This window comes from Pristiophorus japonicus, chromosome 26, assembly GCF_044704955.1.
Source record: "Pristiophorus japonicus isolate sPriJap1 chromosome 26, sPriJap1.hap1, whole genome shotgun sequence".
NCBI classification, from domain to species: Eukaryota; Metazoa; Chordata; class Chondrichthyes; family Pristiophoridae; genus Pristiophorus; species Pristiophorus japonicus.
Genome location: NC_092002.1, coordinates 22,639,680 through 22,783,858, shown reverse-complemented (window position 1 = coordinate 22,783,858; position 144,179 = coordinate 22,639,680). Strand labels below are relative to the sequence as shown.

The 144,179-nt window shown below is 47.1% G+C and overlaps 1 protein-coding gene and 1 pseudogene across 1 annotated transcript; one reads left to right on the top strand and one right to left on the bottom strand.

The window, feature by feature from the left end:
- Nucleotides 1-4,628: 4,628 nt before the first annotated feature.
- LOC139239252 (5S ribosomal RNA) lies at nt 4,629-4,747 on the bottom strand (annotated as a pseudogene).
- A 57,336-nt stretch (nt 4,748-62,083) lies between these two features.
- On the top strand, nt 62,084-136,421 carry LOC139239243 (regulator of microtubule dynamics protein 3-like). The gene is made up of 14 exons (XM_070867938.1): nt 62,084-62,576; nt 64,262-64,384; nt 65,932-66,054; nt 70,368-70,629; nt 90,359-90,461; nt 93,492-93,552; nt 94,638-94,713; nt 102,557-102,600; nt 103,736-103,826; nt 106,185-106,234; nt 111,800-111,887; nt 113,534-113,583; nt 115,184-115,262; nt 136,315-136,421. The coding sequence occupies exons 1-14, from the start codon at nt 62,143-62,145 to the stop codon at nt 136,348-136,350; spliced, it is 1,620 nt and encodes a 539-aa protein (XP_070724039.1). The 5' UTR covers nt 62,084-62,142; the 3' UTR covers nt 136,351-136,421.
- Nucleotides 136,422-144,179: the final 7,758 nt, after the last annotated feature.

Sequence of the window (144,179 nt, the reverse complement as noted above, 5' to 3'; positions counted from 1 at the left end):
GCAAAGAACCCATGAAGCAAATACATTACGGGCGGGGGAGTGGGACTAGCTGAATTTCTCTTGCAGAGCCGGCACGGGTTTGATGGGCCGAATGGCCTCTCTCAGTGCTGTAACCATTCTGTAATGTTAAATTTCTTTGTTATTTCAGCTTTCGTGCACCATCTGGATTAGTAATTCCTCCAAACCGGTTCCTCTCAAGTCAGCAGCTTGAACAAAAATTCTCCCAAACAAAAGCAAGCAAAGGAGACAAGAGTTTACTCACTGTAACCAGGGCCGGTGATTTATTGCAGTGCGTGACTTGTAATTGCTCAGCAACTGCCACTGTTACCTCCTCCGGCATTCTTAATGCAAAACGGGACAGTGCTTGGCTGAAAATTGTGTTCGGCAGGGTAAGTGCAGAGATTCCAGGGCTCGGTGGGGAATGCTGAGCCAATTAGTACAATCCACTAATTGTAACAACCATTTGACTCTTAAAGTTAAATTACTTTATTCAGAACAGCTTAACAGCTGCATTAAAACAGTACGAGTTAGGAATTTAGCAGGAATGCATTAACCAGCGTGTAGGTATGGAGAAGAAGATAGGCTCCTTAAAGTGGCACATTCTGAGCAAATAGATTTTAAAGCTCATGCCAAAAACAATCATTTTTTAGAGCCATCTGTTGATCACCCACACCAGTGTCGGCCGTAGCTCAGTGGGCAGCACACGTGTCTTTGAGTCAGAAGGTTGTGGATTCAAATCCCACTCCAGCAACATGAGCACAAAAATGTCAGCTGACACTCCCAGTGCAGTGCTGAGGGAGCGCTGCACTGTCGGAGGTGCTGTCTTTCGGATGAGACATTAACCCAAGGCCCTGTCTGCTCTCTCAGGTGGATGTAAAAGATCCCATGGCGCTATTTCGAAGAAGAGCAGGGGAGTTATCCCCGGTGTCCTGGCCAATATTTATCCCGCAGCCAACAGCTAAAAACAGATTATCTGGGTCATTATCACATTGCTGTTTGTGGGAGCTTGCTGTGCGCAAATTGGCTGCCGTGTTTCCCACAACAGTGACCACATTCCAAAAAGTATTTCATTGGCTGTAAAGCGTTTCGGGACGTCCAGTACTATGTACTATGTGGGAAATCAGGGACGCCTCCAGTGTCCCTGACGACTACGTGTGTGGGAAGTGTATCCGCCTCCAGCTCCTAACGGTCCGCGTTGCGGAATTGGAGCTGAGGGTGGATTTACTCTGGAGCATCCATGATGCTGAGAATGACGTAAGTAGCACGTGTAGCGAGTTGGTCTTACCGCAGGTGAAGGGTCCATGCCAGATAGGGAATGGAAGACCAGCAGGAAGAGCAGTGTAAGGAAGGTAGTGCAGGGGTCCCCTGCGGTCTTCCCCCTACAAAACAGATACACCGCTTTGAGTACTGTTGAGGGGGATGACTCATCAGGGGAGGGCAGCAGCAGCCAAGTTCATGGCACCGTGGCTGGCTCTGCTGCACAGGAGGGCAGGAAAAAGAGTAGGAGAGCGATAGTGATAGGGGATTCAATTGTAAGGAGAATAGATAGGCGTTTCTGCGGCCGCAACCGAGACTCCAGGATGGTATGTTGCCTCCCTGGTGTAAGGGTCAAGGATGTCTCGGAGCGGGTGCAGGACATTCTGAAAAGGGAGGGTGAACAGCCAGTTGTCATGGTGTACATTGGTACCAACGATATAGGTAAAAAAAAGGGATGAGGTCCTACGAAAAGAATTTAAGGAGCTAGGAGTTAAATTAAAACATAGGACATCAAAAATAGTAATCTCGGGATTGCTACCAGTGCCACATGTTAGTCAGAGTAGGAATCGCAGGATAGCTCAGATGAATATGTGGCTTGAGCAGTGGTGCAGCAGGGAGGGATTCAAATTCCTGGAGCATTGGAACCGGTTCTGGGGAGGTGGGACCAGTACAAACTGGTCTGCACCTGGGCAGGACCGGAACCAATGTCCTAGGGGGAGTGTTTGCTCGTGCTGTTGGGGAGGAGTTAAACTAATATGGCAGGGGATGGGAACCAATGCATGCAGGGAGACAGAGGGAAACAAAATGGAGACAAAAGCCAAAGACAGATAGGAGATGAGTAAAAGTGGAGGGCAGAGAAACCCAAGGCAAAAAACAAAAAGGGCCACTGTACAGCAAAATTCTAAAGGGTCAAAGTGTAATAAAAAGGCAAGCATGAAAGCTCGGTGCCTCAATGCAAGGAGTATTCGGAACCCAGGAGAGGGCTCTGAGCGAGTTAGAGTGGGTGAGAGCTCAGATGAACAGGACCCCAAGGAAGAATGCAAAAGGCAGGGGGCAACAGAGCAGAGTAGCACTGGGGTAAGTGTAAACCACAAGGTGATAGGAAGGGACAATATGTCTGAATATAAAGTATTAAAACACTCTACCTAAACACACACAGCATTCGAAATAAAGTAAATGAGTTGACGGCACAAATCATTACAAATGGGTATGATTTGGTCACTATTACAGAAACGTGGTTGCAGGGTGGCCAAGACTGGGAATTAAACATACAGGGGTATCTGACAATTCGGAAAGATAGACAAGAAGGGAAAGGAGGTGGGGTAGCTCTGTTAATAAAGGATGATATCAGGGCAGTTGTGAGAGACGATATTGGCTCTAATGAACAAAATGTTGCATCATTGTGGTGGAGATTAGAGATAGTAAGGGGAAAAAGTCACTGGTGGGCGTAGTTTATAGGCCCTCAAATAATAACTTCACGGTGGGGCGGACAATAATCAAGGGAATAATGGAGGCATGTGAAAAAGGAACGGCAGTAATCATGGGGGATTTTAACCTACATATCGATTGGTCAAACCAAATCGCACTTGAGGAGGAATTCATAGAATGCATACGGGATTGTTTCTTAGAACAGTATGTTACAGAACCTACAAGGGAGCAAGCTATCTTAGATCTGGTCCTGTGTAATGAGACAGGAATAATAAACGATCTCCTAGTTAAAGATCCTCTCGGAATGAGTGATCACAGTATGGTTGAATTTGTAATACAGATTGAGGGTGAGGAAGTAGTGTCTCAAACGAGCGTACTATGCTTAAACAAAGGGGACTACAGTGGGATGAGGGCAGAGTTGGCTAAAGTAGACTGGAAACACAGACTAAACAGTGGCACAATTGAGGAACAATGGAGGACTTTTAAGTAGCTCTTTCATAGTGCTCAACAAAAATATATTCCAGTGAAAAAGAAGGGCGGTAAGAGAAGGGATAACCAGCCGTGGATAACCAAGGAAATAAAGGAGAGTATCAAATTAAAAACCAATGCGTATAAGGTGGCCAAGGTTAGTGGGAAACTAGCAGATTGGAAAAATTTTAAACGACAACAAAGAATGACTAAGAAAGCAATAAAGAAAGGAAAGATAGATTACGAAAGTAAACTTGCGCAAAACATAAAAACAGATAGTAAAAGCTTTTACCGATATATAAAACGGAAAAGAGTGACTAAAGTAAATGTTGGTCCCTTTGAAGATGAGAAGGGGGATTTAATAATGGGAAATGTGGAAATGGCTGAGACCTTAAACAATTATTTTGCTTCGGTCTTCACAGTGGAAGACACAAAAACCATGCCAAAAATTGCTGGTCACGGGAATGTGGGAAGGGAGGACCTTGAGATAATCACTAGCACTAGGGGGGTAGTGCTGGACAGGCTAATGGGACTCAAGGTAGACAAGTCCCTGGTCCTGATGAAATGCATCCTAGGGTATTAAAAGAGATGGCGGAAGTTATAGCAGATGCATTCGTTATAATCTACCAAAATTCTCTGGACTCTGGGGAGGTCCCAGCGGATTGGAAAGCAGCTAATGTAATGCCTCTGTTTAAAAAAGGGGGCAGACAAAAGGCAGGTAACTATAGGCCAGTTAGTTTAACATCTGTAGTGGGGAAAATGCTTGAAGCTATCATTAAGGAAAAAATAGCGGGATATCTAGATAGGAATAGTGCAATCAAGCAGACGCAACATGGATTCATGAAGGGGAAATCATGTTTAACTAATTTACTGGAATTCTTTGGGGATATAATGAGCATGGTGGATAGAGGTGTACCGAAGGATGTGGTGTATTTAGATTTCCAAAAGGCATTCGATAAGGTGCCACACAAAAGGTTACTGCAGAAGATAAAGGTACACGGAGTCAGAGGAAATGTATTAGCATGGATAGAGAATTGGCTAGATAACAGAAAGCAGAGAGTCGGGATAAATGGGTCCTTTTCGGGTTGGAAATCGGTGGTTAGTGGTGTGCCACAAGGATCGGTGCTGGGACCACAACTGTTTACAATATACATAGATGACCTGGAAGAGGGGACAGAGTGTAGTGTAACAAAATTTGCAGATGACACAAAGATTAGTGGGAAAGCGGGTTGTGTAGAGGACACAGAGAGGCTGCAAAGAGATTTAGATAGGTTAAGCGAATGGGCTACGGTTTGGCAGATGGAATACAATGTCGGAAAATGTGAGGTCATCCACCTTGGAAAAAAAAACAGTAAACGGGAATATTATTTGAATGGGGAGAAATTACAACATGCTGCGGTGCAGAGGGACCTGGGGGTGTTTGTGCATGAAACTCTTTTAGCGTCTACCTGCAAAACATAAAACATTTATCTGTGTTCTTACTGCACCTGGTATTCCCAGGCAGTATCCCATCCAAGTACTAACCAGGCCTGACTCTGCTTAGCTTCTGAGATCAGACAAGATCAGGCATTTTCAGACTAGGGTGGCCATAGGCTTCAGGGGAGAGCGCGAACGCAGTCCCCCACTACCAAAAGGTTAGTTTGCAGGTGCAACAGGTAATCAGGAAGGTGAATGGAATGTTGGCCTTCATTGCGAGAGGGATGGAGTACAAAAGCAGGGAGGTCCTGCTGCAACTGTACAGGGTATTGGTGAGGCCACACCAGGAGTACTGCGTGCAGTTTTGGTCACCTTTCTTAAGGAAGGATATACTAGCTTTGGAGGGGGTACAGAGACGATTCGCTAGGCTGATTCCGGAGATGAGGGGGTTACCTTATGATGATAGATTGAGTAGACTGGGTCTTTACTCGTTGGAGTTCAGAAGGATGAGGGGTGATCTTATAGAAACATTTAAAATAATGAAACGGATAGACAAGATAGAGGCAGAGAGGTTGTTTCCACAGGTCGGGGAGACTAGAACTAGGGGGCACAGCCTCAAAATACGGGGGAGCCAATTTAAAACCGAGTTAAGAAAGAATTTCTTCTCCCAGAGGCTTGTGAATCTGTGGAATTCTCTGCCCAAGGAAGCAGTTGAGGCTAGCTCATTGAATGTATTCAAATCACAGATAGATAGATTTTTAACGAATAAGGGAATTAAGGGTTACGGGGAGCATGCGGGGAAGTGAAGCTGAGTCCACGGCCAGATCAGCCATGATCTTGTTGAATGGCGGAGCAGGCTCGAGGGGCTAGATGGCCTACTCCTGTTCCTAATTCTTATGTTCTTATGTTCAGTGGTCATGAAAGGCGCTATATTATTGCAAGTTTTTTCTTTCTTTTGATTCTTCTGTGGCAATGTGGAAATGGGTGCAGCTTAGATTGTTTTGGTTGCAGTCTGGATAATGCCTATTGCCACTATACACCCAGTTATTAATCCCAATCATGCTAAGTGCGATTAAACTATAACCTGTTTGAACTGTAAGCGGATTAACAAATGTCTATCTATAGCCCAGTATTAGTATCTGCTTTTCCCAGTCAAACATTTTATTGTAAAATCTGTTCACCACAACAACAACCATATCCAGGTTATCCCGGCAGGTGGTTTTATAATGTTCTGGTCGTTTGCTTATACAGGTTTCAGTCACAATGATTATCAGACTTGCCCCAGCGGTGACAGAACGTGATCCCCTGTGTTGATATAAGAAACATAAGAATAGGAGCAGGAGTCGGCCATTTTGCCTGCTCCGCCATTCAATAAGATCATGGCTGATCTGATCATGGACTCAGCTCCACTTCCCTGCCCGCACCCCATAACCCTTGACTCCCTTATCGCTCAAAAATCTGTCTATCTCCGCCTTAAATATATTCAATGACCCAGCCTCCACAGCTCTCTGGGGCAGGGAATTCCAAAAATTCACAACCCTCTGAGAAAAGAAATTCCTCCTCGTTTCTGTTTTAAATGGGCAGTCCCTTATTCTGAAACTATGCCTTTAGTTCTAGATTCCCCACGAGGGAAAACATCCTCTCTGCATCTACCCTGTCAAGCCCCCTCAGAATCTAATACATTTCAATAAGATCACCTCTCATTCTTCTAAACTCCAATGAGTATAAGCTCAAACTGCTCAACCTTTCTTCATAAGACAACCCCCTCATCTCTGGAATCAACCTCGTGAACCTTCTCTACACTGCCTCCAATGCATGTATATCCTTCCTTAAATAAGGAGACCAGAACTGTAAGCAAATATGTTGTGACACGGAGTGGACCCTCGGTGTCATGTAGTATGAGCACTGAGAGACATTCCCTTAATAATCAGTGTCTGATAATGTATTACATCGAATGTACAGCACAGAAACAGGCCATTCAGCTCAATGGGAAAGTGCCAGTGTTTATGCTCCACACGACTATCCGCCCACCCTACTTCACCTCACCCTGTCAGCATAACCTTCTACTCCTTTCTCCCTCACAAGTGGGATTGATAATTGATGAGGACTCCAGACATGTTTAGGCATCTGAAGCACATCTTCAACAGTCTGATGGCTTGCCCTATGACACACCTGAAGGTCACGTGGCTCCTGTGGTAGCACTCCCGTGTCTCATTGGTGGGCTTCCTCACAGGTGTCCTGAGCCAGGTCTGAAGTCTCCTCCAAGCCAATCCTTAAGTCGGCTTCCTGGAGCATAAAGATGTGGAATGTTGGGCTGCCACAGTATGAAGGCATCATGGCAGCTCCCAGGGAATCTGGGGCTGACCTGCCCGGCCCTCGTCTTGAGGCTGCACACTGTAAAGTCCTTACACAATACCACAAATCCACACGAGGCACATTCTATGGACAAGGTCACTCTGTGACCTGCACCTTTATTCACAGGACCAAGAAGTGATGACCCTGCGTGGGACCTCCCTTTATATATCTGGATGACCAGGTGAGGAGTGTCTCGCACAAATTCACCCCCTGTGGTCAAGGTATGCATTTCTCAAATATATACTGTATTGTAGTGTTGTTACATGAAGGTTACATACATGTAACCTTCAACATCTCATTGGGATCAAGGTTAAGTTTCTCGGGTGGTCTGTGCTCTCTCGTGGAGCGCCGCAGTTGGGGCTCTGGTTGTTGAGCCTTGGTATGTGTGTCTGTCACCTGTGGTGATTCCGGCTCGTCCGGGCTGACCGCAGGGACTGTGCCTGCTGCTGATTGTTCTTGTTGCTCGTTCACTGGCGGTGGTGTGAATACCATCTCATGATCTTCCTCAGGTTCCTCAGAGTCCATGCTGAACCTTTTTTTTACTTGGTCCAGATGCTCACGGCATATCTGCCCATTGTTAAGTTTAACCACAATGACCCTATTCCCCTCTTTGTCTATTACAGTATCTTCAAGCCATTTGGCCCCAAAGCGTGATTGAGAACAAATACGGGGTCACCAATTTCTATACATCTTCTCCTTGAATTACGGTCATGGTACTCATTTTGGGACTGGCGCTTGTCTTCAACAATGTCGGACAAGACAGGATAAATGAGGGACAGCTGAGTTTTGAGCGTACGTTTCATAAGGAGCTCCGCGGGCGGGACCCACATGAGCGAGTGCGGTCGGGACCTATAGGCCAGGAGGAGGCGCGATAGGCGGCATTGAAGGGAGGGACCTTGAATCCTGAGCATGCCTTGTTTTATGATTTGGACCGCACATTCCGCCTGGCCATTGGAGGCCGGCTTGAACGGTGCTGTCCTGACATGGTTGATGCCATTACCCGACATGAACTCCCGGAATTCGTAGCTCGTGAAACATGGACCATTATCGCTAACAAGGATGTCCAGCAAACTGTGGGTCGCAAAGACCGCACGTAGACTCTCCACAGTGATGGATGTCGTGCACAAATTCAAACTGATGCACTCGATCCATTTTGAGTACGCATCAACCACAATGAGAAACATTTTCCCCATGAACGGGCCCGCGTAGTCTACGTGAATGCGTGACCATGGCCTGATGGGCCAGGGCCACGGGCTGAGCGGGGCCTCTCTGGGGGCATTTCACAGCTGAGCACACGTCGTGCACCTGCGAACACAGTGTTCCAGGTCTGAATCAATTCCCGGCCACCAAACGTGTGACCGGGCAATGGCCTTCATCAGCATGATGCCTGGATGCTCGCTGTGGAGTTCCCTGATGAAAGCTTCCCTGCCCCTCTGGGGCATAACTACCCGGCTGCCCCATAGTAGGCAGTCGGCTTGGATGGAGAGCTCATCCATCCGCCTGTAAAACGGTCTGACCTCCTCAGGGCATGCTCCGTGAGCAGGCACCCAATCCCCAGTCAGGACACATTTCTTAGAAAAAAAATAGGAGGGGATCTCTGTTGGTCCAGATTTTGATCTGGCGGGCTGTGATGGGGGAGCCTGCGCTGTCAAAGGCATCAACGGCCATGACCATCTCAGCGCTTTGCTCCGCTGCCCCCTCAGTGGTGGCCAGTGGAAGCCTGCTGAGCGTGTCAGCGCAGTTTTCAGTGCCAGGCCGGTGCTGGATGGAGCAGTCATACGCAGCCAGCGTGAGAGCCCATCGCTGTATGCGAGCTGACACATTGGCATTGATGGCCTTGCTGTCTGACAACAGGGATGTTAATGGCTTGTGGTCCGTTTCTAATTTGAACCTCCTGCCAAAAAGGTACTGGTGCATCTTTTTCACCCCATAGACACATGCGAGTGCTTCCTTCTCAACCATCCCATATCCCTGTTCTGCTTGAGAGAGCGACCTGGAGGCATAAGCCACAGGTTGGAGTTGCCCCTCAGCATTGTACTGCTGCAATACGCACCCAACCCCATAGGACGATGCATCACGTCAGAACCAATTTCTTATAAGGGTAGTACAGGGTCAACAACTTATTTGAACAGAGTAGGTTACGGGCCCGATTGAAAGCTCGTTCTTGACAGTCCCCCCAAAACCAATCGCAACCCTTACGCAGGAGCACATGTAGCGGCTCCAACAATGTACTTAAGTTCGGCAGAAAGTTCCCGAAATAGTTCAAGAGTTCCAGAAATGAACGCAACTCCAATGTGTTGCCAGGCCTGGGCGCTTGTCGAATCGCCTCTGTTTTGGATCCGGTCGGCCAAATCCCGTCTGCAGCAACCCTCCTGCCCAGAAACTCGACTTCGGGAGCCAAAAACACACACTTAGGCTTCTTGAGTCGCAGGCCTATCCAGTCCAGGCGTACCCGGCGTAGCACCTCTTCCAGGTTGTGGAGGTGTTCCTCGGTGTCCCAACCCATGATGAGGATATCGTCCTGGAATACAATCATTCCAGGAATGGATTTGAGCAGGCTTTCCATGTTTCTTTGAAAGATCGCGGCCACTGATCGAATGCCAAACGGGCACCTGTTGTAAACAAACAGTCCCTTGTGCGCAGTGATGGTGGTCAGTAGTTTGGATTCGTCGGCCAGTTCTTGGGTCATGTAGGCTGAAGTGAGGTCCAACTTGGTGAACAGCTTGCCGCCTACCAGCGTGGCAAAAAGATCCTCCGCTCTCGGAAGCGGGTATTGGTCTTGTAGTGACACCCGATTGCTGGTGGCCTTGTAGTCGCCACAGATCCTTACCGAGCCATCCGCTTTTAGGACAGGAACAATGGGGCTCGCCCAGTCGCTGAATTCAATGGGCGAGATGATGCCCTCTCTCAGCAAACGGTCCAATTCGCTTTCAATTTTCTCCCGCATCACATATGGCACAGCTCTGGCTTTGTGGTGCAGTGGTCTGGCGTCCGGGGTGATGCGTATCACAACTTTGGTACCTTTGAACGTCCCGACGCCAGGTTGGAATAGTGACTCAAATTGCTGTAGGACCTGTGAGCATGAACTTCGCTCCACAGATGACACTGCGTGCACATCCCCCCATTTCCAGTTCATTTCAGCTAGCCAGCTCCTCCCCAACAGTGCAGGACCATTGCCCGGGACAATCCAGAGCGGCAGCCGGTTCACTGATCCATTGTGACAGCCAACATTGCACTGCCTAGCACTGGAATGAATTCTTTGGTGTACGTCCGTAATTGAGTCACAATGTGTTCTAGTTTGGGTCTGCTGGCTTTGAGTGGCCATAGCTTTTCGAATTGTTGGACGCTCATGAGTGACGGGCTGGCCCACGTGTCTAGCTCCATGCGTACCGGGATGTCGTTTAATAGGACCTTCATCATCATAGGTGGCGTTTTGGTATATGAGCTGTGAATGTTTGCCACATGAACCCACTGAACTTCAGCGTCCATTGATTTGCCCCAAGAGTCAGCCTGCCTCGCAGGCCCCTCTTCTGGTCCATCCGCCTCGTAAATTAACCTGGTCGCAGGCTTCCTGCACATTCTGGCTAAATGGCCAGTGAGGTTACAATTTCTGCAGGCGAACTGTTGAAACCTGCAAGTCCTGGCAGCATGTCTGCCCCCAGCATGAACTGAGATTCCCAGTGTTGTGAACAAAAGAGCTGTTACCAGGCAATCCTCGCTGATTGTCCCTTTGACTGCTCTTGAGCACCCTGTTAGTGGGTGTCAATGGCCCCATCCCAGAACGCATTGTCCTGGGGGGGGGGGGAGGTAAATGTCCGTTCAGCCTGTCATTGTCTGTGTTGAAAACCTGTTCTGGGGTCTATTGCTGCCTGGGGTGTGTCGAACTGCCCTTGCCTGCCTGCTGGGCTCTGAGTCGTGTTTATGATACTGACCCCCTGATCCAGATGGAGTCAGAGTTGCGTGCGTATATTATCTTGGTTTCCTCCTCCACCACCATAAAAGTCTGAGCCAGCAACGCCGCCGCTTCCAAGGTCAAGTCCTTGGTCTTGATTAACTTTCTGAAAATCCCAGCATGACCGATGCCCTCAAAAAAAAATCCCTTAGCATCTCCCCCCTGCAGGCGTCTGTGAACTTACAGAGGCTGGCCAAGCACCGCAACGAAGTCCGGTATGCTCTGTCCGTCCTTACATTGGTGGGTATAAAATCTGTGTCGGGCTATGTGTATGCTGCTCGCCGGTTTGAGGTGCTCACTGATTAGCTTGCTGAGCTCTTCAAAGGTTTTGTCCGCCGGCTTCTCGGGTGCGAGCAGGTCATTCATGAGCGCATAAGTCTTAGATCCACAGCTGGTCAGTAGATGAGCCCTTCGCTTGTCGGCCGCTGCATCTCCCAGCCAGTCCTTCGTGACAAAACTCTGCTGAAGCCTCTCAATGAAATTGTCCCAGTCCTCACCAACACAGTACCGTTCCTCTGTGCTACTGGTGGCCATTCTCGTGGGTCATTGCTTCCCATTTCTCGTCGCCACTGTAAAGTTCTTACACAATACCACAAATCCACACGAGGCACATTCTATGGACAAGGTCACTCTGTGACCTGCACCTTTATTCACAGAACCAAGAAGTGATGACCCTGCGTGGGACCTCCCTTTATATACCTGGATGACCAGGTGAGGAGTGTCTCCCACAAGTTCACGGTGTGCATTTCTCAAGTATATACAGTATTGCAGTGTTGTTACATGAAGGTTACATACATGACACACATCAGATCTGCATTGATGCAATGATATTCCTTACGATCACTATGTTGGATGGTGACGGTCTTTCTCTTCTGATGTGCTGTCAAACACATCCAACGCCCCTCCCATCCTGACCTTGTCAGTCTGAAAGCCTCCAAAATTGGAAAAAGTGCTGTAGCTACACAAGAACTCTCTGCCAAATGTTTGCTGGAGGGAACTGTGACACCTGAACACCTCCCATTGCAATGCTCCATCTTGGCTCCGTTTCCCTGGTCAGATTCCCGAACCGTGGGAAACCCGTTAAGTTAAGTGATTATTAAAATCAATTTACAAAGACCTCATTAACATCTCATAAGGATGTTAATTGCAACAATAAATACCTGCCTGCCTGCGATAATTAAATTCCCGGCTTCACCGGGTATGTTTCTTGGAAGTATTGGAGCCGGATCAAGAATTGATTCATTTTAAGGCCCCCTTGTGCCCCGCCCCTCCCCCCGCCACAAACCACCCATCCCCAAACCCACCCATTCCTAAAGGTTAAATTTCACCCCATTATTTTAAAGCTGGCACCTCGGACAATGCGGCACTTCCTCTGCATTGCACTGCACTGTTTGTCATGTATGTATGCTTGGGGTTACTAGCCACCAGGTGGCGTCACTGTCGGAGGTCATTGGGCTGTATGCGGCCCAGGTATAAAAGGCAAGCTATCATGTAATGTAATCACTTTGGGCCCGAATAAAGCAGAGCCAGGTTTGTACCTGTGTTAGTTTACAGTATTCAGTCTATAGAGTTATCACATACATAACACTGTTAGCTTAGATTATGATCACAAATGAATGGCCTTGTGGTCCAAAGTGCTGGCAACTGAGCCAAGCTAAATATTTGCTCTTGCTGTAAAGTATGTTATACCTTGCAGCACGATTGGTTGGCTCGCTCAGTTGGGTTATGAACATGCTTCGCAAGCTAAGTTCCCACAGAAATTCTGCCCTTTTCACACTGGTTTTTACAACTTGTAAACCAGGGATGCAAAGCTAGATCAGCATAAAATCACAAGTTCCTGGGTGGCTGGTTAAAAATGCTTCTCCTTTATATCAATGCATAAGTGATGCTCGAGATTTTCTCCACACTACAAGCTTGGTGGCACGTGCGTGTTTTTAGCGGACACATTTCACTGTGTAGTGGGTGAGCCGACTGTAACTGTTGGGGTGTCAGTCAGGTCAGGTCAGGTAAGTTAGGGTTACCAACCCTCCAGGAGATGCCAGGAATTGATGATTAATCTCCTGGACATTGCAGCCAGCTACACCCAGGAGAAAAAATGGGTTTAATTGACTGTGATGCCGCTTATGATGGTATAGCTGTTGATGCTATTGCCTAGGGTCAAAATGAAGAATGATACATAAGATGACTGGCATCGCTGCAACTGTATGTCAGTATGACTCAGCACCTTCAGGAGAGAAGGGATTAAAGTTAGAAGGAAAATAAATCAAGGGAGTTTAGTAAACTGAAATATAAAGTTTAAAAGAACTGTAAAAAGATAATCCACATGTACCATGAGTAATAATTGCAAAAAGATATAAATGTTAGAAGTATATAAATAATCCCTCCACCACCGGCATACCGTGGCTGCAGTGTGTACATCTACAAGATGCACTACAGCAACTCGCCAAGGCTTCTTCGACAGCACCTCCCAAACCAGCGACCTCCACCACCTAGAAAGACAAGCGCAGCAGGCGCATGGGAACACCACCAGCTCCAAGCTCCCCTCCAAGTCACACACCATCCTTACTTGGAAATATATCGCCGTTAAGCCGAGGCCCCATCTGCTCTCTCAGGTGGACATAAAAGATCCCATGGCACTATTTCGAAGAAGAGCAAGGAAGTTATCCCCCGTGTCCTGGGGCCAATATTTATCCCTCAATCAACATTACAAAAACAGATTATCTGGTCATTATTACATTGCAGTTTGTGGGAGTTTGCTGTGCGCAAATTGGCTGACATGTTTCCTACATTACAACAGTGTCTACAGTCAATGAAAGTATTTCATTGGTTGTAAAGCACTTTGGGACTTCTGGTGGTCGTGAAAGGCGCTATAGAAATGCACGTGTTTCTTTCTTTCTTTGACTTGGAAATATATCGCCATTCCTTCATTGACACTGGGTCAAAATCCTCCCTCCTAACAGCACTGTGGGAGTACCTTCATCATCATCATAGGCAGTCCCTCAGAATCGAGGAAGACTTGCTTCCACTCTAAAAATGAGTCTTTAGGTGACAACAGTCCAATACGAGAACCACAGTCCCTGTCATAGGTGGGACAGATATTCGTTGTGGGAAGGGACTAGTTTGCCGCATGCTCCTTCCGCTACCTGCACTTGATTTCTGCATGCTCTCGGCGATGATACTCGAGGTGCTCTGCGCCTTCCCAGATGCACTTCCTCCACTTAGGGCGGTCTTTGGCCAGGGACTCCCAGGTGTCGGTGGGGATGTCGTACTTTATCAGGGAGGCTTTGAGGGTGTCCCTGTAACCTTTCCTCTGCCCACCTTTGGATTGTTTGCCGTGAAGGAGTTCTGAGTAGAGCGTTTGCTTTAGGAGTCTCGTGTCTGGCATGCGAACAATGTGGCCTGCCCAGCGGAGCTGATCAAGTGTGGTCAGTGCTTCAATGCTGGGGATGTTGGCCTGGTCGAGGACGCTAACGTTGGTGTGTCTGTCCTCCCAGGGGATTTTCAGGATCTTGTGGAGACATCATTGGTGTTATTTCTCCAGCGACTTGTGGAGTACCAACACTGGAGGGACTGGTCCTCTGGTTATTATCTACACTGGAGGGATATTTCCTCTGGGTATTATCTCCACTGAAGGTGGAGTACCTTCACCACAAGGACTGCAGCAGTTCAAGAAGGCGGGTCATCAACACCTTCTCAAGGTGCAATTAGGGATGGGCAATAAATGCCAGCCTTGCCAGCAACGCCCACATCCCGTGAATGAATAAAAAATAATAAACCTCACTGGTAATCCTACAGCAAATGTAATTGCATTCTATTCAATATAAGGCACCAGTGGTGACCTAGACTTGTATATCAAGACTTTGGAAAGGGGTTTTGCAAGCTGTTCCCCAGAGAAACCAACCCCAGACAGTCTGCAGAGCAGTGTGAGAACAGTCATTTTACACTGCAGCTTTTAACTTTACCTGGCAGTAAGTTCCAGACATGTTTTTTATATATTATGTATTAGCATAAGCTTCCCGATCTCAACTATCTGCTGTTAAAGCAACAATGATTAAAAATACAGGTTATTATCTACACTGGAGGGACATTTCCTCTGGGTATTATCTACACTGGAGGGACTGGTCCACTGGTTATTATATGCTAGCACGAAGACGTCCACTAATCACAATTTCTAGGAAAATCATAAACATCTTTTTAGGGTGTGTTTGTGATTTAATTGAAGATAATGAACAGAGGAAATCTTTCTGCCATGCTTATGTTGTCACCAATATGTAGAAATGAGAGGAAATCACCCCAGATATCCACCATCTGTGACCTACCAGAGCTTGGTCTCCAGTCGTCTTGGTTAATCCTTGTCACTGGACCAAGACCTCGCTCTGTCAAGCCCGTGTGGTGGCTGGTGTACAACGGCCACCACATGTTAAAAAAATCCACGCACAGGCATCTTCCACCCTTCAGGATGTAGTTCGGGACCTGGAATATTAGGTCCTACATTGAAACACCTGTGAACTCATCCCTTTTTGATGTGGTAGCGGGTCATCCTCGATAGGATACTACTACCTTTGAAATATAGGTCTAGGAATCCCGGTTGGCTGTTTCCCACAGGTGATCGGCTGAAAAAGTTAAAAAAGATGCACACTTACCTGTTCCTGCTACGCCAACGAGAGATCCCGGTCCTGAGGCCTTCACTCACTGTGCGTTGGAGCACGTGCATGTCGGGACGGACGTAAGTTGGAGCTGCAGTCACATGGCTCTGGGCAGCCAATCAAAGTACAGTATTTTCTCATTCATAATAATAGTTGGAGTTCCCATTATTATGATTGAGCCCCCAAACACCCCCAAAAAATAGAAAAAAAATACACCACATATTTAACATTAACTTAAATTATTTATGTCTTATTAAAAAATATATATCTATAAAAAAAAATGTAATTATGGTTTAAAATAAACTTACCTTAGTGGGCAGGGTTTTAACAATAAAATGTGTTTTTTAACTTTTATTTTACAATGTTTTTGTGTGTTTTAAAACTCTTACGCCTGTAAATGTAGGCTATGCGCCTGTTTTTATCAGGCGCAAGAGTTTTCAGGACATCCACTGGGCAAGATATGGGTAAATACCGCAATCATGCCTGTCCTGGCTGTGGGGATACAAAGGATCTGTCAAACTGGAGCTTCACAGATCGGAAAAGCCGGTTTTCAGCGCATGCGCATTGTGCGTTGAAAACAGGGCTTTTGCGATGCCTTCCCAGGTCCGTACACATCCTGTATGGACCCGGGGAGGCCGGGAGTTCCAGGCCATAAACTTCATCCCTGTGCTCGCTGACCTACATTGGCTCCCAGTTAAGCAATGTCTCGATTTCAAAATTCCCATCCTTATTTTCAAATCCCTCCATGGCCTCGCCCCTCCCTATCTCTGTAATCTCCTCCAGCCCCACAACCCCCCGAGATGTCTGCAATTCTCAAATTCTGACCTCTTTAGCATCCCTGTTTATAATCGCTCAACAATCGGTGGCTGTGCCTTCAGCTGCCTAGACCCTAATCACTGAAATTCCCTCCGTAAACCTCTCCGCCTCACTACCTCTCTTTCCTCCTTTAAAGCGCTCCTTAAAACCTACCTCTAACCAAGCTTTTGGTCACCTGCCCTAATTTCTTCGTATGTAGCTCAGTGTCAAATTTTTGTCTTTTAATATTCCTGTGAAGCGCCTTGGGACTTTTTACTATGTTAAAGGCACTAAATAAATACAAGTTGTTGCTGTCCTTATGAATGTATTTTCTCTTTATGCCTCTGTGAAATCCCTTGGGAGATTTTTCTATGTTAAAGGTGTAATAAATAAAAGTTATTCATTATTTTGTAGCACACAATGGAAATCTCCCCCAAAAGTCATGAGATTGTAAAACCATGCGTTATTTAAAATTTGGAACACGTTACAAAATCTAACATGTATAAGAACCGATTACCACTAAAAGTGCCTCATGCCACACTGAGGACTCCCTTTGAAAGACACGGGGTGAATATCAGGGTTACACTTGGACAGATGTAGTCAAAGTGACAGCGGATCTGAACATCTTTGTCTAACCAGCGGGAATATCCTCTGATCAGCAATTCCATCTTCAGGCGCAGAGATGCCGGCGTCCTAGCGACAAAAAATTGAGCCGGCCTCCTGCGCTGTCGTTCCGTTCGCACCCGGAGAATAGCATGGAATGCTTCCCCCAGCGCACCACTCTCCTCGTGGGACGATACAACTGAATATCACACTGTTAAGCGATAGATATCGCCCAAGCTCCGTCACCGCCTCAATGCAAGCCATATCGGTTTCTACCCCTTAGATTTTTGGCACTAAGACAATGAAGGGATATGTAGATCGGTCGATAGTGGAGTTGAGGTCAAAGATCAACCCTCATCTTATTGAATGGCGGAGCAGGCTCGAGGGGCTGTATGGCCGTCTCCTGCTCCTAATTTTTATGTTCTTAAATCGGGGCTTTCACAGTGCAATCGCGAGCCTGATTAAAAGCTCACAGCTGCTGCGCGCGTTTCCCAGGGGTCGGGAAACCAGGCAGTGAAAGGGAGGTGGGGATTGCCGGATCCACAAGCCTGTTTCAGCTCTAATGGGTCAGGAGAAGCAAGAGTGCTCCCCACCACCCGACTCCCAGGCCCCTTAAAGATGCCTTCAGCCACCCGCAGCTCCGATCTCCAGACCTCCCCCCGCCCCAGCCCTACCGATTCGTGACCTCCTTCCCCCCTCCCGATTGTCGGGGACTGGCCCTTGGCTGCGGTCTATTGCCACCTGGTGGTCCTACCCGACACTGGCCAGACTGTCCATTTGGCCGGCTGCCTGGCAGGAGACAGAGCTATAAGATTTTAATGAAATGCTGCCGTTAAGATCAGCAGGCTGTTCATGTCGCTGGCCTTGCCGGATTCTTGGTCCATTTTCGGCCTCCCCTCCCCATAAATATCGGGGCCCCTATTCACGCCTCTGATCGGGGTTTTTCCCCGATTATTTACATAAGAACATAAGAATTAGGAGCAGCAATAGACCATTCGGTCTCTCGAGCCTGCTCCGCCATTCAATGAGATCATGGCTGATCTTCCAGCTCAATTTCACCTTCCCGCCCGATCCCCCTATCCCTTGATTCCCTTAATATCCAAAAATCTATTCATCTCTGTCTTGAATATACTCAATGACAGGGGTAGAGAATTCCAAAGATTCACCAACCTTTGAGTGAAGACGTTTCTCCTCATCTCAGTCTCAAATGGCTGACCCCTTATGCTGAGACTGTGATCCCTGGTTCTAGACTCCTCAGCCAGAGGAAACATTTATCGCAGTTACAGAGGCTAAGCAAGAGAATCCCAAAGGAAATTCTTGGTGAACAACTTCATCATATTGGGGTGGAGTGTAGAATGTTTCAGTGTAAGGGATGTTGCAATTGTGTGGGGGGGGGTGCTCTTTACCTTTCCGCCATTGTTCATGGGTTTATATGTAACCTTCAGGGCTGCTGACCGAGGGCCGTGCGGCTCTTTGTCGGCCGGCGCGGACACGATGGGCCGAAATGGTCTCCTTCTGCGCTGTAAATTTCTATGTTTCTATTCCATTATGCTTCACATAGGTGTAAAACACTGAATGGTTATAAAAGAGTTAGGGAAGAAGATTGAAAGCACAGTGGATGAGGTAGGTTTTGCAGAGGCTTTTGAAGGTGTGATAGTCAGGTGGAGGGGTTTAAGGAGAGAGTTGCAGAGTGGAGAGCCAAGATAACTGAAGGCTCAATCACTGAAGGTGGAGCAGAGGGAGGAGAGCTGCAGAGGAGGGCACACTCAGTAGAGGACAGGTGTTTTGACATAGGACTGGGGTAATTTGCAGAGCTCCCCATGGAGTGATTTGTAACAGTAGCACCCTCAGTGTTGGTCCGGCTGAAATAAGCTCATTTCAGTACCTGGAACCTTTGGGTCTGTAATGTATGCACCTGCCAGTATGCTTACAGGTTTGTAGAGCTGTTAGAGGGGAGCGGATAAGTCCGAAGGCCTCCTCATAGGACTGCTCCTGGGCCTGGCCAAGGTGGCCATTAACCGGTCCAGGCAGCGGGCGGTCGAGGGGGTCGTTCAGCCCGACTGCCTGCCTCTCTTCCGCAGTTACATCTGAGCCAAGGCGTCCCTGGAGATGGAGCACGCGGTGTCCACTGGTACACTCGCGGCCTTCCACGAGAGGTGGGCGCCGGAGGGACTGGAGCGCATCATCATCCCCGGCAACCAAATTTTAATTTGATTTTATATGTTTTAAAGTTTAACTTGTTTTATTGCCGGGTTTTAGTGTCCCCTCCCCTTTTATAGGGGGCACTTGTATAATTTGTGGTTTTAGTGCCAAAAAAAACCTTGAAAAAACCACAAAAAAAACCAAATAAAAGGGCACTTGTAAACTGTTTGGAGTGTCCCCCCCTTTAATCAGGGGGCACTTGATTTAATGTTTATTTATTGTTCTCAATCAAAAAGAGTTGTAGAGCTGTTAAGAAGACCTCCTTGTGGGCCTGCTCTTGGGCATGGCCAAGGTGGCCATTAACCGGTCCAGGCAGCAGGCGATCGAGGGGGTCGTTCAGCCCGACTGTGTGCCTCTCTTCCGCGGTTATATCCGAGCCAGGTTGTCCCTGGAGATGGAACACGCGGTGTCCACCGGTACGCCTTCCGCAAGAGGTGGGCGCCAGAGGGACTGGAGTGCATCATCATCCCTGGCAACCAAATTTTAATTTGATTTAAGTTGACTGTCCAAAGTTTAATTAATTTAATTGTGTCGGTTTTAGTGCCCCCCGACCTTTAATCAGGGGGCAATTATGTTAATAGTTGTAGAGCTGTTAAGACAATGAGGCAGGTGGTTGTGAGCCTGGTGGATGAACTTGTAATGTGTCGTGTGATTGTTAAACTTTTCAAAATTTTATTTGACCGTTTAATGTTCAAAAAGTTATATTTGTTAAATTGTCGGTTCTCATGCTCCTTTAATGTGGGGGCACTCGGCTTTCTAGTTTTATTTAAAATAGTTGTAGAGCGTTAAGTTGTGAGTAGCTTAACCAGTCACGTGATGTTCACAAGACTCAATAAAACCCCAGCCAGTTAGGTTCAGGGGATCTACGATGAGGCAGGTGGTTGTGAGCCTGATGGATGGACCGGTAATGTGTAGTGTGATCGTTAAAAATTTTGCTAATAAACCAACTAGTTCTTAATAGCAATGTGTTGCTACGAATTCTTAAGCAAAGAATACAGGAAGCAGATACATTGCAGTGTGGGAGATGTAAACAACACCCCATGGATTCTTCGCCTGGGAAGTGTATATGGGTGCGGCAACTGGGCTGTTTGGGAACTAACTTTGGATTTGAAAACATTAATCAGAATAAATCACATGGGTCGTGGTTTGTCTAAACAACAGCAGCTAGAGTTTCAAAATGAGTTTACTGTGTGAAGGACTTTGAGATATTTCTTGATAAGGCGATGTATAAATGAAACTAATATATATTTTTTTGGATTCCTTTAATCATTTGAATTTTCACCATTCACAATACACTGCTGGCTTTGATCCCTTGAATGATGATGAACTACTTTGGTGCTTGAGTTTTCTCTCTCATCGCCAGCAGAGGAAGGATGTTCTATTTTCATAAATCAGATTATTTTCTAGGGGTTCACCACAGCAGAGAAGTAAATCACAGTGGCGTTTCTAGTTCTTCTTCCTTATCAGTGTTGTGAGAATATCCTGTACATGATCTCATCGTTACCTCATTCCGCTGATAATAGGCAGCTAAAGTTCAGAGTTCCTCAACCTCACCAAGGCCAGGCATCTTTAACCCCTTCAATGCACAGGGCCTGCTGCGATGTATTTAAACCAATGCCTCTGTTTCTCCCCTTAGTGTTATTACTTGACTCAGGTGATCTGTTACATCAGTTTACTCACGAATCTTTGTGGGTTTTTTAAATATATCTGTAATTTCCCCTTCCCCTGTTTCTGATTGTATTAATTTTCCTGACCACTGTTTATTTTTTCAGTTTTGGAGGAGGATCCACACCTGGGGTGTTAATTTGCCCGAAAGTACTTCATTGGTTAAAGTGCTTTGGGACTTTCGGTGGTCGTGAAAGGCACTATAGAAATTCAGATCTTTCTTTCTTTCACCTTCTCAGCATGACTTGCAGCAGATGAGGAAAGTGGATTCCCAGAGTGTGAGCAGTGGAAGGCAGGCTGGCCAAGCTTGGTCTTTACATCCCAGGAGAGATCAATAGGGAGCAGGAACCGTGGTTATTTTTCCTTTCTTTGACACTGAGGCCAATTGCAGAGGACCCATTTTCGATATTGGAAGCCCCAGCGTGTCACTCGCTGCAGGCTGAACTCAAGTAGTACCACGCGACGAACCAGCAGGATGGGCCCAGTACTTACCTGAACATGGAGACGGGAGGAGCAGGAGTCCTGACCCTGCAATGTATGCACCTGTGACTATGCTCACAGGTTTTTACAGCTGTTGAAGGGGCTGCTCCTCAAATTCTGGTTGCACTTCAGTCCCACGCTCCTGATCTTTGGGCACCCTGTGCGGAGGGGAGCGGGTAGGTCAGAGGGCCTCCTCATTGGATTGCTCCTGGGCCTGGCCAAGGTGGTCATTAACTGGTCCAGGCAGCGGGCGGTTGAGGGAGTCGTTCAGCCCGACTGCCTGCCTCTCTTCCGCGGTTACATCCAAGCCAAGGTGTCCCTGGAGATGAAGCACGCGGTGTCCACCGGTACGCTCGCGACCTTCCGCAAGAGGTGGGCACCGGAGGGACTGGAGTGTATCATCACCCCTGGCAACCAAATGTTATTTTGATCCGTTTAATGTCCAAAGTTTAATTTGTTTATTTGTCATTTATTAGTGCCCCTTTAATAAGGGGGCATTCGATCTACAGATCAACCAAAATAGTTGTAGAGCTGTGGAAGGGGCTGCTCCTCAAATTCTGGTTGCACTTCAGTCCCACGCTCCTGATCTTTGGGACCCCTATGCAGGCGGGGTGGGGGGGGGTCGAGCAGGTTGGAAGGCCTCCTCGTAGGACTGCTCCTGGGCCTGGCCAAGGTGGCCATTAACCGGTCCAGGCAGTGGGCGGTCGAGGGGGTCATTCAGCCCACTGCCTGCCTCTCTTCCGCGGTTACATTCGAGCCAGGGTGTCCCTGGAGATAGAGCACGCGGTGTCCACCGGTACGCTCGCGGCCTTCCGCGAGAGGTGGGCACCGGAGGGACTGGAGTGCATCATCACCCCTGGCAACCAAATTTTTATTTGATTTAAGTTTCGTTAAAGTTTAAATTGGTAACTTGTGGGTTATAGTGCCCTTGCCAAAAGGGGGCATTTGATTTTACGCTCTCTCCAAAATAGTGTAGAGCTGTTGAATTGTGAGTGGCTTAGCCAGTCACGTGATGTTCACAAGACTCAATAAAACCCCAGCCAGATGGGTTTGGGGGATCCACGATGAGGCAGGTGGTTGTGAGCCTGGTAGACACCCCAAATTGTTAGAGAAATACCTCCAACGATGTCTCCGCAAGATCCTGCAAATCCCCTGGGAGGACAGACACACCAACGTCAGTGTTCTCGATCAGGCCAACATCCCCAGCATCGAAGCACTGACCACACTCGACCAGCTCCATTGGGCAGGCCACATTGTTCGCATGCCCGACACAAGACTCCCAAAGCAAGTGCTCTACTCGGAACTCCTACATGGCAAGCGAGCCCCAGGTGGGCAGAGGAAACGTTACAGGGACACCCTCAAAGCCTCCCTGATAAAGTGCAACATCCCCACTGGCACCTGGGAGTCCCTGGCCATAGACCGCCCTAAGTGGAGGAAGAGCATCCGGGAGAGCGCTGAGCACCTCGAGTCTCGTCGCCAAGAGCATGCAGAAAGCAAGAGCAGGCAGCGGAAGGAGCGTGTGGCAAACCAGACTCCCCACCCACCCTTTCCTTCAACCACTGTCTGTCCCACCTGTGACAGAGACTATAATTCCCGTACTGGACTGTTCACTAACCTGAGAACTCACTTTTGGAGCGAGGGACTGCCTGTGATGATTGGATGAACTGGTAATGTGTAGTGTGATTGTTAAATCTTTTGCCAATAAACCAACTAGTTCTTAATAGCAATGTGTTGCTGTAAATTCTTAAGCAAAGAACCCATGAAGCAAATACATTACAGATCCCGAATCCTTCCAGCAAAACCCCCGCCACCCCCCCACCAGGCCACTGTTACCTTTCCCTTCACAGCCACTGATGACGCCCCCTCCACCGGCCCGAGATCCGATCGCCCCTTCCCCTGGTCCCCCAACCCGATCGTCCCCTCCTTCCTGAGGATCACAGCCGGGCAAGCTTCAGCCACGATATACCAAGTAGCTCCACAAGGCCCGAAACCCAACATCAGGGGCATCTCCAGCCTTACCATTCAGGGGCGGGGATCGCACCCTGAGCCCGACGTTCTCGGCCAGATAGTTAGTGAACATGTTTTAGGTTTAAATTTAGCAATTGGAACAGAGGAAAGGTTCGGGTAAAGGATAGGGCAACCATTGGTCAGGGAATTAAGCCTATTTTTAAGCCCAAAGGGATTGTCAGCTATGGCTCAATGGCAGCATACACATCTTTGAGTCAGAAGGTTGTGGGTTCAAGTCCCACTCCAGGGACTTGAGCACATAAACCTAGGCTGACACTCCCAGTGCAATGCTGATTAAGCGCTGCACAGTCGCAGGTGTTGTCTTTCGGGTGAGACGTTAAACAGTCTGCTGTCTCAGGTGGATGCAAAAGATCCCATGGCACTATTTTGAGGAAAAGCAGGGGAGTTCTCCCCGGTGTTCCATCCAGTATTTATCCCTTAATCAACATAACAAGAAAACAGATCTAGTAATTATCATATTGCTGTTTGTGGGAGTTTGCTGTGCGCAAATTAGCTGCTGCGTTTCCTACATTACAACAGTGACTACACTCCAAAAGTACTTCATTGGCTGTAAAGCGCTTTGAGACATCCGGTGGTCATGAAAGGCGCTATATAAATCCAAGTCTTTCTTACTTTTATTTCAGAAGGGTGGGAACAAGCCGCCACCGCCCGCGCCCCCCCCTTTCCCCCCGCCCCAGGATCCGTGTAGTCCCATAGCTTGAGCACGTAATTGAGCCTGACACTCACAGTGCAACACTGAGGGAGTGCTGGGAAGAAATGGTTCACAAGCAAGCAGATGACTCAATGTAGTCCTCGAGCCCATTTATCGCCTTGGGCTGACAGGTCGCATTAAACTTAATTATATTTCTGGGTGGTACATTCCCAAGATGAAAAGGTCTGCCAGGTCCAGGTAATCATTAATATGTACTTGTCTTGGCCTAGTTTACACCTGCCTCGGCAAGTTGGCTGGAGGTTACGCCCTTGGGGGAAAATCTTAACCTAACACACCAGGTGGGAAACCCACAGGATGGGATAGAATGATGGATTTACACCCCACCCAATATTACTCTTTGCTGACTTCAATGTGTGGCTCAGTGGGTAGCACCCTCGCTTCTGAGTCAGAAGGTTGTGGGTTCAAGTCCTACTCCAGAGACTTGAGCACATAAATCTAGTCTGACACTCCCAGTGGAGTGCTGCACTGCGTGCTATCTTTTGGATGAGATGTTAAACTGCTTTCTCAGGTGGATGTAAATGATCCCATGGCACTATTTTGAAGAAGAGCAGGGGAGTTCTCTCCGGTGTCCTGGTCAATATTTATCCCTCAAATCAACATCACGAACAACAGATTATCTGGTCATTATCACATTGCTGTTTGTGGTAGCTTGCTGTGTGCAAAATGACTGCAGCATTTCCTAAATTACAACAGTGACTACACTCCAAAACATACTTCATGGGTCGTCCGATGGTTGTGAAAGACTGTTATTTAAATGCATATATTAAAATCGGGCGGGGTATAAAACCAATGTTCCACCCAATCCTGCCAGTTTCCCAATGGGTGGGTTATGTTAAAATCTCCCCCATTATTTCGGGCAGTGTCTTGTGGACGATAGCACTGTAACATATCGTAGCTATTTCGTCATACCAGTGCCTTGATGTTGTATAAAGCTTCAGTTCCCCTGTGGGAATCGATTTGATTACTTTTCACTTGTTTAAAAAAAAGACTTGCATTCACACAATATATCATGTATCTCGGTCACATCCCAAAGCATTTCACATACAATGAAAGTCCCTTCACAGCTAGAGGGAAGATCCCACAGCAACGAGATAAATGACCAGTTCATTTATTTTTGGTTATGATCGTGGCCTGGAAATGAGTGGGTAGAAATAGGACACACATACCGCTTTTTGCCGGTCATTACCACAGGGTAAACCAGTGTCGGAACAGTGGGAGGCATTCAAGGAGGAGATTCCAAGGGCTCAGGCCAAACATGTGCCCTTAAAGAAAAAAGGTGGGAATAATAATTCTAGAGCCTCCTGGATGTCTAGGGATTTATAGGGGAGGATAAAGAAAAAAAGGGATGATTATGTCACATGCCGACGGCTAAATACTACAGAATCTTTAGAGGAATATAGAAAGTTAAGAGGCAAAATTAAAAAGGATATTAGGAATGCTAAGAGAGAGCACAAAAAATTATTTGCTAGTAAAATTAAGGAAAACCTTAAGATGTTCTATAAATATATTAAGAGTAAGAGGGTAACTAAAGAAAGGGTAGGGCCTATTAGAGACCATGAGGGTAATCTTTGTGTGGAGGGGGAGGATGTTGGTAAGGTTCTTAACAAATACTTTACATCTGTTTTCACAAAGGAAAGGGTCAATGCAGATACTGCTATCGAGGAGGAGTGTGATATTCTGGATGAAATAAATATAGTGAGAGAGGAAGTATTAAGGGGTTTAGCAACTTTGAAAGTAGATAAGTCCCCAGGCCTGGATGAAATGCATCCCAGGCTGTTGAGCAAAGTAAAAGAGGAAATAGCAGAGGCCTTGACCATCATTTTCCAGTCCTCTTTGGATTTTGGCATGATGCTGGAGGATTGGAGGACTGCTAATGTAGTACTCTTGTTTAAGAAGGGAGAAAGAGATAGGCCGAGTAATTACAGGCCGATCAGCCTAACCTCAGTGGTGGGAAAATGATTGGAAAAAATCCTGAAACAGGATAAATCTACGTTTAGAAAGGCAAGGATTAATTAGGGACAGTCAACACGGATTTGTTAAGGGAAGATCGTGTTTGACTAACCTGATTGAATTTTTTGATGAGGGCAGTGCGTACAATGTAGTGTATATGGACTTTAGCAAAGCTTTTGATGAGGTCCCACATGGTAGACTGGTCACGAAGGTTAAAGCTCATGGGATCCAGGGCAAAATGGCAAGTTGAATCCAAAATTGGCTTGGCGGTAGGAAACAAAGAGTAATGGTAGATAGATGTTTTTGTGCCTAGAAGGATGTTTCCAGTGGGGTTCCGCAGGGCTCAGTACTGGGTCCCTTGCTTTTTGTGGTATATATCAACGATTTAGATTTGAATTTGGGAGTATGATTAAGAAGTTTGCAGATGACACTAAAATTGGCTGTGTGGTTGATAATGAAGAGGAAAGTCATGGGCTGCAGGAGGATATCAATCTACTGGTCAGGTGGGCACAGCAGTGGCAAATGGAATTTAATTCAGAGAAGTGTGAGGTAATGCACTTTGGGAGGGCTAATAAGGAAAGGGGAACCAGTGGATCTGGTGTATTTGGACTTCCAGAAGGCATTTGACAAGGTGCCACATAAAAGGTTACAGCACAAGATAAAAGTTCACGGGGTTGGGGGTAAGATATTAAAATGGATAGAGGATTGGCTAACTAACAGAAAATAGAGAGTCGGGATAAATGGTTCATTCTCGGGTTGGCAATCAGTAACTAGTGGGCTGCCGCAGGGATCAGTGCTGGGACCCCAACTATTTACAATCTATATTAACGACTTGGAAGAAGGGATAGCCAAGTTTGCTGACAACACAAAGAGGAAAAGCAATGTGTGAGGAGGACAAAAAAATCAGTTTAACGTCTCATCCTAAAGACGGCACCTCCGACAGTGCAACGCTCCCTCAGTACTGTACTGGCGTGTCAGCATAGATATATGTGCTCAACACCCTGGAGTGGGACTTGAACCCACAACCTTCTGACTCAGAGGAGAGTGTGCTGCCCACTGAGCCACGGCTGAAATTTAACAGCCGCATTACATGCGGAAGAGCCCAAGTTCTCGTCAGTTTCCCTGATTTGAGAGATTTGACTGATTTCCAGCTCTGTGGGGGGGGGTGGGTAGTGGCACAGCGCAGCCAGTGTCGGAGCAGTCAATGACAGGCTGCAACTTCAGGATTTCCGCCTTCAGCTACACATGCGCTACATCCTGAATTTGCGGTCAGTTTCAAAGGTGAAACGAGGGCAGACTTTGCCAGTTCGCCCTCAGCCAGACAGCAAATTCCAGGCCATTATGCAGCCACGTTGTGCAATGGGGCTTGAACAAACAACTCTCTAACTCATCATCATTGTCATAGGCATTGTCATTGTCGAAATCGAGGAAGACTTGCTTCCGCTCTCAAAGTGAGTTCTCAGGTGGCTGTACAGTCCAATATGGGAATTACAGTCCCTGTCACAGGTAGGACAGACTGATTAAAGGAAAGGGTAGGTGGGGAGTCTGGTTTGCCACACGCTCCTTCCGCTGCCAGCACTTGGTTTCTGCATGCTCTCGGCGACGAGACTCGAGGTGCTCAGCGCCCTCTCGGATGCTCTTCCTCCACTTAGGGCGGTCTTTGGCCAGGGACTCCCAGATGTCAGTGGGGATGTTGCTTTTTATCAAGGAGGCTTTGAGGGTGTCCTTGAAATGTTTCCTCTGGCCACCTGGGGATCGCTTGCCGTGTAGGAGTTCCGAGTAAAGCACTTGCTTAGGGAGTCTCGTGTCGGGAATGCGGACGATGTGGCCTGCCCAGCGGAGGTGGTCAGTGCTTCGATGCTGGGGATGTTGGCCTGAGCGAGGACACTGACGTTGGTGCGTCTATCCTCCAGTGGATTTGCAGGATCTTGCGGAGGCAGCACTGATGGTACTTCTCCAGCGCTTTGAGGTGCCGACTGTATATGGTCAACAGGCACAAGTCACCAAATGTACCAAGCTGACAGCTAAATGCTCTAATCGGTTGAAATCAGATTAATTCCTACATTACACAACACAGCTGCATGGATGTAAAACCAAAATCGTTTTGCATCGACACAAATCCTGTTGTGCAGCTGTTGGATAAATTTTCAATTTCATCATGGGTTGAAATCCCGCTGTGCAATATTCATAATGGATGCATTAACATACATATGGAATTTCTCAGACTGGGTATTTAAGAATGGCATTAATCCATGGGAATTAAACTTTTGTTATTATAGTGGATGAAGAATTTAATTTTAACTCTCAACGTGTTTGCTATTGATAGCACACAATATGATTTCAAATCATTGGAATTAGCAGAATATTATTCAATAATGAGGTTGAAAAGTTTGTACTACCTTCAGGTATGCACAGGACTCCCAACATTCTGACCAGATGGTGATGCGGAACCAGCAGTATAGCTCAGGCCTGCCAGCTGCATCAGCCCTGTGCTCCCAGTTCGACAACTAAATGTTCCCTTCAATTTTTGGGGTCCACGCAGCCCATTCAAAATTCCACGCACGCTCGGTTTATTCCATATAAAGCCGGCTCACCGGCTGTGTGAGACCTGCAGCAGGCTTCGCAGCTACACGGCGTGCAGCCTAATGGGAACATTGCTGACAATGCCTCCATTTTAAAATCCTCATCCTTGTTTCCCTCCAAGGCCTCGCCCCATCCTACCTCTGTAATCCTCCTCCAGCCCTACAAGCCTTCAGGATCTCTGCGCTCCTCCAATTCTGGCCTCTTGTGCATCCCCGATTTTAATCACTTCACCATCGGCGGCCCTGCCTTCAGCTGCCTAGGCCCTAAGCTCTGGAATTCACTCCCTGAACCTCTCCGCCTCTCTAACTCTCTCTCGTCCTTTAAGATGCTCCTTAAAACCTACCTCTTTGACCAATCTGTCCTGATATCTCCTTCTGTGATTCGGTCTCAAATTTTTATTGATATCGCTATTGTTAAGTGCATTGGGACGTTTTGCTAAGTTAAAGGCACTGAATAAATGCAGGTTGTTATTGTTACTGTTGTTGTTGGAGCAGGTACCAGTCTCAAACCAGTACCTCAGTCTAGATGGGGCCTTCACATCTGATTAAACAACACATCCTCTACCACCTGGAAGGACAAGGACAGCAGGCACATGGGGACACCACTACCTCCACGTTCCCCTCCAAGTCACACACCATCCTGACTTGGAAGTATATCGCCATTCCTTCATTGTCGCTGAATCAAAATCCTGGAACTGCCTCCCTAACGCTTTGGATATTGTTGGAGGAGATGGCTCATCAGAGGAAGGCAGCAGCAGTCAAGTTCATGGCACCATGGGTGGCTCTGCTGCACAGGAGGGCAGGAAAAAGAGTGGAAGAGCGAAAGTGGTTGGGGATTCTATTGTAAGTGGGATAGGCATTTCTGTGGCCGCAATCGAGACTCCAGGATGGTATGTTGCCTCCCTGGTGCAAGGATCAAGGATGTCTCGGAGTGGCTGCAGGGCATTCTGGAGGGGGAGGGTGAACAATCAGTTGTTGTGGTGCATTTTGGTACCAACGATATAGGTAAAAAGCGCGATGAGGTCCTACAAGCTGAATTTAGGGAGCTAGGAGTTAAATTAAAAAGTAGGACCTCAAAGGTAGTAATCTCAGGATTGCTACCAGTGCCATGTGCTAGCCAGAGCAGGAATTGCAGGATAGCTCAGATGAATACGTGGCTTGAGCATTGGTGCAAGAGGGAAGGATTCAAATTCCTGGGACATTGGAACCGGTTCTGGGGGAGGTGGGACCAGTACAAACCAGATGGTCTGCACCTGGGCAGGACCAGAACCAATGTCCTAGGGGGAGTGTTTGCTAGTGCTGTTGGGGAGGGGTTAAACTAATATGGCAGGGGGATGGGAACCTATGCAGGGAGACAAAGGGAAATAAAATGGGGTCAGAAGCAAAAGATAGAAAGGAGAATAATAAAAGTGTAGGGCAGAGAAATCCAAGGCAAAAATCAAAAAGGGCCACATTACAGCCAAATTCTAAAGGGACAAAGAGTGTTAAAAAGACAAGTCTGAAGGCTCTGTGCCTCATGCGAGGAGTATTTGTAATAAGGTGGATGAATTAACTGCGCAGGCAGCTATTATCGATTATTATATAATTGGGATTACGGAGACATGGCTCCAGGGTGACCAAGGCTGGAAACTCAACATCCAGGGGTAGTCAACATTCAGGAAGGATAGACAGAAAGGAAAAGGAGGTGGGGTAGCGTTGCTGGTTAAAGAGGAAATTAATGCAATAGTAGGAAAGGACATTAGCTTGGATGATGTGGAATCTGTATGGGTCGAGCTGCGGAATAGCAAAGGGCAGAAAACACTAGTGGGAGATGTGTACAGACCACCAAACAGTAGTAGAGAGGTTGGGGATGGCATCAAACAAGAAATTAGAGATGCGTGCAATAAAGGTACAGCAGTTATCATGGGCAACTTTAATTTACATATAGATTGGGTTAACCAAGTTGGTAGCAATGCGGTGGAGGAGGATTTCCTGCAGTGTATTATGGATGGCTTTCTAGATCAATATGTCGAGGAACCAACTAGAGAGATGGTCATCCTAGACTGGGTGCTGTGTAATGAGAGAGGACTAATTAGCAATCTTGTTGTGCGAGACCCCTGGGGAAGAGTGACCATAACATGATATTAAGATGGAGAATGACAGTGTTAATTCAGAGACTAGGGTCCTGAACTTAAGGAAAGGTAACTTCGATGGTATGAGACGTGAATTGGCTAGGGTAGACTGGCAAATGATAATTAAAAGATTGACAGTGGATAGGCAATGGCTGACATTTATAGATTACATGCATGAACTTCAACAATTGTACATCCCTGTCTGGAGTAAAAATAAAAAGGGGAAGGTGGCTCAACCGTGGCTAAGAAGGGAAATTAGGGATAGTGTTAAATCCAAGGAAGAGGCAGATAAATTGGCGAGAAAAAGCAGCAAACCTGAGGACTGGGAGAAATTTAGAATTCAGCAGAGGAGGACAAAGGGTCTAATTAGGAGGGGTGAAATAAAGTACGAGAGGAAGCTTGCAGGGAACATAAAAACTGTCTGCAAAAGCTTCTATAGATATGTAAAGACCAACGTAGGTCCTTTGCAGACAGAATCAGGTGAATTTATAATGGGGAACAAAGAAATGGCAGACCAGTTGAACAAATACTTTGGATCTGTCTTCACTAAGGAAGACACAAATAACCTTCTGGAAATACTAGGGGTTCAAGGGTCTAGCGAAAAGGAGGAACTGAAGGAAATCCTTATTAGTCAGGAAATTGTGTTAGGGAACTTGATGGGATTGAAGGCTGATAAATCCCCAGGGCCTGATAGGCTGCATCCCAGAGTACTTAAGGAAATGGCCCTAGAAATAATGGATGCATTGGTGATCATTTTCCAACATTCTATTGACTCTGGATCAGTTCCTATGGACTGGAGGATAGCTAATGTAACTCCACTTTTTAATAAAGGAGGGAGAGAGAAAATGGGGAATTATAGACCGATTAGCCTGACATCGGTCGTGGGGAAAATGTTGGAATCAATTATTAAAGATAAAATAGCAACCCATTGGTCCAAGTCAACATGGATTTATGAAAGGGAAATCATGCTTGACAAATCTTCTAGAATTTTTTGAGGATGTAACTAGTAGAGTGGACAAGGGAGAACCAGTAGATGTGATGTATTTGGACTTTCAAAAGGCTTTTGACAAGGTTCCACACAAGAGATTAGTGTGCAAAATTAAAGCACATGGTATTGAAGGTAATGTATTGACGTGGATAGAGAACTGGTTGGCAGACAGGAGGTAGAGAGTCGGAATAAACGGGTCCTTTTCAGAATGGCAGGCAGTGACCAGTGGGGTGCCGCGGGCTCAGTGCTAGGACCCAAGCTATTTACAATATACATCAATGATTTAGATGAAAGAATTGAATGTAATATCTCCAAGTTTGCAGATGAGACTAAGCTAGCTGGCGGTGTGAGCTGTGAGGAGGATGCTAAGAGACTGCAGGGTGACCTGGACAGGTTAGGTGAGTGGGCAAATGTTTGGCAGATGCAGTATAATGTGGATAAATGTGAGGTTATCCATGTTGGTGGCAAAAACAGGAAGAGAGAATATTATCTGAATGGTGACAGATTAGGAAAAGGGAAGGTGCAACGAGACCTGAGTGTCATGGTACATCAGTCATTGAAGTTTGGCATTCAGGTACAGCAAGCGGTGAAGAAGGCAAATGGCATGTTGGCCTTTATAGCTCGAGGATTTGAGTACAGGAGCAGGGATGTCTTACTGCAGTTGTACCTCACCTGGAATATTGTGTTCAATTTTGGTCTCCTAATCTGAGGAAGGACGTTCTTGCTATTGAGAGAGTACAGCGAAGGTTCACCAGTTTGATTCCCGGGATGGCAGGACTGACATATGAGGAGAGACTGGATCAACTGGGCTTGTATCCACTGGAGTTTCGAAGAATGAGAGGGGATCTCATAGAAACATATAAAATTCTGACGGGATTGGACAGGTTGGAGGCAGGAAGAATGATCCCGATGGTGAGGAGTTCCAGAACCAGGGGTCACAGTCTTAGGATAAGGGGTAGGCCATTTAGGACCGAGATGAGGAGAAACTTCTTCACTCACCAAGAGTGGTTAATCTGTGGAATTCTCTACCGCAGAAAGTTGTTGAGATCAGTTCGTTAGATATATTCAAAAGGGAGTGAGATATGACCCTTACGGCCAAAGGGATCAAGGGGTATGGAGAGAAAGCAGGAAAGGGGTACTGAGGTTGAATGACCAGCCATGATCTTATTGAATGACAGTGCAGGATCGAAGGACCGAATGGCCTGCTCCTGCACCTAATTTCTATGTTTCTAACAGCACTGTGGGAGTACCTTCATCATTATCATCATCACAGGCCGTCCCTGGAATGAGGATGACTTGCTTCCATATGTGTTCACAGATGTTTTAATGAAGGACCCGATGTTCCAGTTCTGAACTCCAATTGAGGGGGTGAAAGATGCCTGTGCGTGGATTTTTTTAACGTGGGGTGACCATTGCACATCAGCCACCACACGGGCTTGACAGAGCTAGGCTTTTATCAGTGGCAAGAGTTAACCAGGACAACTGGAGACTTGCCCTGCTGCACGGACCTATTGCACACACACATCACAGTGTGGGCTGGGCCCGTGCTGTCCCTGGGCCCTCGGCTCTCCTGGGCCCCGTACCCTCATTCGCCGCACCTCCGCCACGATCTCTCGCCGCTCCTCCACCACAAACATTCGCCGAACCTCCGCCACGATCTCTCGCCGCTCCTCCGCCACAAACATTCGCCGCACCTCCGCCAGGATCTCTCGCCGCTCCTCCACCACAAACATTCGCCGTGCCTCCGCCACGATCCCTCACCGCTCCTCCGCCACAAAAACACTCGCCTCACCTCCGCCACAATCTCCCGCTGCACCTCCGCACCAAACATTCACCAAACCTCCGTCATGATCACCCACCAAATCTCAGCCACGAGCCCTCATCACTCCTCCGCCACGACCTTTCATGTTCCTCTGCTGTACCAGGGCCCCGCCAATGCTCCAAACGGCGACCTGGATTCTGATGACGTCACCCAGTCGCTCACCTCGAAGCCGTTGCACATTTGTGTCAGCTCGTGCTGGAAGCTGCAGTGGCGCGCTCCAGCTCTTTTTATAGCCCCGATCTGCGGAGATGTTCTCGCCCACGATGTGGGAGTACCTTCACCACACGGACTGCAGCGGTTCACGAAGGCGGCTCACCACCATCCTCTCAAGCGCAATTAGGAACGAGCAATAAATGTTGGCCTTGCTAGCGACGCCTATATCAAATTTTTTAAAAAGCAGCGTAATAGCATTGAACTAGATATGAAACTCTTCGTCAAAACCAGCAGAGACAAAACTGTGTCAGAATAGTCTCAGGCCCTTAAAACGCAGTCAGCAAATTCCGATTAACCCATGAAAACAACAAAGTACACTACCTTGTACCTTATGGTGAATCTGTTTCCTATTTCTGGCATCAAAAAAACTTGTAACTTTTTTTCAGCCAGATTAGCACATGTATATTACACCCATTCTCATGCCTTAACTTAAAAGCTCACATATCATCATCATAGCAGTCCCTCGGAATCGAGGAAGACTTGCTTCCACTCCTGAAGTGAATTCTTAGGTGGCTGTACAGTCCAATACGAGAGCCACAGACTCTGTCACAGGTGGGACAGATAGTCGTTGAGGGAAGGGTTGTGTGGGACTGGTTTGCCGCACGCTCTTTCCGCTGTCTGCGCTTGAGGTTAAAGATGAACACTTTTGTTGCAATCTTCAGAACTCATTGTCCAACTCTTAAATGGTTTGAAGCAGTTGTATCTACGCAAAGTATTGAAATAATATAGAAATTCACTTCAAAATATCTGGGTCAAAATAAGGCTGTATTTCAGAACCAGAAACTGATTGCAATGATTCTCAATGTTATAGGGATGCAATAATCTAATATCTGACATAATTCTGGTGGTGACCGTCGTATTCCGTCACCTTCACGCCAATGTTCCTCTTAAGCCGCACGGCTGCATGACGATCTGCAGGAGCCGTGCAAGGCGCCTGCCAGCTCTTAAATGGTGAAGATAATTTGAATGGGCCGCGCAGCCCGTTAAAGGGGCCACGCACCCAATAAAAATTAGCGGGAACATTTCTTCACACTCTTTCCTTCACTTTTCCTTCAATATATTTTCAGCATTTACTACATTACAACAGTGACTACACTTCTAAAGTACTTCATTGGCTGTAATGCGTTTTGGGACGTCCTGAGGTCATGAAAGGTGCTGTATAAATGTAAAGGGTCGAAATTCATTTTTTAATGCCACCCGTTGCTGCCAGAGAGGGGCGGCTAACGGGCGGCTAAGTCCGCACCGTCAGCGGCGACCGGGTTCCTGGGGTGTCGGGAAATTTAATTGGGCGGTGGGGGCGGCGGCCAGACATACCGCTGCACGCTCAGCTGCCATCCACGTGGTGACATCATCGAGCGTGCAACACCCCCTTGGCGCAAGGCTGCGAGATTTGGTGAGTACGGTGGCCTTACCGGCAGGCGTCTGTACAGCCTGGGAAAGGTGGTAGGACATTAGGGATCCCGGGGCGGGAACGTCCAGGGATCAAGGTCAGTGGGTATGGTTATTTGTTTTAGCATTTAGGTATTAATGGGACCAGTGGGGAAGTGTGGGTATGGGTGAGGGAGAGGGTCGGAAACGTTGTTTTCCAGTTTTTTCATCTCACATGCCCTGGCAGTTGACCGTGGGGAAATTCGGCCGGCCTCCTGAAATACCGCTCCGTTGCCATCGAGGATGAGTGTGTAACGCCACTTTTAGCACTGCTCTCTCATCTTTGGGCGCAAAACTGAATTTTGCAGTTTGAGGCGGCACCTACTGCCTGGCGTGAAAATCAGCACTCAGCCGGTATCACCGCCTCAAAACGGCCGGACCGAATTTCTACCCCACAGTCTTCCTTTATTGTAAAAATGATTGGATGAACTAATCAGATCTGGATCTCCATAAGATGATATTTCAACCTGTCTGTAATTCACCCTCAGTAATCTGGTGGTACAGAATGAACTGTGGGCCATCCCAACTTCAAATTAACCGAACATCTATCCACAGTGAACAAGGGAGGGTATTGATCTGGCACTCGTAGAGCTCCACCTTCAGGCCTTTCCACTTTGTGCAGCCTGTGGAAGAAAAGAGAAAACTTTTACAAAGCGTTTCGATGCGGGGTCGTCACCTGTAAGGTCACCCCTCTGGTCTCCCCACAGCTGCTGCCTGACAAGCCAAGTGCTGTCAGCATAATTCTGCTTTTATTTGAGAAAATTATTTTGTTAAATCCAGTGCAGGACGCCACCAAGGCGCAACAACAATTTTGATTTTTATAGCACCTTTACCGAAGTCACACATTCAAAGGTGATTCACAAGAGCGATATCAATAACATGGACCATGTCCAGTAGACACCTCAAATCGCTGGAGAAATACCACCAACGATGTCTCCGCAAGATCCCACAAATCCCCTGGGAGGACAGCCGCACCAAAGTTAGCGTCCTCGACCAGGCCAACATCCCCAGCATTGAAGTACTGACCACACTTGATCAGCTCTGCTGGGCAGGCCACATAGTTCGCATGCCTGACATGAGACTCCCAAAGCAAGCGCTCTACTCAGAACTCCTTCACGGCAAACGAGCCAAAGATGGGCAGCGGCAACGTTACAAGGATACCCTCAAAGCCTCCCTGATAAAGTGCAACATTCCCACTGATACCTGGGAGACCCTGGCCAAAGACCACCCTAAGTGGAGGAAGTGCATCCGGGAGGGCGCTGAGCACCTCAAGTCGCATCGCCGAGAGTATGCAGAAGTCAAGCGCAGGCAGCGGAAAGAGCGTGCGGCAAACCAGACTCCCCACCCATCCCTTCCCTCAACGACTATCTGCCCCACCTATGACAAAGACTGTGGTTCTCATATTGGACTGTACAGCCACCTAAGAACTCATGTTAAGAGTGGAAGCAAGTCTTGCTCGATTCCGAGGGTCTGCCTATGATGATGATGATCAATAACTATTTTTGACACCGAGTCATTTAAAAGAAAGACTTGCATTTCTATAGTGTCTTTCACGACCCAAATCGCTTTATAGCCAATTAAATACTTTTCGAGTGTAGTCACTGTGTAATGTGGGAAACGCGGTAGCCAATTTGTGTACAAGCAAGTTCCCACAAACAGCAATGTGATAATGACCAGATAATCTGTTTTTGTTATGCTGATTGAGAGACAAATATTGGACAGGACACCAGGGATAACTCCACTGCTCTTCTTCGAAATAGTGCCGTGGGATCTTTTAGGTCCACCTGAGAGAGCAGACGGGGCCTCGGTTTAATGTCTCATCCAAAAGACGGCACCTCCGACAGTGCAGCATTCCCTCAGCACTGCACTGGAGTGTGAGATACAGTCAGAAATGAGAATGGTTCACAGGTGCAAAGTTTGGATTGAACTTAGAAAGGATAAGATCAGCGAAATGGTTGGGACATGAAGGTTCTTCTGGATGGCTGAGACTGACAGCTATTTCCGGGTGGAATTGCAGCCATGAGTCGTCCAGGCTCCTCGCGGCAAAGCAGAGGGAAGAGGCGAAAAAGCGGCTGGGAGCGAGGTGCGGACAAAGCACTGAGACCCAGGCAAGCTCATGCATATAAAGCTCCTTTAAAAACATTTTCAAACTGGAATTCCCATCAGTTTCATAAACTGAAATTCCTATGGACTGGAGGGTAGCTAATGTAACACCACTTTTTAAAAAAGGAGGGAGAGAGAAAACGGGTAAGTATAGGCTGGTTAGCCTGACATCAGTAATGGGGAAAATGTTGGAAACAATCATTAAGGATGAAATAGCAGTGTATTTGGAAAGCAGTGACAGGATCAGACTAAGTCAGCATGGATTTATGAAAGGGAAATCATGCTTGACGAATCTTCTGGAATTTTTTGAGGATGTAACGAGCAGAGTGGACAAGGGAGAACCAGTGGATGTGGTGTATTTGGATTTTCAAAAGGCTTTTGACAAGGTCCCGCACAAGAGATTGATGTGCAAAATCAAAGCACATGGTATTGGGGGTAATATACTGACGTGGATAGAGAACTGGTTGGCAGACAGGAAGCAGAGAGTCGGGATAAACGGGTCCTTTTCAGAATGGCAGGCAGTGACTAGTGGAGTGCCGCAGGGCTCAGTGCTGGGACCCCAGCTCTTTACAATGTACATTAACGATTTAGATGAAGGAATAGAGTGTAATATCTCCAAGTTTGCGGATGACACTAAACTGGGTGGCAGTGTGAGCTGTGAGGAGGACGCTAAGAGGCTGCAGAGTGACTTGGACAGGTTAGGTGAATGGGCAAATACATGGCAGATGCAGTATAATGTGGATAAATGTGAGGTTATCTATTTTGGCGGCAAAAACACGAAGGCAGAATATTATCTGAATGGTGGCAGATTAGGAAAAGGGAAGGTGCAACGAGAGCTGGGTGTCATGGTTCATCAGTCACTGAAAGTGGGCACGCAGGTACAGCAGGCGGTAAAGAAAGCAAATGGTATGTTGGCCTTCATAGCTAGGGGATTTCAATATAGAAGCAGGGAGGTCTTACTGCAGCTGTACAGGGCCCTAGTGAGGCCTCACCTGGAATATTGTGTTCAGTTTTGGTTTCCTAGTCTGAGGAAGGACGTTTTTGCTATTGAGGGAGTGCAGCGAAAGTTCACCAGACTGATTCCCGGGATGGCTGGGCTGTCATATGAGGAGAGACTGGATCAACTGGGCCTTTATTCACTGGAGTTTAGAAGGATGAAAGGGGATCTAATAGAAACATATAAGATTCTGACGGGACTGGACAGGATAGATGCGGGAAGAATGTTTCCCATGTTGGGGAAGTCCAGAACCATGGGACATAGTCTTAGGATAAGGGGTAGGCCATTTAGGACTGAGATGAGGAGAAACTTCTTCACTCAGAGAGTTGTTAACCTGTGGAATTCCCTGCCGCAGAGAGTTGTTGATGCCAGTTCACTGGATATATTCAAGAGGGAGTTAGATATGGCCCTTATGGTTAAGGGGATCAAGGGGTATGAAGAGAAAGCAGGAAAGGGTTACTGAAGGAATGATCAGCCATAATCTTATTGAATGGCGGTGCAGGCTCGAAGGGCCGAATGGCCTACTCCTGCACCTATTTTCTGTGTTTCTATGAAATCAACCAGCGGGTATTTCTGTGTGGGGTTCGTGTGCGGATACAGTCCAATCATAGATACATACAAATTTACAGCACGGAAGTAGGCCATTTCTGCCCATCATATCCGTGCCAGCCAACCAAGAGCTACCCAGCCTAATCCCACTTTCCAGCTCTTGGTCCGTAGCCCTATCAGTTACGGCACTTCAAGTGCACATCCAAGTACTTTTTAAATGTGGTGAGGGTTTCTGCCTCTACTACCCTTTCAGGCAGTGAGTTCCAGATCCCCACCACCCTCTGGGTGAAAAATTCTTCCCTCAAATCCCCTCTAAATCTCCCACCAATGACTTTAAATCTATGCCCCCTGGTTGTTGACCCCTCTGCTAAGGGAAATAGGTCCGTCCTATCCACTCTATCTCGGACCCTCATAATTTTATACACCTCAGTTAAATCTCCGCTCAGCTTCCTCGGTTCCAAAAAAAACAACCCCAGCCTATCCAATCTTTCCTCATAGCTAAAATTCTCCAGTCCAGGCAACATCCTTGTAAATCTCCTCTGTACCCTCTCCAGTGCAATCATATCTTTCCTGTAATGTGGTGACCAGAATTGCGCGCAATACAGCAGCTGTGGCCTAACTAGTGTTTTATACAGTTCAAGCATAACTTCTCTGCTTTTGTATTCTATGCCTCAGTTAATAAAGGCAAGTATCCCGTAAGACTTCTTCACCACAAACTCAGTAAGATCTCTGTTTGCAAACGCAAATACTGCAGATGCTGGAAATAAAAACAGAAATGCTGGAAATACTCAGGTCAGACAGCGTCTGTGGGGAGAGAAACAGAGTTAACGTTTCAGATTGATGACCTTTTTTCAGAACTGGAAAAAGTTAGACATGGAGCAGGTTTCAAGCAAGTGCAGGGCAGGGGAAGGGGGGACTGGGGGGAAAGAACAAAAGAGAAGGTCTGTGTTAGGGTAGAAGGCAGGAGAGATTGAATGACAAAAGGGATGACGGTGCGAGGCAGAAGAGGGTGGTAATGGAGGTGGGAGTGGCAAGATGTCTGGTTGGCTGAGTTTGAATGAAATTAACAGTTTACTGCAATTTCACACCTGCTGGCAGTAGTTATTTTGCTGTTGTGGGCCGAGATGGACGGCCAAAGAGCCTGATTTGCCACCCGCCCCTCTCCCGGGCAGGAATGACATTGCAGGCCAGGTCCTGAGGATTGTCATAGTAATTCTGCATATGAATCATGGCCAGACTTGATGGTATGAAGACAAACGAATGCAGCCAGCCTTGTCTGGTAACTCACACCCATACAGTAACTGCGCATTTTTCATGTCTTTTAATTAAAAAGTAAAAATGCAAATTCTTTGTAGGCGTTTTAAGAAGAGGGATATTAGGACTGGGGAATTGAACCATTGAGCACTCCATAGTCAGATATAGTATATAGATTTAGTACACCATTAAGCCTGCTTGTCTTCCCCTCTCTAGATCTTTTCGTGACATCGACCATCTCACTTTCCCTGCTACCATCACTACCTCCCTCTGAACTTGCAGCACTTTTCTCTCAGATCCAACCCCAACATTGTCATTAAACCTGCTGGCAATGGTGGCGAACCGACCTCTACCTTCTTCTTCTTAGGCAGCCCCCCGGAGTCGAGGATGACTTGTTTCCACACTAAAATGGGTTCTAAGGTGATTGATGAGGCCAATGCAGGATCTACAGTCTCTGTCACAGGTGGGGCAGACGGTGGTTGGAGGGATGGGTGGGTGGGGTGCTTGGTTTGTTGTGCACTCCTTCCGCTGTTTACGCTTGGCTTCCGCGTGCTCCCAGCGAAGAGACTCAAAGTGTTCGGCGCCTTCTCAAATGCTTCTCCTCCGCTTTGAGTGGCCTTGGGCCATGAATTCCCAGGTGTCGGTGGGGATGTTACATTTGTTCAAGGAAGCTTTGAGGCGTCCTTGAAACATTTTCTCTGCCCTCCTGATGCTCGCTTGCCGTGACGGAGCTCAGAGTGGCGTGCTTGTAAGGCTGAACGCCGACTCTCCGACGCCTCCTTCTACCTCCCACTGGACCATGGCCCCAGGACCAAACATCAAGCCATCGTTTCCACGTCCTCTAGGGATCTTCCCTCCTCAGCTGCCAACCCATTAGTCCCCCAACCCCACACAGCCCACGTCTACCTCCTTCCCAAGATCCTCAAACAAGTTCATAGTTGTGGGCTACAAACATATTTAGTGAGAATATTAAAGCTAAATTGCCACCCTCTGTCCCATCACAAACATAATAAATATATATGCTTAATTGTGTAGCTAATTTTTATAAGGAAACAATACTTGTGTTGCGTTACAGGGGGTCCATGGAATTTTTACAATACGGGAGGGAGCAAAACAGTTGAAAACCCCTGCTGCAGGGAAGCTATTTGCATTGGTAGCTCCCGAGGTTCCATCTAGTGGTGTAAGTGTGTAACTGCAGGCATGACTGGATGCCAAAATAAGGAGTGCACAACTTGCAAAGCAAATTTAATGATCCAAAAATTGCTTTCAATGGTATGATGTGCGCACGCACAAGGCGATGCATCGCAAAAGCCGGTTCTCCTTGTATAGTGCGCATGCGCTGAGAACCGGCTTTTGCGGATCAATATTTCTTTAGACAGATTCGACACATCCCCAGGAGAAGGATGTCCACGGAGCAGAGAATGGGCTATTTGCTCAACTCTTGCCCAGCAAATGTCCTTTAAACTTTTACGCCTGGTGAAAGAAGGCGTGTAGGCTACTTTTACCAGCGTAACACTTTTAAAACATAGAAAAATTTAGTTCATTTTTATATTAAAAACCCTGTCCATTAAGGTAAGTTTATTTTTAACCCTATTAAAACACATTTTTTTTAAATTACATTTCATTTTAAATATGAGAATATGAGTTTTTTAAATTTATTGCGCTGTGTTTCGTTGATATAGGAGGGTATTCTTATTGATAGTAATGGGAGCTTGTACAAACGGGGTTCCCATTATTGTCAATGAGAATACTGCATAGTGATTGGTGGTCCAGGCCCACATGATCCCAGCAGATGCGTCCGAACGTGGAAGACATCTCCCCGTGCACTGCGCAGCGAATGTAGGCCACAGACCGGAATCCCACCTTGCTCTGGGACCAACAGGTATTTCTGTAGATTTTTTTCGGGTCAGTGCCGTTCATACGAAGGAAGCCCAATATCATAGATACAAGTGTTCTGAACGAAATATGTCACAGGCAGTCACAAAATATGACTGACTTTTCATTGTGGCTGACCAAAATTCATGAACCAACCTGTGGAAACCTGCCTTGAGAACATAAGAATTAGGAGCAGGAGTAGGCGGTATGGCCTCTCGAGTCCGCTGCACCATTCAATAAGATCATGGCTAACCTTCGACCTTAGCTCCACTTTTCCGGCTGTTCCTGTTATCCCTTGATTCCCTTAGGGTCCAAACATCTGTCGATCTCAGCCTTGAATATACTCATCGATTCAGCATCCACAGCCTTTTGGGGCAGAGAATGCCATAGATTCACAGCCCTCTGAGTAAAGAAATTCCTTCTCATCTCAGTCTTAAATGGCCGACCCCTTATCCTGAGACTATGACCCTTTGTTCCAGATTCTCCAGCCCTGGGGAAACATCCACTCAGCACCTACCCTGTCAATTTCCCTCAGAATCTCATGTTTCAATAAGTGCTCCCAGTGGCCCAAAGAAAATTTCTTAATGGTTACTCAAGTCATAATTTTCCTCCACCCAAATAATTTATACTTAAACCCTTCTTCACGCAGGGACATAGGAAGCCTGTTCACCATTCAACTGGCTCATGACTGATCTGTATCCTAGCTCCATCTACCTGCCTTGGTTCAATGTCCCTTAATACCCTTGGCCTAACAGTAATTTATCAGTCTCAATTTTGAAATTTCCAATTGACCCCCAGCCTCAACAGCTTTTTGGGGAAGAGAATTCCAGATTTCCACTCCCCTTTGTGGAAAGGAGTTTTTACTGACATCACGTGAACGGCTTCTTGTTCTGGACTCCCCACCAGTTTCCCTTGATATACCCTGCCAAATCCTTTAATCATCTTAAACACCTCAAATAGATCACCCCTTAATCTTTTATACTCGCGGGAATACAAACCTAATCTAGGCAACCTGTCCTTATCATTTAACCCTTTCAGCCTCCGCTATAAATCTGACAAAATTAATGAGCCATTCCCTGCCTATGGTGCAGACACGTCACTTACAAATCGGTGTATGGGGGAATAAACGGGCATATAAATGCCAGTTTTTTTCTTATAGTGGTCTTGCCTGGGCTTTGTAGTCTCGCCAGCACCAGTCTTGAAGTGATTGAATAGAGATTCAGAGATACGGCCAGAACTGGAGAAGTTTAAGCTATGACGGAAGATTGGATGGGCTGGGGTTGTTTGCTTTGGAAAAGAGGAGGCTGAGAGAGATTTAATTAAGGTGTATAAAATTAGATAGGAAGGACTTATTTTCCTTAACAGAGAGGTCAATAACCAGGGGGCATAGATTTAAATTAAGTGGTAAAAGGATTAGAGGGGAGTTGAGGAGAATTTTTTTCACCCAGAGGGTGGTGGGAGTCCGGAACTCACTGAAAGGGTGGTAGAGGCAGAAACCCTCATCGTGTTTAAAAAGTACTTGGATGTGCGGTTGAAGTGCCTTAACCTGCAGCGCTACGGACCAAGAGCAGGAAAGTGGGGTTAGGCTGGCATGGACACGATGGGCTGAATGGCCTCCTTCTGTGCCGTAAATTTCTATGATTCTATGATTGAATCCACCCCCTTTCAGAAAGTGTCACACACTTACCTGTGAAAGGGTTAGAGTGTCAGGTGAGGTTCCCATTAGATTAATCCTATTTGTTAACATGCGTTGTCCCTGTTAAATATCTGCTGAGCTTCTGCGTTGTCCTCTTGTGGCACACACTGACCTTCTGATGTAATTCGCGCTAAACTGCATAATTTCAACACCAGGACGACACTGTGTGGCACCTGGATGATGAAAATCATGTGCAGATGCTGTGCCTCTCCTTCAATAGGCACATGTTCGGTATCAACTTTACCCACTGGAGGTATAGAATAGACAAAACTGATCCTCAATTTTTGGCTGCACTTCAGTCCCACGCTCCTGATCTTTGGGCACCCTGTGCGGAGGGGAGCGAGCAGGTCGCAGGGCCTCCTCGTGGGACTGCTCCTGGGCCTGGCCAAGGTGGTCATTAACCGGTCCAGGCAGTGGGCGGTCGAGGGGGTCTTTCGGCCCAACTGCCTGCCTCTCTTCCACGGCTACATTCGTGTCAGGGTGTCCCTGGAGAGGGAGCAAGCAGTGTCAACCGGTACGCTCGCGGCCTTCCGCAACCAGCAGGCACCGGAGGGACTGGAGTGCTTTATTACCCCTGAAAACAGAATTTTCATGTAATTTGTTAAGAACATAAGAAATAGGAGCAGGAGTCGGCCATACAGCCCCTCGAGCCTGCTCCGCCATTTAATAAGATCATGGCTGATCTGATCATGGACTCAGTTCCACTTCCCCGTCCGCTCCCCATTGCCCCTTATTCCCTTATCATTTAAGAATGTCTATTTCTGTCAAATTTATTCAATGTCCCAGCTTCCACAGCTCTCTGAGGCAGCGAATTCCACAGATCCACAACCCTCCGAGAAGGTCCTTTAAAAGTTTTTTGTTTCATTTACAGTTTATGGGTTGTGCCCCTCTTAAAGTAGTAATTTGTATAAACAACAAGAAGTAAAATAGGCAAAAAGAATGCTGGAAATCAGCTAGAGTTCTGACAACAACAACAACTTAACAACTTGGATTTATATAGCGCCTTTAACGTAGTGAAATGTCCCAAGGCGCTTCACAGGAGTGTTATACAATCAAAATTTGACATCGAGCCGCATATTTAGCGCAGGAAAGAGGTAGGTTTTAAGGAGCGTCGTGAAGGAGGAAAGAGAGGTAGAGAGGCGGAGAGGTTTAGGGGGGAGTTCCAGAGCTTGGGGCCCAGGCAACAGAAGGCACGGCCACCGATGGTTGAGCGATTATAATCAGGAATGCTCAGGAGGACAGAATTAGATGAGTGCAGATATCTTGGGGGGGTTGTGGAGGAGATTAGAGATAGGGAGGGGCGAAGCCATGGAGAGATTTGAAAATAAGGATGAGAATTTTGAAATCGAGTCGTTGCTTAACCAGAAGCCAGTCAGCGAGCACAGGGGGTGATGGGTGAGCGGGACTTGGTGCGAGTTAGGACACGGGCAGCCGAGTTTTGGATCACCTCTAGTTTATGTAGGGTAGAATGTGGGAGGAAGCATTCACACCCAAAATAAACCTTAACCTGTTTTTTTTCTTTCATAGTGTGACCGACCTGCTGTACGTTTACACGATTTCCGTTTTCTGTGGCTCGCTGGTAGCACTCTCACCTCTGATTCGATGGTCGTGGGTTCAGGTCCTACACCAGAGATTTGAGCACATAAGCCAGGCTGACACTCTAGTGAGGGAGTGCTGCACTGCCGGAGGTTCCGTCTTTAGGATGAGATCCCATCTGCTCTCTCAGGTGGATGTAAAAGATTCCATGACACTATTTCGAAGAAGTGCAGGGGAGTTCACCCCGGTGTCCTGTCCATTATTTCCCTCAACCAACATCACTAAACAAAAAATAATTTAGTCATTATCACATTGCTGTGCATAAAATGGTGCCTGCATTTCCTACATTACAATAGTGACCACACTCCAAAAGTACTTAATTGGCTGTAAAGCACTTTGAGACGTCCGATGGTCGTGAAAGGCGCCATATGTAAGTCTTCCTTTTCTTCTTTCAATCCACAATGTCAGCAAGAACCTGCAGTGACCTATTACAGCAAAACAAAGGGCACAAGTTGGCCCAGGAGTTGCTCCGTTTTATTTTGGAGCAACTAGATTTTTTTTTAAGAGTATCTTAAAAATCGCAATTCTGCCCATTTAATTTGCTCCAGTGTAAGTGAGTTAGTTAGCTTTTTTTTTAAAGTTTTTTTTTTCAAAAGAGGGCGTTACCAGCTACTTATGCCTGTTTTGGCCATTTAAGCAAGTTTAGACAGCTAATAGTTACTCCAAACTAACTTAGGCCAGCGTGTGTGGCCACTTGTGGCCGCACAGAAAAACCTTGCGGTGAGCTAAGAAATCAACGCAGGTAAGTACATTTAAAGCACCAAGCACTGAACAAAGCACAAAAATAAGCATTCAATAACAAATAAAAAATACAAGGACCTGCACCTAGCACCAAGACTTACAAAGCACTAAACAACTAGATTAAAAATGGCTTGGTAAACTAGCAAATACATTATAGCAAGTCCTGTAAATAAGAGTTTCAGCCGAACTATTTTATAGAATTCCTTTTGAAAGCAGATGAAGAGTAAACTTGAATATAAATCAAACAAGAATTTAGGATCACATAATCAATCAATAAATAAATAAATAAACAAATTTAAAAGTAGAAGTCCTACCTTCAGCAAAGCTTTACTGCAGTAAAACACTAGCTGGCCGCCGATGAGGGAACCCTTTCGGCCAGGGCTAGGGGCGGTAAGACGCACACCGGGAGGCTAGGCTCAACGCGGCATCGGTAAAGGCGGGGGGGGGGGGGGGCGCTGAACACGGCATTGATAAAGGGGGGGAGGCTGAATGCGGCATTGGTAAAGGGGGGGGGAGGCGAAACGCGGCAGGGAAAGCCGATGAGGGAGACCATTCGGCCAGGGCTAGGGGCGGCGTGCTTCGGGCCCCTCTCACACAGAGATTCTGGAGGCGAGGAGCTACTGCACATGCGCGCACACTCTAGTGTGCATGTGCAGAGGTCCCGGGACCTGGCTCCGCCCCTCCACTGCTTGTGCTGCATCATGCCAAGGCCTGCGATGTTCGAAGGAACCGGGAGAATACCTAGATACGTTTTTGGTACCATTTTTAGTCTAGAAAGTCGGGAGGTGTGCCGTTTTAATCGGGGGGAGGGGGGGGGATCTTGGGCCCAAAAGACTTGCATTTATATAGCTCCTTTCACTACCTGAAGACATCCTAAACGGCTTTACAGCTAATGAAGTACTTTTGAAGCGTAATCGCTGCTCTAATGCGAAATGCGACAGCCAAATTGTGCACAGCAAGGTCCCACAAACAGCAATGTAATAGTGATCAAATAATCTGTTTTAGTGATGTTGGTTAGGAACATAGGAACAGGAGGAGGCCATTCATCCCCTCCAGCCTGTTCCACCATTCAATCTGATTGTGACTGATCCGTATCTTAACTCCATCTACCTGCCCTGCTTCCGTAACCGTTAATACCCTTGGCTAGCAAAAATGTATCGAGCTGAGATCTGAAATTTGGATTGATGGATAAACATTAGCCAGGACACCAGGGAGACCTCAACTGCTCTTCTTCGAAATAGCAACTTTTACATCCACCTGAGAGGGTCAGTTTAAGGTCTCATCCAAAAGATGGCCACGGCCACACTCCCTCAGTATTGCACTGAAGCAGCTTAGTTTCAGCCATGGCTGAGTGGACCACACCCTTGCCTCTGAATCAGAAGGGTGTGGGTTCAAGTCCCACTCCAGAGACTTGAGCACATAAATCTAGGCTGACACTCCAGTGCAGTACTGAGGGAGTGCCGCACTGCTGGATGAGATGTTAAACCGATGTCCTATCTGTTCTCTCAGGTGGGCATAAAAGATCCCATGGCATTATTCCAAAGAAGAGCAGGGGAGTTCTCCCCGGTGACCTGGCCAATATTTATTCCTCAATCAACATCACTAAAACAGATTATCTGGTCACATTATCACATTGCTGTTTGTAGGAGCTTGCTGTATGCAAATTGGCTGCAGCGCTGCCTACATTACAACAGTGACTACACTTAAAAAAAAAGTACATAATTGGCCGTTTTGGGACATCCGTTGCTCATGAAAGGTGCTGTAGAAATCCAAGTCTTTCTCGTCCTCCCCCCTCACTGGCGCCGGCCTTAGCTTCACTGATAGATCTTTACAACTCTGCATTGCCCTCATTACAGTTAGCTGCAAATGTTGTGAAATGTGAACCATCCCATGTGCTCTATGCCTGCAAACATTGCATGAATTATCCGGCCCCTCCTAAAAAAACAACTCAATCAGTAAATAAGTAAAGATAACACCTTATCGTCAAATATCTTCAGTAAACTGGTTCACTAGTGTCCTTTAGCGAAGGAAATCTGCCGTCATTACCCGCTGCCCGCTGAAATGGCCGAGCAAGCCACTCAGTTGTAACAAACCACTACGAAAAACATAATAAAAATAAAACCGGACGGACCTCCTGGCACTGGCTTCAGACAGGATAACGGCACACCCAGAGCGGTCGACCCTGCAAAGTCCTCCTCGCCAACATCTGGGGACTTGTGCCAAAATGAGGAGAGCAACAGCCTGACATAGTCATACTCACATAATCATACCTTTCAGCCAATGTTCCAGACTCATCCATCACCATCCCTGGGTGTGTCTTGTCCCACAGGCAGGATAGGCTCACTAGATATGGCGGCAGGTGAGTGATATACAGTCGGGAGAGAGTGGTCCTGGGATTCCTCAACATTGACTTCAGACTGCATGAAGTTTTATGACTTCAGGTCAAGCACTGCTGATTACCAGTGATTACCAGAGGTATCAGTACTCCTCCATTGGAAGAAGCACTGAGGGTAGCAAAGGCACAGAATGTACTCTGGATGGGTGACTTCAATGTCCATCACCAAGAATGGCTCGCTAGCACCACTATTGATCGAGCTGGCCGAGTCCTGAAGGACATAGCTGGCAGACTGGGCCTGTAGCAGGTAGCGTCCTCACCAATCTACCTGTCAGAGATGCATCTGTCCATGACAACATTGGTAGCAGTGATCACCGCACAGTCACTGTGGAGACAAAGTCTTGTCATCACACTGAGGACACCCTCCATCGTGTTGTGTGGCACTATCACCGTGCTAAATGGGATAGATTCAGAACAGATCTAGCAGCTCAACTGGGCATCCATGAAGCGCTGCGCACCATCAGCAGTAGAATTATATTCCACCACAATCTGTAACCTCCTGGCCCGGCATATCCTTCACTCTACCATTACCATCAAGCCAAGGGACCAACCCTGGTTCAATGAGGAATGAAGAAGAGACTGTCAGGAGCAGCCAGATTACCCAAAAATGAGATGCCAACCCGGGGAAGCTGCAACATAGGACTACATGCATGCTAAACATTGGAAGCATCATGCTATAGACAGAGCTAAGCGATCCCACAATCGATCAGATCAAAGCTCTGCAGTCCTGCCACATCCAGTTCTGAACGGTGGTGGACAATTAAACAAATAACAGGAGAAGGAGGCTCCATGAATATCCCCCATCCTCAATGATGACAGATCCCAGCAGGCGAGTGCAAAAGACAAGGCTGATGCGTTTGCAACCATCTTCAGCCAGAAGTGCCGAGTGGATGATCTATATCGGCGTTCTCCTGAGGTCCTCACCATCACAGAAGCTAGTCTTCAGCCAATTCGATTCACTCCACGTGACATTAAGAAACAGCTGAACGCACTGGAAAGGCTATGGGCCCCGAAAACATCCTGGCTGTTGTGCTGAAGACATATGCTCCAGAACTAGCCTCGCCTCTAGCTAAGCTGTTCCAGTACGACTACAACACTGGCATCTACCTGACAACATGGAAAACTGCCCAGGTATGTCCTGTCCACAAAAGATAGGACAAATACGATCTGGCCAATTACTGCCCAATCAGTTTACTCTCAATCATCAGCAAAGTGATGGACGGTGTCGTCGACAGTGCTATCAAGCGGCACTTACTCACCAATAACCTGCTCACTGATGCTCAGTTTGGGCTCCGAGAGGACCACTCAGCTCCAAGACCTGATTACAGCCTTGGTGCAAACATGGACAAAAGAGCTGAATTCCAGAGGTGAGGAGAGAATGACTACCCTCGACATCAAGGCAGCATTTGACCGAGTGTGGCATCAAGGAGCCCTAGTAAAACTGAAGTCAATGGGAACCAGGGGGTAATTCTCCATTGGCTGGAGTCATACCTACAACAAAGGAAGATGGTTGTGGTTGTTGGAGGTCAATCATCTCAGCCCCAGGACATCGCTGCAGGAGTTCCTCAGCGCAGTGTCCTAGGCCCAAACATCTTCAGCTGCTTCATCAATGACCTTCCCTTAATCATAAGGTCACAAGTGGGGATGTTCACTGATGATTGCACAATGTTCAGTTTCATTCACAACTCCTCAGATAATAAAGCAGTCCGTGCCCGCATGCAGCAAGACCTGGATGACATTCAGGCTTGGGCTAATAAGTGGCAAGTAACATTTGCACCACACACGTTCCAGACTATAGGCTCAATTTTCCCCGGTCATTTGCGCCGCTTTTTTGGCGTGCGCCGTTTTTTCTGGTAGATTTATTTTTTTCAAACTTTCCCCCTGTGATCTGCACTGGCGTCACTGACTTAGTTACGATTTTTCTAGACCAGTTTTTTTTATGTTTCCTCATGTCTGCGCCGTTTTTTTCAGTTGTTTGCAGTTTGGCCACCATTTTTTTCTCTTAGGTTGGTGGAACCAGTCACTCCCGACAAACCTCTGGTGAGTTAAGAAAACCAGCGCACATTACCAAATCTGCGCTGAAAGGTGCTATTGTTTTTAAATCGAAGATTTTGGAGGGTGTCAAAATCAATAATACAGTTCGACTATTTTTTAACCTGCCAATGTCGAAGTGTAAATTTGTTGGATTTCATAAGTTTTCTCATTTTTTTATTCACTCACATGCCATCACCGAACGTCTTGAAGAAGGCCTGGAGGGTTGTAGCTTTGGCCGGCAGCATCAGTTTCGCGCCCGGACACAGCGGCTCGGGGGTTTGGCTACAAAACAAGCCGTGGCGGGGGAGGGGGAGGAGAGAGAGAGAGAGAGGTGTCAATTGGAAGGCTTGGAGCTCGGGGAGGGCGAGGGAGAGAGAGAAGTCACAAGACTCAAAGGGTGGAGGAGCGAGGGGGTGGGGGGGAGAGAGGAGACCCTGAGGGCTCAGCGACAACTATGGCAGGTGGACATGTTTACTGTTTGGAGCTGTTCCGTAATGTTGTGTTGTTAATGGAATATGGTTCAGTTTTAATGTAAAATATATTTTATTCAAAAGTTTACAATAACTTAATTTTAATAAAATTATTCTTGTATCAAACTTCACTTTAAGATCACTCTTTAAGATCACTTAAAAACTTTAAGATCATTTATAAACTTGTAAATTTACAAAACTTACAAAAAACAGTTACAACAGTAACAATAATAACAACAGCAGCAGCAAAGAAAGGCTGCACCCACCCATCTCTCCTTCACCTTATTCTAAGACCGCTCGCTGCGCTCGGTCTTGGACAACCCACCACCTCTGCCCGCAGGCGATGGCGAAGTGTTTCTGGGCTTGGTACCAAGCTTATTCTTTCCAACATCTCGGGTACTGAGCACCTCTTGAGGGTGGGGGGGGGGGGGCGACAACATCAGGCGGCAAGTTGGAAGGCCCAGGCAGCAAGTGGAGGGCCCGGTTTGGGCTCTTCAGAGGCTGGTGTGGCGATTGGAGTGGGTGTGGCAGTTGATTCTGTCAATGGGCGTGGGGTCTGGGCGTGTTCCCTTATTGCAGCAGCCAACTCCAACATGCCGTCCATCATGTACCCTGACAGTGTCTCAACGACCTGCAACATTCCCTCCCTCACGGTCAGTGACGTGGTTTGCACTACCTCTGACATTCCCTCCCTCATGGCCACTATTCCCTCACTGATGGTCCCGGATATCGTTCCCATTTCTCGTGAGAATGTTGTTACTTCTCCTGACAGTCCTGCTGCCTCATCACTCGCCCCACTGATGGTGTCCAGGAGTGATCGCATAAGATCAATGCTCTCCGCACTCAATGACATCATCTGAACCACATCTGTTAGATCCTGCATCTCAGCAGAGTATGGTCGAGCTCTCCTTCCCCTCCTCCCCGTGGGTGTGGCTCACACCACACCACTGGAACCTGCAGCCTGGGAAGGTGGGGCCCTGGGTGTGCCTCGCTGCACCCCACCACTGGGACCCGCAACCTCAGAAGGTGTGAAACCATGGAATGTCCCATCAACACTCAAACCACTAGTCATGGAAGGGGCTGTCACCTCCATGAGCGGCACCTCTTCCAAAGTTAGTAAAACAGTGGGGGCTTCAGCCAGCTCCATCCCTTCCCCCTCACCCCCATGGATGGATTGGAAGATGTTCTCCTCTTCAGGCTTGTCCGCGTCTGAATCTTCTTCTGCACCATCAGGGTTGGCCTCAAGTTCTGGAAAATATAACAGAACAGTCAAATGGTTAGCAGCAGAGGAGGGGGCAGGATGGGTGGCATGAGTCGGCTCACACATCGCAGGCCAGGCAACAGGTTGATTTGAAGGGCCACGATGAATTTGAAGGACTTACCCTCTCCCTCGAGTGTGGGCCCAGCTTGTGCTGTACTGATTGCTTTTTTCCAGGCAGGACCCGTCAAAGCAGCGACCCTCTCTTCCAAGGGTGTCAGTGGGTGCAGATTTGCTGGGCCTCCTCCTGTTCGAGTTCTTTCCCTTTTGTTGTGTGCCACTTTCCTCTGCAAAGATGAAAATGCAACTTTTTAGAGAGAGCGTCTTTCTGCTGGGTGGGACATATACAGCTGGTCACATTTACAATTGCAATTCCATTGAAAAATGAAATTATTACTTACACTAACTACTTGACCAAGGTCCTGCCATTTCTTTTTACACTGGCTTCCAGATCTCGTGGTGTTCACCATTGTGCAGTAATCTTCTGCAACTTGGTTCCAACATTTCTTTATTTCTTCTAGTGGAACTTTTATGTGACCTCTGCTGGTGTCCAGCTCTTGCCATCTGGTTTCAATCACAGTAACTAGTGCCTCCACTTTTTCCTGTAAGAAATTATTGGTCCTTGCACTGCATTGCATCTTGCATTGCAGCAGCTACGATTTTTCCAATGTTCTCACGCAGCACTTGTAACACACCCAACTGGTTCTTTAAAAATGGCCGACTGCCAAATCCGAGCTGTACTGAGCAAGCGCATCCATTGGAACGACGTCAAAAACATAACTTTTTTTCCTGCGCATGCGCAGAAGGTGCGGCATTGTTTTTTGGCGCAGACAGCAGGCTCCGCCCCCGAGGCGACTGGACACGCTGCGCGGCGCCAAATTCAAATTATACATCGGGAAAAGTTTGGCAAAATATTTCTGCCGCATTTCTGGCCTAGAAAAACGGGCGTAACTCTGGCAATATGCCAGAAAACGGGCTTGGGGAAAATTGAACCCAATAACTATCTCCAACAAACGAGAGTCTAACCACCACCACCATGACATTCAATGGCATTATCGTCTCCGAATCCCACTATTAACATCCTGGGGGTCACCACTGACCCGAAACGTAACTGGACAACCCACGTAAATACTACGGCTACAAAACCAGGTCACAGGCTGGGTATTCTGTGGTGACTGTCTCACCCTCCTGACTCCCCAAAGTCTTTCCACCATCTACAAGGCTCAAGTCAGGAAGTGTGATGGAATACTCTCCACTTGTCTGGATGATTGCAGCTCCAACAACACTCAAGAAGCTCGACAGCATCCACGAAAAAGAAGCCCGCTTGATGGGCACCCCATTCACCACCTTAAACATTCACTCCCTCCACTACCAGGGCAATAATGCCAGATATCATGAATGAATAAAAAAAATGACCCTCCATTCTAAAAAATTAATTGAATAAGTGTCAGCCGTGGCTCAGTGGGCAGCACTCTTGCCTCTGAGTCAGAAGGTTGTGGGTTCAAGTCCTACTCCAGAGACTCAAGCACAAAAATCTAGGCTGACACTCCCAGTGCAGTGCTGAGGGAGTGCTGCACTATCGGAGGTGCCGTCTTTCGGATGAGATGTTAACTGAGGCCGCGTCTGCTCCCTCAAGTGGATGTAAAAGATCCGCGGCACTATTTTGAAGAAGAGCAGGGGAGTTATCCCCGCTGTCTTGGGGCCAATGATTATTCCTCAATCAACATAATAAAAACAGATTATCTGGTCATTATCACGGTGCTGTTTGTGGGAGTTTGCTGTGCGCAAATTGGCTGCTGCGTTTCCCACGTTACACTTCAAAAAAGTATATACTCGCGTATCCTACGATCTCACGTATCATGCGACCCCTAAATTTTCGTCCCCAAAACATGATTTTATCATATATCTCATGTATCATGCGAGTCACTTTTTTGAGATACCAGATGCCACTAGGCTAGGCTTTCAAACAAGTTTAACAAGTACCCAACACGTAACAAGTACCCTAACACATAACAACGATCGTATACAGACCTTAACAACCGAATCATGAAACATCGAGTGGATTCTGTTGTGAAAGCTGTTTGCGAATCGAACACCGATATAGCAATCATTCCAGCTGGCTTGACTAGCGTCGTTCAGCCACTTGACGTATCCATTAATAAGCCATTTAAAGACAATATAAGAAAGAAATGGAAGGACTGGATGATGGAAGGAGAGAAATCATTTACGAAGGGAGGGAATATGAAGGCTCCGGATTTGCCTCTACTGTGTTTGCAGGTAAAAGAAGCATGGGCTGAGATAAATGGAGATTTGATTGTTAAAGCCTCTAATAATGCAGCAAACTTCAGAGGGAGTTGTGGGTGGCGATCTCTAGACCACAGCAAAGATACAGTACAAGTGACAATGGAGGCTGCAATCCAGCCCAGGAGATACCTGCCGAGATTCAGCGTGGATACGGTCTGCTTAACAGCCTAACAGCCTAATCTTGGCCACCACTTCACACCCGCAAATGTTGTATCTCGCGTATCATGCTACCCCCCAAATTTAGGTTACAATTTAGGTCTTCAAAAGTCGCATGATACGCGAGTATATACGGTAATTGGCTGTAAAGCACTTTGGGACGTCCTGGGGTCATGAAAGGCTCTATAGAAATGTAAGTTTCTCCTTCTTTAAGTGAGGACAACAGCTGATGGTCAAATATCAGCAGGCTCGTCGTGTTGTGTCGCTACACCTTCCTTCGCCCGTTCCCTGCAGACTGTGGCTCGAAAGTCGAAGTCGCTCAGATCTTTAGGTCTGCATGGCTCTGGTAGTGGCGGGCATTCCCGGAGAGGAACCGTCGCAGTAGTTGGCGTCAGTTTGGCTGTCTCCCCGCTTGTGCCGGAGGGCTCTGCAGCAGCCGACACCAGTCCCAAGGAGGTTGTGGCACAGCCAAGTCTGACTGGCTGCTGTCCATAGAATCAGAGAGCTGGCACAGACCCGTCGAGTCCGTGTCGGCTCTCTGCAAGAGCACTTCAGGTTATCCCACTCATCTGCCCTTTCCACATATCCCTGCAATTATTTTTCCTTCAGGAACTTATTCAATGCCACGTGTCCGCCCATTCCACCAGCCTGTCTATGTCCTCTTGAAGTCTATCACTATCCTCATCACTGTTCACGATACATCCATGTTTTGTGTCATCTGCAAATTTTGAAATTGTGTCCTGTACACCCAAGTTGAAGTTATTTATATCAATAATTGCAGTCATTAATATATATCAAGAAAAGCAGTGGGCCTAGTACTGATACCCGGGGAACACCACTGTGTACCTTACTCGAGTCTGAAAAACAACCGTTCACCACCACTCTCTGTTTCCTGTCACTTAACCAATTTCGTATCCATGCTGCCACTGTCCCTTTTATTGCACATGTTTATTTACAACAGAAAAATGCTCTGATTGGATCCCCTTGATCACATGACCTGATTATTGATTGATCCACTTGGAGGATAAGACACCAGAGTGTCTATATGCACTGTGTTTTAACTGCACCTACATCCTCTGGACTCCACCCCTGATGCCTCTCACACATGCGCAGACTCCTCGGACCCGAAACCGGAAGTGGGGCCCCGACCAATCCGCATGGCATCTGCTGCTGAAACGTTGCTTCCATCCTTTGCATTATTGCAGCCTTCTGTGGGAGAGAAAACATTGGAAGTAGTGGGAGAGGGGGAGAGAGAGGGGGGAAAGAGACAGCAGGCGGGGGGTGAGAGAGAGAGGCGGGGGGGTGAGAGCGAGGGGAGGGGGTGAGAGAGAGGGGCGGGGGGTGAGAGAGAGGGGCAGGGGGTGAGAGAGAGGGGCAGGGGGTGAGAGAGAGGGGCAGGGGGTGAGAGAGAGGGGCGAGGGGGTGAGAGAGAGGGGCAAGGGGGTGAGAGAGAGGGGCAGGGGGTGAGAGAGAGGGGCGAGGGGGTGAGAGAGAGGGGCGAGGGGGTGAGAGAGAGGGGCAGGGGGTGAGGGAGAGGGGTGGGAAGATGAGAGAGAGGGGCGGGGGGCTGAGAGAGAGAGGCGGCAGGCAGGGGGTGAGAGAGGGGTGGGGGGTGAGAGAGAGAAGTGGCGGGCAGGGCGTGAGAGAGGGGCAGGGGGTGGGGGGAAGGAGAGAGAGATGGGGGATGGGGAGGAGAGAGATGGGGAGGGAGAGCGAAAGATAGGGAGGGAACAGAGATGGGGGGAGAGAGAGAGAGAGAGAGAGAGAGAGATGGGGAGAAGAGAGAAATGGGGGATGGGGGGAGAGAGATGGGGATAGAGAGAGAGATGGGGAGAGAGAGAGATGGGGTGAGAGAGATGCGGGTGGTAAAGAGAGAGATGGGGGAGAGAGAGACGGGGGAGAGAGAGATGGGGGTGGGAAAGAGAGAGATGGGGAGGAGAGAGACGGGGGAGTGAGAGAGACGGGGGGGGGGGGTAGAGAGAGAGAGATATGGATGGGACAGAGAGACCGGAGGGAGAGAGAGAGAGAGACGGGGGAGGAGAGGGAGAAATGGGAAAGCGGGAGGGAAGAGAGGGAACCTATCACAACGCCCTTTACAGCGACAGTGGATGAAATCCGGAAGTCACGACACTGTCACTATTCACCACACCCAATAAACCTGTTAACAATCCGTGACCCACACACAATGCCCATCTAATGCGGGGGTAGTGAGGAGGGGCAGAAAAGATCAGGAATTTAGGCTGTGGGGCATGAACTTGGGCTGGAGGGGGTTTGCACTTGGGCTGCGGGTGGGGTGGGAGGTCAGGGATTTTGCTGGGAGCTCTATCCTCTCTGTGACTGCTTGAAGGGAAGGTGTGAAGTTAGAATGGCTTGAATTACACTTTAAAAAGTCACTCAGAACTTGGGCTGGGCGGTTCCAATTACACATTCTAGAGGAACTTCTGGGTGTGGCTTATCCGCCAAGGGGACCAATCAACAATCAGGGGTCATGTGATAATGGAGTGCCAATCAGCCAGAAACAGTGCAAATAACTGGATCCATAAGACACATGCAGCAGTTTCTCTGGAATGTGTAATTAGAATCACCCTGCATACGTAATCAATGACTTTGCAAAGTATAATTTGAGCCATTCTGACTGTCGACTCTAGACAGGAGAGAGCTCACTCTCACAGGTTATGACCTCCCCCCAGCCCCCCCGCTCTCCAAAGTTCCTGCCCCATCGCCCAGCCCAAGTTCCTGACACCCACCAGCCCAAGTTCAAGCCCCATTCCAGCCCAGGTTCCTGACCGCATCCCCCCCCCACCGCCCCCCCCAGCCCAGGTTGCTGCCCCCCAGCCTAAGTTCCAGCCCCCCCCAGAGAAGTTCCTGCATCCCCCAGCCAAGTTCCTGACCTTACCACCACCACCCCCCTCCCCCGTCACACCATAGATGGGGCGCTGTGTGGGTCACGGATTGTTAACAGGTTTATTGGGTATAAAGTGAATTGTGACAGTGTCGTGACTTCCGGATTTCATCTACTCCAATTATGTCACTTGTCACACACGCACCGAGATTTCCATGAAATTGGATGTGGGTGTAAAGGGGATGGGGTTGGAAGAATGTGATCTGTCTTCCCTGAGTTTCCTTCATCTTCTCCTCCAATCCCCTCTCCCTGTCCCCTTTCTCTCTCTGCCCCAGTCTCACTCTCTCCCCACTCTCTCTTTCTCTGGCCCACTATCTCTCCCCACCACCCCCCCCCCCCTCAGTCTTTCTCCCCCCAGTCTCTCTCTCTCTTCCCCAGTCTCTCTCTCTCTCCCCCAGACTCTCTCTCACCCCCAGTCTCTCTCTCTCTCCCCCAGTCTCTCGCTCTCTCTCCCCCAGTCTCTCGCTCTCACCCCAGTCTCTCACTCTCCCTCCACTCTCCCTCTGCCCCACTATCTCTCCTCCCCACCCCCAGTCTCTCTCTCTCTCTCCCCAGTCTCTCTCTCTCTCTCCCCAGTCTCTCTCTCTCTCTCCCCAGTCGCTCTCTCTCTCCGATTTTTTTTCTCTCCTACAGAAGGCCAAGAAAATGTTCAGGCAAAAGTCTAAATGAGCAAAGCAATGTGGTCGGCAATGGTACAGCAGCCCTGGGCTCCTCAGCAAAGCAACGTGGGCGGCAGCAGTTCCGGGCTCCTCATGATACAGGGCTCACCTGGTTTCGGGTTAGAGGAGTCTGCACATGCACGTGACGGTGTCCAGGGCGCGCATGCGCGGAAGGACGCACAAATAACTATTGCAAATAATCACTCCACCTTTTATGCCATGGGCTTCAACTTTGCTGGTAAGCCCATTAAGTGGCACTTTGTCAAACATCTTTTGGAAGTCCTTCGTCTTCTTCTTTGGCAGTCCCTCAGACTTGCTTCTGCACTAAAAATTAGTTCTCAGGTGACTGATGAGTTCGATGCGTGAACTTTCACAGGTTAGGCAGACGGGGGTTGGAAAGAACGTTAGTTGAAGGGCCGGTTGGTTGGATTGCTTGGGTTGCCACGCGCTCCTTCTGCTATTTGCGCTTGGTCTCCACTTGTTCCCACCGAAGAGACTCGGGGTGTTCGGTGCCTTCCCAGATTATTCTCTTCCACCTAGAGCGATCTTGCATCAGGGATTCCCAGGTGTCAGTGGGGATATTGCATTTCTTCAAGGAGGCCTTGAGGGTGTCCTTGAAGCGTTTCCTCTGCCCACCTGGGACTCGTTTGCCGTGTCGGAGCTCCGAGTAGAGCGCTTGTTTTGGGAGTCTAGTATCGGGCATACGGACAATGTGGCCTGTCCATCGGAGCTGGTCAAGCGTGGTCAATGCTTCGATGCTGAGGATGCTGGCCTGAACGAGAACACTGACGTTGGTGCGGCTATCCTGCCAATGGATTTGCAGGATCTTGCGGAGGCAGCGTTGGTGGTACTTGATGTGCCTGCTGTATGTAGTCCATGTCTCTGAAGCATACAGGAGGGCAGGTATCACTACTGCTCTGTAGACCATAAGCTTTGTACCAGTTTTAGGTTCTGGTCTTCAAACACTCTCTTCCTCGGCGACCAAATGCTGTGCTGGCACACTGAAGGCGGTGTTGGACCTCGTCATCGACGTCCGCCCTTGTTGACTGTAGGCTCCCGAGGTATGGAAAATGGTCCACGTTGTCCAAGGCCTCATCATGGATTTTGCTAATCGGGGGTCAGTGCTATGTGGTGGGGGCAGGTTGATAGAAGACCTTTGTTTTAGGAATGTTTAGTGTAAGGCCATGCTCGAACGCTATTTTGAACGTGTTGACGATTGTTTGGAGTTTGTCCTCCGAGTGAGCACAGACGCAAGTGACATCTGCATACTATAATTCGATGACAGAAGATGGGACGACCTTGGATCTGGTCTGAAGGCGACGGAGGTTGAACAGTTTCCCATTTGTTCTATAGATTAACTCCACTCCAGCGGGAAGCTTACTGCCGATGAGATGCAGCATTGCAGCAGGGAAGATCGAGAAGAGCCTTGGTGCAATGACACAGCCATGCTTCACTCCAGTTCGTACATGAATTGGGTCTGTGGTGGATCCATTGGTCAGGATCACGGCTTGCATGTCATCATGAAGCAAGCAGAGGATGATGACAAACTTTTGAGGAGGACGTTCCATAATCCCTCACGCTTGAAAGTATCAAAGGCCTTTATCAGGTCAAAGAAGGCCATGTACAGAGGTTGGTTTTGTTTCCTGCATTTCTCTTGAATTTGTCGTGCGGTGAAGATCATGTTCATTGTGCCCCTTAGTGGGCAGAAACCGCATTACAACTCTGGGAGGAGCTCTTCAGCCACAGGGAGAAGGCGGTTGAGGAGGATTCTTGCGATAACTTTTCCTATGGTAGACAGTAAGGAAATTCCTCTGTAGTTACCGCAATCGGACTTATCCCCTTTCTCGAAGATCATTACTATTACGGCGTCTCTGAGATCCCCTGGCATGCTCTTCTCCTTCCAAATAAAAGAAATTAGTTAATGTATTCGTGCCAATAGTGCTTCTCTGCCATGTTCTAGTGCTTCAGCGGGGATTCCATCTGCTCCTAAGGCCTTGTTGTTCTTCTATTGGCCTTTTCGACCTCATGTCGGGCTGGGGTCCATGTACACTACGTCAACCGCATTGCCCTCATCAACCCTCTCTGTTACCTTGATCTGTCTCCATGCTGGCTTTCCATAATACAGTTAATTAGTTGATATTGCCTCTCCTCCTTCTTCCTCCCGAAATGCCTCACTTCGCACTTTCCTGTTGTCAGAGATTGCTGGGGGTTCAAAAAGAGTGGCTGGGATTTGGGGGTTTACATTACAACCGTGACTGCACTCCAAACACAGTACTTCGTTGGCTGTAAAGCACTGTGAGACATCCTTGGTGGTCGTGAAAGGCACTATATAAATGCTAGGGAATTGAAATTCAGTATCGCTGACTTTGAGGTGGTGACACCAGCTGAGTGCAGATTTTAATGCCAGGGTTTGCAGCCTGGAACTGCGAAATTCAGTTTTGCTTCCTGAAAAGTGAATTGCAGTGTTAATCATAGAAGTTTACAGCACGGAAGGAGGCCATTCGGCCCATCGTGTCCACGCCTGCCGACAAGAGGCTTTCCAGCCTAATCCCACTTTCCAGCTCTAGGTCCGTAGCTCTGTAGGTTATGGCACTTCAAGTGCACATCCAGGTACTTTTTAAATGTGATGAGGGTTTCTACCTCAACCATCCTTTCAGGCAGCCTCTGGGTGAAAAGAATTCCCCTCTAAACCTTCTACCAATTACTTTAAATGTATGCCCCCTGGTTGTTGACCACTCTGCTAAAGGAAATAGGTCCTTCCTATCTACTATATCCAGGCCCCTCATAATTTTATACACCTCAATAAGGTCTCCCCTCAGCCTCCTCCATTCCAAGGAAAACAAACCCAGCCTATCCAATGTGTCCTCATAGCTTTGATTCTCCACTCCCAGCAACATCCTCGTAAATCTCCTCTGTGCCCTCTCCAGTGCAATCACGTCCTTCCTGTAATGCGGTGACCAGAGCTGCACGCAGTACTCCAGCTGGGGCCGAACCAGTGTTTTATACAGTTCAAACATAACCCCACTGCTCTTGTATTCTCATCATCATCATCATAGGCAGTCCCTCAAAACGAGGATGACTTGCTTCCATGCCGAAAACAGATGAGTTCACAGGTGTTTCAATGAAGGACCTAATATTCCAGGTCCCGAACTACATCTTGAAGGGTGGAAGATGCCTGTGCGTGGATTTTTTTAACGTGGGGTGACTGTTGCACACCAGCCACCACACGGGCTTGACAGAGCTAGGTCTTGGTCCAGTGGCAAGGTTTATCCAAGACGACTGGAGACTGGCTCTGCTGCACGGACCTAGTGCGCACACATATCGCAGTGTGGGCTGGCCCCGTGCTGCCCCTGGGCCCCGAACACGCGCCTCTCCCGGGCCCAATCACATCCCTCTACGGACTCTCCTTCGCCCTGACCTCGCCATTGCTGCTGCACCCGCCCACACCGCAGTCAGCCATCGGAGGGAGCAGCGCGTGCTGCTGCAGGAGGGCGACGGCTGACACAGCAGCACGCGCTGCTCCCTGCAGTGGCAGACCGCCGCACGCTGCTCCTGCCGATAGCCCCGAGCCCGCTGATGGTCTTGCCGGCCGGTACCGCGCCGATTTCTGGGCCGGTACGCCGCATGCTACTCCCTCCCGTATTCCTTCTTAGCCACCTTCTCCCACCTGGCCTGCTACCTTCAGGGGATCTGTGGGCCTGCGCGCCAAGGTCTCTTTGGTCCTCGTTAAATCATGGCGTTGCGCGTTTGCGCCCTCGAGGGACAAAAAAAACCAATCGAATTTCGCACCTGGTGTTAACACCGCCTCACGCCGCCGCCCAGTCAGCGCCTACCTGCGGGGGGCGTTATCAACCGGATTACGGGTCCGCCCACCCCGGCTTGAGGGAGAGAGGGAGGGGGCGCGGTTGGCGTTGCCATGGTGAAGGAGCGGGAAAGGGTGAAAATGGCGGCGGCGGGACGGCAAGTCCCGCGAGACTTGAGGCGGCTGTCCGCCCGGCGCTCGCGCGTCCCTAGCAACCGGCAAGATGGCGGCGGCGGCGGCGTGAGCGGCCATGTCGAGCGCGGAGAAGCTGAGGGCGGCCGGGGTGCTGGCGGGGGCCGGGATGGCGTCGGGCCTGCTGGCCGTGTATTACGTGTGGAGGCGGCGGAAGGTGTGGGGCTGGCGGCTGGCGGAGGCGTTGGGCCCGCCCGAGCCCCCGCCGGCCCTCGCCGCCGCCGCCAGCCCCACCGACGAGCAGCTGGAGATCCGCTGGCACCTCGACTCCATCCAGAGCTGCCTGGACGGCCTGAAGGCCGAGGTGTCGGCGCTCAAGGACTGCATCCAGGGCATCGTGCAGCGCCAGGCCGGCCTGCGCCAGCGCAAGAGCGGCCGGCGCAGGAAGCGGCGCTACGAGGCCAAGCGCGACAGCGACGACTCGGCCGAGTCCGTCTCCATCTACTTCACCGCCACCGCCGGCAAGGCCTCGGATAGCGAGAGTGAGGCGGGGTGAGTGAGTGAGGCCGGGGGGGGGGGGTGTGGCGAGGGCACTGCCCCGGGCTCCTGCTGCTGCTTAATACTCACTGTGTGCACGGGCCTTTCATTTACATTGAGGTTCCCGTGTTGGCCATACTCGTGTGTGTGTGTCTACACGTGTTCCTGTATAATATCAGTATCAATGACACAAATAGAAAGAGGGATAATCTCCTGCAGGCAGAGTTTAGGGAACTAGGAAAGAGATTAATAAGCAGGACCTCAAAAGTAGTCGCATCTGGATTACTCCCGGAGCCCGTCAGGCAGTGCATTCGCTGAGTAGAAACATTTCTTCTGAATTCCTCACTGCATTGTTTGTGCCAATTATCTTAAATTTGTGTCTTCTGGTTACCGACCCGCCTACCAGTGATGTTGATTGAGGCGGAGGTGCGGCGAATGTTTGTGGCGGAGGAGCGGCGAGAGAGCATGGCAGAGGTGCGGTGAATGAGGGTTCGGGACCCAGAAGAGCCGAGGGCCCAGGGACAGCACGGGCCCAGCCCACACGGCGATATGTGTGCGCACTGGGTCCGTGCAGCAGAGCTAGTCTCCAGTCGTCCTGGTTAACCCTCGCCACTGGACCAAGACCTAGCTCTGTCAAGCCCGTGTGGTGGCTGGTGTGCAACGGCCACCACACGTTAAAAACAATCCACGCACAGTCATCTTCCACCCCCTCAATTTTTTGTTCACGACTGGAACATCGGGTCCTTCATTGAAACATCTGTGAACTCGTGGAAGCAAGTCATCCTCGTTCGAGGGACCGCCATGATGATATATCTGTCTGTGTGCACCTGTGCGTGTGTACCTGTATATATGTGCGCGTGTGCACCTGTACCTCTGTGCATGCACCCTCAAAGCCTCCCTGATAAAGTGCAACATCCCCAGCGACACCTGGGAGTCCCTGGCCAAAGACTGCCCTAAGTGGAGGAAGTGCATCCGGGAGGGCACTGAACACCTCGAGTCTCATCGCCGAGAGCATGCAGAAACCAAGCGCAGGCAGCGGAAGTAGCGTGCGGCAAACCAGTCCCACCCACCCTTTCCCTCAACCACTGTCTGTCCCACCTGTGACAGGGACTGTGGTTCTCGTATTGGACTGTACAGTTACCTAAGGATTCACTTTTAGAGTGGTAGCAAGTCTTCCTCGATTTCGAGGGACTGCCTATGATGTGTATGTGTATCTGTGTGCGTGTGTACCTGTGTGCATGTACCTCTGTGCATGTACCGTTGTACCTGTGTGCCCGTGTGTACGTGTGCCTGTATGTATACCTGTGCGTATGTTTATATACATCCATTTGTGTATGATAGTATAAGCACTAAAGTCGCTCGCTATACTTTAAGAAGGTGCCTCACTGAATAGTTCTGTTTAAGTATACTTGTGGTGTAAGAAATGTCCAGTTAAAGTAAACTGAAAGTCTTTCAAGGCAACACATATTATTTCAGAACCACCCAGGATTGGGACAGCTCTAATCTCAAGCTTTCAGCTGGATAGCGAGTGTTCAGGTTAATAATCATAATTCTTTATCTTTTATGTTTTGAAGAGGATACAAATGGTAAGGCATCCACTTTAAATTGATACTCCAGGAGGATGAAATATGTGTGTGAGCCTTGCAGATCCTGTGGTGAGGATTGAAAGTAAGAATTTACGTTTCTTTTATATTCCACAGACAAATAGGAAGCCCTGCAGATTTAGACAGTTCCTTGCTTGTTTTTTCAACTGCATCATTGACAGATGACAGGGCTGGCCTGGATGCTGAGTCTCCATTTCTTCAATTTCAGCAGGCACCTGGGTAATAAACTGAACTTAATCTTATTGTAACACTATTCTGCCCTCCCTCAGGCCACTTTTGTCACGTGAAACGTGTTTGAAGTGTTACACAGTAGCTAAAGAGTCACCAACTCAAACCTCACTAAGTAGGGAATAATAAGTCGATGGATTTAAAAGCTTGCTGTTAGTGGGAGCTAAATACATTCATAAAACTGCCTGTGCTTGCATTCCGTCACTTATCTTGTCTATAAAGCAGTGCTTGTCAAAACTTTTTCCATCTTCAGTGCATGAGTGTCTAGACACAATCCAGAGTAGTTTGATTAAATGGAGTGCTTATCGCTATTCTGTTCTGATATATCTAAATACACTTCCAAATTTCCCTGCTCCTCTCCTTGGGGAACTAATTTGTAATGAGGCACAGGATCCACCACCCAACAGTGCCTCGACTAAATGGTCATTCTTCATTGTGAATCAGATTGTGATTGTCCGCATGCTATTCAACTGCAGAGCCACATAGCTGATGCTGCTCCTGATCTCATCTTCCTCACTGCCCTGTGCTGTTCCTGCTGCTTAATATTCACTGTGTGCATGGGCCTTTCATTTACATTGACATTCCTCTATTGGCCACACGTGTGTGTGTGAGAGTGTATGTGTGTGTGTGTGTGTGTATGTGTGTATCTCTGCGTGTGTGTGTGTGTGTACCTGTATATATGTGCGCGTGTACCTGTGTGAGTGCACCCTCAAAGCCTCCTTGATAATGTGCAACATCCCCACCGACACCTGGGAGTCTCTGGCCAAACACCGCCCTAAGTGGAGGAAGTGCATCCGGGAGGGCACTGAGTACCTCAAGTCTCATCACTGAGAGCATGCAGAAATCAAGCGTAGGTAGTGGAAAGACCGTGCGGCAAACCAGTCCCACCCACCCTTTCCCACAACGACTATCTGTCCCACCTGTGACGGGGACTGTGGTTCTTGTATTGGACTGTTCAGCCAACTAAACTCATTTTTAGAATGGAAGCAAGTCTTCCTCGATTTCGAGGGTCTGCCTATGATGTACCTGTGCATGTGTACCTGTATCTGTGTGCATGTACATCTGTGTGCATGTACCTGTGTGTGTGCACTCATGTACCTGTGCGTGTGCTTGTGTGTGTACCTGTGTGCCCATGTGTACGTAGGCACACGTTTATATACATCCATGTGTGCATGATAGTATAAGCACTAAAGTCGCTCGCTATAATTTAAGAAGGTGCCTCACGGAATAGTTCTGTTAAAGTATACTTGTGGTGTAAGAAATATCCAGCTAAAGTAAACTGAAAGTCTTTCAAGACAGCACATGTTATTTCAGAACCATCCAGGATTGGGACAGCTCTAATCTCAAGCTTTCAGCTGGATAGCGAGTGTTCAGGTTAATATTCATAATTCTTTATTTTTTATGTTTTGAAGAGGATACAAATGGTAAGGCATCCACTTTAAATTGATACTCCAGGAGGATGAAATATGTGTGTGAGCCTTGCAGATCCTGTGGTGAGGATTGAAAGTAAGAATTTACGTTTCTTTTATATTCCACAGACAAATAGGAAGCCCTGCAGATTTAGACAGCTCCTTGCTTGCTTTTTCAACTGCATCATTGACAGATAACAGGGCTGGCCTGGATGCTGAGTCTCCATTTCTTCAATTTCAGCAGGCACCTGGGTAATAAACTGAACTTAATCTTATTGTAACACTATTCTGCCCTCCCTCAGGCCACTTTTGACACGTGAAATGTTTTTGAAGTGTTACACAGTAGCTAAAGAGTCACCAACTCAAACCTCACTAAGCAGGGAATAATAAGTCGATGGATTTAAAAGCTTGCTGTTAATGGGAGCTAAATACATTCATTAAACTGCCTGTGCTTGCATGCCATCATTTATCTTGTCTATAAAGCCTTGCTTGTCAAAATCTTTTGCCATTTTCAGTGCATTATTGTCTGGACACAATCCAGAGCAGTATGATTAAATGGCATGCTTATCACAATTCTGTTCTGATATATCTAAATGCACTTCCAAATTTCCCTGCTCCTCTCCTTGGGGAACTGACTTGTCATGACGCACAGGCTCCACCACTCAACAGTGCCTCGACTAAATGGTCATTCTTCATTGTGAACCAGATCATGATTGTCTGCATGCTATTCAACTGCAGAGCCATCGCAGCTGATGCTGCTCCTGTTCTCATCTTCCTCACGCACTTTTCAACAGCACTCACTGGACAACAGTTTCCTCTCTGTAATCTAGCGTCATTGAGACCGCGTGTAGCACCCCTAGCATTGTCCCAGCTGAGAGCAACTGATCCAGCACAGACTGCTAACTGAAACAAGAGCTTTGTGGTCTTTATTGCTCAGTGCCATACCAGACCGTATTCTTGGAAATTGAGCTGTGTGGGAAAACTAACTGGAATGTTAATGGTGAGCTGCAAATGCTGTCCCATTCATGTTGGACATGTGTGTACAACTTGTAAATCTGTCAAAATTATTCGTACATGGAAGGACATGAAGATCATACAGAAGACATTTTCTAAAATGGTTCCAAGGATGAGGGATTACAGTTACGTGAATAGACTGGAGAAGCTGGGGTTGCTCGCCTTCAAGCACGGAAGGCTTAGTGGAGATTTGATAGAGGTGTTTAAAATCATAAAGGATTTGGATAGATGAAATAAAAAGAAACTGTTTCCAATGGCTGAACGGTCGATAATGAGAGATTTAAGGTGATTGGCAAAAGAACCAGAGGCAACCGGAGAAAAAATGTTTTTATGCAATGAGTGGTTAAGATTAGGAATGCATTGATAGGGTGGTGGATACAGATTCAATAGTAGCCTTCAAAATGGAATTGGATAAATACTTGGAGGAAAAATTTCACGGAAATGTGGAAAGAGCACGGGAGTGGTACTAATTGGATTGCTCTTCGAAATAGTGTAACAGTGTGGATCTTGTAGGCTGCCTGTGAATTCCCTCTGAGGGCAGTGCTCAATGATGTGCTCCAGGGTCTGATTAGGACATCCACAGTCGCATGATGGGGATGCTTTAATCTTCCACCTATGGAGAAGGTGGCAGTATCTACCATGTCCGATTCTGAGAGAGTAGATAATTTATATCTTATAGCACAGAAGCAGGCCAATCTGGCGCATCGTCTGTGCTGGCCCATTGAAAGAGTGGTCCAATTTAGTCTCAAACCCCAGTTCTTTTCCCAAAACCTTGCAAATTAGTTGTATTCAAGTAATTGTCTTTTGACATTTCCTATGGAACCTGCTTCCATCATCCTGTCCGGTAGCACGTTCCTGATCTTAACAACCCTCTGTGGAAAAAATTCTTCTAATTTCCATTCCACTTCTTTTACCAATGATTTTAAATTAATGACCTCTGGTTACCAGAGGGAAAAGATTCATAGAAACATAGAAAATAGGTGCAGGAGTAGGCCATTTGGCCCTTTGAGCCTGCACCACCATTCAATATGATCATGGCTGATCATGCAACTTTAGTACCCCATTCCTGCTTTCTTTCCATACCCCTTGATCCCTTTGGCTTTAAGGGCTACATCTAACTCCCTTTTGAATATATCTAACGAACTGGCCTCAACAATTTTCTGTGGTAGAGAATTCCACAGGTTCACAATTCTCTTAGTGAAGAAGTTTCTCCTCATCTCGGTCCTAAATGGCTTACCCCTTATCCTTAAACTGTGACCCCTGGTTCTGAACTTCCCCAACATCGGGAACATTCTTCCTGCATTTAACCTGTCCAATCCCATCTGAATTGTATATGTTTCTATGAGCTTCCCTCTCATTCTTCTAAATTGCAGTGAAAATAAGCCTAGTCAATCCAGTCTTTCTTCATATGTCAGTCCTGCCATCCCGGGAATCAGTCTGGTGAACCTTCGCTGCACTCCCTCAATTGCAAGAATGTCCTTCCTCAGATTAGGAGACCAAACCTGCACACAATATTCAAGATGAGGCCTCACCAAAGCCCTGTACAACTGCAGTAAGACCTCCCTGCTCCTATACTCAAATCCCCTAGCATGCCATTTGTCTTCTTCACCGCCTGCTGTACCTGCATACCAACTTTCAATGACTGATACACCATGACACCCAGGTCTTATTGCACCTCCCCTTTTCCTAGTCCTGTCACCATTCAGATAATAATCTACCTGCCTGTTTTTGCCACCAGAGTGGATAACCTCACATTTATCTACATTATACTGCATCTGCTATGCATTTGCCCACTCACCTAACCTGTCCAAGTCACCCTGCAGCCTCTTAGCATCCTCCTCACAGCTCACACTGCCACCCAGCTTAGTGTCATCTGCAAATTTGGAGATATTACATTCAATTCCTTTGTCGAAATCATTAATGTATATTGTAAATAGCTGGGGTCCCAGTACTGAGCCCTGTGGCACCCCACTAGTCACTACCTGCCATTCTGAAAAGGACCTGTTTGTTCCTACTCTTTGCTTCCTGTCTGCCAACCAGTTCTCTATCCACGTCAATACATTACCCCCAATACCATGTGCTTTAATTTTGCACACTAATCTCATGTGTGGGACCTTGTCACAAGCCCTTTGAAAGTCCAAATACACCACATCCACTGGTTCTCCCTTATCCACTCTACTAGTTACATCCTCAAAAAATTCTAGAAGATTTGTCAAGCATGATTTCCCTTTCATAAATCCATGCTGACTTGGACTGATCCTGTCACTGCTTTCCAAATGCACTGCTATTTCACCTTTAATAATTGATTTCAACATTTTCCCCACTACCGATGTCACGCTAACCGGTCTATAATTCCCTGTTTTTTCTCTCCCTCCTTTTTAAAAAGTGGGGTGACATTAGCTACCCTCCAATCCATAGGAACTGACCCAGAGTCTATAGAATCTCCCGACTTGCTCCTTCAAAACCCCACATAATTTTAGATACCTCTATTAGGTCTCTCCTTAACCTTCTCTGCTCCATGGAGAACAATCCCAGATTCACCAATTTCTCTGCAATAACTGAATCCCTCATCCTTGATATCATCCTGGTAAACCTCTGCACCCTATCCAAGGCCTTGATATCCTTCTAAAGTGCAGTGCCCAGAATTGTACACTGAGCTCTAGCCGAGGTCTATCCAGTGATTTGTAAAGGTTTAGCATGACTTCTGTGTTTTATATTCAATGCCCCCATTTACAAAACCAAGTATCCCATACTTTCTAACCCACCTTATCAACTTGCCCTGCCACCTTCAAAAATTTGCAAATATGCAACCTCCCCCCAACACCCCCCCCCCCCCAAAAAAAAAGTACCATTTTAGATTATACTGCCTCTTGTTCCTCCCAAAGTGCATCACTTCACACTTATCCACTTTATATTGCATCTGCCATGTGTCTGCCCATTTCACCAGTAGGCCTATGTCCCCCTGAAATTTGCAACTATCTGCAAACTTCAAAATTGTACCCAAGTTCAGGTCATTTATATATAACAAGAAAAGCAATGGTCCTAATACTGATTGATCCCTGGAAGACCCCAGGTCTTCCCTTGGTCTCCAGTCAGAAAAAACTTTTTTGAGCTCTGCTCATGTTTACAGACAGATCCCAAAGTTCTAATCTTGTCTGACCATCTTAGTCAAGTTTGAAGTCCTGTATATCAATCTCTAGTATCCATCGAAATATTATTTTACAACTTTGAGTAGATCACATACTTCATAGAAACATAGAAAATAGGTGCAGAAGTAGGCCATTCAGCCCTTCATGTCCTCAAACCTTAAGTCTTGTCCACATTTTTGATTGCATTTTTGTATCAACATTTCGCATTCATTTTTGCTATGTCAACTGTCACAATGTAGTGTGAAGTTCAGCTGCGAGGGGGCTCTGTGGAACAAATATCTAAAGTCTCCCAACTCCATTGCCAGCTGGTGTAGATGTATATATTTTTAACAAAATGATATTCACCAACTGACCTTGGGAAACAAAACTGAAAGTGACAAGATATTGTACACTTACTTCCAGTTATACCACAGCACCTACTGACACAGAGGGGGAGAAGGAGGAAGAGGAAGAAGAAGAAGAAGAAGAAGACAGCAATTCGGTGCAGGTTCTGAATTTCTCCCCAACCCTGGAACCGGAGGCTGAGCCTGTACAATGCTCGCTATTGCCAGAAAAAGAATCGAATGAAATGGCTTCACTGCTGCTCGAAGTAGACCGACTACACAATGGGAGCAAAGAGGAACAAGAACAAGGATTCAAAGTCCTTTTAGACAATAAAAATAAGGTAAAAACAGTACAAACCGTTGTTACACAATCATTACCCAGCTTGCAATAATGCAGCAAGCTTACAAGAAACATTCTCTTTAGAATTCATAATGTTGGCTTCAATGCTCAATGCCCATAGAAATAGTATTTAATAAATATCCATTAATAGAAAATTACTGCGCTGATTAACTTACTAAATAACTACTAAAGAAACTTGATTTTTTTTTAAATAATTTTATTTCTATTTTCCAACGTTAAGCTTTTGTTTCGTTCTGCCCGACACTTTCTCCCCCGACATTCTCACCACCTCATCTGGCCGACACGAGATTCTAATCCATACCATGTAGTTGGCTCTTAATGTCTTCTAAAGTGATCCAACACGCCACTCGGTTGTAAATCAAGGCACAGGAAATAAATGCAGCCCTGTCAACGTCAGCCACATCCTTTGTTGTAAGGGGGTTGGTGTACAAGAGTAAGGAAGTCTTGGTATAATTGTACAAGGCTTTGGTGAGACCACACCTGGAGTACTGCGCACAGTTTTGGTCTCCTTATCTGAGGAAGGAATTACCTGCCTTCGAGGTAGTGCAACAAAGGTTCACTAGATTGATTTGTGGGAAGAGAGGGTCGTGCTAGGATGAGATTGAGTAGATTGGTCCTATACGCTCTGGAGTTTAGAAAAATGAGAGGTGTTAAGATTCTGACGGGGATTGAAGAGTAGATGCTGAGAGGTTGTTTCCCCTGGCTGGAGTGTCTAGAACTGGGGGCACAGTCTCTGGATAAGGGGACGGCCTTTTAAGACTGAGATGAGGAGGAATTTCTTCACTCAGAGAGGGTTGTGAATCTTTGGAATTTGCTACCCCAAGAGCTGTGGCTGCTAATATTCAAGGCTGAGATTTTTGGACTCTAGGAAATTGAGGAATTATCGGGTGGGAAAACGGAGCAGAGGTCAAGGATCAGCCATGATCTTATTGAATGGTGAAGCAGGCTCGAGGAGCTGTATGGCCTACTACTGTTCCTAATTCTTGTGTTCTCCTGGGAACAGAGCAAATTGATAACAGCTGCAAATCAACATCCTAAAAATCAGTGAAAAGAATCTCTTCAAAATTGATTCTTTACATTGCTTAAAACAAAAATCTCTTAACCACATCAGCAAGTTCATCTTGGGACAGAGTGCAGCATAACTCTCATTGAACCTTGCAGTTTTGTTAATTAAGACCATTTCAGCTAAGCCACCTTTAAATGTAAAATGGAATTAAATGTCACTGAAATTTAAACACATTATAATATAGAGTGTAGGCTATGATTCCAAATATATTTTGTTGTAAGAATATGTAGATTACATAAATTTCAAAATATACTGGTAGTAAAGAGCATAGTGGATGTTCAAGAGTGCTTTAGAAACCCACAACAATACAAGTTCCCCATTAATGTCTTCCAGACACAATGCTTTTTCTCTCTCCAGGAGCTGGTCTTGGTCAGTCCAGCAAGGTGAGTTTGTAATAAAGACAGAAAATACTGGAAATACTCAACAGGTCAGGCAGCATCTGTGGAGAGAGAAACAGAGTTAACGTTTCAGGTCGATGACCTTTCATCAGAGCTGGAAAATGTGAGAGATGTAACAGGTTAGAATCAAGTACAGAGGCAGGGAAAGGGGAAATGGGAGGAAAGAACAAATGGGAAGGTGATGGGGTGGAAGGCAAGAGTTATTAAATGACAAAAGGAGACGGCAATGGGACAAGTAAAGAAACAAAAGATGGTTCCAGAAGAGGTGTAAATGGGAATGGCAGAATCATCATCAGCTGCTGTCTGGAAAAATGTCATCATTTGTGTCATCGTCCGAGCAGGGATCGCAAGGATATGCGCATCACCTGCGCCATGACAGGAGCTGATGACTGCTGGACGGACCATCGCCTAATCCGATCTATCATTGACATCAACATAGCTCAAAAGCGGAGGGGGCAGCAGAAGCAGTGTCGCAAAAAAGTCAATGCCGGAGCACTTAAGGACCCAGCTAAGTGAGCCCAATACAGTCAACGCCTCGCAGCTAACCTGGCGTGCCTTGATGACCCCAAGACGCAGAATGCCCATCAGCGCTTGGTCTGCCCTCCAGGCCTCCATAACCAGTGCCTGCGAAGAGACGCTCGGTCACTCAACCAGGAAACACCAGGACTGGTTTGATGAGAATGATCAGGCGATCCAAGAGCTAATAGATCGCAAGCGCAGGGTATTTCTGAGCCTTGAAACAACAACCCAACTCGGGAGCAGCAAAACAGCATTACAGATGGCTCAAGGCTGAGGTCCAACAAAAAACCCGGGACCTAAAGAACAGAGGGTGGATGGAGAAAGCACAGGAGATACAGCAGCTGTCCGTCAGCCATGATGTGCAAGGATTCTTCATCGCAGTCAAGGCCACCTACAGTCCAAACACCCAAGGCCCCACCCCACTGCTGGCCAAGAACGGGGAAACACTCATCAAGGACACCGAGGCAGTCAGGGCCCGTTGGAAGGGGCACTTCGAAGATCTCCTCAATCGAAACTCTGCCTTTGACCCAAGTGTTCTCGACTCTATCCCACATCACGCTACCCGCCACCACCTCCGTAAAACCCCAGCACTGCATGAGGTTGAAAAAGCCATAGGACGTTTTAAAAACAAGGCGGCTATGGGAGCGGATGGAATCCCTGCTGAGGCACTGAAGTATGGCGGAGAAGCACTGTTGGTCCGAATACATGGCCTCATCTCTCATCTGGAGGGAGGAGAGAATGCCGAGAGATCTGAGATGCAGTGATCGTGACTATCTTTAAAAAAGGGGACAAGTCCGACTGCAGCAACTACAGAGGAATCTCCCTGTTATCAGCCACTCGGAAAGTTGTCGCCAGAGTTCTCCTGGAGTCGCAGTGTGGATTTCGTCCCCCTATGGGGCACAACGGACATGATTTTTGCAACGCGATAACTGCAGGAAAAATACAGGGAACAGCAACAGCCCTTGTGCATAGTCGTCTTCGACCTTACAAAAGCCTTTGACACTGTCAATCGCGAGGATCTATGGAGCATCCTCCTCTGTTTCGGATGACCCCAAAAGTTTGTCACCATCCTCCGCCTGCTCCACGACGACATGCAGGCTGTGATCCTTACCAACGGATCCATCACAGACCCAATTTACGTCCGGACCGGGGTCAAACAGGGCTGCGTCATCGCCCCAACCCTCTTCTCAATCTTCCTTTCTGCCATGCTCCACCTCGCAGTCAACAAGCTCCCCGCTGGAGTGGAACCAAACTACAGAACCAGTGGAAATCTGTTCAACCTTTGCCGTCTCCAGGCCAGGTCCAAGACCACTCCAACCTCTGTCGTTGAGCTACAGTACGCGGACACTACCTGCGCACATATAGAGGCTGAACTCCAAGACATAGTCAACGTATTTACTGAGGCGTACGAAAGCATAGGCCTTACGCTAAACATCCGTAAGACAAAGGTCCTCGACAGCCTGTCCTCACTGCACAGCACTGCCCCTCCAGTCATCAAGATCCACGGCGCGGCCCTGGACAATGTGGACCACTTCCCATACCTTGGGAGCCCCTTATCAACAAGAGCAGACATTGACGATGAGATTCAGCACCGCCTCCAGTGCGCCAGTGCAGCCTTCGGCCGCCTGAGGAAAAGAGTGTTTGAAGACCAGACCCTCAAAACTGCCACCAAGCTCGTGGTCTACAGGGCTGTAGTAATATCCACCCTCCTGTATGGCTCAGAGACATGGACCACGTACAGTAGACACCACAAGTCACTGGAGAAATACCGCCAACCTTGTTTCCGCAAGATCTTACACCCTCAAAGCCTCCCTGAAAAAGTGCAACATCCCCACTGACACCTGGGAGTCCCCGGCCAAAGACCGCCCTAAGTGGAGGAAGTGCACCCGGGAGGGCGCTGAGCACCTCGAGTCTCATTGCCGAGAGCATGCAGAAATCAAGCTCAGGCAGCGGAAAGAGTGTGCGGCAAACCAGTCCCACCCACCCTTTCCTTCAACAACTATCTGTCCCACCTGTGACGGACTGTGGTTCTCGTATTGGACTGTTCAGCCACCTAAGAACTCATGTTAAGAGTGGAAGCAAATCTTCCTTGATTCCGAGGGACTGCCTATGATGATGATGACATCAACTGCTGTCTGGAAAAATGGGGGCAGAGGTTAGGATCTGAATTTGTTGAACTCCATTTTGTGTCTGGAAAGCTGTAAAGTGCCTAATCGAAAGATGAGATGCTGTTCCTCGAGCTTACATTGAGTTTCATTGGAACAGTACAGGAGATCAGAGTGGGAGTGGGGCAGAGAATGAAGATGACTTTGTGATTACCACTGATTATGTGAACCTCTGTGTTAAGAGCCAGCATTGCTGATATCCCACTAACCCCAATCTAAAAACAGCATTGGACTGGCAAATTTTTAAGAAATTTTATCTTAGCAGTATCTATCCTCTATACAACGTTTTAATTTAATCTTTGCTTACTTTACTCCGATCCCTTACAAGTTTCAAACTGAATGAAACTCAACCAGGGCTTCTCCTGTTGGCTCAGCTGGATTAGACAATGTGCCATGTGGGAACTTTAGGACGCTTCATGTGTCCTGGATAACCACGTGTGCAGAAAGTGCCTTCAGTAGCTTGAACTCGGGTTCAGGGTTTCTGAGCTTGAGGAGCAGCTGGAGTCACTGCAGGGCAGACGGGAGGCTGAGAATTTCCTGGCGTGCACATTCCAGGATGTAGTCACCCCGGAGCTACACAGGGTTCAGGAGGAGAGTAATTAGGTGGCCCTCCGGCAGTGCAGGGATCTTCCGGCAGTGTAGCACTCTCAAACCGGTTATCAGCGCTTAATACCAGCGAGGATGTTGACACCTCGGAGGAGTGCAGTCTAGAACACAGCCGTGGAGCAAATGATTGCACATGGGCAAAGTGTTGAAATGCAGTCATGGGGGATTCGATAGTCGGGAATAAATAAACATTTCTGCAACTGCCGACATGAGTTCCACATGATGTGTTACATCCCTGGGGACAGGATAAAGAACATCACAGAGTGCAGAATATTTTGAGAGGAAGCAGAACAGCCAGATGTTGTGGTCCACGTGGGAACCGATGACACAGGAAGGAAAAGGGTCCTGCTGTCAGAGTTTAGGAGTGCGGGAGGAAATTATTGAGCAGAACCTCAAAGGTAATAATCTCTGGATTCCTGGGGCATTGGGACCAGTCTGGGGCAGGAGGGACCTGTTCAAGGGAGATGAGTTGCACTTCAACAGACCTGTGCCTCGCGGGAAGGTTAACTAGTGCTGTGGGGGAGGGTTTAAGCTAATTTAGCACTGGGAGGGACCCCAAGATTCAGCAGTAGAGAGGAGATACAAGGTGCACAGAGGACTGAGAGAGACAACTTGCACTAGTAAAGAATAGGTCAGAAATGTGAGGAATTATACAGGGAGCAAATGCAAGGAAGTCTAAGATGGGTTTGGAATGCATGTACTCAAATGCACTAAGTGGTTTTGCCCTTGGTGGTTTCGAATCCCACACCCCCGCCTTCCCTTACATCAGTTCTAGACACTGGAATTATAGTCATGAACAGAAATGCAGTTCTAGCCAGATCTTTTGGTATCAACCGTCACAATGCTTTTATTCAAGTTAAAGCACACACCTGTACCCAATAAAACATACCCTGGTGTGTAAAACAAACACACAGTACAACACACAACTCTGCCCCGTCTGAATAGACCCCTAACGCGAAGTACCCACGACTAAACCACCCCTGCTCGGATTCAAAAGTGCACCACCAAATCTGTCCAACAGAATTGTGTGTACGCTTACGATCCGTGCAAAAACCTCTCCACTAAACCTCTAAGGCTTGATTGGGACACACAACACCCCTTCACACTATGCCGTGGTCTTAAAGATGTGTGGGCTGGGCTAAATGCTCACCAATTACCCCTCTGGCTTACTCGCTGCTTCTCCCGATGAGGCATATCTTCTGGTTCTATGCCACTCTGTGGTATTCAAGTCAAGTCTCAAGGTCAGCTTCCCAGTCGAAATAGCGAGGCTCTCTTTGCTCGTTGATGATGTTTCTTCTCTCCGTCCCAGATGGAGTGCTCAGTCCTTGTGCGTTGAATGAAGCGAGTAAGCATAGAAGAGGAGAGAGAGAGAGAGAGAGGTGGCTGCAAACCTGCCACTCTTTTACCTGCAAAATGCTTCTTTTCGTGCCAAAAGTTCAACTGTCCTTCGCCTGAGGCTGTGCAACTGAAAAGCAAAAGAGACACCTCTTCGGCCTGTGTCTTTGTCAACTGTCCTGTACCTGGATAAGGCTCCAACAAGTCTGGGTGGTCGAAAAGCTTCCTATGTGTCTTGAGCACTGACCAATCTTCTTGATCTCTCACTCATTACATTGACAAAGGCACCCCCCAACCCCATCAACCACCTTTCTACCATTCCAGCCATTGATTCCTGTCCACCTGATGTGTATTCCTGTAGGACATGTTTGGACCTGTCCCACATTAGGCTGTCTGCCCTTCTGCAGTAACAGCCAAGTTCCAAAACTTAAAGTCCAAAAGTATAAGTCCAAAGGTTTATGCTTTTGCTGTCGATGTTTTCGCCGAATTCTTACAGTCGCTCCTATGGTATTTCAAGAATCCTTCTGGAATATCAAACGTCCGCTGGTGAAAACACATCGTGTCCTCCAACCAACCCTAAATACTTTACTGTTAAACACCGCAAATACATCCCTTAAAATGCAACACGAACACATTTGTACAATGTTTTTCTCTGTAAATATATTCAGGTTCAACCTTTAATTAAGGCCTCCCACCAGCTCCGCAATGACCTCGTTAAGTGAATAGTCATCACCTGGTCCTCCTCTAACTCCGACCCTACCACCGCGTTCCCTTCCCCCAGGATCTTCCGCAGCTGGTCCTTTAAACCATTAACCTGCATCTGCAGCTGCATGTTGTCCATACTATTGACAAGAGGTGTAGCTGCGCTAAATGCCGTAGCGATATAATTGAGCACCCATCGCCTCTGCCTCCCCGGACTAACGTTATCGTACACTCCCATGTCATACAACTTTTCCCGACTCACATCCCCATAACTGAGTTCAAAGAACTGGCAGAACATTTCTTTAATGAGCGCCTCATACAGCTGCTCAGTTTATTTGGACACCACTCGGGCAGATGTACCCTGGGTTAGGTTTAAAATGACCGCGTAATGCATCCCCTGGAATAGAACCTTCCTGGTTGGGACTAAAACTAAACCATTCCCTGGGCCTGGTGTGGTGGGTGGACACCTAACTTCTGTCGCCTCTACCAGTGGGGCTGTGGGCAGGGGCTTCCTCTTGTGTGCTACAAGCTCCGTGGAATTTATTGTGTTGGGAGGGTCTGGGATCACGCAGGAGTCCATACTCTGATCCCATCTGATCCCAGCCCCAGCGTCCTGCCATTGCCTTGAAAAGACAATCGACACACCTGCTGGGCAGATCCGTTCCGACCCCCACATACACACACAAATTCCCTGTTTCTCCTTCCACCACTTGTCCCAGCACACTTCCCCATAATCTGACGGTACGTATCGTTCCCCAGTCTCTCCCAGTCCGCTGTCTGGTTCCCCGTGTCCTGACTCAATTTCCTGAGGCACCATCACCGTCCCAGGGGAATGTGTCCCTTGCATTTCAAGCATACACGCTGTGGCCATGACCTTCAGTCTGGGACACGGTATGGAAGCCTCCCTGTGTGTGAACCCGCCGTGGCTGGAGTATTTCGTCGAATTCGACCCCAGCCACCCTGGCCACCTTCCCTCATGGAAGTAGGCTGCCATCCTGTCCATGTCCCGTGTCCTACCCCCCTGTGACATGGTGGATCCATTTCCCCCCCCCCCCCCGCAGTTCAGCCGTAGAGGAAGGACAATTCGGTGTCTCCTCTCCTGCTGTACCCCATTCTGGCCAACATCCAAATCGGCTCAGTCTCAGTGCTGTCTCCTTTCTGTCCTCGGCTTCCTGCAAGACAAAACTAACAAGCGCCTTGCTGTGAGAGTGTCTACCTGCACAGGTCTGGCTTCATTAAAAACTAACCAAAACACTTTCAAAGAAAACTATGTTTAATACCACTCGTGCCGCCGGGTGGCCCCACTCGGGTGCCTCTTGCCTAGGCCTTTAACTCCTGGTCGGCGTGTAAGGAGGCGTCCACGGCACCCTTGGCCGTGGGATCCTGCTGCTCCTTCTTACAGCTCCCACCACAGGGTCCTCGCCGTCCCAAACTGTGGGAGGAAGACCCGCGTCTACCATGCTGTTTACAGCGCCTTGGTGTTTCTTTTCTTACCCCTTCCCCCGGGTTAAACAACTTACACTGGTTCATGTGGTACCACTTTGTGCACCTTGGGAGTTTAACCGTGTAAACCATGGGGCTTGCCTTATCCACTATACTGTAAGGTCCCATATACAGTGGCTCAAACGTCCCTACATCACCTGGTCCCCTACCTTCCACTCGTGCGTTCTCCGGGGTTCGAGCAGCAACCGATTATTCTGCTGCTTCCCCATGTTACTGGCTGCCTGCCAATGAATCTGCTTCAACCTCGCATACAGATTCTTGACAAACTTATCCCGGTTTACTTCTCTCACTTGACCTTTGGTGAGAGCCGGTGCCAAAACATGGGTGGGCGTGCGCATGACCCTCCCTGTCATGAGCTCATGCGGGGACCCTGTGCTCCTGGAGAGGCTGGTTCGGACCCCCATCAAAACTAATGGCAGGACCTCATCCCACTTTTTCGGGGACGACCCTGTTTCCTTCCGCAGCCTTTCTTTGATGGTCCGATGAAGTCGCTCCACAATCCCCGATGACTGTGGTTTGTGGGCGACATGCCACTTACCCTCTATCCCCAGAACCTTCAAGGTGGCCTGCATGACTTGCCCCGTGAAATGGCTCCCTTGGTCGGACTCCACGATCTGTGGCAGTCCCCTGGAGAACACTTCCCTTACCAAAATCCTTACCGTCGCAACGCCGTGGCTGATCGGCAAGGGAAGGCTTCCACCCACTTGGAGAACACGTCTACTAAGACCAAACAGTACTTGTAACCCACTTTGCAGTGGGCAATGGCCCGATGTAATCGACCTGTACTGACTGCCATGGTCCCTCTACCCTTCTTGTGTATCCCATGGGAACCTTGCTACGTTGCGGATCGGGGTTGTTTGCCGCGCACACGACACCAGACAGTCTGCACAAAAATCGCGGACATCCTCCCTCAGTTGCGGCCACCACCCTGCCTGTTCTACACTTTGCCAGGTAGTCTCCGGCCCTGGGTGTCCCGCCCCGGGCACCTGTCGGCCAACTGGAGGAATTTCCTCTGGTGCACCTCGGGAACTATCCACCGATTTCCCCCTTGAAGAGCATCCCCTTCTTTATGGTGATGCCCACTACCCCGAATGGACCTTCTATCTTCTCGCCCTTAGCCAGCTGCTCCAGGACGATCTTGAGGATAGCAACTTGTGCCTAGACTTGCCTCGAGTCCGGGGCCAATGCTACCCCTGCACTCCCTGGTGTCCCCCCTTTGTCCCGGATCGATGCTACTAGGCTGGACCCGTATGGATTCCAAAAAACTCCTTCCCTGGCTCCCTCCTTTGCTAACTTGTCTGCCCTTTTGTTGCCTTTCCCTCTGGGCTCTGCCTAAGAGTGAGCCTTTACTTTGTGGATGTAATGACATCCCGGGGTTCCCGTGACCTCTAAGACCTTTCTCAGCAATGGTGCTGTTGCTAAGGGCTTCTCATCTGTGGATGTGAAACCATTACGTGCCCAGATGGCCAAGTATTCAGTGCACGAATTGCATGTAAACATGGAATCCGAGCAGGTGGTGTATGGGGCTGGGAACTCGTCAGCGTGGGTAACGACGTACACCACTGCTGACAGTTCGGCGTGCTGGGCGCTCAGGGTGCTCGGGAGTTTAATGGCCCTTGCCATAGGGTCATAAATCCCGCACCTGGTGAGACGCTCCCAGTTCACTACCGAACTAGACCCGTTCATGTGGATCTCATGGCCCGTTGGGTGTAACCCGGCCAGGAATCTTGCGTCCATGACCCATACCCCTTCCATCATACGCTTGTGGGCCAGCCCTGGGTAGATCATGTTGGCGGCCAACTTGGGCTCACTCATGCCTTGCACTCGCAGATACATTTGTGAGAGCAATAAAGTCCAGCAGGCATTGCGAGCACTGCTCACCGTGCCGTCCTTTATCCTCCCATCTAATAAAATCTGAGTGGGGGTATGGTGGGTTAATAGAATGATCAGGGACGATTCCGTAAAGAGCTGTGAGCGCTTTATGGCCCAATGCGTGGCTAGGAGATGCCTCTTGCAATTAGAATATCCCCATTCTGCATCTGTGAGGACTCTTGACGAGCACACCACGGGCCTCAGTTTGCCATGCCGCTCCTGGAGCAGCACCGCACTCAAACTGTCCCCGCTAGCTGCTACTTCCAAAAAGAAGTCCTCCCCACCATTAATCGCCCCGAGTGCGGGTGCCGTCTGCAGGCCTCCCTTGAGGTGATTCAACACTGCTATGCAGTCCTCATCCCACTCCCATCCCACTCCCTTGCGGAGGAGCCGAAGCAGAGGGCCTGCTGTGGCATAATCCTCAATAAAATCCCTGCAGTACCCCGTGAGCCCCAGGAAGGATCTCACCCTCATCACGGTTGTGGGGGCTGGTAACTCCTGTACCACCTTCCGTTTGGCCTTGTCTATAGCCCTTTCCCCAGCCCTCACAGTCAACCCGAGGAATTTTACATCCTTCTGTCCGATCCGAGCTTTTTTAGGATTGCCCTTGAACCCTGTCTCTCTCAGTAGCTCAGCCAGCAGTGGACCATGCTCTGCCCCTCATCGGAGAACAAAAGCAAATCGTCCACAAAATGCACCAACTGCTGGGGTCTGCTGAAACCCTTTAAGGCATCTGCCATACACTGGTAAAATATGGAGGGACTGTTATGACATCCCTGGGGAAGGCATGTCCATGTATACTGCTGTCCCTTAAAAGTGAAGGCAAACTTATACTGGTTTTACCGTTTCAGGGGAATCGATCAAAACATGTTTGAAATGTCCAGCACCGCAAATGTGGTTGCGCTTGCTGGAATACTCCCTATCAGATCAGCTATGGCCGTGACAGTGGGCGCGCAGGCTGGGATGTTTTTGTTGACCACCCGATCGTCCACGGTGGCTCTCCACAACTGGTCCGGTTTCTTAACCGGCCGAAGTGGCGAGTTCACGTGCGTAGCTATAGGGCTCAACATTTCCTGTGCTACCAGGGATCCCAGTGCCGTCTCCAAGTCGGCCTCTTGTCTCTCTGGGGAAACTACTGCTCCTGTGGCCATGACATGGGGTCCCCCTGTACTCTGACTTCCATCCCCGTCATCCTACCATAGTCGTGCTTGTATGTGGTGAACGATGCGAGGTTGTCCCACACGTACACTGGTATTTGGCCGGGGTAGTATTGACCAATTGGTGTTACGGGAGGTTTCCTCCTGAATATGCCTTTCCTGCCTCTCCTCGCATAACTCCTCCACTAATCTGGTCCCCACTGTGGCCCTTGCTGCTGACTGCTCCTCTGATTCTTGGAGCTCTGCCTTAAGCTTACCAACCTGCTCCCTGAGCAGCTGGACTTGCTTCTTCAAACACAGGAGCCAAATGGCCTTTTCTTTTGCCTTTTTGTGCTCTTTACTCCTCATCCACTCAGTGGCTCTGTCCTCAGGACTCTCAGCGCGAAACAGGTCTAACACCCACTGCTGTTACATTACCTTTTCCGAACATTTACGAGGAAATCCTATCCCCCATTGCCGATCTCTTGACCTTGAGATCTTCCATAACTGTCTGTTCACTCAAATACAGATGTCATGCCGAGGTCGACAGATTCTGTAAGTGGTTTTGCCCTTGGTGGTTTCGAATCACCCCCCTTACAACAGTTCTAGACACCGGAATTATAGTGATGAACAGAATTACACAGTCATAAGCCAGATCTTTCGGTCTCAACCGTCAAAATGCTTTTATTTAAGTTAAAACACACACCTGCACCCAGTAAAACACATACTGGTGGTGTAAAACAAACAAACACACAGTAGAACACACAACCCTAGCCCGTCTGAACAGGCCACTAACGTGAAGTACCCACGACTAAAACATCCCTGCTCAGATTCAAAAGTGCACCACCAACGCTGTCCAACAGAATTGTGCGTACGCTTATGACCGGGCAAAAACCTCCCCACTAGACCCCTAAGGCTTGGTTGGGACACACGACACCCCTTCATAGAAACATAGAAGATAGGTGCAGGAGTAGGCCATTCGGCTTTTCGAGCCTGCACTACCATTCAATATGATCGTGGCTGATCATGCAACTTCAGTACCCCATTCCTGCTTTCCCTCCATAGCCCTTGATCCCTTTAACCATATATCCCTTTTGAATATATCTAACAAACTGGCCTCAACAACTTTCTATGGTCGAGAATTCCGCAGGTTCACAATTCTGAGTGAAGAAGTTTCTCCTCATCTCGGTCCTAAATGGCTTGCCCCTTATCCTTAGACTGTGACCCCTGGATCTGGACTTCCCCAACATCGGGAACATTCTTCCTGCATCTAACCCATCCAATCCTGTCAGAATTCTATATGTTTCTATGAGATACCCTCTCATTCTTCTAAATTCCAGTGAATATAAACCTAGTCGATCCAGTCTTTCTTCATGTCAGTCCTGCCATCCCAGGAATCAGTCTGGTGGAACCTAGCAAGAATGTCCTTCCTCAGATTAGAGACCAAAACTGTATACAATATTCAAGGCCCTGTACAATTGCAGTAAGACCTCCCTGCTGCTATGCTCCATTCCTCTCGCTGTGAAGGCCAACATGCCATTTGGTTCTTCACCGCCTGCTGTACCTGCATGCCAGCTTTCAATGACTGATGTACCATGACACCCAGGTCTTGTTGCACCTCCCCTTTTCCTAATCTGCCGCCATTCAGATAATCTGCATTCCTGTTTTTGCCACCAAAGTGGATAACCTCACATTTATCTACATTATACTGCATTTGCTCACTCACCTAACCTGTCCAAGTCACCCTGCAGCCTCTTGGCATCCTTCTCACAGCTCATAATGCCACCCAGCTTAGTGTCATCTGCAAACTTGGAGATAATACATTCAATTCCTTCGTCTAAATCATTAATATATATTGTAAATAGCTGGGGTCCCAGCACTGAGCCCTGCGGCACCCCACTAGTCACTGCCTGCCATTCTGAAAAGGACCTGTTTATCCCGAATCTCTGCTTCCTGTCTGCCAACCAGTTTTCTATCCACGTCAGTACATTATCTCTAATACCCTGTGCTTTAATTTTGCACACTAATTGTGTGGGACCTTATGAAAAGCCTTTTGGAAAGTCCAAATACACCACATCCACTGGTTCTCCCTTGTCCACTCTACTAGTTACATTCTCAAAAAATTCTAGAAGATTTGTCGAGAATGATTTCCCTTTCATAAATCCATGCTGACTTGGACCGATCCTGTCACTGCTTTCCAAATGCGCTGCTATTAGATCTTTAATACCGTATATACTCGCGTATCATGCGACTTTTGAAGACCTAAATTGTAACCTAAATTTGGGGGGTAGCATGATACGCAAGATACAAAATTTGCGGGTGTGAAGTGCTGGCCAAGGTTGGGCTGTTAGGCTGTTAAGCAGACCGTATCCATTTACGGTAAGTCAAATAGTACATATGTATATCAAGTAAAGATGATTTTGATAAAACTGCTGTTTTACTTGCTGATACACACGTAATGTTTACGCTTTCCATATCAGCTTTCCAAACAACCGTAAAATGTGTCTTTTCATGCCCTGTAGTTTTGATAAAAATACTTTTCTCGCCGACTTTATTAACGGTTGAGTTTGATGGCATATCAAAATTCACGGGTGTCTCATCCATGTTTCCAATGCACGATAACTTATAGCTGTTAGCTTTGCGATGTTTGATTACAAATGTTTGAAAACTAGTCACTTTTTCTTCTAATTCTTTTGGGAGTTTCTGTGCAATTTTTGTTTTTCTTCTTAACACTTCTTGCTTCTCGTAAAGCATAAAGTCTTATTTTAGATAGTGACCCGCGATTTGCGCATTTATAGGAAGGAGTTTCCTTCAATTTTTCTTTTTGTTTTCTCCAGTTTCGGACACGGCTTTCTCCGACACCAAACAGCTTTGCAGCTTTAATGTTGTTGCTTTGTTCCGCTTGTTACGTGTTGGGTACTTGTTAAACTTGTTTGAAAGCCTAGCCTAGTGTCATCTGGTATCTCAAAAAAGTGACTCGCATGATACATGAGATATATGATAAAATCATGTTTTGGGGACAAAAATTTAGGGGTCGCATGATATGTGAGATCGTAGGATACGCGAGTATATACGGTAATTGATTCCAACATTTTCTCCACTACCGATGTCAGGATAACCGGCCTATAATTCCCTGTTTTCTCTCTCCCTCCTTTTTAAAAAAAGTGGAGTTACATTAGCTACCCTCCCATCAATAGGAACTGATCCAGAATCTATAGAATGTTGGAAAATGACCACCAATGCATCCACTATTTCTAGGGCCACTTCCTTAAGTACTCTGGGATGCAGACTATCAGGCCCTGGAGATCAATTTCCCTAACACAATTTCCTGACTAATAAGGATTTCCTTCAGTTTCTCCTTCTCACTCGACCCTCGGTCCCCTAGTATTTCCGGAAGGTTATTTGTGTCTTCCTTAGTGAAGACAGAACCAAAGTATTTGTTCAATTGGTCTGCCATTTCTTTGGTCCGCATTATAAATTCACCTGATTCTGACTGCAAGGGACCTACATTTGTCTTCACTAATCTTTTTCTCTTCACATATCTTTAGAAGCTTTTGCAGTCAGTTTTTATGTTCCCTGCAAGCTTACACTCCTACTCTATTTTCCCCCTCCTAATTAAACCCTTTGTCCTCCTCTGCTGAATTATGAATTCCCCCCCCATCCTTAGGTTTGCTGCTTTTTCTGGCTAATTTATATCTTCCTTGGATTTAATACTATCCCTAATTTCCCTTGTTAGCCACAGTTGAGCCACCTTCCCCGTTTTATTTTTATGCTAGACAGGGATGTACAATTGTTGTAGTTCATCCATGTGATCTTTAAATGTCTGCCATTGCCTATCCACCGTCAACCCTTTAAGTATCATTCGCCAGTCTATCCTAGCCAATTCACATCTCATACCATCGAAGTTACCTTTCTTTAAGTTCAGGACTCTAGTCTCTGAATTAACCATGTCACTCTCCACCTTAATGAAGAATTCTACCATATTATGGTCACTCTTCCCCAAGGGACCTCGCACAACACGATTGCTAATTAATCCTCTCTCATTACACAACACCCAATCTAGGATAGCTAGCTCTCTAGTTGGTTCCTCGACATATTGGTCTAGAAAAACCATCCCTTATACACTCCAGGAAATCCTCCTCCACCGTATTGCTACCAGTTTGGTTAGCCCAATCTATATGTAGATTAAAGTCACCCATGCTAACTGCTGTACCTTTATTGCATGCATCCCTAATTTCCTGTTTGATGCCATCCCCAACCTCACTACTACTGTTTGGTCTGTACACAACTCCCACTGGCATTTTCTGCCCTTTGGTGTTCCGCAGCTCTACCCATATAGATTCCACATCATCAAAGCTAATGTCCTTCTTTACTATTGCATTAATCTCCTCTTTAGCCAGCAATGCTACCCCACCTCCTTTTCCTTTCTGTCTGTCCTTCCTGAATATTGAATACCGCTGGATGTTGAGTTCCCAGCCTTGGTCACCCTGAAGCCATGTCTCTGTCATCCTAATTACTACATATCTGCGCAGTTAATTCATCCACCTTATTACGAATGCTCCTCGCATTGAGGCACAGAGCCTTCAGGCTTGTTTTTTTTAACACTCTTTGTCCTTTTAGAATTATGTTGTAATGTGGCCCTCTTTGATTTCTCTGCCCTCCACTTTTACTTATCTCCTTTCTACCTTTGGCTTCTGCCCCCACTTTATTTCCCTCTGTCTCCCTGCATAGATTCCCATCCCCCTGCCATTTAGTTTAAACCCTCCCAACAGCACTGGCAAACACTCCGCCTAGGACATTGGTTCCGGTCTTGCCCAGGTGCAGACCATCTGCTTTGTTCTGGTCCCACCTCCCCCAGAACCGGTTCCAATGTCCCAGAAATTTGAATCCCTCCCTCTTGCACCATTCCTCAAGCCACGTATTCATCTTAACTATCCTGCTATTTCTACTCTGACGAGCACATGACACTAGTAGCAATCCTGAGATTATTATCTTTTGAGGTCCTACGTTTTAATTTAACTCCTAGCTCCCTAAATTCTGCCTGTAGAACCTCAACCGATATCGTTGGTACCTATATGCACCACGACAGAATGCCCTGCAGCCGCTCCGAGACATCCTTGACCCTTGCACCAGTGAGGCAACATACCATCCTGGAGTCTTGATTGCGGTCACAGAAACGCCTATCTATTCCTCTGACAATAGAATCCCCTACCACTATAGCTCTCTCACTCTTTTTCCTGCCCTCCTGTGTAGCAAAGCCACCCATGGTGCCATGAACTTGGCTGCTGCTGCCTTCCCCTGATGAGCCATCTCCCCCAACAGTATCCAAAGCGGTATATCTGTTTTAGAGGGAGATGACCGTAGGGGACTCCTGCACTACCTTCCTACTCCTGCTCTGCCTGATGGTCACCCATTCCCTATCTGCCTTTGTAACCTTTACCTGGAGTATCCGTGATTTCCCACATAGCACAGGAGGAGCATGATGCAGGTCTGGGCTCTCCTGCCATGACTTAACCACTAAATTAACTTAATTTGGCAACAATGCCAAAGGTTTCTTACTGATAAGAACAAATAAAAAATACTCACCAATCATTTATCCTCTTGGCTGTGACGTCACACTTCGATTTCTTTCTACTTTTTTTTACACACTATTAGGTGGTCTTAAAGATGTGTGGGCTGGGCTAAATGCTCACCAATTACCCCTCTGGTTTATTCATTGCTTCTCCCGATGAGGCGTATCTTCTGGTTCTGTGCCACTCTGTGGTATTCAAGTCCAGTCTCAAGGTCAGCTTCCCAGTCGAAATAGCGAGGCTCTCTTTGCTCGCTAGATGGTGTTTCTTCTCTCCGTCCCAGATGGAGTGCTCAGTCCTTGTGCGTTGAACAAAGTGAGTAAATGTAGAAGAGGGGAGAGAGAGAGAGAGAGAGAGAGAGAGAGATGGCAGCCGAAACCTGCCACTCTCATACCTGCAAAATGCTTGGACCTGTCCCACATCAGGCTGTCTGCCCTTCTGCAGTAACAGCCAAGTTCCAAAACTTAAAAGTCCAAAAGTATAAGTCCAAAAGTATATGCTTTTGCTGTCGATGTTTTTGCCGAATTGTAACAGCAGGTAGTGTGGTAAATAAGGTTGCCGATGCACAAGTCGTCACATGGGGCTATGATGGTGGCGATTAACCAAGTCCTGGTTCAAAGGGGAGGATTGGGAACTCAATATTCCTGGCTACAAGGTATTCAGGAAAGATAGGGTAGGAAAATGGAGTGGGGTGGTAGTATTGATGAAAGCAACTATTACAGCATGGGAGAAGGATGTTGGAGTTGAGTGGCAGGGAAAGTTATGCTCCACTCAAGCCCACTCCCATCCTTCCTTATCTAACCATCAGCATAACCCTCTATTCCTTTCTCCCTCGTGTGCTTATCTAGCTTCCTCTTAAATGCATCGATACTATTTGCCTCAACTACTCCCTGTGGCAGCAGGTAGTGTGGTAAATAAGGTTGGCGATGCACCAATTATAAAGGGGGTGCAACAATAACAACAACAACTTGTATTTATGTAGTGCCTTTAACATAGTAAAACATCCCAAGGCGCTTCACAGCAGTGTTATAAGACAAAAAATTAAAAGATAAATTTGAGGTGCAGGAACAGAGGCCTGGGTGTATGTATACAAATCTTTGAAGGTGGCACGACACATTGGGAAGGCTGTTAAAAACACATGGAATTATTTATTAATAGGGGCATAGAGTACAAAAGCATCGAAGTTATGCTCAACCTTTATAAAACACTACGTAGGCCTCAGCTGGAGTATTGTGTTCAGTTCTAGGCACCACACTTTGGGAAGGATGTCAAGGCCTTGGAGAGGGTGAAGAAGAGATTGACAAGAATGGTACCAGGGATGAGGGACTTCAATTATCTGGACAAACTGGGGTTGTTATCCTGAGAGCAGAGAAGGTTAAGAGGAGATTTGATATCATAAAAATCCTAGAAATTTATAGCATGGAAAGAGGCCACTTCGGCCCTTCGTGATTTACTCTGACTATATTGTTTATGAATTTTATCTCTAATGTATTTGGGTGAGACCGTGCAGGATTGTGAGACCGTGCAGGATTCTTAGTTGCCTGAAGTTTGAGAACTGTGTGTGTGCACGAGGACGGCTTCAACCCTCAGGATTACATGGGGAGATGTTCTCGACCATAATCGTGTGTCTTGCGATATTTGAGTGTGCCTAGCAGGAGCAGGTCAAGAGGGAAACGAGATGGCTAAGGCCCTACACAGACTGGGAGGTTTTACGTTCCACTCACTGTCCCATTTTAGTTTGGTTGGGAGTCTTGTTCTATGCCCAAGTGTCTGCTTCTAGAAATACTAATTGTCGGTGTACTGTACGTGGTTGATCTACGAGTAGCTTTTCACACTGAGACTAATGGTCACAACATCATTGCTGCAGCCTAATTAAGAATTAAGCTACAGTTGATTATTTTTGTAGAAATTTTTCGGCCAGTATCTCACACCTCGGATGTCACAAGACCAAAGTTTTACAACCTGCTGCCAATATCCAGAGAAATATTTACATTCTAATTGAACTCAGGATGTACTCGAGGATTATTCTCTAGCTGACTCAAATATGCCGCTTTACAGCAATTAGGTGGTGCGGCCCAGAATTATGCATTATTATTATGCATTAGCTGATGTAATACACACAATCTAGGCTGACACTCCAAGGGAGTGCTGAACTGTCAGAGGTGTCATCTTTCGGATGAGACGTTAAACAAAGCCCTGTCTGCTCTCTCAGGTGGACATAAAAGATCCCACGAAGAAGATACAAGGTAGTCGGAAGAAATCCAATAGGGAATTCAGAAGGAACTTCTTTACCCAGAGAGTGGTGAGAATGTGGAACTCACTACCACCGGGAGTGATTGAAGCAAATAGTATCAATGCATTTAAGGGGAGGCTAGACAAGTATATGAGGGAGAAGGGAATGAGGGTTATGCTGATAGATTTAGATGAGAAAAGACAGGAGGAGGCTCGAGTGGAGCATAAACGCCGGCATGGACTGGTTGGGCCGTATATCCTATGTAAGAGCAGGAGAGTTCTCCCAGTGTCCTGGACAATATTTATACCTCAACTAACATCACTAAAATAACACAGATTGTGTAGTCATTGTCCCACATTGCTGTTTGTGGGAACTTGCTGTGTGCACATTGGCTGCCATGTTTCCTACATTACAACAGTGACTATACCTGAAAAAGTACCTTATTGGTTGCAAAGAGTTTGAAGGAACGACCTGAGGTTGTGAAAGGTGCTATATGAATGCAAGTCCTACTTTATGTTGCAACCTTTTTTACTATATAAAGTAAACCTCACCGAGCGATTATCTCATAGTACGGCACTTCTATTAACTCTCTCATGACTTGCAGTATGGTAAGAGAAAAGACTTCTGCTGGCGGATGATTCGTGCCTACAGCGACATGTTTCAGCTAACAGAAGATGAGGAAACACAGAAATGCTATGCTTTGGCTGGTAAGAAACTTCTTACTGAATCTCCAAAATTCACCAGTGTCCTCCCAGTCGACTATGGAGGTCCTAGCAAGGTTAGTTTGGGCAGCCTTAATCCATTCCCTAGTCAACACGAGTCCACTAATTGATAAGTTGTTACAAGGAAGGCCGATTTGGGAAACTGTCCTTTCACTGTGTTGAAATTAAGACTTATCACACTGTCCCCAACTTTCATTCTTTCACAAGATCTTGAAACTCTCATTCCTAAGCTCCCTCAGCCTTCCCTTTCTTCCTATATCTATTGGCCCTCCAAACCCAAATTTCATGTCATTTAATCACCACTTTTTCATTTACTTCATTTTCTTTTTTCAGCATTGGAAGTTCCCTGCACTGTGGACCTTAATACTTTATTGAAGTTTCTCAATAAAACAAAATGGCCCATTTTTGCCGAAGAGGACACCAATATGACATTGACAGGGCAGTGCTAAGGAAGCTTTAGCCCACATGTTAACCTTGATCTAGGGGAATTTGGTGCAAACACTAGGTACCAGAACTGGAAATGTGTTCCATTTCACAGCACTGAGAGAAAGTTCACGCTGACTGATTCTGAAAGCTTGGAAAATAACGATAAGGAAATCAGCTGAATAGTTTAGATTTTCTTTTCTTGTTTTATTCATACCCTGGTAACAGGGATGTTTCTGTCTCCTCCTCCTCCTCGAGTTTCTGTATCCTTCTCCCTCCCCCCCCCTTTTCTCTCTCCTTCCCCCCTCTGGTTTCTCTCTCCTTCCCTACCACCTCCCTCCCCCTCCGGTTTCTCTCTCCTTCCCCTCCCCCTCCAGTTTCTATCTCCTTCCCTCCCCCACTCTGGTTTCTCTCTCCTTCCCCTCTCTCTCTCCTCCCCCCCACCCCCCCCGCCCCCTCTCCAGCTTCTCTCTCCTTCCCACCCGCCCCCCCCCCCACCTCCGGTTTCTCTCTCCTTCCCCTCTCCCTTAGGCGTTGATGCATGTTGGGCCTTAATTTTGCAGGTACCAGCTGGTCTTGTGTACCTCACCCAAGTGCAAGTCTTACAGTGACCATCAGTTGGCTATTCCTCTATGCAGGGCATCACAATCAATCCCATTCCTGTCCTCCCATGACGCAGGATTCTGCTCCCAACAGGGATCATTGGATCGTGATCAGAAGCAGCCGCCCTGATAACCGCCCCCTCCGTAATCCATGGCACTGAAGCCAATTGTCAAGCAAGGGCCTCTATCCTTACTGAGTGTAGCCAATAGACAAGAGCAAGAATCAGATAGGGAGCCTCTTGGTATACATTGCTCAGTTCAGATCCTGGCAGCATCCTTACCAATTGAGTCCACATTGTAATGTCCTTTTGAGTTTCCATATGAAAATTTAGAGATATGTCTAACCGGTAAGTGCTATATTATTTTGCTGTTGAGCAACTAGTTAGATTCCTCCCTTCCCCCTTTCAGTGCTCCTTAAGAATCTGTTCATTTCAAACATTCGCCAGTTCTGACAAAGGGTCACAGACCCGAAACGCTAACTCTGTTTCTCTCTCCACAGATGCTGCTTGGCCCGCTGAGATTTCCAGCATTTTCTGTTTTTATTTCAGATTCCAGCATCCGCAGTATTTATTTTTGTATTGTTTGTTGTAGTTAGATTCAAACTGCATTCAATCAGTTTGCAAGATTTAAGTTTGTAAGCTTACAGAAGAAGCTAAATGCTGCTGTACTAACATTACATAAAATCATTCTAAGTCGAGTATGGCATTATAATTTCACACTGCAATTTTAGGAATTTAACAATACAAGGACAACATAATCTGGGGAATCCATCAGGATTGTTTTCTAAATGAGTACCAAAACACTTTTTTAAAATGTTGGGGGTCCTCGATCATTAAAATGTCATGGATATTTTCAGAGGACTAGAATACAAGGGGGTAGAAGTTAACCTGCATCTAAGCAAAGCCCTGGTTAGACCACACCTGGAGCACTGAGCAGTTCTGGGCACCACACCCTAGGAAGGATCTATTGGCCTTGGAGTGAGTGCAGTGTAGGTTTACCAGAATGAAACCTGGACTCCAAAGGGCTGGATTTTTGGCTTTGATGATTTCGGGGCAGTAATGGCGACGGGGCGGTAAAGCTTGCGCCCAGGGACAGTTTGCGCGGCTGGGGCCTGAGTCAAGGGGTGCAGCGCTAAGGGAGGCGTTGAACACCTCTCTTGGGTGCTAGCATGGAAAAATCCCGAGCTAAAGAGCGCTCCAAGAGACGCTTGGGGAGAAAAAAAACTTCAGAAAAAACCCACAAAAACTTTCCCGATACATAGCCCACAAAATCACAAAAAAAATGTAAAGAAAAAACAATCACACTCTCCTTAGGACTGCATTACTTACCTCTCTGCAGTCGGGATAGGTTGGACCACCCAATTTCCCAGGTGTTCACTGTGGTGCACGCTACGGGTCGGGCGGGAGTCAAAAAGCACGCCGGTGTCACAGATCTTCCGGGCGGTTCAGCTCCGCGTCGCCACAAAACCGGCCCCGAAAACCCTCGCAGAGTGCTGGAGGCTGACCGGCCACCCAGAAGACCTCACCGCTGCCATTGCCGCCGCTCCGGGGCGAAAAATGGAGCGCAAAGGAGCAGAATACGCTCCCAAGAATTAAATTACGAGGAGAGATTATACAAACTAGGAATTTAGAAGATTAAGGAGTGATTTGATCGAAGTTTTTAAAGATATGAAGGGGAACTGATAGGGTAGATTGGGAGAAACTGTTTCTGCTGGTTGGGGAGTCTAGGACTAGGGGGCATCATTTAAAAATTAACGCCAGGCCTTTCAGGAGTTAGGAAACACTTGTACATGCAAAGGGCGATTGATTCTAGATCAATTATTAATTTTAAATCCGAGAGTGATAGATTTTTGTTAACCAAAGGTATTAAGGGATATGGAGTTAGGTCACAGATCAGCTATGATCTCAGAATGCCGATGATTAGCACTGAGCAATCTGATAATTTTCTAATGTAACACTAAGTTTATTCCACTTTCCCTCACTCGCTACAGGACGAGATGAAGCAACTGCCAGTCTGCAGGACCATGGGGACAGTATAGAATGCCAAATATGGTATGGAATTTTTCCTTCTTTTCCAGTCCCATGTTATTAGTCTAGCAGGTCAGTAAAACCACTACAAAGATGATGTCTCATGAAAATGTACGTGCTGGGATTTTTATTCCAATATGTGAAATAACAGAACAATGCTAGTGAGGTTGGGTTAGAAAATGGATAGTAAACTGTGGAAGGAATAGCTCCCTTTGCTTGCTAGTTGTAGCAAACTCATAAAACACACTGGCTCAGGTTTTGCTGCCAAAATAACGGCATGTTTAACGGCGCTCACCGTTATTAGTATGTAAATTATCCAGCAACTTGTGGTGAGGGGGCGATCCCCCGTGATTTGCGAATCGCCTCAAGTTGCTGGACTCCTCCGTTAACCTCGCGAGAACGGAAGCTCGCCCTCGACCTCCCCATGAGTTTCACGAAGTTGCTGCATTTGTGCTTTGATCACCAATTAAACGCGCCATAGAAAGTTAGGGCTGGTACTTAACAGTGTAAGTACATAATTGATGGCGAGATTATTGTTCCCGCAATGCCGCTCGACCTCTCCGGCCCAGAAAGGAAACACTTTAAACTATGGAGTCTCATTCCTACAGGTAGTAAAATTGTTAGATAATTAAAAAAAAAAAATTTTTTAAAAACCTTACATTTTTCTTTCTCAATCCAATCATTCTTTCCCTCTCTCTTTCTCTTTCTGAACATAATTTGACTTAAATTCATTCTATTTTCTTCTCTGTCGTTCCTCTTTTTCAATCCTTAAATTTCATTGGTTAAGGGATTAGCGTTGACCCTGTCATTCACTAGGGTCCACTTTGCCCGGTTATCAGCTCGCACGTCCAGCAACTCACGGAGCATAACATTTGAGTTGATGGGTGAGGGAAAACGTCTAACTAACAGCGCACACCATGCGATGTCCTGCTCCTGCAAGATCTGGGCTATTTATGATTTCCCTGTAAATAGCAAACCGAAGAGATCTTCCTCCATGCAAGTGATGATGTTTCTGCTTCATCAAGATTATTAATTGTCATCTTCAGTTATCAGTTTAAACAATTTTGTATTTTAATATTTGATATGATTTTTTTCCTCCCATGACAAAGGCTTGCTGTTGTGTGTGGCTATCTGCAGGACCATGTCACTGACGATAGGTGTAAAGAAAATGAAGATCTCTTCAAGGTCAGGAAAATTATTAATTGAAGTGTCTTGAATGTACAACCTAGGCTGACACTTCAGCACAGTATTGAGGGAGCGCTCTATTATTGGACCTGCTGCCCTTCAGGTGACTTATCAAACCAAGACACCTCTAACCTGTTCTAATGGTCAGGTGGACATTAAAGATCCCACAGCACTATATGAAGAACATGGTGTTCTGGTCAAGCCTCCTTCCTCAACAAACACCAGCAAAAAAAGATGAGCTCATCATTCACCTTGTTGAGGTTTGTGGGATCTTGTCATGTACAAAATGGCTGCCATGTTTGCACATTAACAAGTCAAGTCACTTCAAATTCAATGTATAGGAAGCAGTTTGAGATATTGCTGGCATTAAATAAATACAAGTCATTTTTTTCTTTCAACTGGCACTTGGAATTATCTTCCAAGAGTTTAATTTCCTCCCTGCATTTTTAGCACAGAGGCTAAACGTTCATATTAACCAGTGCACTAAGAATAGCACACAGGAAATTCCAGACTCGGGCTGTTGCAAATCGTTAAACATTTTCGTTGCCATTTGTATGGCAGTAACGGAGCTCTAACCAAGTAATAATGTTACTGCAGGATAAAAACAATTACAATGCAAGTTATAATGTTATTTATTAACAACAGACATGTTAAGGAATCTAAGAAAAGTCACTGAAAACTCCAATAAAACTTCTGTTTTACAGCTCACTGTTAGGGACGTACTGATTAAGCAAACAGAATTTCTCTCCTCCATCCCTATCTTTTCTTGTGGCTCAGTGGGTCAGAAGGTTGTGGGTTCAAATTGTTATATATGTAAACCTGTAAATACCTTGTTTAACCACCAGAGGGCTCATCCCCTGGAGCCTCAAAGGGATCCCACAATCCCTTGGGAGCACCTGTTCTTAAGGAGGTCTCACAGGCTGAAGAGGTACTCTGGAGACCTGTAATAAAAGACTACGGTCACACTTTACTTTGAGCTCACAGTATCTGGTCAGACTCTTTATTCATACCTAACACACATCTCACTCCAGGAACTTGAGCACATCAATCTGAGAGAGCGCTGCACTGTCGGAGATGCCGTCTTTTGAATGAGGCCCGTCTGCCCCCTCAGGTGGATGTAAAAGATCCCATGGCACTGTTTCGAAGAAGAGCAGGGGAGTTATCCCTAGTGACTCAACCAATATTTATCCCTCAATCAACATAACAAAAAGAGTTTATCTGGTCATTATCACATCGCTGTTTGTGGGATCTTGATGTGCGCAAATTATTTGCCACGATTCCCACATTCCAACAGTGACTACACCAAAAGTACTTCATTGGCTGTAAAGCGCTTTGGGACGTCCGGTGGTCATGAAAGGCGCTATATAAATGTAAGTCTTTTACTACGCCTCCTGTCCTGAAGGTGTTTACTCTGATGGAATATGGTTGCATGGACTCCAGCCATTCTCTGGTATCACACCCAAGGGAGCCTAGGAGGTGATTGTTGAGAGATTCAGCAGGCTAGTCAACCGTTCATGGAAATAATGACACCATTCCTACAGTGACTACACTTCAAAAGTACTTCATTGGCTGTAAAGTGCTTTAGGACGTCCGGAGATCGTGAAAGGTGTTATATAGGTGCAAGTCTTTTTATTAAAGTTAACAATGGAAAAATCATGGCCGGTACACTTGAAACTTGCCGATATATGCTGGCTACGGGTAAGCTTCTCACCGCCAATATCTATTTGGAAAATTACCCCATTTCTAACACACCCAAACAGCAGCCATGTCATCTCCTGATAGAGGCAGAAAACCAGAGGAAAACACCCTGGGCTAATTAATCAGAGAACTTTCTGGAAACTCCTCTCCGACCCCCGAAGTCAATGAAAATGAGTTGTGGGAGACCAAAGCAACCAGGAGAAGCATCCTTTGTGCACTGTGATATCAGCCACAGCCAGGAACTCGTCCTTTGCTGTCACTGGTTGGGAAACAGACGTTCAGTGAGTATTCCTTCTGCCAGCAGGCAGGAAAAAAAGATGTCTGGCTGTTTGGCATCGTTGGATATTGGAGGCCAGCGCCCAGTCTTCTAGATGTTCGCCCGCTCAGTCTACTTTTTGGTATCCCCACATGTAGCGGTGGCTGTTGAAATTGCCAGTGAAGGTGACTGGGTGGTAGGACGATGCTTGAACCTGTGTCTGTCAGCGGCTTGTGGCGGTCAGCTTGCCCACTCTGAGTGCGATGGAAAACGGTGAGCTATCTGCCAGCGGCATTTCTCCTGTTTCGGTAATTAGGTTGGTCCGGGCATGTGTGGCCACACCATATTTTGAGTGGTATCGATATATGCTGGCTATGGGTGAGCATCTCCGCACCAGCACCTGTAGAATCCATGAATCTGCGTCCTGTATGGGTTGGATTCAGGCGAGTGAGTTTGTTGCAGGGCAAGAGTGTCGATCATTTGTGTTCTAAGTTCCCTTGACAAGACTTCATACATTGCTCTGGATAGGCCTTCAACGTTAAGTTGATAAATGCAGAGTGCTGGGCCAATTGTCTTGGTTGGTTGGTCCTGAAAGGCACCTTTGGTTGATATGTTTGATGCTTTCATGCTTTTCAGACCGGGAGGCTGCAGGAGTGGGCATACGGTCCTTCGAGCCAGCTTCGCCATTCAGTAAGATCACGGCTGATCTACCTCAACTCCACTTTCCTGCACTATCTCCATATCCCTTGATTCCCCGAGAGTTCAAAAATCTATTGATCCCGCTCTTTAATATACTCAGAGATTCAGTATTCACAGCCCTTTGGGGAAGGGAATTCCAAAGATTCACCACCCTCTGAGTGAAGAAATTCCTTCCCATTTCAGTCTTAAATGGCCGACCCCTTATCCTGAGACTGTGCCCCCTGGTTCTAGTCTCTTCAGCCAGGGGAAAGAACCTCTCGGCATCTACCCTGTCAATCTCCTTCAGAATCTTATATGTTTCAATGAGATCATCTCTCATTCTTCTAAACTCCAAAGAGAATGGGCCCAATCGGGCGTTTGGTCATTTTCTGGATGACATTAGCTGGAAAGTTCTTGGTGAACAAGCACACACAGGGAGACCACATGTCGGTTACCACCAGTTCCCCACTAACCATCAATAACACCTACTGCCTGCGAGAATACAGCCAATTCTTTCTACAACCCAAGATATGCCTACTGATCCCACAGGGCTCTAACTTATAATGTCACCTATTGTGTGACAAGTTTGTCAAAAGCCATTTGAAAATCCAAGTCATCATCATAGGCAGTCCCTCAGAATCGAGGAAAACTTGCTTCCCCTCTAAAAGTGAGTTCTCAGTTGGCTGTACAACCCAATAAGGGAATTACAGTCTCTGTCACAGGTGGGGCAGATAGTCATTGGAGGAAAGGGTGGGTGAGGAGTCTGGTTTGCCGCACGCTCCTTCCGCTGCCTGCGCTTGTTTTCTGCATGCTCTCGGCGCCGAGACTCGAGGTGCTCAGCGCCCTCCCAGATGTTCTTCCTCCACTTAGGGCGGTCTTTGGCCAGGGACTCCAGGTGTCGGTGGGAATGTTGCACTTCATCAAGGAGGCTTTGAGGGTGTCCTTGTGACATTTCCTCTGCCCACCTGGGGCTCACTTGCCATGTAGGAGTTCCGAGTAGAGCGCTTGCTTTGGGAGTCTTGTGTCAGGCATGCGAACAATGTGGCCCGCCCAACGGAGCTGGTCGAGTGTGGTCAGTGCTTTGATGCTGGGGATGTTGGCCTGATCGAGGACACTAACATTGGTGCATCTATCCTCCCAGGGGATTTGCAGGATCTTGCAGAGACATCGTTGGTGATATTTCTCCAGCGATTTGAGGTGTCTACTGTATATGGCCCACATCTCTGAGCCATACAGGAGGATGGGTATCACTACAGCCCTGTAGACCTAAATCCAAGTATACAGTTATCAGCTGTACTACCTTCGTTCACCAACTTGTAATTCCTCAAATAATTCAACCAGATTGGTGAGACATGATTTTCTTTTCCAGCAGCCACGTTGCAAGTTTCTAATGATCGCGCTCTATCCTGGATCTCCAACACATTACTTCTAACAATCCCCTCTCGCGCCTTGCCAATAATAGAAGTCAAGCTAATAAGAACAGGAGTAGGTCATACAACCTCTCGAGCCTGCTCCATCATTCAATAAGATCATGGCTGATCTGATCATGGACTCAGCTCCACTTCCCCGCCCGTTCCCCATAACCCCTTATCGCTCAAGAAATTGTCTATTTCTGTCTTAAATTTATTCAATGTCTAATGGGCCTATCATTTCCCAGTTCTGACTTCTTGCCCTTTTTGACTATTGGCATTACATTCACATGACTCTCCAATCCATGGGAACAATCCCTGACCCTGGAGAGCTGTTAAATATATATCTGAGAGGCTTACTAAGCATCGATGTTGGGACCTGCAGCCCGATCTGATTTGGGACCCCTTATACTATCCGGGACTATATCTATATCCACTTTGACACTTGTTACTAAGAGTCGACTGTACACGGTCTTATTGGTAATTGAGCATTGTGTACTGGAGTGAAGACTTCCTATACAAATATAATCATCATAGGCAGTCCCTCGAAATCGAGGAAGACTTGCTTCCGCTCTAAAAGTGAGTTCTTAGGTGACTGAACAGTCCAATACAGGAACCATAGTCTTTGAAGGAACGGGTGGGTGGGGAGTTTGGTTTGCCGCACGTTCCTTCAGCTGCCTGCGCTTGCTTTGTGCATGCTCTCGAGACTCGAGGTGCTCAGCGCCCTCCCGGATGCTCTTCCTTCATTTAGGGTGGTCTTTGGCCAGGGACTCTCAGATGTTGGTGGAGATGTTGCATTTTATCAAGGAGGCTTTGAGGGTGGCCTTGAAACGTTTCCTCTACCCACCTGGGGCTCGCTTGCTGTGTAGGAGTCCCAAGTAGAGCGCTTGCTTTGGGAGTCTTGTGTCAGACATGCGATCAGTGTGGCCCACCCAACGGAGCTGGTTGAGTGTGGTCAGTGCTTCGATGTTGGGGATGTTGGCCTGATCAAGGACACTGACGTTGGCGTGTCTGTCCTCCCAGGGGATTTGCAGGAATATATACACAGATTGTACAAATATATACATAGATTAATGGCACTAAACTCTCTCAAAGGTGCAAATCTTGTTTAATTACACAGGCAGTAATGAACTGTCAAATCTATCTGTGTGTACCAAAAGCACAAACTATTCCAACTGTAAGGATTAGGTGGACGTAGACCCCCAACTTTTTTTTAACCATTGGTTATATCACTGCCCCAAAATGCACACCAACAACTTATATTTATATAGCGCCTTTAACGTAGTAAAATGTCCTAAGGTGTTTCACAAGAGCGTTATAATACAAAATTTGACACCGAGCCGCATAAGGAGAAATTAGGGCAGGTGATTACAGGCTTGGTGAAATAGGCAGGTTTTAAGGAGCATCTTTGGAGGAAGAGAGGCATAGATATTTAGGGAGGGAATTCCAGAGCTTTGGGGCCCAGGCAGCTGAAGACATGGCTGCCAATGGTCTGGGCTGCTCAAGAGGCCAGAATTGGAGGAGTGCAGATATTATGGAGTATTGTGGGGCTGGAGGAGGTTACTGAGATGGGGAGGGGTGAAGCCATGGAGGGATTTGAAAATCATGCTGAGAATTTTAAAATCGAGGTGTTGCTTAACCGGGAACCAATGAAGCTTACCGAGCACGGGTGATGGGTGAGCGGGACTTGGTGCGAGTTAAGACCAAGATCTTTGGATGACCTCCAGTTTACGTAGGGTAGAATGTGGGAGGCAGGCCAGGAGTGCGTTGGAATAGTCAAGTCCAGAGGTAACAAAGGCTTATCCAAAGCACGGAACTGACCCAATGGCCCACTTAACTCTAAGTGACTGCGTCTTTGATTCTCTGATCTGTATTTCTTAAAGGAACACTGTCTTCATAAGAGTGAGGGTGAGCCTTCATTTGTTTACAGGTAAAATTCAAAAATCTGAATCTGTTGACATACAAAGAACACTCGGTAATATGCTAAAGATTCTTTTTGCAATGTGTGCAGTCAGTTCCCGGTTAGTTTCTTGCTGTGAGGAAGCAGAGAGTATGACATGGTCTTTTGTTTTAGGGAACCCTGGAGCACTCTTCAGATCAGTGTCAAAAATACAGCCAAATATTACTAGAGTGGTGAACTGGCCCTGATCAGGAAGCTGGTGATTGGAGGTTGAACAATTTTATATCATTCACAAAAGGAGGAGAGGGATATTGCAAGATTTTGGTGTGAGCCCAGGGTTGTCATAACACCCATTAAAAGGATTCCTGAAAAATAACACCCTCTTCTCATCACTCAATGCGAGCATCGGGAGAAGCTAACCACTGAGGTGGCAATGGGTAGTGTTAATGGGTACATTGAAAGGGTAGTATTCATGGTTATATTGAATGGGTAGTATTAATGGGTACTTTAAATGGGTAGTATTCATGGGTACATTGAATGGGTACATGGAAATCATGTTTGACAAATTTGCTGGAGTTCTTTGAGAATGTAACGAGCAGGGGGAGCCAGTTGATGTGTTGTATTTCGATATCCAGAAGGCATTCGATAAGGTTCCACATAAAAGGTTACTGCACAAGATAAAAGTTCACGGGGTTGGGGGTAATATATTAGCATGGATAGAGGATTGGCTAACTAACAGAAAACAGAGAATCGGGATAAATGTGCCATTTTCCGGTTGGCAAACAGTAACTAATGGGGTGCCGCAGGGATCAGTGCTGGGGCCTCAACTATTTACAATCTATATTAATGACTTGGATGAAGGGACCGAGTGTAATGTAGGCAAGTTAGCTGATATAATGATGGGTGGGAAAGCAAATTGTGAGGAGGACACAAAAAATCTGCAAAGGGATATAGATAGGCTAAGTGAGTGGGGAAAATGTGAGGTTATTCACTTTGGCAGAAAAAATAGAAAAGCAATTTATTACTTAAATGGAAAAAAATTGCAAAGTGCTGCAGTACAGAGGGACCTGGGGGTTCTTGTGCATGAAATACAGTTAGTATGCAGGTATATCAAGTATTCAGGAAGGCAAATGGAATGTTGGCCTTTATTGCAAGGGGAATAGAGTATAAAAGTAGAGAAGTCCTGCTACAACTGAGAGGGGAAGGTTGTAAATCTGTGGAATTCTCTGCCCCAGAGAGCTGTGGAGGCTGGGTCATTGAATATATTTAAGGCAGAGATAGGCAGATTTTTGAGCGATAAGGGAGTAAAGGGTTATGGGGAGCGGGCGGGGAAGTGGAGCTGAGTTCAAGATCAGATCAGCCATGATCTTATTGAATGGCGCAGCAGGCTCGAGGAGCAAAATGGCCAACTCCTGCTCCTATTTCTTATGTTCTTATGAATGGGTAGTGTTAATGGGTACATTGAATGGGTAGTGTTAATGGGTACATTGAATGGGTACTGTTAATGGGTACATTGAATGGGTACTGTTAATGGGTACATTGAATGGGTAGTGTTAATGGATACATTGAATGGGTAGTGTTAATGGGTACATTGAATGGGTAGTGTTAATGGGTACATTGAATGGGTAGTGTTAATGGGTACATTGAAAACAGTAGCAGAATGCATGGAGGGAGTGGGAAACATCACCAAAAAAACTTGTATGTTTTTCAAGGGAACAGACTATTCAAAGGCTTTAGATGACATTCATCAACTGCACTCTCTTTATAAATTCAGCTGACATTCTCGTATCATAGTTTGGACTGTGCTACACCTGAGCAGGCCACCACTAGATTAAAAGGACATCGAGTAAAGCAGTGGACTGTCAAATATTAACTGTTGGGTGTGAATTCAATCTCTTGCAGGAGACGCACGATGAGGCTGGTGTGCATGTTGAAGTCATTAACAGGCAAGCTTACAACAAATTCAAATCACACAAGGTCAACCGGTGTCCTGCCCCATTGACCGCGTGGGCAGTACCAAGCTACACCGAGCAGAAGGTCCGGGTTCAACTGCTCGCCTGTTCCAAGATAGCCCAACTCTGCTGCGGTAGCATGTAGAGGAAGAGTTACTCTCCGTGCTCCTGAGCTTGGTAGCCATTGCTCAGATGGAGACATGGTGTGTGGGGCTGGACAGCAATGTCCCTCACAGTCGATTCCTGCCAACGCTCCATGTCAAGGCTCCCACCTGAAGTTACATTTGGCTGCACTAATGTAAAAAAAAATTTCCAGTCCCCAAGTTCAACTCCTGCAAAGCTCTGCTATGGAGCTGTTTAAATGCAATATACTATGTCATTTATTGCACTATTGATTGAAAATATTTTTGTGTACATTATATTTTTGTGAAATACAAAGCAAGTTTATATACAGTATAGGTATATTGCATAATGAATATAGATACGTCATCCATATGTTGGTATAGCAGAAAATGTATAAAGTATAACAATGGGAACAGAACAGGTAGCTTAGGTGGGGGAGCGAGCGTCAATGCAGGCACGGTGATCGAATGGCCTCTTCTCTACTAAAGGTTCCATCACTTTATAGTGATGAGAAATTGTATTAAGTTTTACTTATTTACTTCAAAGACCCGCATATGCTTGGAAATGAATTATCTTGTACATACTCTCCATTACAAGAAAAATAGCATTGCATTGTTCGAAAGTTCTGGATAATCGTGGACTGTTGGGAGCCATTTCTTCTCATCCTTCATTAAATAAAAAGTTAAGCATCCCAGGTTCGATGCCAGGTTGAGTCACCTGATCTCGGTGGGGCTGGCAGTCAGGGTGCCGGAATGCACCTCTGGGCTCTGAAGGGGGGTGGGTGGTAAATTAGCTAGGGTTTCCAGTACCGATCGCTTTGGAAAGTGTGCTTGTGTGAATTCCCAGTGAGGACAGGATTGCGTTGGGCTGTGTGGTGAACCCACAGGTGATGTACATTGTCTGAACTCGTACATTGAGAACAAGCACTTGCAGCCTGTGAGCCTGTACCCCAGCAAGCGCCAGAAAAGGTGTCACATGTATGGACTTGGTTTTCATATTTCCACAGTTGTGAGAGTATATACACAGATGCTGCTAGCAACATCCCTCTGATTGACACAGTCGAAATAACCGAGGTCACCGACAAAATTGAAGAACAGGTAACACAAAAATAATTTGAAAATGTGGAAATGCTCAACAATATGTCGTTGCACAGAATCTCTTGTTATACAGGTGTGAAATAAAGAGAATTCTTTTTGTGTTTTGTGGGCTGATTGAAACTCAATTTAGCTGCATTGCTAATGCACCACAAGGGCAGCAGGCGCATGGGAACACCATCATCTCCAGGTTCCCATCCAAGTTACACACCATCCTGACTCGGAGATACATCAGCCGTTCCTTCTTCGTTGCTAGGTCAAAATCCTGGAATTCCCTCCCTAACAGCACCTTCACCATGTGGACTGCAGTGGTTCAAGAAAGCAACCCACTACCACCTTCTCGAGGGCAACTAGGGCTGGGTGATAAATGCGGGCCTTGTAAGTGACGACCACATCTTCAAGAATGAATTTTAAAAGTTATTCTTGTGAAAATGCTTTTGCGGGCGTATGGATATGGTGTCTCCAGTAATGAACTGCCCGATCTACGGCCGGGCACCAAAGGAGCCACCACTGGAGGATTAGGGTGCCATGTCTCCATACCCAATGATAATGGATGTAATCGTCTCCCATTCCAGCAGATTGCTGTCACCCCAGTTAGCAGACACTGCTCAACTTTGTCTTTCTTTTCCCCCTAACTCTTTGTACATAGGTGTGACTACTGTGCATTTCTTTTATGAACCATATTTCTTAAACATTGGAACAGGAGAGGCCATTCAGCCCCTTGATCTTGTTGATCTATATCTTAACTCCATCGACGCTCCTTGGCTCCATGACACTTAATACCCTTACCTGGAAAAATCTATCAATCTCAGTTTTGACATCTGCAATTGGCACCCGCCCCCCAGCCTCAACAGATTTTTGGGAGAGAGATTCCCACCACCCTTTGTGTGAAGAAGTGTTGCCTGTCTTCACCCCTGAACAGCCGAGCTCTAATATTAAGATAATGCCCACTTATTCTGGACTCCTCCACCAGAGGAAATAGTTTCCATCTACCCCATCAAATACTTTAATGATCTTAAACACTTCAATTACATTACCTCTTAATTTTCTATACTCAAAGGAATACAAGCCTAGTCTATGAAACCTGACCTCATAACTTAACGCTTTTAAAGGGACACATGACCAGAATTTATACTGGCCGCGATCCTTGACGCCCACTGGCGCCTTCCAGCATTAAACCCACCAAAATCTGAGGGAGTGCTACACTGTCAGAGGCGCTGTCTTGCAGATGAGACGTTAAACTGAGGCCCCTTCTGTTCTCTCAGCTGGATGTAAAAGATCCCATGGCACCATTTCGAAGAAGAGCTGGGGAGTTCTCCCCGGTGTCCTGACAAATATTTATCTCTCACTCAACATAATAAAAACATTATCTCATCATCATCACATTGCTGTTTGTGGGAGCTTGCTGTGCGCAAATTGGCTGCCGTGTTTCCTACATTACAACAGCGACGACACTTCAAAAGTATGTCATTGGGTGCAAAGTGTTTTGGGACGCCTGGTGGTCATGAAAGGCGCTGTATAAATGCAAGTCACTCCACGGTCTTCATCAGCCGGCAGAGTTTGCTTTATGCATCTATTAACACACAGTATGAAAATGTAAACCAGTTACATAAAAATTTCAATATGGAAACAGGCCATGTTGGTATTTATCCTCCACACAGTAGTTTTAATCTCGAGTACCCACCCCATTCTCCTATCAATGCATCACTCTTTCGACAACCACATATCTAACCTATCAGATGTTGGCATGGTGTATGCCTCAGTCGTTACCTCTGGTAATGCATTCCAAAAAGTTCCTTCTACTTTCTGTCGCAAATCTCATACATTTAATCTTACATCTATAACTGTCAGCTGTGGCTCAGCGGGTAGCGTTCTTGCCTCTGAGTCAGTAGGTTGAGGGTTCGGGCCCCACTCCAGAGACTTGAGCACATAATCTAGGCTGGCACTTTAGTGCAGACGTGAAAGAGTGCTACACTGCCAGAGGTGTTGTCTTTCGGCGTGAGACTAAACTGAGGCTCTATCTGCCCACTCAGGTGGCACTATTTCGAAGAAGAGCAGGGACGTTCTCCCCAGCATCCTGGACAATATCCATCTACCAACATCACTAAAACAGGTTATCTAGTCATTATCACATTGCTGTTTGTGGGAGCTTGATGTACACAAATTGGCTGACACATGTGCTACATTATCACAGTGATTACACTTCCAAAGACAATGGCTGTAAAGCACTGGGACATCCTGAGGGTGTGAAAGGCACTCTATAAATGCAAGACTTTCTTTTGTTTAAAAAGACCATGCAAACCCGTGTACCACCAAGTATTAGCAGTGCATAATGTTAATCATGAATTCTGTCTCTTGTAGGACATGCAGCTACAACATGAAGGTAACCTATTAGTTGAAGTCTTTAACAGGTGAGCTTACCACAAACTCAGATCATAGTAGAATTAACAAGTGTGCTGTCTCAATGAGTAGTGGATAATATAATCTCGTAGCAATGGGAAAGCCCAACCTAGATTCCTACTTTCTTACGGGTTCATTGACCTTAGCTTGGCTAGCAGTTGTGCATTAGATTATCTGTCTGTACCCCTGGGCTTCCTGACTTCTGATAGTGGAAAGGTACACGTCCAGCCAGGCCAGGATCAGTTGAATAGCCACTTTGATGCTCATCATCATAGGCAGTCCCTCGAACCGAGGATGACTTGCTTCCACGTCAAAAAGTTCACAGGTGTTTTAATGATGGACCTAAAATTCCAGGTCCGAACTAAATCTTGAAGGGTGGAAGATGCCTGTGCGTGGATTTTTTTAATGTGTGGTGACTGTCGCACATCAGTCACCACACGGGCTTGACAGAGCCAGGTCTTGGTCCAGTAGCAAGGATTAACCAAGACGACTGGAGACCTGCTCTGCTGCACAGACCTAGTGCGCACACATATCACAGTGTGGGCTGGTCCTTGCTGCCCCTGGGCCCTCGCCTCTTCTGGGCCCCGAACTCTCACCTCTCCTGGGCCCCGATCACGTCGCTCTACAATCTCTCGCCACTCCTTTGCCCCGACCTCGCTGCTCCTTCAATACCTGCCCACGCTCCAATCACCGACCTGGATCTTGGTGACGTCCCTCTTCACTGCCGTTGCTCTCCTGCTCCGGCACGTGCTGCTCCTTTGAGTGGTACGCCGCCACACTGCTCCTTCCGCTCCCCGACCTGCTCCGATGGTTCTTGCAGTCTCGGGGTTCACACGTGGATAATGACCACTTGGTTGTGAGGTACACCCATGGAATTGTATCCTGCAAGGAGTCCGCACCTTTGGGAGAAGAGAAGAAGGAAGAAAATCAGCACGGGCGGCAGATCAGAAAATGTAAAAACTTGCTTCAAACCCCACAAACATTTTTTTAATTCCTGTGTGAGCTACCATTGTGGTAAAGCTTGGCTATGGAGGCTTTTTAACACAAGTAGGTTAATAATAAACGTGGTTAAATTCAAGGGTTTTTTCTGCAAATTACATGTTTAAATTTATTTTTTAATAAAACGGAAAACAAATGATACAATGTAGGTATATTACATAATAAATATACCATTATGATATCCACACTAAGGTATAACACAAACCATATACACAAGAATAATGGGATTAAAGTAAATATTGCTGGGGACTGACACTGGTCTCTGCCAACAATTTCTATGATTCTTAAGAATACACAGCACAGAAACAGGCCATTCAGCCCAACCAGTCTGTGCTGGTGTTTATACTCCACACCAGTCTCCTCCCATTCCATCTGCCTCATCTCAGCCTTTCAGCACATCTTTCTATTCCCATATCTCATGTACTCGTCTACTTTCCCTTTGAAAGCATCTAAGCTATTCGCCTCAACCACTTTCTGAGGTAGCGAGTTCCACATTTCAGCCACTTTGAGTAAAGAAATGTCACCTTATTTCCCTGGGTTTATTAGTGACTATCTTGTATTTATGACCTCTTCTTTTGGATTCTCCCACGTGGAAACTGTCTCCAACATCTACCATGTGCAACTTATTCATAGTTGTAAAGATCTTTTTCAGGTCACCTCTTAAGTCTTCTCTTTTCTAAAGATAAAAGCCCCAACCTGTTCAATCTTTCCTGATAGCTGTAGTCTCTCAGTTCTGGTACCATGGATTGAGGATTGATTAACTGACAGAAAACAGAGAGTAGGAATAAATGGGTCATTTTTGGGTTGGCAGACTGTAACTAGTGGGGTGCCGCAAGGAGCAGTGCTTGGCCTCAGCTATTCACAATCTATATTGATGATTTGGATGAGGGGATCAAATATAATTTATCCAAGTTTGCTGATGATACAAAGCTAGGTGGGAATGTAAGTTGTGAGGAGGATGCAAAGAGGCTTCAAGCTGATATAGACAGACTAAGTAAATAGGCAAGAACACGGCAAATGGAATATAATGTGGAAAATGTGAAGTTATCTACTTTGGTAGGAAAAATAGAAAAGCAGAGTATTTTTTAAATGGTGGGAGATTGGGAAACGTTGATGTTCAGAGGGACCTGGGTGTCCTTGTACAAGAATCACTGAAAGTTAACATGCGGGTACAGCAAGCAATTAAGAAAGCAAATGGTATGTTGGCCTTTATTACAGGAGGAGTTGAGTATAAGAGTAAAGACGTCTTATTGCAATTATATCGGGCCCTGGTGAGACCGCACCTGGAGTATTGTGTACAGTTTTGATCTCCTTACCTAAAGAAGGATATATGTGCCATAGACTGGAAGTAACTCATGTAACCCTGCTATTTAAGAAAGGGTGGAAGAGCGAAAACGAAGGTTCACCAGACTGCTTCCTGAGATGGGGGGATTGTCCTATGAGGAGAGATTGAGTAGACTCGGCCTATATTCTCTAGAGTTTAGAAGAATGAGAGGTGATCTTATTGCAACATACATCATTCTTGCAGGGCTAGACAGGGTAGATGCAGGGAGGATGTTTCCCCGGGCTGAGGAGTCTAGAACCAGGGGTCACAGTCTCAGAATAAAGGTCGGCCATTTAGGAGATGAGGAGAAATTTCTTCACTCAGAGGGTGGTGAATATTTGAATTCTCTACCCCAGAGGGCTGTGGAGGCTCAGTCTTTGAGTATATTCAAGACAGAGATCAATAGATTTTTGGATATTAAGGGAATCAAGGGGTATGGGAATAGTGCAGGAAAGTGGAGTTGAGGTAGAAGATCAGCCATGATCTTATTGAATGGCGGAGCAGTTTCGAGGGGACGAATGACCTACTCCTGTTTCTAATTCTTATGAGACCCACATCCTGCTGCCTTGATCCTATTGACCAAATTGCTGACCATCTAACTTCCTTTTCTGGCTCCCATGTTAGCTGACATTGTTAACGGTTCTCTCTCATCAGGTACTGTTCCCCTCTCTCACAAATCTGCCGTCATCATCCCTCTCCTCAAAAACCAACCCCCGACCCCTCCATGCTTGCATCTCCAACCTCCCTTTCCTTGTCATAGTCCTTGAATGTGTTGTCACCTCCCAAATCCGTGCCCATCTTTCCCGCAATTCCATGTTTGAGTCCCTCCATTCTGGATTCCGCCCCTGCCACAGAACCGAAACGGCTCTCATTAAAGTCACAAATTACATCCTTTGTGACGGTGACAAAGGCAAACTAATCCTCCTCGTCCTTCTTGACTTGTCTGCAGTCTTTGACACGGTTGACCACTCTATCTTTCTCCAACACCTCACCACTGTCGTCTAGCTGGTTGGGACTGACTTCGCCTGGTTCCATCCTTATCTATCTAATCGTAGCCAGAGAATCACCTGCCACGGCTTCTCCTTCCGCCATCGCATCATTACCTCTGGTGTCCGCCAAGGATCTATCCTCGGTCCCCTCCTATTGCTCATCAACATGTTGCCCCTTGGCAACATCATCCGAAAACACAGCATTAATTTCCATATGTACACTGATGACACCCAGCTCTACCTCACTACCACTTCTCTCGACTCCTCCTCGGTCTCTAAATTGTCAAACTGCTTGTCCAACATCCAGTTCTGGATGGGCAGAAATGTTCTCCAATTGAATATTGGGAAGACTGAAGCCATTGTTTTTGGTCCCCACTACAAACTCCGTTCTCTAGCTACTAACTACATCCCTCACCCCAACTTCTGCCTGAGGCTGAACCAGACTGTTCACAATCTTGGTGTCATATTTGACCCTGAAATGAGCTTCCCGCAGCATAACTAAGACCGCCTACTTCCACCTCCTTAACATCGCCCGCCTCCGCCCCTTGCCTCAGCTCATCTGAAGCCCTCATCCATGCCTTTGTTACCTCTAGACTTGACTATTCCAATGCATTCCTGGCTAGCCTCCCACATTCTACCCTACGTAAACTAGAGGAGATCCAAAACTCGGCAGCCCTTGTCCTAACTCGCACCGAGTCCCGCTCACCCATCACCCCCTGTGCTCGCTGACCATGTCCTAACTCGCACCAAGTCCCGCTCACCCATCATCCCCTGTGCTCGCTGACCTACATTGGCTTCTGGTTAAGCAGTCCTCGATTTCAAAATTCTCATCCTTGTTTTCAATCCCTCCATGGCCTCCCCCCTCCCTATCTCTAATCTCCTCCAGCCCCACAACTCCCCGAGATGTCTGTGCTCCTCTAATTCTGCTCTCTTGAGTATTCCTGATTATAATCGCTCAACCATTGGCGGCAGTGCCTTCTGTTGCCTGGGCCCTAAGCTCTGGAACTCCCTTCCTAAACCTCTCTGCCTCTCCACCTCCTTTTCTCCTTAAAACCTACCTCTTTGACAAGCTTTTGGTCACGCACTAATTTCTCCTTATGCGGCTCAGTGTCAAAAAAATATTTGTCTCATAATACTCCTTGAAGCTCCTTGGGATGTTTCACTAAGTTAAAGACGCTATATAAATACAAGTTGTTATTGTATCCCGCGATCCCTTTGCTCTTCTACCCCATTCAGTATTTTATTGTCTATGGTGTAGGTAATGTTTCGATTTTTCCTACCGCAGTGTAGCACTTCGCATCTATTTATGTTAAAGTTTATAATGCCAAATAACTGCCCAGTCTGCAAGTTTTGTGCAAGCAGTGAAGAGAAGTGGTATTAAGTTTAATTGGCTTACCTGAGAGGACCTCACGCATCATCAATCAAATTATTTTCCATGTGTTGTTTGAGAACTTTAAAAAAAAAAATTTAAGTAAGCATATCATTTTAGAAGCCACTTCAGGAAATACTTAGCAACATTTTTTTTTTTAAAAAGGCAGAAGAAGATCTTGGGTTTGCTCGCTGTGCTGAGATACCTGGCCTCAGGTGGACTGGCTGTCATCATCATCATAGGCAGTCCCTCGGAATCGAGGAAGACTTGCTTCCACTCTAAAAATGAGTCCTTGGGTGACTGAACAGTCCAATATGAAAACCACAGTCCCAGTCACAGCTGGGACAGATAGTCGTTGAGGGAAAGGGTGGGTGGGACTGGTTTGCCGCACGCTCTTTCCGCTGCCTGCGCTTGGTTTCTGCATGCTCTCGGCGGTGAGACTCGAGGTGCTCAGCGCCCTCCCGCATGCACTTCCTCCACTTAGGGCGGTCTTTGGCCAGGGACTCTCAGGTGCCAGTGGGGATGTTGCACTTTATCAGGGAGGCTTTGAGGATGTCCTTGTAATGTTTCCTCTGCCCACCTTTAACTCACTTGCCATGAGCTGGCTGTAGAGTCCCATTGGCCTCAGTTAACCTGTGATGGAAAGTACATGTGGGGACATCAGGTGCTGACAGGATCAAGCTTGACTGTTGAATCCCTCCGCCCCCCCCAATCAGGTCAAATAGCCTATTGACACATCATCTAGGCTCACACCTGGCGAATGATCAGTGGCATGGGTGCCAGAGGCGCCCATTGCAATTATACCCCAGCAACTGCTGTTGAGGGAGGAAGGGAAGCTAAGAAGAATGGCATGTGTGAACCAGAAGAGCCGCTAAACGTTTCCATATTTCCACAGTTACGACACCATATTCGCACATCACCGCTCCGTGTCTGCCACTGAGGTATCCGAAACAACAGACATGGAGGACTTAAACAAAGAACAGGTACAAAAACAATATAAGGCATTTCTTGTGAAAATGTTATTGCACAGAATATCTCTGGGAGGCATAAGCTGAATATTTTAGTATGTGGTCTGGTGAAACCTCAGTGGCTGGTGCATTGAATAGAGAATGGATACCATCAAGATACATGCACCCAGCCTACTGCACAATAAATGTGGCACTTCCAACCTGTTTTTGGCAAGGGTTACGTTCTATCTCCACAAATAATAATGAATGTCATCACATCCTGTTCCTGCTCCAGGAGACTACTGTGTCTCAGTGATTTTTATCCAAATCCCAGAATTGCCCCAATGTCCACTGCAAACTCTTCAGCCGTGACTGGGGTGTAATTTTGACTCTGGGTGATATCGGACTAGCCGCCCATCATGAATCCCCCCTGATTTCCATGGAGGTCAGTGGGGAGCAATGTACAAGGGGTTGGCAGGGGGGGGGGAGGGAGCTGCTCCGGTACTGCCCATTTTACCCTCTCGCCCAAAGTCTGCACCGCGTCCATGTGTCTCTGCTGTGCACTCATTCTCTGAACTGGGCATAAAGGGACACAGACAGCCTCCATGAAAAAATACTTTGACCGACACCGCTTCATCTATTTATTAACACACAATACGATGCCACAAACCGGTTAAATCTGGAGGAACAACTATTCTTAGAATAACAATTCTTTTTGAACAATTAGTCTCTGGCCAATCCCCTGCACCTGTCTGTGGTTCAGGGAACCATCGTCTTATTCTTCTTATGGTGAACTAGCACAGCTGAGAGCAGAGCGTCAGTTGCTGGAAATGAGACGGGTTTATCTCTTTTCCACGAGTGCCACAAGAGGAGTTTTACGATCGTGGTGCAGGGTTGCCATAGCTTCCATTAATTGGAAAATTATTGCCGCAAAAGAGTAATCGCTTCCCATTACCTGATGAAAGCCATCCAGCAAAAGCCAACACGGCGAGTGGTAGCCATTAGGAGTGCTAATGGGTAGACCAAAGACAGTTAGAGTATGGATGTAACCCAACAGCGTAACAAGAATGGGAGAAGAACACCAATAAAAGCCTGTATGTATGACCAGTAACAGAGGAATGGGGATGTATTACAACGCTATAGAACATTTGAGGATTTAGACTACACTACACTCTGCCTCTCATCCCACCCATCAGCTGAAGCCCTCAGTTTTCAGGATATTAAGAACACCAGATAGGGTAGATGGAGAGAACTATTTGCACTGGTTGGGGATTCTAAGACTAGGGAACATAGTCTACAAATTAGAGCCAGATCTTTCAGGAATCAAATTAGGAAACACTTCTACACACAAAGGGTGGTAGAAGTTTGGAACTCTCTTCACCAAACGGCAATTGATGCTAGATCAATTGTTAATTTTAAATTAGAAATTGATAGCTTTTTGTTAACCAAAGGTATTAATGTATATGTGCCAAAGGCAGGTATATGGAGTTAGGTCACAGATCAGCCATGATCTCATTGAATGGCGGAACAGGCTCGAGCAGCTCAGTGGCCTACTCCTGTTCCTATGTTCCTCAATGATAACTGGATTATAATACTCCAGTACGCACCACAATCAGATTAAAAGAACCTACCGCCAAATATTAACTCTACAGAATGCTGATTGTGAATTCCATCTCTTACAGGACATGAAGGCACTAGATGAAGCTAATATGATGGTTGAATTCATTGATGGGTGAGCCTACCAAAAACTCAAATTACAATATGATTCATAGGCATGTGCTCCGACCACAATATCCAACTGTATGGACCACAGGGTCCCAGGGGCAACTCCTGGTCTACTCTGACTTAGCTGATCGTAGCTGGGTTAACAGTTGTGAGGATGGGCTGAAGTTATAATAACCTGCAGTGGCCCTGAGCTAGGGAGGAAAGAAAATCAGCCAGAGATCCTCAACCTGCTGGTTATCGAAGCACCCCCAATGAAGTGCAGCTTGGTCATTTGTGTAATGACAGGATCAGCTTCAGTTGTGATACTCTCCTCCTCCTCCCACCCTCCTCCCACATCCCTCTCATCCTCCTCCCCCTCCCTCCCATCCTTCTCCTCCCCCATGCCCCTCCCCCCCCCCCCACACACCCCACTGTCTAAGTTCACGCATGAAGAATTGTCATTTAGTACCAGAGGCAAATACCACCCATGGAACTGTATCCCAGCCGGAGTCTGTGCCTTCGGGAGAGAGAGTAATCCCAGCATGGGGGAGCAGTGCCTTCAGGAGAGAGGAATCCCAGCATGCTGCAGTGCCTTCGGGAGAGGGGAATCCCAGCATAGGGCAGTGCCTTCGGGAGAGAGGAACCCCAGCATAGGGCAGTGCCTTCGGGAGAGAGGAACCCCAGCATAGGGCAGTGCCTTCGGGAGAGAGGAACCCCAGCATAGGGCAGTGCCTTCGGGAGAGAGGAACCCCAGCATAGGGCAGTGCCTTCGGGAGAGAGGAATCCCAGCATGGGGCAGTGCCTTCGGGAGAGAGGAATCCCAGCATGGGGCAGTGCCTTCGGGAGAGAGGAATCCCAGCATGGGGCAGTGCCTTCGGGAGAGAGGAATCCCAGCATGGGGCAGTGCCTTCGGGAGAGAGGAACCCCAGCATGGGGCAGTGCCTTCGGGAGAGAGGAATCCCAGCATGGGGCAGTGCCTTCGGGAAAGAGGAACCCCAGCATGGGGCAGTGCCTTCGGGAGAGAGGAATCCCAGCATGGGGCAGTGCCGTCGGGAAAGAGGAATCCCAGCATGGGGCAGTGGCTTCGGGAGAGAGGAACCCCAGCATGGGGCAGTGCCTTCGGGAGAGAGGAATCCCAGCATAGGGCAGTGCCTTCGGGAGAGAGGAATCCCAGCATGGGGGGGGCAGTGCCTTCGGGAGAGAGGAATCCCAGCATGGGGCAGTGGCTTCGGGAGAGAGGAATCCCAGCATGGGGCAGTGCCTTCGGGAGAGAGGAATCCCAGCATGGGGCAGTGCCTTCGGGAGAGATGGGGAACACCAACCTGATAAAGTTTTAACGTTTGTTCTTGGGATGTGAGCAACACTGACCAGAAAGGTTTTGTTGCCCATTCCTCGCTGCCCTGAGAGTATGAAGGATCAAACACACAGTGTGGGATTGGGGTTCAGGTAGGCCAGACCTGTAAGGGAGACGGGTTCCCATCCCTCCATGGTCAGTTCCTGCTGCCACTCCAGAAATTGCCAGCTTTTTGGAATTCATTTTCATAATGGTGGGATTTGACTCAAAACTTCCACCACCACAACCACCAGGCTATGTATAAGAACTATGAATGTCTTCCATATTTCCACAGTTACCACATCACATACTCAAACGAGTGCAGCATTCCTGCCGCTGACACGGCCAAAGCAGCGGACATGGAGAGCGAACAGGTGAGAAAAAAAATTTAAACCGTTTTTCCTTTGTACCGCTGCACACAGTTTCTTATGTAGGTATGAAATAAGGAGAGTATTTTCATAAGTAAATTGATTGAAACAGCCTCTGCCATGCAGCATATGTACTGGCAGGTCAAGCTGATGGGCTTTTAAAAAAAAAAGATTTGTAAAACTGGAAAAGTATTTTACCAGAATAGTTACAAAAGGTTATTTACAGAGGGGCACAAGAGTAAGTTCAAGCGCTGAAAGTATCAATAGCTGCAGCCTAACCTGGTTCACAATTACACTTGAAATGCCTCATCCGAGAATGACAGAACCAGTATCACGGACATTTATACGTTAAAAACTGGAGTTAATGAATGTCTCTCTGATTACCTGTTTTGCACACTGCAAATTATCAGTGGGAATCATGTGACAGCACATCTTACCTATCACTGGTCTATGATGTTTCATTGATTAGTGAAATGGAAGACCAGTGAAATGGAAGATATTGACACTGGCCTGATTAAATGTGGAGGGCAGAGTTGACAATGCATCACATTTGATTTCATCCTCCAATTCTGGCCTCTGGCACATACCTAATTTTCATCGCTCCACCATTGGCGGCCGTGCCTTCAGCTAAGGCCCGAAGCGCTGGAATTCCTTCCCTAAACCTTTCTGGCTCGCTACCTCTCTCTTTTAAATCACTCCTAAAAACCACAAACTTTTGGTCACCTGTAATATCTCCTTATGTGGTTTAGTGTGGAATTTTGTTTGAGAATGCTTCTGTGAAGCACTTGGGAATGTTTTACTATGTCTAATATGCAAGTTGTTGTTGTCCAAGTCAGCATGGATTTATGAAAGGGAAATCATGCTTGCCAAATCTTCTAGAGTTTTTTGAGGATGTAACTAGTAGAGTGGATAAGGGAGAATCCTGGACTTTCAAAAGGCTTTTGACAAGGTTCCACAGAAGATCTTAGTGTGCAAAATTAAAGCACATGCTATTGGGAGTAATATACTGACGTGGATAGAGAACTGGTTGGCAAACAGGAAGCAAAGCGTGGGAATAAACGGGTCCTTTTCAGAATGGCAGGCAGTGACTAGTGGGGTACCGCAGGATTCAGTGCTGGGACTCCAGCTATTTACAATGTACATTAATGATTTAGACAAAGGAATTGAATGTAATATCTCCAAGTTTGCAGATGATACTAAGCTGGGTGGCAGTGCGAGCTGCGAGGAGGAGGCTAGGAGGCTGCAGGGGGACTTGAACAGGTTAGGTGAATGGACAAATGCATGGCAGATGCAGTATAATGTGGATAAGTGTGAGGTTATCCACTTTGGTGGCAAAAACAGGAAGGCAGATTATTATCTGAATGGTGACAGATTAGTAAAAGGGGAGGTGCAACAAGACCTGGGTGTCATGGTACATCAGTCATTGAAGGTAGGCATGCAGGTACAGCAGGCAGTAAAGAAAACAAATGGCATGCTGGGCTTCATAGCGAGGGGATTTGAGTATAGGAGCAGGGAAGTCTTACTGCAGTTGTACAGGGCCTTGGTGAGGCCACACCTTGAATACTGTGTGCAGTTTTGCTCTCCTAATCTAAGGAAGGACATTCTTGCTATTGAGGAAGTGCAGCAAAGGTTCACCAGACTGATTCCCGGGATGGCAGGACTGACATATGAAGAAAGACTGGATCGACTAGACTTATATTCACTGGAATTTAGAAGAATGAGAGGGGATCTCATAGAAACATATAAAATTTTGACGGGATTGGACAGGTTAGATGCAGGAAGAATGTTCCCGATGTTGGCGAAGTCCAGAACCAGGGGTCACAGACTAAGGATAAGGGGTAAGCCATTTAGGATCGAGATGAGGAGAAACTTCTTCACTCAGAGAATTGTGAACCTGTGGAATTCTCTGCCACAGAAAGTTGTTGAGGCCAGTTTGTTAGATATATTCAAAAGGGAGTTAAATGTGGCCCTTATGGCTAAAGAGATCAAGGGGTATGGAGAGAAAGCAGGAAAGGGGTACTGAAGTTGCATGATCAGCCATGATCATATTGAATGGCGGTGCAGGCTCGAAGGGCCGAATGACCTACTCCTGAAACTACTTTCTATGTCTCCATGTTTATAATTATCTTGGTGGTCTCAAAATGTGTTCATAGAATGGTTACAGCATAGAAGGCGGCCATCTGCAAGAGCACTTCAGCCAGTCCCACTCCCTCGCCCTTTCCCCATAGCCCTGCAAATTTTTTTCCTTAAGGTACTTATCCAATTCCCCATTGAAAGCCACAATTGAGTGTGTCTCCACCACCCTTTCAGACAGTGCATTCTAAATCCCAACCACTCGCTGCCTTATCAGGTTTATATCATGTCACCATTGGATTTTTTGCCAATTACCTTAAATCTGTGTCCTCTGGTTCTCGGCCCTTCCGCCGAACAGTTTCTGCCTATCTATTGTCCAGACCCATCATGATTTTGAACACCTCTATCAAATCTCCTCTCAACCTCTGCTCCAAGAACAACAACAACTACTTGTATTTATATAGCACCTTTAACGTCCCAAGGCACTTCTCAGGAGTATTATAAGGCAAAAAATTTGACACTGAGCCACATAAGTAGAAATTAGTGCAAGTGACCAAAAGCTTGGTTGAAAATGGAGGTTTTATGAGTGTCTTGAAGGAGGAAAGAGAGGTAGAGAGGCGGAGAGGTTTAGGGAGGAGTTCCAGAGCTTGGGGCCCAGGCAACAGAAGGCACGGCCACCGACGGTTGAGCGATTATAATCAGGGATGCTCAAGAGAGCAGAATTAGAGGAACGTAGACATCTCGGGAGGGGGGGGGGGATTGTGGGAGTGGAGGAGATTACAGAGATAGGGAGGGGCAAGGCCATGGATGGATTGAAATCGAGTATTACTTAACCGGATGCCAGTGTCGGTCAGCGAGCACGGGGGGTGATGGGTGAGCAGGAATGGGTGCGAGTTAGGACACGGGCAGCCAAGTCTTGGATCACCTCTAGATCACGCAGGGTAGAATGTGGGAGGCCAGCCAGGAGTGCGTTGGAATAGACAAGTCTAGATGCAACAAAGGCATGGATGAGGGCTTCAGCAGCAGATGAGCTGAGGCAAGGGCGGAGACGGGCGATGTTATGGAGGTGGAAATACGCGGGCTTAGTTATGCTGCGGATATGTGGTCGAAAACAACGCTAGCTTCTCCAGTCTATCCACATAACTGAAGTCCCTCATCCCTGGAACCATTCTCGTAAATCTTTTCTGCACCCTCTAAGGCCTTCACATCCTTCCTAAAGTGCAGTGCCCAGATTTGGACACAATACTCCAGTTGAGGCCAAACCAGTGTTTTATAAAAGTTCATCATAAAAATCTTACTTTTTTTGCCTCTCTTTGTGAAGCCCAGGATCCCATATGCTTTTTTTTTAAACCATTTTCTCAACCTGCCCTGCCACCTATACCCCCAGGTCTCTCTGTTCATGCACCCACTTTAGGATTGTACCCTTTAGTTTCTATTGCCTCTCCTCATTCTTCCTTCCAAAATGTATCACTTTGCACTTTCCTGCATTAAATTTCAACTGCCACGTGTCCGCCCATTCCACCAGCCTGTCTATGTCCTCTTGAAGTCTTATCACTATCCTCCTCACTGTTCACTATACGTGCAAGTTTTCTCTCAACTGAAAATTTTGAAATTGTGCCCTGTACAGCCACATCCAAGTTATTACGATATCAAGAAAATCAGTAGTCCCAGTACAGCCCCTTAGGGGACCACTGTGTAACTTCCTCCAGTCTGAAAAACAACTGTTCACCACGACTCTCTGTTTCCTGTCACTTAGCCAATTTCGTATCCATGCTGCCACTGTCCCTTTTATTCTATGGGCTTCAACTTTGATGGCCAGCCTATTATGTGGCACTTTATCAAACACCTTTTGGAACTTCATGTACACCATGTCAACCGCATTACCCTCGTCAACCCTGTTGTGTATGGAGAAAGAGCCAGACTGAACACTGTGAGCTCCAGGTAAAGTGTGACCGTAGTCTTTTATTGCAAGTCTCCAGAGTGCCTCTCCAACCTGTGAAGCCTCCTTAAATACCTGTGCTCCCAAGGGATTATGGGATCTCTTGGGACTCCAGGGGATGAGCCTTCTGGTGGCTGTAGAGAGTAAATACGAGTATACATATATAACACCCCCCCCCCCCACCCCCGCCCCAAGTCAATAGTGTAACTATTTACAATGTGAGTCGATCTGGGGCCCTTGCCCTGCTTGATCGCCCCGGTGTGAAAGCTGGTCTTGTTGAATCATTTGTTGGGCCCTCGCTGGGCTGCTGAGCAGTTGGCCTTGCTGGGCTGCCTAGTGTGTTGAGCCCTGCAGCGCTGCTGTGGATGATGGGTTCTGCTTCGTGGTCAACGTGGTGCCGGTTGCCACTGATGTGTATGTTGGTATAGTCCGTGAATCTGAGTTTGATTTGGTCCAAGTGTTTCCGGTGAATGAGTCCATTTGAAAGTTTGACCCGAAACACCCTGCTCCCCTCTTTGGCCACGACAGTGCCGGGAAGCCACTTGGGACCTTGTCCATAATTTAATACAAACATAGGATCATCGATTTCAATCTCGCGTGACACATTTGCGTTATCATGGTATGCACTTTGTTGAAGCCGCCTGCTCTCTACCTGTTCATGTAGATCAGGGTGAACTAACGAGAGCCTTATCTTAAGTGCTCTTTTCATGAGCAGTTCAGCAGGTGGGATCCCAGTGAGTGAGTGGGGTCTCGTGCGGTAGCTAAGCAGGACTCGGGATAGGTGAATCTGCAGTGAGCCTTCAGTTACCCTCTTCAAGCCTTGCTTGATGGTTTGCACTGCTCTCTCTGCCTGACCATTGGACGCTGGTTTAAACGGGGCAGATGTGACATGTTTGATCCCGTTACGGGTCATGAATTCTTTGAACTCAGCACTGGTAAAACGTGGCCCGTTGTCGCTCACCAGGACATCAGGTAGGCCCGTGAGTGGCAAACATGGCCCGCAGGCTTTCAGTAGTGGCAGCGGACGTGCTAGCCGACATTATCTCACATTCAATCCACTTGGAGTACGCGTCTACAACCACAAGGAACATTTTACCCAAGAACGGGCCTGCATAGTCGACGTGTACCCTAGACCACGGTTTGGAGGGCCAAGACCATAAACTTAGCGGCGCCTCCCTGGGTACATTTCTTAACTGCGAGCATGTATTACATCTGTGAACGCAGGACTCTTAAGTCTGCATCGATACCAGGCCACCACACGTGGGATCTGGCTATCACTTTTATTATTACGATGCCTGGGTGGGTACTGTGGAGGTCATTGATGAAGGTGTCTCTACCCGTCTTGGGGACCACTACTCGATTGCCCCACAGAAGGCAGTCTGCCTGGATAGACATTTCATCTTTGTGTCGCTGGAACGGCTTTATCTCTTCCTGCATTTCCACTGCGACACTGGACCAGCTCCCGTGAAGCACACAGCTTTTGACTAGAGATAATAAGGGGTCCTGGCTTGTCCAGGTTTTGATCTGCCGGGCAGTGATGGGTGATTGCTCACTCTCAAATGCTTCCATAACCATGGCTAGATCTGCGGGCTGCGTTATTTCCACCTACTGAGAGCATCGGCACAGTTTTCTGCGCCTGGCCTGTGGCGGATGGCGTAGTTGTATGCGGACAACGTGAGCGCCCATCTCTGGATGCGGGCCGATGCGTTGGTATTTATCCCTTTACTCTCGGAAAACAGGGATATAAGTGGCTTATGGTCAGTTTCCAATTCGAATTTTAGTCCAAACAGGTATTGATGCATTTTCTTTACCCCATAGACACATGCTAACGCTTCTTTCTCAATCATGCTGTAGGCTCTCTCAGCCTTAGACAGAGTCCTGGATGCATAAGCAACCAGTTGCAGTTTCCCAAAATCATTAGCTTGTTACAATACACACCCGACGCCATATGACAACGCATCACATTCTAGTACCAAACGCTTTCATGGATCATACAACACAAGCAATTTGTTTGAGTATAACAACTTTCTCGCTTTTACAAAGGAATTTTCTTGGCTTTTTCCCCAAACCTATTCGTCCCCTTTTCGTAGTAAGACATGTAGTGGTTCTAACAGTGTGCTGAGACCCGGTAAGAAGTTAACAAAGTAGTTCAGGAGTCCCAGAAACGACCGCAGCTCCGTCACATTCTGTGGCCTCGGTGCGTTCTCGATTGCCTCCATTTTCGCGTTGGTGGGCCTGATGTCATCTGCCGCAATCCTACTTCCCAGGAACTCCACTTCAGGTGCCAGGAAAACACACTTCAGGCGTTTTAACCTGAGCCCCACGCGGTTGAGTCGACGAAGAACCTCCTCCAGGTTCTGCAGATGCTCACCTGTGTTCCGACCTGTGACTAAGATGTCCACGGAAGACCACGGTGTGCGGGACCGACTTCAGTAAGTTTTCCATGTTTCTCTGGAATATCACCGCCGCCGATCGGATTCCAAACGAGCATCTGTTATAAACAAAAAGAGCTTTTGTGCGTGTTGATGCAGGTGAGGGCCTTCGATGATTTCTCCAGTTCCTGCGCTGAAGTCAGATCCAGCTTCGTGAACATCTTTCCTCCCGCCAGCGTTGCAAAGAGGTCGTCGGTCTTTGGTAGTGGGTATTGGTACTGCAGGAAGAAACGATTGATAGTTACTTTGTAATCGCCACAGATTCTGACGGTGCCGTCTCCCTTGAGAACTGGGACGATAGGACTGGCCCATTTGTTGAACTCGATCAGGGAAATTATGCCCTCTCTTTGCAGCCGGTCTAGCTCAATCTCTACCCTTTCTCTCATCATGTACGGTACTGCTCTCGCCTTGTGATGGATGGGTCGCGCCCCCAGAATTAGGTGGATCTGCACTTTTGCTCCTTGCAATTTCCTGATGCCTGGTTGTCAGCATGCGATAGCACTCGGACGTCGTTCCAGTTCCAACGTATCTTTCCCAGCCAGCTCCTGCTGAGCAGCGTGGAACCATCGCCTGGTACCACCCAGAGTGGTAGTTTGTGCACCGCTCCATCGTAGGAAACCTTTACGTTAGCACTGCCGATTACAGGCATCAGTTTTTTTGTGTAAGTTCTTAGTTTTGTGCGAACTGGAGTTAAGACTGGCCTTGAGGTCTTGTTGCACCGCAACCTTTCGAAAGTCTTTTTGCCCATGATGGACTAGCTCGTGCCTGTGTCCAGCTCCATTGACACCAGGAGTCCATTTAGTTCAACATTCAGCATTATCGGAAGACAATTCGTGGTGAATGTGTGCACCCCATGTACCTATGTCTCCTCGATTTGAGGCTCTGGTTCATTGTGATCCTCCGTGGATCTTTCCTCCTCTGCAACATGGTGGTTTTCAGGTTTAACAGGCTTAGCAGCTCGCCTGCATACTCGTTGGAGGTGTCCCATTGTTCCACAGCCCTTGCAAATGTATTCTTTGAATCAGCATGAATGGAAATGATGATCACCCCCGCAGCACCAACAAGGTGTTAATGGCCTTGCATTCATCACCCTTTATGGTGGACTCCGAGACATCAGCGGACGTGTAGCTGCAGGTATGTGTGACCTGCTCTGTACGTTACGATTCGAAAATAACATCACTTTGTTCACAGTACTTGTAGCAGCACTTGTATGCTGAGAGATTTGCTTCGTATTGTCACTGGTGGCAATGAACGCTTGGGCTATCACTATGGACTTACTCAAGGTTGGGTTCTCTACAGTCAAAACTTTGCGAAGTATGGTTTCGTGGCCAATGCCAAGTACGAAAAAGTCTCTGAGCATGTGCTCCAAACGTCCTTCAAATTCGCAATGTCCTGCAAGGCATCTTAGCTCGGCGATATAACTCGCCACTTCCTGGCCTTCAGACCTTTTGTAGGTGTAGAACCAGTACTCGCCATCAGAACGCTTTCCTTCGGGTTCAAATGCTCTCGGACCAGCGTGCGCACACAAATCGTCGTACGATTTCTCCGTGAGTTTCGCTGGAGTAAGCAGATTCTTCATGAGGCCATACATTGGTGCCCCACAGATGGTGAGGAGGATCGCCCTTCGTTTGGCAGCGTCTCTTCCCCATCTAGCTCGTTGGCCACGAAATATTGGTCGAGTCGCTCCACAAAAGTTTCCCAATCATCTCCCTCAGAGAATTTCTCCAGGATGCCCACTGTTCTCCGCATCTTTGGGATTGCTATCTGTATCTCGTCGCCAGTTGTTGTGTATGGAGAAAGAGCCAGACTGAACACTGTGAACTCAAAGTAAAGTGTGACCTTAGTCTTTTATTGCAGGTGTCCAGAGTGCCTCGCCAACCTGTGAAGCCTCCTTAAATACATGTGCTCCCAAGGGATTATGGGATCCCTTGGGTCTCCAGAGGATGAGCCCTCTGGTGGCTGTACAGAGTAAATACAAGTCCACATATATAACAAACCCTCTGTTACACCATCAAAAAAATCGATCAAGTTAGTTAAACACAATTCGTCTTTAATAATTCCGTGCTGGCGTTCCTTAATTAATCCACACTTTCCCAAGTGCCTTAAGTTAATTTTGTCCAAGATTAAAAGCTTTCCTACTATTGAGGTTAACCTGACTGGCCTGTCATTACTGGGTTTATCCTTACTCCCTTTTTTGAACAAGTATGTAACATTTGCAATTCTCCTCAGGCACCACCCCCGTATCCACGGAGGATTGGAAGCTTATGGCCAGAACCTCTGCAATTTCCACCTTAACTTCCCTCAGCATCCTAGGATACATCCCATCAGTCCTGGTGACTTACTTACTTTAGTGTAGCCAGCCTTTCTAGTATCTCCTCTATCAATTTTTAATCCCACCCAGTATCTCCACTACCTTCCCTTTCACTATGTCTATGGCAGCATCTTCTTCCTTGGTGAAGACAGATGCAAAGTACTTATTTAGTACCTCAGCCATACCCTCTCCCTCCATGTGTAGGTCTCCATTTTGTCCCTAATCGGTCCCACCCCTTTTACTGCCCGTTTACTGTGTATAATGCCTATAGAAGACTTTTGGATTCACTTTCATGCTAGCTGCCAATCTATTCTCAAACTCTTTCTTTGCCCCTCCTGTTTTCTTTTCCACTTCCCCTCTGAACTTTCTATATTCAGCCTGATTCTCACTTGTATTCTCAACCTGGCATCTGACATACGCCCCCTTTTTCTGCTTCATCTTACTTTCCATCTCTTTCATCATCCAGGGAGCTCTGACTTTAGTTGCCCTACCATTCCTCCTCGTGGGAATGTACCTCGACTGTACCCGAACCATCTCCTCTTTAAAGGCAGCCCATTGTTCGATTACAGTTTTGCCTGCCAATCTTTGATTCCAATTTACCCGGGCCAGATTTGTTCTCAACTCACTGAAATTGGTCTTCCTTCAATTAAATATTCTTACTCTAGATTTCTCCCTATCCTTTTCCATGGCTAATTTAAACCTTATAATATGATCACTGTTCCCTAAATGTTCCCCTACTGACACTTGCTCCACTTGACCCACCTCATTCCCCAGAACCAGCAATGGCTCCTCCCTCGTTGGGCCAGAAAGATACTGATCAAGAAAGTTCACCTGAACACACTTCAGAAATCCTTCCCCCTCTGTGCCCTTTACACGATTACGATCCCAGTCTATATTAGGATAGTTGAATTGAAGTCCCTCATTATCACTACTCTATAGTTCTTACACCTCTCTGTAATTTCCCTGCAGATTTGTCCCTCTATACCCTTCCCACTAGTTAGTGGCCTATAGAATACACCTAGTAGTGTTTCTTAACTCTAACCAAATAGATTCTGTCCTTGACCCCTCCAGGACATCCCCTCTCTCCAGCACTGTAATATTCTCCTTAACAATACTCCAGGTGCAGTCTCACCAAGGCCCTATCATCATCATCATCATCATAAGCAGTCCCTCGAAATGAGAATGACTTGCTTCCACGCCAAAAATAACTATAACTGCAGTAAGACATCCTTGCTCCTGTACTCAAATCCTCTTACAATGAAGGCCAACATACCATTTTCCTTCCTAACTGCTTGCTGCACCTGCATGTTTGCTTTCAATGACTGGTACAAGGACACCCAGTCGACCTGCCGGGTCCCGCTTGTCTGTCTGGTGGTCATCCACTCCCTCTCTGCCTACACACTCTTATGCTGCAGGGTGATCACCTCCTGAAAAGTGCTATTCACGTTGCTCTCAGCCTCACGGGTGCACTGCAGTGACGTCAGCTGCTGCTCAAGCTCCAAATCCCAGAGCTCGAGCTCCTCCAGCCGATGGCACTTCCTGCACACGTGGTTGTCCAGGACACTAGTAGCTTCCAACTTTGGAGTCACCTTCTCCCTGGTCCTGACACCTGCATTATATGCAATAGCAAAGATTAATCAAATACATTCTGGGTAACAACTTTTCTTGAGAATGTTATAATCATTGAACACCTGGCCTTTCACTCCACCTGGACTCGGACCCGAGGAAGATTTCTGCCCACTCAGATCTCGGAATTTGACACTCCTCAGGTGACAGCCGTGGCTCAGTGACTGAGAGGGTCGTGGGTTCTTGTCCCACTGCAGAGACTTCAGCACAACATTTGGGCTGACACTCCAGTGCAGTACTGAGGGAGTGCTGTACTCTGAGGTGCCGACTTTCGGCTGAGACATTAAACTGAGGCCCCGTCTGCCCTCTCAGGTGGATGCAAGAGCAGGGGAGTTCTTCCGGTGTCCTGGGCAATATTTACACCTCAACCAGCATCACTAAAAAAGTTTATCTGGTCATTTATATCATTGTTTGTGGGAGCTTGCTGTGCGCAAATTGGCTGCCCACATTACAACTGTGATTACACTTCAAAATTACACTACTTAGGCGCTATAGAAATGCAGGTTATTGTTGTGATAGTTACCTTGGTGGCCCCAAAAGGTGTTCATCTTTGGCTGATGTCAAGAAACGGCTGAGCACACTGGATACAGCAAAAACTGGGCTCCAACAACATCCCGATTGTTGTGCTGAAGACTTGTGTTCCAGAACTAGCTGCGCCTCTAGCCAAGCTGTTCCAGTATAGCTACAACACTGGAATCTAGCCAACAATGTGGGAAATTGACCAGGTACGTCCTGTCCAAAAAAAGGACAAATCCAATTTGATCAATTAACACCCCCTCATCCTATTCTCAATCATCAGCAAAGTGTTGGAAGGTGTCACTGATAATGCTATCAAGCGACATTTACTCACCAATAACCTGCTCACCATGGGTTCCACCAGGACCACTCAGTTCCAGATCTTGTTACAGCCTTGGTCCAAACATGGACAAAAGAGCTGAATTCCAGAGGTGAGGTGAGAGTGACTGCCCTTGGCAGCATTTGACCGAGTGTGGCATCAAGAGCCCTAGTAAAACTGAAGTCAATGGAAATCGGGGGGAAAATTTTCCTGGAGACATAACCAGCACAAAGTAAGATGGTTGTGGTTGTTGAAGGTCAGGCATCTCAGGTCCAGGACATCGCTGCAGGAGTTCCTCTGGGCAATGTCCTCAGCCCAACCATCTTCAACTACTTCATCACTGACCTTCCCCATCATAAGGTCAGAAGTGGGGATATTTGCTGATGACTGCACAGTATTCAGTTCCATTCACAACTCCTCAGATAATGAAGCAGTCTGTGCCCTGGACATCATTCAGGCTTGGGCTGATAAGTAGCAAGTAACATTCACTCCACACAAGTGCCAGGAAATGACTATCTCCAACAAGCGAGTCTAACCAACTCCCCTTGACATTCAATGGCATTATCATCACCGAATTCCCCCCATCCCGGGGTCACCATTGACCACAAACTTAACTGGAATAGACCCACAAATACTGTGGCTACAAGAGCGGGTCAGAGGCTGGGTATTCTGTCTCACCTTCTGACTCCCCAAAGCCTTTCCACCATCTACAAGGCACAAGTCAGGAGTGTGATGGAACACTCTCCACTTGCCTGGATGAGTGCAGCTCCAACAGCACTCAAGAAGCTCGACACCATCCAGGACAAAGCAGCTCATTGGATTGGCACCCTAGCCATCTCCAAAAACATTCACTCCCTCCACCACCAGCACACCGTGGCTGCAGTGTGCACCATCTACAAGATACACTGCAGCAACTCGCCAAGGCTTCTTTGGCAGCATCTCCCAAACCTGTGGCCTCTACTACCTAGAACAAGGGCAGCAGGCGCATGGGAACACCACCACTTCCAAGTTCCACTCCAAGTCACACACCATCCTGACTTGGAAATATATCAGCCGTTCCTTCATCGTCGCTGGGTCAAAATCTTGGAATTCCCTCCCTAACAGCACTGTGGGAGCACCTTCACCACACGGACTGCAGCGGTTCAAGGCGGCGGCGCATCACCACCTTCTCAAGGGCACCTAGGAGATGGGCAATAAGTGCTGGCCTTGCCATCGAAGCCCACATCCTGTGAATGAGCATATATTTTTTTTAAATCTTTCATTCCGAGATCCCATGCTCTGCTCTAAGCCCCAGCTTCAGGATAGTCTGTGCTCAGTTCCGTTTCTGTGCAGCTAGGGCATCCCATCGTGGCCTCAGACTTGGTCACTGCCAGCTCTGGAGTCGCCGCAGACCCAGGTCGATCTGCCCCAGAGATAGTCATTGCCAGCCCTGGAGTTGTTGCCACGTGAGGTATCTGCATCCTGCACAAAGCCAGCAGCAGACATTACTTTTCAAGTTAGCTTGAAGAATGAATGAAGCTTTAAAAAGCTGCGGCTCCGACTAGACCATTGATGGAAGTTTCTGACTCGGGCAGTATAGCTGCAACTGAAGGAAATAAAGTTGAGGATTTTGTTAACTGTTGTAAATATAAAACATTACTTTTCAGCAATTTCTATTCATTTTATGTCACTGTATGCTACTGAGAGTTTCCTTAACAATTTAGGATGTAAACTAGTACATTCCCTTGTAGGTGCTGGATCTAGCTCTCCCTCTTTCTCTCCCTGTTCAATAGGGTCTCCCTTCTCCCTACTCAGCGAAGTGTCTCTCTCTCTCCCCTCACCCCCACCCCCACCCCACCGGCAGCCAAACCTGGCCCAGATCCCAGGTCCAATTGCTTTCCCTATCTGATCAACAAAATCTCTCTCTCTGCCCTATCTTCTCCCCATCCACTAAACCAGAATATCCACAACACTCGATTCCACCGGTGCATTTTGGGGCTTGCCAATGAAATTCTAGCATCAAGAATGTAACAGCACAGACGACTGTTCGACCCATGTTAGGGACCATGAGAGCCCGACTCTCTGGTGGGGGGGAGCAGGGGTGGACCATTTACGGGGGACCCAACGTTTCTACGGTAAATGCAATAATATTTGTAAACTGTGGACAAGTGTCACATGATCAGTCCAACCAGAGATGGCGATACTACTGAAGGCTCGGCTAGTGATGGGGGGGTGGGGGCGGGGGGAGGAGATGCTCACCAGGCCACTTCCCGTCACAATTACCCAAAGCGGTTCCATTATCTTAACCAGGTTTTTAATCTCCATTTCTAATCATGGCTTCCCCCCCCCTCCTTCCACTCATTAATTCTTCTGTTTGACTAGACAGACCATAGATGGTATTTAATTGGACCAGTCAAGGTTCGAGTCCCCAATATGTATTCTGGCTAACGGTCAACAATTCTTGTTACTCCAATTCTCCTGCTGTGCGTAATATGTAGTTTAAAACCCAGGATCTATTTCTTTGATTTGACCTTGAGCCAGTGATCTTTCAGAGCTCACTGCTTTTACAATAATCATTGTTACGTTCAGAATAACTCCACAAGACTGTAAAACTTAAGCTCAAACTGTTGTGACCTTGGTCTCTTTATTGTAGCTCCAGAGTGAGGAGGCAGCGTAGTGGGCTGCCTTTTATACCTGCTTGCCCAGGGTGTGCAGGTGACCCTTAGGTCTCCCACAGGTGCGACCCCTGGTGGCAAGTCTTACACATTGGTAATGTTTACATACATAACATCATTCCCCCCATAGTCTTAGATACAAGTTATTTACAAGTTGAGGCGAGCCGGGGCTCTGCGTTCCCAGGTTGATCGCCTGAGTTGAAGTCCTGGCATGGGTGAGTCGGTCGGATCAGTGCTGCACCGCAGTGTGGCTGGTCTGATCGGACTGTCGGGCATGATGGATTCATCCTCATAGTTGACCGCGAGGTCGATTGCTGCTTGGGTGTGTGTGGGTACATCATTGATGGTAATGTCCTCTTCAAACTGTTCTTGGTTGTCAGTGAACCGCAGTTTGGTCGGATCCAAGTGCTTTCTGCACGTTTGTGCATTCATAAGTTTGACAACAAACACTCTATTCCCCTCCTTGGCTAACACAGCGCCAGCAACCCATAATTAAGAACAAACACGGTCATTAACCTCAATGTCACGCAATACAGCCGCGTGATCGTGATGCACGTTATGCCAGTGACGCTGGGTTTCTACATTATCATTGCGATCAGGGTGGACTAAGGAGAGCCTGGTTTTGAGTGCTCTCTTCATTAGCAATTCTGCCGAGGGAACCCCGGTAAGCGAGTGGGGTTGCGTGCGGTTGCTGAGCAGAATCCGAGATAACCGGGTCTGCAGGGAACCGTCCGTCACACGTTTCAAGCTCTGCTTGATGGTTTGGACTGCCCGTTCTGCTTGACCACTGGATGCAGGCTTAAACGGTGCAGACCTGACATGCTTGATGCCATTGCGGGTCATGAACTCGTTGAATTCCGAGCTGGTGAAACATGGTCCATTGTCACTCTTGTATAGGTAAACTTGTATATACCTTTTCCAGCCACCAGAGGGCTCACAGGTTGGAGAGGCACTCTGGAGACCTGCAATAAAAGACTACGGTCACACTTTACTTTGCGCTCACAGTATCCAGTCAGACTCTTTATTCATACATAACAGTCACTAACAAGGACGTTGGACAAACCATGGGTGACGAACATGGCCCGGAGGCTTTCAATGGTGGCAGTGGACGTACATGACAACATTATTATACATTCAATCCATTTGGAGTAAGTGACCACTGCTACTAGGAACATCTTTCCTAGAAAGGGGTCAGCTAAGGTCCACGGTTTGGTGGGCCATGACCACCGACTCAGTGGGGCCTCTCTTGGTGCATTACTCAACTGTGAGCAAGTGTTACATGACTCCAATTCCGAGTCAATGCCGGGCCACCAAACGTGCGACCTGGCGATAGCCTTCATCATGACTATGCCTGGGTGGGTACTGTGGAGGTCGCGTATAAACATTTCCCTGCCTTTTTTTGGCAAAATTACACGATTCCCCCATAGGAAACAGTGCGAATGGATGGACATTTCATGCTTGCGTCGGTGGTACAGCTTAATTTCGTCTTGCATTTCCCCTGAAACCGCTGACCAGCTCCCATTGAGTACGTAGCTTTTAACTAGTGATAGCACCGGGTCCTGGCTAGTCCAGGTCCTGATCTGGCGAGCCGTGATGGGTGAACCCTCGCTCTGAAAAGCATCCATTACAAGAAGCAAGTCTGTGGGTTGCGCCATTTCCACCCCGGTGGTGGGCAATGGTAGCCGACTGAGGGCATCAGCACAGCTCTCAGTGCCTGGTCTGTGGCGGATTACATCATCATACGCAGATAACGTTAGTGCCCATCTTTGGATGTGGGATGAAGCATTGGTGTTAATACCTTTGCTTTCTGAGAACAACAAAATGAGTGACCTGTGGTCAGTTTTGAGCTCGAACCGGAGTCCAAATAGGTATTGGTGCATTTTCTTAACCCCGTATACGCATGCTAATGCTTCTTTCTCAACCATACTGTAGGCTCTTTCAGCCTTGGATAAGCTTCTGGATGCATATGCAACTGGTTTTATTTTGCCTGACCCATTGGCTTGCTGTACGAAGATGCATCACAAGCTAGTACTAAACGTTTACACGGGTCATACAATACAAGTAATTTGTTAGAACATAGCAGGTTTCTGGCCTTGTTAAAGACTGTCTCTGGAGATTTACCCCAAACCCAGTCGTCACCCTTGCTTAGCAATAAATGCATTGGTTCCAGCAAAAGTGCTCAACCCCAGTAGAAAGTTATCAAAATAGTTGAGGAGTCCCAGGAACGAATGCATCTCCGTCACATTCTGTGGTGCGGGTGTATTCTTGATCGCCTCCGTCTTGGAGTCCGTGGGTCTGATGCCGTCCACCGCAATCTTTCTCCCCTAAAATTCAACCTCTGGCACCAGGAAAACACACTTGGAGCGTATCAGCCTGAGTCCCACTCTGTCCAGTCGCTTGAGAACCTCTTCCAGGTTGTGCAAGTGTTTGGTGGTGTTGCGGACACTGATCAAGATGTTGTCTTGAAACACTACGGTGCACGGAACCGATTTCAGCAGACTCATGTTCCTCTGGAAGATGGCCGCAGCCGAGCGAATCCCAAAAGGGGCATCTGTGGTATATGAATAGTCCTCTGTGGGTGTTGATGCACGTCAATTTTTTCGAAGGTTCAGTCAGCTCCTGTGTCATGTAAGCAGAGGTTAGATCCAGCTTGGTGAACGACTTCCCCCTGCTAGCATTGCAAACAGGTCATCTGCTTTGGGTAGTGGGTACTGGTTCTGTAACGAGACTCGGTTGATCGTTGCCTTGTAGTCCCCGCAGATTCTGACCATCCTGTCGCATTACAACACCGGAACAATTGGACTGGCCCACTCGTTGAACTCGACTGGCGATATGACCCCTGTCATTGAAGTCTGTCCAGCTCGATCTCGACTTTCTTTCGCATCATGTATGGAACTGCTCGGGCCTTGTGATGAACGGGTCGTGCATCAGGGACTAGATGGATCTGTACTTTGGCGCTTGTGAAGTTGCTGATGCCTGGCTTGAATAACGACGGGAATTTGTTTGGCACTTCGGCGCAAGACAATACTTTGATGTCATCCCAGTTCCATCGGATCTTTTCTAGCCAGCTTCTGCCGAACAGCGTTGGGCCATCGCCTGGTACAATCCATAGTGGTAAATCATGCACAGCGCGATCGTACGATACCTTCACTGCCGCACTGCCAATGACTGGTATGAGCCCTTTGGTGTAAGTGCACAGCTTGGTATGGATCGGGCTTAGTTTTGGCCTTTATGCTTTGTTGCCCCACAGTTTCTCAAAAGCCTTCTGGCTCATAATTGACTGACTCGCCCCCGTGTCCAATTCAATGGAAACTGGAATGCCGTTTAATTTGACTTTTAACATTATCGGAGGGCTTTTGGTGGTGAAGATGTATACCCCATGCACTTCCTCTTCAGCCTCGGGTTGAGTTGCCTCTCTTACTTGTTCAGCGTGATCCGCGCCAGATCAGTCATCTTCTGCCGACTCTGCCACATGGTGAGTCCAGCAAATCTGCACATTGTTCCATAGCCCTTGCACACGTAGTGCTTGAATCGACATTGATGGGCTCAATGATTACCCCCGCAGCGCCAACATGGTGTTAATGGATTCGCATTCACGTCCCACAGCGAACTCGGAGTCATCCTAGGTCTGGCCTCTGCAGGCGTGTAGGCCCTGCCATGTACAGTTCTGCCTGCTGAAGGCGTTATTTTATGCACAGTACTTGCCGGTGAGCTTCGATGTTGCAATGATATCTGTTTAGTGTTATCGTTAGTGGATATAAAAGCCTGGGCTATCGTGATGGTCTTGCTCAGATCTAGGGATTCGGCAGACAGCAGTTTGCGAAGAATGACCTCGTGGCTGATTCCAAGCACAAAAATGTCCCGCAACACTTCCCCCAAAAATCCAGCAAATACGCACGGTCCCGCCTGGCGTCTTAGGTTGGCGACATAGCTCGCCACGTCCTGGCCCTCGGAGCGGTGGTGCTTACTGTGGATTTCTCTGGGCAGGACAGACACTAAAAAGACAGCGAGAGAGATTCCGCTGCTGACTGCAAATTCCAGCCCAATATCTTCGTCCTTCTAACGAGCTGTTGATTATGGAAGGGGTGATTTTGTCGTCTCAGATGGTTCCTTCTTCAGAACTTGTTATCAATGAATTAAAGCAGGAGAGTGTCTTTTAATTAGGTTTATTGTCTAAACTGACCCTTGCTTTAATTTTGGGGAGAGGCACCAGTAAATGGAGGATAGGGGAAGGGCACCAGAAAATGGGGGCTAAGAGAGGGGCACCAGTAAATGGGGGGATAGGGGAGGGGCACCAGTAAATGGGGGATATGGGAGGGGCACCAGTAAATTGGGGGGGGGGGGGAGATAGCAGAAGGGCTCCAGTAAATGGGGGATAGGGGAGGGACACCTGTAAATGGGTGGATGGGGGATAGGGGAGGGGCACCTGTAAATGAGGCCAACTTGCAATGATGTTTGTGAGTGAAAGGTCAGAATGTTTTCATGGGTTAAAAATAGAAATAAGGAGCTTTCCCTGATGGCTAAGTTGGTAGATGCTGGACCACGCAGACTAGGAAGATCAGAGGTACAATAGCCGGTCTGTGTTGAGTTCACTGATCACGAGTCAGGATAGCAGTAATTGCGCAAAGAGGCCAGCAGCGAGGTGGGGACACAAGGCCAGTATACGTGTGGTAACCAACCGCCAAAGCATGAGCGGCTGGAGAGAGTGCGGAAAAGCGCAGCAGTGCCTGCATGTGGAGAGCAGCGTGCTGGAGCTGGAGCCGGGGGGCCCAGGGTACAGGGTCAGTATTCTATGGACAAATACACTCGCTGAGAAACAGGACCTGAGGGACGGAGGGGGCCAGTAGAGGGCAGAGCCTGGTCTCCAATCGTCTTGGATCCTCTTGCCATTGGACTAAGACCGTGCTCCGTAAAGCCCGTGTGGTGGCTGGTGTGCAACGGACACTTCACGTTAAAAGAATTCACGCACAGGCATCTTCCACTCTTTACAATGAAGTTCTGGACCTGGCCCACGTTGGTCTCATCAGCCACCTTAAAACTCATGTTAGTGTGGAAGCAAGTCATCCCCAACTCCGGGGGACTGCCTAAGAAGAAAAGCGATACCTGACCATCAAGATGCTCTCCTTCGGCTTGAGGTGTTCTCGAAGCAGTGTGCACATCTCTTCATTTGTCTTCTCTGTTGGTTTTGTCAGTGCTAGCAGATTTTTGATGAGGCCATATATTGTGGACCCGCAAACGGTGAGGAGAATCGCCCTGCGCTTGACCGCGGTTTCTTCCTTTTCCAGCTCGTTGGCCACGAAGTACTGGTCAAGACGCTCAACAAAGGCTTCCCAATCATCACCCTCAACAAATCTCTCAAGAGTACCAACGGCAGCCATGACCGCATGAAAGTTTGTGATGTGTTACTCGTCGCCAATTGTTACGTTCAGAATAACTCCACAAGACTGTATATCTTAAGCTCAAACTGTTGTCACCTTGGTCTCTTTATTGTAACTCCAGAGGTGGGCTGCCTTTTATACCTGCTTGCCCAGGGTGTGGTGACCCTTGGGGGTCTCCCACAGGTGTGCCCCCTGGTGGTAAGTCTTACACATTGGTAATGTTTACATACATAACACTCGTCATCTGAAATTTCCTGAGCAATGGCATTCGGAGAGCTTACAGGGAAATAAGAACATAATAGGGGCAGGCGTAGGCCCTACGTCACCTCGAGCCTGCTCCACCATTCAATAAGATCATGGCTGATCATCAACCTCAACTCACTTTCTTGCCTGATCCCCATATTCCTCGATTCCCCATGACTCCAAAAATCTATCTACCTCAGCCTTGAATATACTCAACGACTGAGCATCCACAGCCCTCTGGGGCAGAGAATTCCAAAGATTCACAACCCTCTGAGTGAAGAAATTCCTCCTCATCTTGGTCTTAAATGGCCGACCCCTTATCCTGAGACTGTGCCCCCTGATTCTAGACTCTCCAGCCAGAGGAAACAACCTCTCAGCATCTACCCTGTCAATCCCCTTCAGAAGCTTTTATGTTTCATTCAATGAGATCACCTCTCATTCTTCTAAACTCCAGAGAGTATAGGCCCATTCTACACAATCTCTCATCATAGGACAACCCTCTCATCCCAGGAATCAATCTAGTGAACCTCCGTTGTACCGCCTCCAATGCAAGTATATCCTTCCTTAGATAAGGAGACCAAAACTGCAGTTCTCCAGGTATGGTCTCACCAAGGCCCTGTAGAATTGTAGCAAGACTTCCTTACTCATACTCCAACCCCCTTGCAATAAAGGACAACATGCCATTTGCTTTCCTGATTGCATGCTGTGCCTGCAATCAAATGTGGCTGGAGACATCTTTTCTGGGGCAGTGAGAAGGGATCCATTCTGTTCCTGAATTTGAATGTCTGCCTCTGTATCTTCAACAGGCCGGTCGCCTCAGTGTGACTGCCATGCTGGTACATACTCAATGGTAACCTTTTAAAAGAGACCTCCTCACAGATTTTAAAGGCCAGATATACAACTCCCTTTGCATCGACAGAAAGGTTTAGCTTCACGGCAACACACGGGATATTGTGTCACTTGAAAGCCGTGATGCCCAAATCTAATTTAGCCAGAGTGCAAGGAATCTCGCACTATATTGGGTTTGCACTGGTTGCAAAAAAAACTGTAGCCAAGCATGAAACAAATAATAAACATTGCCAGTAAACATGGATACACACATCTTGGGTTTCCCGAGCGATGAAAGGCTAATGGCATAACTTGGGGCTTCTGTCGCCACTTTGGTATCAAGTCAGTCTCTGTAGTTTGACAACCTCAGATCAATCCAGCATTCAAGGCTTAAAAAAGAACAAAGACTTGCATTTCTGTAGCACCTTCATGCCCTCAGGACATCCCAAAGCGCTTTACAGTCAATGAAGTACTTTTTGAAGTGTCACTGTTGCGTTGTCGGAAACGCACGAGCCAATTTGCACACAGCAAGCTCCCACAAAAGTTGGTGAGATTCCCTCTTCAAAAACTAAAAGCAATGCATCAGGTATGCGGCCTTTCACCAGGACCCCATCCCTGTGCAGCAACAGGATGCGCTGTCGTAAGGAATAAGAATCAGGAGATTACATTTCCCCATAGAACAACATGGCAGAGTTCAGTGACTGAGCAAACCATTGAACTTGATTTTTTTTGCCTTCAGGACGAAGTTGATGAGGACAACGAGTTGCCGTTCTGAAGAGATACAGTGTCATCTTGCACAGCAGTGGCTAACGATTGGATTTAAAAATAAAAGCAAATGGTACTTCATCATTTGATAAATAATGAGATTTCTTAAAAGGCAATCGATTGACCCTTCCTCTCCCCCAACTACAGAAACCCCTTTCCTTCAGTGGGTCATGCTCCTTCAGCCTATGCTAGGCAGTATTTGTCATGGACATACTCGTCAGGAAAGAAACATTCTGTGGGCCTAAATATTCGAGCACAGAGGAATAAGACATTCAAATTGTTTCTGTCATAAATAGAATGGCAGAAGGTAATATATTGGAAGGAATTTATTTAGCTGCAAATTTTAGCTCCTTTTTATAGTCAAACTTGGCTTGTGTTTCATTTACGTGTTTCAGTTTGATAAGAATTCTTGAAACATAATAAACAGGTTATACCAAACTAAAGCAGGGATCAACTGAAGGTTTGTGAATTTTCTAATCCAAAGCCTCAAGACTTTACCAGCACAGGCCCACTGGGCCGAATGGCCTCCAGTGCAGTATGACTTTATACTGGAGAAACACAGCCTCCTGCAGATACATGGTTTCCCACCAGTAACAGCACGCAACAGCGAGAGATCGTGGCGGAGGCACGGCAAATGTTTGAGGCAGAGAAGCGGCGAGAGATCGAGGCAGAAATGCGGCAAATGATCAGGGCGGAAGAGCGGTGAGAGATCGTGGCTGAGATTCGGCGAGTGATCATGGCGGAGGAGTGGCGAGAGATTGTGGCGGAGATGCAGCAAATGAGGGTACAGGGCCCAGAAGAGCCGAGGGCCCAGGGGCAGCACGGGCCCAGCTCACACTGCGATATGTGTCGCACTGGGTCCGTGCAGCAGAGGTCTCCAGTCATCCTGGTTAACCCTCGCCACTGGACCAAGACCCAGCTCTGTCAAGCCCGTGTGGTGGCTGGTGTGCAACGGCCACCACACATTAAAAAAATCCACGCACAGGCATCTTCCACCCCTGGAGTTCAGGGCTAGAATATCAGGTCCTTCATTGAAACATCTGCAAACTCATTTCTTTTGGTGTGGAAGCAAGTCATCCTCGTTCGAGGGACTGCCTATGATGATGATGCAACAGCGGAATTGGCCCTCCGTTCTGGGAACTGACAGCATTGCTAGGGTGGCCAACCCTCCAGGAATTAAAGATTAATCCCCTGGGCACGGCTGGGAGCAACAGCCGGGAGAAAAATCATAGGGCATTTTCCATTTTCTTTGAACACTTTTATTTATTAAAATGTTGGAAATGGGGGAAGGGGCTGTTTGACCGGGAGGGGCAGTGGGAGGTCATGTGATGTAACCTCCAGGAATATATCCCAACAGATTTGGCGACTGGAGACATCATGAGAATCTTACGAGTCTGTTCCTGGACTTACGGCTGCCCTGTCAGGGAATGGGATCCAGGGAGTCAGTCTCACACATTAGAACGCTGCCTTTTCACATTATACAGAGCGGCCCAGCATGTTTTCAGAGACTGGTTCCCAGTGCTATATGTGAAAAGACAAAGAGCAGCAAATATCTCTCCTCAAACAGAAGCATGAAAACAATCAGACACATGTTTTTCTTTTATGAACTCAAACAGCATGGCTCCAGTGCAAGGTACAGAGTGTATAAACCTTTAAAAAAGCCTCAAGACTTCGTGAAAATTGCAACTGAAACTTATATCTTCTGAACATCATCTGTAACTGTACGAAGATAGTGAAACTGGTATCAAATGGGTGCAACCCATTACAACACAAGCGCAAAATACTGCGGATGCTGGAATCTGGAATAAACACAGAAAATGCTGGAAATCTCAGCAGGTCAGGCAGCATCTGTGGAGAGAAAGCCGAGTTAACGTTTCGGGTCGATGACCCTTTGTCAGAACTGGAGTGTGTTCGAAAAGAACAGATTCTGAACCAGCACTGAAAGGGGGAGGGGAGGGAAGAACAAAAGGGAAGGTCTATGATAGGGTGGAAGACAGGAGAGATTAGAGAAACAAAAGGGATGATGGCCAAATTCAAATGGTAATGCCAGGAGTTAGAAGAACATTAGTCAAGCTAGGGTGTGAATGGCGGGATAATGATCAACTGCCATGAGAGACAAGGAGAAAAAGAAACTGGCTCTGAGTGGGACAGGAGAGCCAAAGATTGGCATCGGTTACCCATTGCTATAAGCCGCCACAAAATATTTCAGTTCAGTGATCAGCATTACCATCACAAGCCACGGAACTGTTACACTACCAGCTTGCACTTACATAGTGACTTTTCGGCACATTACAAGGTTTGAAGAACAAGGACTCGCGGTGGGGGGGGGGGGGGGGGGGAGTTTTGCAAGGAAGTCATCAAAGGCATGGCGGGAGAGAAGCCCAGGTGTATGTTGGGAAATAGAGTGAAGACATGTAGAGATTAGAAAAAACAACTGTTAGAAAGTCAGTGAATTGGGACAGTCAACCATTGGTAGTTGGGACGTGCAGGAGCGGATGGGTGCAGGGGAACACAAGAAATAGGAGCAGGTGTCGATCATTCAGCACTTCGAGCCTGCCCCGCAATTCAATAAGCTCATGGCTGATCTACCTCAACTCCACCTTCCCGCACTATCTCCATATTTTGGTCCCCTTAGTATCCAAAAATCTATCTATCTCAGTAAACAACTAAGCCTCCACAGCTCTCTGCGGTAGAGAATTCCAAAGATTCACAACCCTTTGAGTGAGGAAACGTCTCCTTATCTCAGGCATAAATGGCCGAACCCTTATCATGAGACTGTGACCCATGGTTCTAGACTCTCCAGCCAGGGGGAAACATCCTCCCTGCATCTACCCTGTCAAGCTCCTTAAGAATCTTATGCATTTCAGTGAGATCACACCTCATTCTTCTCAACACTAGGGAATATAGGCCCTGTCGACTCAATGTCTCCTCATAGGAAAATTCCCCCAGCTCAGGAATCAGTCTGGTGAACATTCGTTGTACTGCCTCTAAGGCAAGTATATCCTTCCTTAGATAAGGAGACCAAAACTATACACAGTACTCCAGGTGTGGTCTCACCAAGGCCCTATATAACTGCAGCAAGACTTCTTTACTCTTATACTTCAATCTTTTGTAATAAAGGCCAACATACCATTTATTTCCAAATTGCTTGCTGTACCTACATTAACTTTGTGATTCATGTACAAGAACACGCAAATCCCTTTGAATACTGACATTTCCCATCTCTCATTTTGAAAATATTCTGCTTTTTTATTTTTCCTACCAAAGTGGATAACTGGTATAGATTACCAACAAAGTTTCATTTCAGTTGACTGGAGTATTTTTGTTAAAATGATCAATGTTTAAACATCATTGGACACTGGTGATTCACCCTCTCCACCACTTAGATAATCTGTTTGTGATGTTGATTTAGGGATAAACCAGTGAGGACTTCCCTGAGAAATAGTGCCATGGGATCTTTTACGTCCATTTAGAACTGAGATGAGGGGGAATTTCTTCTCTGAGGATCGTAAATCTGTGGAATTCTCTATCCCAGAGAGCTGTGGAGGCTGGGTCATTGAATATATTTAAAGATTTTTGAAGGATACGGGAGTGAAGGGTTATGGGGAGCGTGCAGGGAAGTGGAGCTGAGCCCAAGATCAGATCAGATATGATCTTATTGAATGGCGGAACAGGCTCGAGGGGAGGAATGGCTGACTCCTGCTCCTAATTCTTATGTTCCACTCGAGAGCTGACATTGATCGACTCATCCAAAAGACAGCATCTTCGACAGAGCAGCACTCCCTCAGCACTGGAGTGTCAGCCAAGATTTTGTGCTCACCTCTGGAGTGGGACTTGAACCCACTCCGACTCCGAGGCAAGGGTGCAACCCACTGAGCACACGCTCAGTGAGTCTTTTCTGCAGTGAGAGATGGGATACCTAGCTCTGTTCAGTAAATTTTCCTTGAATTAAGTTACATCTTGTATTTTATCAGAATCCAAATAATGAGATGCTTATTTTTTTTAAATGAAAATGACATTTGGTTTATTTCTGAAGATTTATAATCATACTTTATTTCTGTGTTAATTGATCACACCCACCTTGTCCAAATAAAATAAAACTCAACATTAAGTAAACTTAAGGACTCGGATTGAGGGAAGAACATGGTGTTTATATTCACTACCTACCAATGCTCCTTCTATTTTTTTTTTGTGCGTGGTCCCTTTAAGGAACAGTACGGCCCATTCAAATTTTTGTGCATTCGCGATTTCTTCTATGTAAAAGTGAGCGGCCCCTGTGGGACCTCCAGACCACTGCACGGCCACACAGCTTAGCGGGAATGTCGCTACCTAACCTTCTTCGATCACAGAGTCTATGCATACACCCGAGAGAGTGACGTTTTCTGCCTTTTTAAGGCCAGGACAGATGTTATGAAATAAATCCATTTTTTAAAAACTTTTTAAAACACCTCCCTGGTATCTCCGGGACTAAATGGAAATTTTGACCCGGTATAATTTCGGAAACGGAATACAGTGTGAAGCCTCGGGAGTTGTTAAAATGCTATTACAGAAGCCTTATAGCCACATTCAGAGATACCTATACCAGCGAGCTTTGCTTTCCTCTTTACCTCCATAGAGGTAAGGCAGAGGAAGTCCCGACCATCCTCAGATGGGAGACAAGAACCTCCAAGTAATATACGATAAGGAAAGGCCGTTTAGCTCACTTGTTTAGGCCCACATACCCAGTCTGACTAGTTTAAAAAAATTATGCCACAGCTATCAACAACAACCTGCATTTATATAGCGCCTTTAACGCAGTGAAACGTCCCAAGGCATTTCACAGGAGTATTATGTGATAAAAATTTTACACCAAGCCGCACAAGTAGAAATTAGGGCAGGCTTGTACAAAGAGGTCAGTTTTAAGGAGAGTCTTGAAGGAAGAAAGAGAGGTGGAGAGGTTTAGGCAGGGAGTTCCAGAGCTTATGGCCCAGGCAACAGAAGGCACGGCCACCAATGGTTGAGCGATTATAATCAGGGATGCTCAAGAGGGAAGAATTAGAGGAGCGCAGACATATCGCGGGGTTGTGGGGCTGGAGGAGATTACAGAGATAGGGAGGGGCGAAGCCATAGAGGGATTTGAAAATAAGGATGAGAATGTTAAAATCGAGGCGTTGCTTAACTGGGAGCCAATGTAGGTCAGCGAGCACAGGGGGTGATGGGTGATCGGGACTGGGTGCAAGTTAGGACACAGGGCAGCCGAGTCTTGGATCACCTCTAGTTTACATAGGGTAGAATGTAGGAGGCCACTCAGAAGTGCATTGGAATAGTCAAGTCTAGAGCTAACAAAGTCATGGCTGAGGACTCCAGCAGTGGATGAGCTGAGGCAGGTCGGAGACGGATGATGTTACAGAGGTGGAAATAGCCGGTCTTAGTTATGCTGCCGTAAACAGCAATTATATCGGACTATCAATCGGAAGCCAGTATCTGTAGAGTACAGACGGCAATGCCAAGGTTACATCTCACATGGGACTAGACTTTCATGTTCTTATCGTTCAATTACCGCCCGACTTAGTGTCCGTTTTAACGTTTTCATTGCCTTACTGGATTATAAATCAATATGCAAATTAGTGGCCATACTTTGCCCGATTACCGCCAGCGGTATTTTCGGGTTTAAATGATTGCCGGCGGTAAATCCAGCCGCCCGCCTAGTCGATGCCATCAATTTTCCCTCCCACAACCCATCGCTATCTTCAGACTTTAAAAAAAAGTCGCCTAGAATACTACCAGCTATCCATATCACTATGAAAAGGGTGCACTTAAGTGCCCCTGACCCAGCGATGTGGACACCATTTTGTAATCGGAGCTAAAGCTGGATTAAATTGCAGGTTAAACTTAAATCATTTTTTAGTGCATTTTATGGTTGTTTTACAGGAATTCTTTTAATTTCAGCGGTTTATAAAAATAGCTGCTTTAATTTGAGGAGAGATGAATGAAATTTGATAAATTTTTGAATTTACAGTAAATTTACCTTTTAAAAAAAATGTTTAATGTTGATAAAGCAGGGTCTGAAAACATTTAAGAAAGATACTGGTAGTAAATTTGCTGTTACTCTGGAAGTCAGTCAGACCTCCTGGTAATTTCTAAGTCTGCCTGCACACCATTCTGGAGTTATATTGCATACGGTGTCAAGTCCAAGTGCTGCAATACGCGCTCTCCCGCTTGACTTCAGTGCAGCATCGGATCAGGATCAGATACACTGCGTTGATGTGCAGCCAAGAAGCTTAAGACTGCAACAGAAAAGTGTTCAAGAATGGAACAGTATTTTTCAGGGCTGGAAAGTTCCACTCCCTGAGCCCGGGGTGCGAGGCCTATTCAAGCACCCCAACTGACAAGCTAACTCCTCGCAGTCTGGGAGTCCAACCCAGGACCTCAGTTTTACGAAATATAGATAAAAAGATTCATAAACTACGATTTTTGAGTCACTATCCTATATTTGGAATGATAAAGAAAAACACAAACATTGGCAATCAAATGGAAGCAGAATTTGCAGCATACACAGCTCAGTGTCTGAAACATAAAGGTTAATCATTTAGATGCGACCTTCATTGGAGGTTTTGATCAAGGGTCTTATGTAAAATGTTAACCTCCCATCATATCACATATTCAAAATGATAGCTGTTGGGTGATTAGCAGCCAAAACAAGTAGTAACTTATTTGTATAGTCTTTAATGTAACAAAATGTCCAGTGCTTCACAGATGGGTGTGAGGTAATGGATGCTGAGCCAGGAAGCGATTAGGAAGTGACGAAAAGATGGAGCAAGATGGAGTTTAAATCAGGATTGGGAATGCATTGCCGGATAGGGTGGTGGATACAGATTCAGTAGCATCCTTCAAAAGGGAATTGTATAACTACCTAAAGGAGAAAAAATTGCCGGGATATGGGGGAAGAGCGGGGGAGTGGGACTAACTGGATTGCTCTTCGAAAGAACCGGCGCAGACTCGATGGGCCAAATGGCCTCATGTTGTGCTATTCTATGATTTGAAAGGGGAACGCCACAGAATCGGACCGAGACAGCGAAAGGCTCTGCCACTAATGGCGGGCAAAGATGGCTGAGGTTTGGCGGCTATCAGATCAGCAAACCACAACTTGGGTGGCTTTTGAATGCCAGCTGAACCTCACAATGCAATTGCTACCCAGACTCATTATACATTAGGCTAGACCTCCCATGGTATTTCTGTCAGTTAGAACATATAGGGTGCAGCGGAGCGACAATGGAACTTAGTGGATCCACTTAGTGGCACCTGACCCGTTTAACATAAGAACATAAGAAATAGGAGCAGGAGTAGGCCATACGGCCCCTCGAGCCTCCTCCGCCATTCAATAAGATCATGGCTGAAATACAAAATGATAGTATGCAGGTACAGCAAGTGATCAGGAAGGCCAATGGTATCTTGGTCTTTATTGCAAAGGGGTGGAGTATAAAAGCAGGGAAGTCTTGCTACAGCTATACAGGGTATTGGTGAGGCCACACCTGGAATACTGCGTGCAGTTTTGGTTTCCATATTTACAAAAGGATATACTTGCTTTGGAGGCAGTTCAGAGAAGGTTCACTAAGTTGATTCCAGAGATGAGTGGGTTGACTTATGAGGAAAAGTTGAGTAGGTTGGGCCTCTACTGATTGGAATTCAGAAGAATGAGAGGTGATCTTACCGAAACGTATAACATTATGAGGGAGCTTGACAAGGTGGATGCAGAGAGGATGTTTCCAGGTCCCGCTGTACTGCAGCACTTTGCAATCTTTCTCCATTTAAATAATAATAAATAATAAGAGTCGGGATAAACGGGTCCTTTTCAGAATG

Bases quoted from the DNA above. Each gene is read 5' to 3' on its own strand.
- LOC139239243 (XM_070867938.1), top strand. From the start codon at position 62,143: ATGTCGAGCGCGGAGAAGCTGAGGGCGGCCGGGGTGCTGGCGGGGGCC. The intron at 66,055-70,367 runs GTAATAAACTGA...ACTTACTTCCAG, and splicing joins CAATTTCAGCAGGCACCTGG to TTATACCACAGCACCTACTG. The intron at 106,235-111,799 runs GTGAGCTTACCA...ATATTTCCACAG, and splicing joins TTAGTTGAAGTCTTTAACAG to TTACGACACCATATTCGCAC.